Source organism: Telopea speciosissima, chromosome 2, assembly GCF_018873765.1.
Source record: "Telopea speciosissima isolate NSW1024214 ecotype Mountain lineage chromosome 2, Tspe_v1, whole genome shotgun sequence".
NCBI lineage: Eukaryota > Viridiplantae > Streptophyta > Magnoliopsida > Proteales > Proteaceae > Telopea > Telopea speciosissima.
Window position 1 is genome coordinate 46,787,541 of NC_057917.1, and position 115,618 is coordinate 46,903,158.

The 115,618-nt window shown below is 39.6% G+C and overlaps 2 protein-coding genes and 1 long non-coding RNA gene across 4 annotated transcripts; 2 read left to right on the plus strand and 1 right to left on the minus strand.

Annotated features, from left to right (window-relative positions):
* The first annotated feature begins 20,727 nt into the window (after positions 1 to 20,727).
* LOC122652937 lies at positions 20,728 to 41,243 on the plus strand. Its single transcript, XM_043846823.1, has 11 exons — positions 20,728 to 20,900; positions 21,376 to 21,598; positions 21,732 to 21,889; positions 21,984 to 22,129; positions 24,397 to 24,459; positions 24,555 to 24,647; positions 24,774 to 24,935; positions 26,336 to 26,433; positions 27,471 to 27,640; positions 40,614 to 41,025; positions 41,059 to 41,243. Exons 1-10 carry the CDS (start codon positions 20,813 to 20,815, stop codon positions 40,928 to 40,930), a joined length of 1,518 nt encoding a protein of 505 aa, XP_043702758.1. The 5' UTR covers positions 20,728 to 20,812; the 3' UTR covers positions 40,931 to 41,025; positions 41,059 to 41,243.
* Positions 33,398 to 34,241, minus strand: LOC122652938. Its single transcript, XR_006331673.1, has 3 exons — positions 34,060 to 34,241; positions 33,872 to 33,965; positions 33,398 to 33,766 (listed from the first exon to the last, which is right to left on the minus strand). It is a non-coding gene; the product is annotated as an uncharacterized LOC122652938 (long non-coding RNA).
* Positions 41,244 to 60,378: 19,135 nt separating the features above from the next.
* Positions 60,379 to 108,018, plus strand: LOC122652083 (BTB/POZ and MATH domain-containing protein 4-like). 2 transcript variants are annotated; one of them, XM_043845753.1, is made up of 5 exons: positions 60,379 to 61,114; positions 62,879 to 63,224; positions 63,364 to 63,643; positions 107,464 to 107,511; positions 107,588 to 107,729. In XM_043845753.1, the coding sequence occupies exons 1-4, from the start codon at positions 60,720 to 60,722 to the stop codon at positions 107,508 to 107,510; spliced, it is 1,068 nt and encodes a 355-aa protein (XP_043701688.1). In that variant the 5' UTR covers positions 60,379 to 60,719; the 3' UTR covers position 107,511; positions 107,588 to 107,729. The 2 variants fall into 2 exon arrangements, with proteins under 2 accessions (XP_043701688.1, XP_043701687.1); XM_043845752.1 differs by lacking the exon at positions 107,464 to 107,511 and having other exon boundaries at positions 107,588 to 108,018.
* The last annotated feature ends 7,600 nt before the right edge of the window (positions 108,019 to 115,618 follow it).

Sequence of the window (115,618 nt, forward strand, 5' to 3'; positions counted from 1 at the left end):
CCCTTCTTCCAAAGCATTCACAGATCTCATGGATGATCTTGGGGAGTCGAGTTCATCTTCATCAGGCGAACCATTCAGGGTGGATAAAAGTTTTCAGTATCTCACGCTGTTGAGGGTATAGATACTCATGATACACTTTATGTAGATTCTCTAGGACTATCTCCACTTGCTCTTCCTCTGTTAGAGGGGTGTGCATCCTTTTAGCTTCTTTATAGAACCTTCTAACGAAGTCGAAGAATCCTTCATTTGGCTCTTGCTTTAGTGCCTCCAATTTTTTTCTTTTCTTCTTGCTCTCCTCAGTTTGAGCTGCTAGGATAATTGTTACACCCGCACCCGAAATATACCCAAATACCCCGGGGTAAACTCGACCTTACCAAAGGGTAATGCCATGGTGGCTATGGTCAACACTTATGACCTTGAACCTAGTATTTTATTATAAGTATCCCCTCGAAGTCTTGAGAGTACTGGTCAAAGACCAGCAACTTTCCTCGAAGTTTGGGCCCTGACAACAACAACGGAGTCATGAACGAACTCACTTGACTAATTCCGCTCGCGGATCCTCCCTTGCTGTTACTTGTCCTCTTGATTTATTTTCCTATGGGACCCACATCCCCAAGTCCCGGACACCATAATTAGATCCACAAACCAAATGAACCCCTGCCCTCACCATTAATTTGTTATTTGGGCTATAAAAGTGGGCCCATAAGACTTAATTTAAAAATAAATAATGAGTTTTATATCCTAGCCTAAACCAAACAAACCTTAAGGACTAATAGGTCTTATAAGACTTAGGATAGACCCAAACATGTCCTAACTAGGTGGACCTAATGGGTTATGACTTGGGCCAAACAAGCCCTAAGGCCTAATTGATCCCAAAAGACTATTTTATGTCTTAGGGGCACCTAAACAAACAAGACCTAAGGCCCTTTTGAGCCTTAAAAGATAAAACAAGCCCATATTCCCTTATCTCTCCCCCTCCCAAGCAAACCGTGGAGGAGAAGAGATAAGGAAGAAAGAAGAAGAGGAAGTAGGAGAGGAATGAGAGGGGAAGGGAAGAAGATGGAGGCCATGCCAAGATGGCTGGCTACCCCACATCACCTCCTCTTGCTGTCTGGATAAGACTTGAAGAAAAGAAGAAAAAGAAGAGATGGAAAGGAAGGGAGGAAGGAAGAGGAGGTGGATCTTCAAGGCTGGCTAGGGCTGGGCATGGAGCTCCACTCATCAAGGTATGACCTAAACCCTTGATACATCCCTATTTCCATTTCCATTTTGATAGATTCCTTGAGCTTGAGCTAACCTAGGGTTCCATTTGGGACTCAAGGTGAGGCTTGACCCTTAAGGGAGCTCTAATGGTGATGACCAAACCCTAGAAGAAGTTTCTATGAGCTGCATTGCAGCCATTGTTGCTGAACCCTTGGTTCTAAACCATGAAACCCTACCTTTGGATCAAATGGAGCTAAACCCTTGTGTGATCTTGGATCCATGAGGTAAGCCTAGGTTCTAGTGACACTAGGGAGACCTAAGACACCCCCTCCATGACCCTGAGTGCAAGGTGTACTCCAAGCTTCAAGCTGGAGAAAAAATCCTGTGAAATCTCGAAAAAGATTTTTGACAGATGCACGAACGGATTCACCGTCGTGGTTCTGTCTGCCAATCCATCCAGTGTAATCCCAGTGACTGGATCTGAATGGATGAAGGAACGGACTTACTCTGTTGCCTCCGCCCATGGGTTTGTTCCCTCTTGGGTATGTCTCAGGGATCGAACAGATACAAGGGCGGATTAAGATGGCGCATCCATCCATGGATCCGCTCGCTCTCGGGTGTGTCTCAGAAATCGAACGGATGCAGGAACGGATCCAAGTAAGAAGTTTCGTTCGTGCATCCGCTCCTCGTGTTTTGACTTTTTGGCTTGAATAGAGTCAGGGATGGACTCACCCTGTTGCTTCCATCCGTGAGTCTGTCCGTGCTGTCTTGGTTGCAACTTAGTTTTAACTTTGGGGGCATAACATCGGACCCCTCTATACACCTTTTTGATGAATGCTTGTGTATTTTAAGGCTACCCAACTCGATGGATAGCTGGTGCACCGGTGAGATTCATGTCAACCACGTCGGGTGACACTAGAGTTCGATGAGTAGGTTTTAGGTGACTTTGTTGGGTTTGAATATATATATTAAGCAAACTTGATCATGCTATTATATAAATATAAGCATTGTGCGCATTGCATTATTTACCTCAAATGTGAATTGCTATGACTGTGATATTATTCTCACCATTGTATCGGGTGACGGTGTCGGGTGTGTCAGTCCAAAACCCCAATTTTAATTACAAAATTTATTATTTGTCATCCTGATCTGTATGCGTCGTGCCTTGTTGGTACCCGGGTACTAGATGGAATGGGACATTGATGCACCGGGAATACCTCTCAGGACGATAGGAGTTGCATATAGTATATCTGTGGCTAGGATTCTTGCTCCCTTATGCTACGACCCTTGCCAATAGGGGTTTATGTGTTAGATAGTCTGAGCACCTGTTGCCTGTGGAGGTGGGAGAGGCCAGGTCAAGGGTAGTGATGGCAATCGGGGTTTGCCACTAGGTCGTTTGATGGCTTCTACCAGCGTAGGCTCCCATGTGATAACTGAGGTTTCACTGGGGCGATAAGTTAAGTGTCTCCCGAGTTATCATAGTAGCATACACTTGACTTATAGAATTATGTGTTAGGTGAAAAATGAATCTAACATTAGCATGCATCATATTGCTTGGAATTACGTGTTTGTGTGTATGTGCATTCCTTTTTGCTCCCTCACTAGCAGTGTAGCTAACCCTGTTGCGCAACCCCTTTTTAGTTGATATGCAGGTAATCTCTTGATGAGCACCGTTGGATGTGAATCAAGTGGAGTCAGTGGCCGTGACTTGGATGTCGATGTACACCCAAGAATGATGCCCTAGTGGTGTGATTTATTATTTAATTTATGTATTCATCCACAATCATGTATAAACTTTATGCTTAATTATAAGGAGAGAAATGAATGGTTACAAACATTTCAATTGTACTATGTGTTATCATTAGAGAAACGATGTTCTATAATTCATATGATTTAATTAAATTTCGCTTTCGCTAACTTTGTGATTGGAATGGTTATTCCATTTGGGTACGTTCCTTGCTGTTATCATGACTTAATGACATGGTGGATTGTGGCTCAGGACACTGTATTTGTGATCCTGGTAGGTATTGGGATGACACGTGTTATCCCAGTCACCCCCTTTATTGTAAAATATCTTTCATCAGGATGGAGGTGTGATAATAACCCTATAGGTTCGAGTGTCCATCAGCTTTCGCTATTGCGTCATAGGTTGAATAAGAACTGTCGGGTCCTTAGAGGGATCATCCTCTTGTAACATGTTCACCTCATGATCTGGCAGAGGGTTGGTAGTCACATTAGGTTGTTGACATGTTTTCAATTCAATTTTCCCCGCATCTATCAAGTCTTAGATTGCATGCTTGAGGTGTATGCATTTGTCTGTCTAATGACCCTTCTGATTGTGGTAATAATAATGCCACTCAGACTTATAACATGAAGGCAGATTGGTCGTATTTACAGTCTGCGGTGGTACAACATCCACATCTCTTCCCTCTTGAGTTTGAAGAAAAGGCGAGTGGGTGTCAGACTGCCGAAGGTAAACTATCTGGGAGCGGTTGACTAATCAACCTGGATCACCAAAGGAGGAGCAACTGTTGGTGAAATTTGCTTCTTGGTGTACTGAATAGTAGTAATTGATTTCACTTCGGGGCCTTTCCCTCTTCCTCCTTTGCTCTTCTTGCCAAAATATGATCCGGAAACCTCTTTGGTTGAAGTTTGGACTTGTTTTCCTTTAAAGAGTTTGCCCTCAATGCACTTCCCAATGGCTATTAGTGGTTCAAAGGTCTTGATGTGCTGACAATAGAGGCGATCATGGTTCTCTCCATGTAGGTTTTCCAATATGATTTCAACATGTTCTGATTCATTCGGGCGGTTCCACATCTTGGACGCCTTTTCACGGAACCTTATGATGAAATTAGAAAATCCCCCGTCGGCTCCTTGCCTTAGGGTTTCCAACTCATGCCAGGTGATGTCCACTTCGGGGTTATAAGAGTACTTGTTTGGTGAATGCCTTCACAATTGCCGACCAAGTTTGAGTCTAAGTTTGGTCTAATTAGGTTAGCCACCTCAGAGCCGATCCTGCTAACAAGTAAAGGAATGCTTGTCCCATTTGATTTTCTATGAGTTTCCATGACTTAGCTACTGTAATAAAAATCTTTAAGTTAGCTTAGGGATCTCCTATCCCATCGAACTTGTCGAGCTTCTATTTGAAATCTTCGAGTGTTCTTTCTCCAGCAAAATAGGCCATGTCTTCTTCTGGTTTCTCAACAGCCTTTCCTTTCATTGCTACTTCGAGCTTCTCAACTTTCTCCCTCATCTACTTCTCCTTTTCCATTTCTGGTGGGTCCTGGTAAGCATTGATGGCTATATCCTCTTCTTCTATTATGATCCTGGGGTGAGCCCTACTCATCATGGGGGTCACCTTCGGCTCTCCAGGGGTCGGTGCATTATCTGCTCAAGATTGACCTTGCATCGACTCCAACTGCGTAACTAGCTGTTTCATCTTTGTCATGTCCCTCTGCATGCTATCCATTTCCTGACTTAGTGGTTCCTTTGAAGAATTGGCCTCTAACGGATTTTTGGTGTTCGTAATAGGGGGTGACCTTGTTGGACTTTGTGTCGGGGGACTAGAACTTAAGGGAGGTGAATTGGCCTCTGGCAGATCTATGGTGTTCGTAATAGGGAGTGACCTTGTTGGACTTTGTGTCGGGGGACTAGAAGTCAAGGGAGGTGAACCAGAATTTTCAACAAGCTTAGAAGGTGAGAATTGATGGTGAATGGCTCGGTTCAATCGACCACCACGACGGTTCCATATGGGTGACGAGGATTTTCTTTGTCGCAAAATTGTGCCTTGCAAAGGTAAAAGAGGACAAATTTAGGACTCAAGTGATTCATTTTTTATCTTGTTTTGATATTTTATATTTTTTTTGGTTTACAAACAAATATATACACACATACATATATACAAACAAAGTGACAATTCGTTTTCACTCTCCTGATTCTATTTTACTTGGGTAGTCGATGGTAAGGTTTGCATCTACGTTCAAGATTACTCGAGAATAACCCTTGTGATCTTGTGATGTGATGCGAGCTTGCCATAGATCCTTCATCGTCTAATAGTTCTCGGAGATCAAATTTGAATTATCAGAAGGAGATCTAATCGAGGACTTCCCAATGATCGACATTTTCCTAATACAGAGCACCTCTCATCAGAATTTTATTATTGTCGCATTATTTAAATAGTGTATCCTTTTTCGAGGGACAATCGAGGCTACTTTTTTTGATACACTGATCTAAATGGATATGCGATGTGCATCAAGGGACATTCAAGGGACAATCGATGGACAGATAGAATTCTTCCCCTGATCGATATTCTGCATTAAGAGAAAGTATGTTGATGGGATTTCCACTTTCGACCTCAGAAAGCTACGAGGTTAGTTTATGGCATATCCTAGTCGTATTGGTCTAATTTCTTACATGATGCATACAATAGGTAGGCTGATAGGATAGAATAAGGTAACCCTTGACAAGACCAATATGCATGCCGCTCATGATAGTGAATTACGGGTATGTGGTTCTTTTGATATACCTGGGAAATAGATCACGTGATCTTAGAAGATTCAAATTAGTGCCTTTTTTGAGTAGCAGAGTACCCAACGGCACACTAGTGAATACCCTCTTCGATAATTCTAGACCCGTACAGTAAATATCAAGGGTTGTGGTTTCAACTGCGAATTATCCATGACTACAAATGGGGTTCAATGACTAACCATGGGGTTGTGTGTTCCAATGAAGTGTTATGTGTGCAAGATAGTGGTGAAGGAAGCGGGTATCATCCGATCTCAGAGTACTTAGTATGATGTGCCCCACCTCCCCTGGGGTAGAGGCCAATTCCTTCAAGAGTTAAGGTAGAGACCATTTTTCATTTATTGGTTGTTGTCGCCGCAATTCTTCTTGGTACCTTTTGTCTGAAGGTACTACATCAAAAGTATTTGATGAATCTTGTTGACCATTCTGAGAATCTCTCTTGCTTTGAATGGAAGGGACCAAGCTCTTGGTCCACAAATTTCTTATACTGGTTGATAGGAGGTTCTACCTCCATTTCAGATACTTTGTCGGGTGATTCATCGCCTGTGTCTTCATCCATTATTTCTTCATTCAGATTTTCACTGGATGCTTCTTCATCACTTGAATCATCTCCTTCTTCTCCACTACTACCAACTGGGTGAATACCTTCCATTGGGTTGAAGTAAGGATCTCCGATATTGATGTTACCAATCTAAGTTTCACATCTTCCGTCATCTTCGAGGGCCAAAATATGGCCAGTTTTCTAAGTACAACATGGGATGTTGAGGAGGATTCCCAAAGAAATCTTTCGCCAAAGCGAGATTTAACCAGGTCATGTTCCTTAACTCATGTAATATTCTCTAGAGAAAGTCTTCTTCCGCTAGCAACTCTATCTTTTCGTATTGTGCCGCGAAGTGTTCGCACACCATGTTTGGGAAGTGAGAAGTAGCTTTATACAGGATGTCATGAGTTGTGGATATTAGCTCAAGGATGTTTTGCACTTGGTAGAAGATGCTCATATTCCATTTTTCAAAGTCTTCCCCTTTGACGCACCACACCCTTCTTTGATTTATTGGAGACCCTACTTCTTTGTTGTCGCTTGTTCCTTCATCTTCTTGAGGGATAAGCTAAATGAAGTTTGTTGGGTCTGCTTCATCATCATCAAATCTGATGCTATTTATCCACTATAGGGTTTCAACGGAGAACTCATCTTCAGGTAGTGGCTCAAAGTCTTCTTCTTCACTATCGTCGGTTCCTCCTCCCATCTGGATAAGGAAAATGTCTCTAGACAGATTTTCACCAATGGCTAATGCAGATACAGCTTGGATCAGACTTGGTGTGACCTCTTCAATTGTCCTCATGCTGTCTTTAGATGGACCTTCCTCAATAGGTTGAATGTGAACTGTGAAATCTTCTTCATCTTCTGAATTCTCCACATATGCCATGTTATTGATCTCATAATTGGTGAACCCGGACGCTCTTAGTTGCACATTGTGTCCGAGGCTATCAAGTCCATTCTCTAGAAATTCAAGCTTCATCATCCGATGGTTCGAGGCTAGGCCTTTCCCTTAGCCACAGCGTTGTCCACCTTCTCTGAACTTTCCGTTGCAGTTTGTCCTTGCACAATAAACACATACCATTATTCTCTTCGCTCTCCTTTTCCCAGCATGCATGCTCCAGTCATGAAATGGCATTGGCTGACTTTTGGTCATTTCTTCTTTGTACATTTCCTTTAGGAAGTTGGTGATATTGGTTCTTGCTTCTGTCGGGAGATCCATCAACCTCATGAGGCAGGCTTGTCCCTCCATACTGTTCTCAATTCCCTCAAAGGTGCTTTCGTAGGCTAGATTAGAGTGGTTGGGTCCAACTCGTTGTCCCTTCTTCCAAAGCATTCACAGATCTCGTGGACAATCTTGGGGAGTCGAGTTCATCTTCATTAAGCGAACCATTCAGGGTGGCAAATGTTTCTAGTATCTCACGCCGCTGAGGGTATAGATACTCATGATACACTTCATGTAGATTCTCTAGGATTATCTCTACTTGCTCTTCCTCTGTTAGAAGGGTGTGCATCATTTTGGCTTCTTTACGGAACCTTCTGATGAAGTCGGAGAATCCTTCATTCGGCTCTTGCTTTAGTGCCACCAAGTCTTATCTTTTCTTCTTGCTCTCCTCAGTTTGGGCTGCTAGGATAACCCTATAGGTTCGAGCATCCATCAGCATTCGCTCTTGCTTCATAGGTTGAATCAGAACTGTCGGGTCCTTAGAGGGATCATCCTCTTGTAATATGTTTATCTCATGATCTGGTAGAGGGTTGGTAGTCACATTGGGTTGTTGACCTGTTTTCAATTCAATTTTCCCCGCATCTATCAAGTTTTGGATTGCATGCTTGAGGTGTATGCATCTGTCTGTCTAATGACCCTTCTGATTTTTGTAATAACAATGACACTCTGACTTATATCCTGAAGGCAGATTGGTCATATTCACGGTCTGCGGTGGTACAACATCCAACATCCCTTCCCTCTTGATTTTGAAGAAAAGGTGAGTGGGTGTCATACTGCCGAAGGTGAACTATCTAGGAAGGGTTGACTGTTCAGCCTAGATCATCAAAGGAGGAGAACCTGTTGGTGAAAAAGCTTCTCAGTGTACTGAACGGTAGTAATTACATTCACTTCGGGGCCTTTCCCTCTTCCTCCTCTGCTGTTCTTGCCAGAATATGATTCGGAAACCTCTCTGGTTGAAGTTTGGACTTGTTTTCCTTTGAAGAGCTTGCTTGTCCTTAATGCGCTTCCCAATGGCTATAAGTGGTTCAAAGGTCTTGATGTGTTGACAATAGAGGCGATCATGGTACTCTCCATGTAGGTTTTCCAATATGATTTCAACATGTTCTGATTCATTTGGGCGGTTCCACATCTTGAACGCCTTTTCACGGAACCTCATGATGAAATTAGTAAATCCCTCGTCGGCTACTTGCCTCAGGGTTTCCAACTCACGCCGGGTGATGTCCACTTTGATGTTGTAAGAGTACTTGTTTGGTGAATGCCTTCACAATTGCCAACCAGGTTTGAGTCTGAGTTTGGTCTAATTGGGTTAGCCACCTCAGAGGCGATCCTGCTAACAAGTAAAGGAATGCTTGTCCCATTTGGTTTTCTGTGAGATTCCATGACTTGGCTACTGTAATAAAAATCTTCAAGTGAGGTTGGGGATCTCCTATCCCGTCAAACTTGTCATGCTTCCATTTAAAATCTTCGGGTATTCTTTCTCCAGCAAAACAGACCATGTCTTCTTCTGGTTTCTCAACAGCCTTTCCTTTCATTGCTACTTCGAGCTTCTCAACTTTCTCCCTCATTTGCTTCTCCCTTCCATTTCTGGTGGGTCATGGTGAGCATTGATGGCTATATCCTCTTCTTCTAGTATGATCCTGGGGTGAGCCCTAGACATCGTGGGGGTCACCCTCGGCTCTCCAAGGGTTGGTGCATTATCTGCTCGATATTGACCTTGCATCGACTGGACCAACTGCATAACTAGCTGTTTCATCTCTGTCATGTCCCTCCGCATGCTAACCATTTCCTGACTCAGTGGTTCCTCTGAAGAATAGACCTCTGGTTCTATTTTCCTCGAGTAGTCGATGGTAAGGTTTATATCTACGTTTAAGACTGTTCAGGAATAATCCTTGTGATCTTGTGATGTGATGTGAGCTTACCATAGATCCTTCATCGTTTAATAGTTCTCAGAGACCAAATTTTAATTATCACATGGAGATCTAATCGAGGACTTTCCAATGACCTACCTTTTCCTAATACTAAGCACCTCTCATCAAAATTCTAACATTGTCACATTATTTAGACAGTGTATCCTTTTCTGAGGGACAATCGAGCTGCATTTTTCGATACACTGATCTAAATGGATATACGATGTGCATCGAGGGACATTCGAGGGACATTCGAGGGACAATCGAGGGACAGATAAAATTCTTCCCCTGGTCAGTATTCTACATTAAGAAAAAGTATGCTGATGGGATTTCCACTTTCGACCTCGGAAAGCTATGAGGTTAGTTTGTGGCATATCCTAGTCATATATGGTCTAATTTCTTACTTGATGGATGCAATAGGTAGGCTGATAGGATAGAGCAAGGTAACCCTTGACAGGATCGATATACCTGTTGCTCGTGATAGCGAATTACGGGTACGAGATTCTTTTGATATATCTGGGGAATAGATCACGCGATCTCAAAGTAATCAAACTAGTGCCCTTTTTGAGTAGCGGAGTACCCCACGGCACACTAGTAAATACCCTCGCAGTAATTCTAGACCCATACAGTAAATATCAAGGGCTATGGCTTCGACCGCGAATTATCCATAACTACATATGGGGTTCAACGACTAACCATGGGGCTATGTGTTCCCATAAAGTGTTGTGTGTGCAAGATAGTGGTGAAGGAAGTGGGTATCATCCTATCTCATAGTACTTAGTATGATGTGCCCCATCTCCCTGGGGGTAAACGCACAACAAGGAGTACCGTCGTCGATTAATTTTACTTCGAACACGATGTATGATGCAGTTAGTACAACAAAAGGGGTTAGCCAAACATGTTTCAATCAATTAATGCATAAGGGAGAAAATTCTTGCATTCAACGGTAGCATCTAGTATTGAAAGCTTGACCATAAATCCCCAGCGGAATCGCCACTGTGAGGATCCATTTCTTCCCCCCCCCCCACATGTGTCAGGGTCTTTACGACGCGCGTGGATGAAGGGGGTACTGTTTTATGTTTCTCAATTTGAGAGGGAGAAGGAATGCGTCTTCTTGGGGAGTATGGTGTCAATTTACTAGGGGATGGGGGTCATACAATAAAATGAAATGGAGTCACCACCTAAGGTTAGGGCCTAGGACCCATTGGTGTAGCCCTAGAAGGGCTACAAGACTTTGGTTGGTCTGGTCAGAGATTCGGGGTAAGTGGTCAAGTTACAAGAGTGGGAAGGTGTTAGGCACCCATCTCGCCCGAATGAACCGATTTTTCTACTAGATGCTTATTTTTGAATATTCTCCATTTATGAATGTCTTATTCCCACATGTATGACTAAATAATAATGCACGAACTATTTTACTATGTTACACTTACTACTATACACTACATGAGAGTACTCGAAAGGACTATATCGTACTGGAATTAAAAAGTTAACGGAAGATATGTATACCGGTACGCTTTAATTAAATGCAATTATGCAAAACGGACATCGTCCCCCAGCTTAGGTGGAAAGATTGACTTTGTCCCTTCGTCGGATAGAGTAGCGGCTTGCGAGTGTTGAATCTTACGATCTCGAATAGAATAACGGCATTCCAAGGCTTTGGAAACTAGGAGCTCAAAGGCCGGACATAGTGGTTATGCCATGGGAGGTTTCCCAGATTTTGGCAAGAAAGGGTCGAGGAGGCCAGACTCGGATTGCCCGGACAGAGGGACGATGCTCAAAGGCTCGAAATCGGACTAGGGAGGAGCCCCGAAACAAGGAAACAAGAAAAAACTAGAAAATTGGAGCGCTACAAGTTTAAGTTGTTATTCTTTCATCTGATTTTATCAAATTAGAATAGGAAGAATATGAACTTTCAGTATCCATCAAATAAACCAAACAATTGTTTCTAGGGGTAATCGCGGATATTTAAGGGATCGCACCGAGAAGAGTTAGAATGGCAGTCCCCGCCCCTTGGGAGGTACCAAATAAATGACTACTGGAATTGGGGTTTTGGGCATAAAGATTCCACTGACCTATAAAAAGTGGGCCTAACCCTTGGGGATGTGGTAATACATCTAAGAAATTATTCCATCGAACGTACTCTCCCCTGGAGCTAGGAATAGTGTAGACGCTGATTTTTGTCATCCCCTAATTGGCGATGATGACAACGGGACATGGACAATGGATGACGCACTCTCCCTCTTTTTAGACCCAAAGATACCTGACCCGTAAGACCAAGAACCATACTGAGCACAAAATGGTCCATTTTAGGACCAAAAACAAGGAAAAAAAATGGCACTGCGCTCCCACGACGCCGTGGACACCTTCCCACGGCACCATGGGCACCTTCCCACGGCACCGTGGGGATGTGTACCAGATTTCCACGGCGCCATGAGGGGGTGTGACATCGGCCTGCTGACGTCACCCATGGCGCCGTGGAGGACTTATCCGGCCAGGAGAGAGAAGGGATCCCTCCCTATAAATAGGAGGGTCCCCTCCCACATTTCCCAAGGAATTTTGGGTAGACAGACCCTCCCCAAGTGATTCCTAGCCTCTTTTCCTCCTTTTTCACCCTCATCTCTCCTCCTTCTCTCATGAGAGTATGAGTGCTTGAAGTTTTCTTGTGGCGGACAGATCTTTCGACTGTCCCTCTGAGTATAGAGCACTTTTGCTCCTTGGCGTTGTTATCCCGTCTGTGCACGGATAACCATCAAAACTCCTTTATTACAGACATTATTCTGTCTGTTTACCCCTCTCCAAATCACTTGAAATAGCCGATACTCTGTCGAGAAAGAATCGACGTCAGTCCATTCGTCTATCTCCCCTGAGCCAGGGGAATACAACCATACAGGTATAATTACTGCATTTTTGTTGATTCAATGTAGTCCTTTCATATTTCATCGTTTTAGTCCACATTTTTTATATATGTAATATAGTTTATTATGCTTTAGTTCAATTCATAGCATCCGAATGTAGTTCATAATATCCCTCATCCCCGTAATAAAAGAGAGAGAACATTCGTCCTTATGTAGCATCTAACACTAGGGGAGACGATGACGATCGGTCGATGTGATCGGGCGATATTCGGCTGACGAGGTGGGTGCCTAACACCTTCCCACACTCGTATATCTCTAGATCTGACCCCTTTCAGAACTTGTTATAACCTAAAATCATTATCAATTTTAACTGTTTCGGATTGATATTTTGGACCATATGGAGTCACGGATCTTACATCTCACCCGATTTCGACCGTTGCATAGAGTCACGAGGATTTCGGGTAGGGCTACACTTAATGGGTCCTAGGCCTTAACCCTAGGTGGCGACTTCACATTATATTAGCATATTTTAATGCATGATCCCAATCCCCTATTTATCAATATTATCCATATACACACACACATACATCTCCCAAAACCCTATGTCGCCATATACCATAAGGGCCGGGAGGAAACCTTCGTCCCGAGGGACCACGGTACTTACAAATAGCGACATAGGCCAGCCTCTTTCTCAGGTTCCATACCTTGGGACCTTATGTTCATAACAACGTCATGCTCGCTTTTGGTACTCCGGAGAAACAAATCTTGATTGAACCCATATTTGCCCAATGGATACAATCTGCTGATGGTAAGAGTTCATATGGGTTCGATGTACTTGTATCTTCAACCAATGGCCTGTGGGTGCCCCTTCTCCCACAAGCTTTGACTGTTCAAATGAGGTGGGTGACCCCCTTTTTAGAGGCAAATTTTGGGCTCGGCAGCACCACGAAAAGCATGCAGGGCCACATGGCGAAGCCACGGCAGAGCAAAAATGAAGAAAAAATGGATTTTGGGCGCCCGCGGGGCTGTACGGCAGGGCCACAGCGTGCGCGGCACCGTACGGTAGGGTCACGCAGGCCGCGGCACCTCACGGCAATGCCACAATGTGCGTGTGTGCGGCACCGCAAGGCAGGGTCACTCGCGCGAGGCACCGCACGACAGGGCCGCAACACCGCGTGGCTGGGCCACGCAGTGCAGGGCACTGCCCTAAGGGGATGCGATCGTGATGCTACCTCGTGGGGGTTGTGCGGGCAGTCTGGGGCTGTCTAGGGGGTCGTGCGCATGATTGTATGGTTTACAAGACAAGTGGGGATGTTTTCCGATACAATGTTGGTTTTCAGGGACATTGCCAGTCTTCTATGTCCGATCGTCGTCATCGTTGGGGGGTTGACAAAATTCAACGTCTACAGTGGGCTTATCCAAGATTGAGTAATTGGGACCTCAATCATGGTTTGTCCAAATTAAAATGGGTTATGTAATTAGTGTTAGATTTTTATATTAATGTAATAGAGTTTATTAATGTTATCTTTGAGTCAAGTGGTAAGGTGATGCTGGCTTTGAAGCTGGTGGTGGCATGGACAAGGATGATGGATGGTTATCACATTCGTACAGCTCAATTGAGCTATGCAAATTCTACTAATGGTTATCCCATCCGCATAGCTCAATTGAGCTATGCAAATTCTGTTGGAATCTTAAAAAGAAGAAGAAGGAGAAGAAAAGGAAGAGGAAAAGAAGCTAGAACCTTTAGAACTGTTGTGGAGTTGTTGAGATTGTTGTAAGCTGCAAAGAAGTGAGTTAGGGAAGAGCAATTAGAAGAAGGATTGAGATCTAAAGTTAACTTGAGACTCTATTTATGAGGGTTTACCTTAACCATTCAAGAGTTGCAAAGAAATCAGAGGAGCTTATTAGAACCGAATTTGGACTTGGAGAACTTAGAAGAAAAAGAAAGAAAAAGAAGGAGAAGAAAAGAAGAACAAAATAAAAGTTAGTGTAGGTTGCTATGTGAAGGATTTAAATTCTTATTGGGCTATTTGTGAGGCTAAAGATGGAACATTTACTTTTGTGAACTTGAATTTGAATTCTATATCTAAGGTATGTACTAACCCCGAATTCCAATTGATTTTAGTAATGGTTTTAAAACAAATGGGTGAGTAATTGAAATTTATTGGGGAATGAGATGAAGAGCTGTGATAATTGAAGAAGGTTATAGAGCTGCTGAAACCTTGAATTAAGAAAGGTTGCAGAGATAATTAAAGAAGAGGAAAGAACTTTACAATTTCAGAGTGAGCATTCATATTCTGCTACTTTAGTTGAAATTCTAGGCTTTCATATCTGCAGAGTAGTTTTTGAGATTATGGGATATCTATGCTAAGATTAATTATGGGTTGTAGGTTGGGTAATTGCTTAAAGGGTAGAGCCAATTGAAGAAAGGAGTGAGTCTTAGTGCTACTGGAACAGTAAATTGAAAGGAAATTAAGAAGAAACAGAGAAATTGAGTCAAATGTGAGGGGAAAACTTTACTATGTATTATATTACAATATATGAAACTATGAATGGTGTGTGATAGAAGTTAAGTAATGTTGTTTGATTTATGAGTGTTATCTTGCATTTACTAATATTGAATGCTACATATGTTAGTATTGGATGATTAATGTTGTGCTTATGGAAAGTTTATATGAATTGATAAAATGCTTATGATGGAAGACTGGGGAATGAATTCTGTCATGTGCTATGTTGACCTATGTATTTAATGGGAATGATGTTATATGCTATGTCTAATGAAAGTAAGAAATGAAAAAGCATGTGTATTTGATTAATGGTAATTGCGTTAAAACACCCTTGTGGCTACCATCCCTTTCCAGTAGGGGGTTATGTACTGGACGCGGGTCTTAAAAGAGAAAAAGAATAGATGAGGGTTCCTCCCCCAGGGCTATGGTGCCTGGACACATGGGAGTAGAACGCATCTATTATACAATGCCTGGACACATGGGAGTAGCAGGCAACAGTGCATGGGAACGTATGTAGTCAACTACCACCCTCAACTATTTAAGTGTGAAGTTTTATGAGGTGCCATCTATGTCTCTGTTCCATCAATTGTTCTTTTGAATGCTTATGTGTATATAAGATCATATGTACCTCATTGGGCATAAGCTCACCCTATGTATGTTGGAGTTTTTCAGAAGAAGAGTTAGGTGTGGAGGCTTATATAGCTCCAAAGTTTTTGAATTGCGGGTATTGTTAGAAATTCAGTCAGAGGGATATTTTGAGAATAATGATATTTTAGAATATTTAATGTTGATGAATGAATACAATGTTTAACTGTATGCATGACATGAACATGATTTTTGTTGTACACCTTTGTAGATGACTGCCACTAGTGTACACTTTTGACTTGAACCGTTATCCAATATCTAATGCTTCCGATGTGTTGTATGCGATACTGGGACTTTTGCTACTCCTTTTACATGTTTAGTTGTGATCTCCTAGGTCGGCGCTTGCGAGAGTAGTGCCTAGAACCCTGTCTGAGTTCGAGATGTTACAAATGGTATTCGAGCAGTTTAGCTCTAACGTATGTAAACATAGAACTGGTGGTATAAACATAGAACTGGTGGTATAGGATTAAAATAAGAAGATAAAGAGTAGAGTATGTGTTATTTACCTCGCATTGGACGATACAGAATTGTTTGTCTAGCGCGCACTGTCTATTTTTTAATTTGTGGTTGCTAGAAGAGTGGCATCACGTAGGAGGATTGAATCCCCCCCCCCTCGACAACTTCCCGCTGCAGAAGAGGATCTGGTACCAGAGGTACCAGTCTCGGAACAGCCAGATGAGGATATTCATGCACCATCTGTGCATGGTACTACGATAGATTATAAGAGGGAGATTGAGGAGTTGTTTCATTACACTCTGCACTTTGGAACCATAGATGAGACTAGGGCCAGTTAATTTGAGAGTGACCTGGCTTTAGAATTTTAGAGCTTTGTGGCAGCATTTGAGCATGCCATATATGCTACAGTTGTGAGGTGTATCCTAGTAATTGAAGGGTAAGGGAATGGAATTCAGAAAGTAGAAGGCAAAAGGACAAGGAAAGAGGTTTCACCCAGCTTAGGGTACTAAAGGCAATTGTTTCCCCAAAAACAGCAAAAGACCAACCCTAGATAGAGAGCATTCATTCGAATAGCTTCAAAACCATGTCCTAAATGTAGAAAGCCCCATTACGACCAATGTAGATTTAGCATTGGAATCTGTTATAGGTGTGGGAAGGAGGGGCATATAATGAGACAATGCCCTAGGGGAAACATCAATAGCAGCAACAAGAACAAATTAGCCAAGGGGGTCAGAAGCCCTAGGTGCAAGGGAGGGTCTTTGTTCTTACCCAGTAGGACGCAAAGGCATCTTCAGCTGCAGTTGTAGGTGTGTTATTGATTTAAATATTGGGCGAGCCTTGGTGCAACGGTTAAGTTGCACTATTGCAACCTATTGGTTGCAAGTTCGAAACTTGGAAACAACCTCTCCAGTGAAGCAGGGGGTAAGGCTGCTTACATTTGCCCCGACCCTGCAGTAGTAGGAGCTTTGTGCATTGAACTGTATTTCTATCATTGATTCTGGCATGTAACAATTACTTAGCAATAGTACTTTCTGATTTTTCTCTTTGAAGTTTGATTGATTCTTTCATTCTTTTCTCCTCCTAGTTTTTTTTTTCTTGCTTTTTAGCTGTGAAAATGTGCCTTCATAGGAATAGTATCTATTTTCAGTTTTCTTCATTTCATTATTTCGATATTCATTTTTTTATATTTTATGCGGGATGATGTTTTTCCTTTAAAGTTGTATTGCTAATTTAAGATGTTTTCATGAATTTTATGACGAGCTTTTATATATCTTTCAATATTTCTTTTATTTTAAGTTGAGCTCTTGTCATCCTTGGCACTAGTATTACACTAAGGTATGTTGAAAAATACACTCTCTTATACACTCTCTCGTAGTGGTTTTGATGATAACCACCCATGGTTATACTAATGCGTTGTGCAGGTTCAAGACCCAGAAATCAAAGCCACTGATGTTTAAGAGTAGACAAACAGACAATCAAAACTGACCAAAACTGTCTAGTGGTTGACCAGGTCAAACAAGCATTTTTGACCTATGCAAACAGAATGTTTGCCTGTACAACCCGCCAGCTTGATCTGATCGCCCAAAGCCCACCGGTTGTTCCAATCCAGACATCAACCGACAGGCCAAGATATGCTCCAACGACTCTGTTTTCCCCAACGGTCACATTCAGCGATCGACCGTGCGTGTCTTTTTGAGATTTTACTGAGGCCTATAAATATCAGACGCATCGGACCTTTTGACTATCACTAAAGTCCAAAAGAGTACTTTTAAAAAAAAAAAAAAGTCAATTTTAAGCACAATTCCCTATGCTCTTGAGTCAAGTCTCATATTCTCCCAAGGAATGCATCATCAAAAAAGAAGTCAATTTTAAGCACAATTCCCTATGCTCTTGAGTCAGCTTGGTAGAGAAGTCCCCATCACATCATTGACCCAAGTATTCAAGTCTCATATTCTCCCAAGGAGTGCATCATCAATTAAAGCTTCATTTATTAAGGGAGAATCATTTAAGAGTGCATTCATTGCATTCATCTCATTTTCATTTGTAAGGAGTAAGTGTCACACTTCTTGCTTAGGTAATCCTAAACTTTTAATTGCAATTGTTTTTATTTTTCTTGCTCTTGAGTTTGGTGAAACTCTTGATGAGCATGGTTTTGCATTGAACCTAGACTGTACTTGGGTTGTGTAAGGATCCTCTTAACCTATTTACCTCTCTAGGTTAATCGACATTTGGTATCATAAATTTTACTTGTATACCTGAACTAAGTGTAATTGAAAATGAAAAGATTCAACTCAATTTCAAGGCTTTAAATTTTCTGCAATATGCCTTGAGTGAAGATGAATATATAACAAGACCGCTAAGGCTGAGAATGTGTGAAAGATCCTTTTCATATATGATGGAAATTCCATCGCCCATTGTGCTGCCGCATATGCTCTCATTGGCTAGCGCCTTCAGCGTGGCCCCTGCATCCCACACAGAGAACGACTTCCCTATATATAACTAGGTAATAGTTTTCATACACAACCTGCATGGAGTATAGTTGAATGGGCATGACCAAAACCCCCTACCTCCACCTATCGTTTAAGAATGGTGCAGTTTAATTGGATTGAAACTCGAGACTAGAATGATCAAAGACAATTTTGCTAGGAAAAATAAGTGAGAGGATGCAATTCCTTCCATGTGATAGATTAGGTATATTTATGGTTTCAAAAATCAAAATTGGATTAATGGAATTGGCTGATTCGAATTGGAATAGGTTATGATCTTTTCAACAAATTCCCACCAATGCTACCCCATTTCCTGCTGATTTCAATCTCGATTGAGATTGGAATCGGTATTAACCGATTCGATTCAAAACCTTGGTAGAACCTGAAACTTTGTGACAGTAGGTCCCAACCTTCCCTACCTACTAACGAATAATTATCACCCCTAATTCGCTGCTTGCTCCAATTTCCTCCAATTCCTCACATAGGAATGGAAAATGACTACCCTACCCCCCACCTAGGGTAGTGTGTTCGGGCAGGGATAGGGTGGTCATTTCTGCTCCAATGTGAGGAATTGGAGGAATTGGAGTGGGCAACGAATTGGAGGGGATAACGATTCACCTACTAACATGCTTGATTGGAGTCTAATCGGATTTTGCATCTGATTTTGCAGTGTCAAATAAAGTATAAAAATAATAATTTAAGTGCCATGTGGCATATACTGGAGTTGGGATCCCATTCTCGTAGGAGAATGGGTGTGAGCCGCCCATATGGCTCCCACCATCCATCATGTGGAACCTACTCATGGTGGATCCCAATGGGCGGCTCACATCCATTCTCGTACAAGATCTCATTTCCATATAATATTAGGGGTGTAATCAGGCCGGGCTGGGCTAGGTTTTTAAAAATTCCAACTTAACCTTAGATCCCTTTAAGGTTTTCATTCCTTATTTGGTTATTAAAGTCTGTTTTACTTTGCATCCAATTCCTTTTGGTTTAACATGTAAAATAAAAATTACATGTAAATTGTATCATTATTAAATATGGTAGGAAATTTAAGTTGTTTAATTTTCTTTTTTAGGTTTAAAAATTTTCTCTTTCCTTCCCTTTAATTCCCCTTGCAACGAAACATAGCCTTAGCTTAATCCAGCCACCCAGCCTGAAGTCGGGCTAGGATATTACAATTCAGGCCCAGTTTATTGGGCTCAACCCAACCCATCCTGACCCTGATTGGTCTGGAATGGGCTAGGTCCTTTATTGAGCCTAGTAGCCCCTTATTTTTTGTTGTTTCAGGACTAGGCAAGGTTAGGCTAGCCCTGATTTTAAACCTTATATGTGATGTTATTATTGTATATTTTTTTGCTAAAAAAAAAATTATGCCACCCAGCCTGAAGTCGGGCTAGGATATTACAATTCAGGCCCAGTTTATTGGGCTCAACCCAACCCATCCTGACCCTGATTGGTCTGGAATGGGCTAGGTCCTTTATTGAGCCTAGTAGCCCTTATTTTTGTTGTTTCAGGACTAGGCAAGGTTAGGCTAGCCCTGATTTTAAACCTTATATGTGATGTTATTATTGTATATTTTTTGCTAAAAAAATTATGCCACCCAGCCTGAAGTCGGGCTAGGATATTACAATTCAGGCCCAGTTTATTGGCTCAACCCAACCCATCCTGACCCTGATTGGTCTGGAATGGGCTAGTCCTTTATTGAGCCTAGTAGCCCCTTATTTTTTGTTGTTTCAGGACTAGGCAAGGTTAGGCTAGCCCTGATTTTAAACCTTATATGTGATGTTATTATTGTATATTTTTTTGCTAAAAAAAAAATTATTGTATAATTGTATAATATACAAGGGCAGGAGATTATTGTTTGATCGTGAAGTGCCTGCACCAATGTGAGGGTCAATTAGAGCACAAGGAAGGGTATCAATATAGATGTAATTTTTAATTTCATTGGAGACAAAGTGGTACTTTTGCATGTTTTGTGTTTGAGCAATGGAGCCAAACGACTAGGTAGCGTTCTTTTTCCCTTTATATATAAATATAAATATCGACTTAGGCTCAACCCAAGACCACAGTTCAAGTCTGACCCGATCGGACCCAACCCATCCCAACCCTTTCTCAAGCTAGAAAATCTCAACCCTAATCTAACTTGCAGACTATAAAGCCAACCCAGGCTCGGTTGGGCTTGCCCGGCCAAACTTGCACCCCAAGCATATCAAACATGGTATTGAAAAAAGCCTCTCTTTTAACCAAAATAAAAAAAACCACTCTTTTGCTCTCACCGACTCACCCGCCCCAATTCCATATAAATTTATGGGGAAAAGAACGGAAACCCATAGGAAAGGGATTCGTCGTTCACCGTGGGTGAAGGGAAATTGCCTCCAAATTTAAAAGTCCTTTTGTTTACGAAGTACAAACGCAGTAGCAAGAAAGCAAAAGTTTCTCCTTTCTTCCTCTTTTGGAGGGAGAGCAATGGGGTCTTCTACCTCGGTGCTCCTGTTCGCTCTCTCGCTATTGTTATTTTTCTACCATTCTTCATCTGAACCTACGAATTTCAAAGGTATTTCTTTTCCTCTCTCTTTTATCTTTATATTGTTTTCAATCTTTCTCTATGATCGAGATCAATTTTCAGCGTTTTCCCTACCGGTGTTAATTTAGAAAACAATTATTCAAGTGATTTTTGAATTTTATAATTTGATTTAGTTACGGTTTTGTTTTTAACTCTTTTCTTGGTCGATTGGATTCGTTGTGGTTGTTTTAGTGAAGAATGATTGTGAAAACACTCTTCTGGCATCCGCAGAATTTAGGGTTTGTGTTGTTATTTGCGCTTATAACGGCATTATTGTTTTCCTTCCTTTAGAAATCAAAGCATGTGTGCATTTTGGTTTCAAGGTCAATAGGAGTTCAAGTCAATGGAATCTTACTGTAAAAGGATGGGGGGAAAAATCAAAAAAATATTGGGGTTGGTTTCTCTGGCTTTTGTTGAACGTTTATAGTTTCAGAACTCAATTTACCCTAATGCTTTTGCATGCCAGAGATTCACCTTGGGGATCCAGTGCTGGACCTGGCACCCTCTCTTCTTGATGGATATTCATCTACTCGTGGTGCTAAAGATATGGTCTCATGCGGCCGTGTTCGAGTTGCTGGTCTTCCAAGGTGGAAAATCAAGAGTTATGCGAATTCAGTTCGTGTCTCTGTGATTCCTTCAGTGGTGATACCTGAAAGCCTGTATAGCAAAATTGAGGTTTGTTCCCACTGGTAAGTGTAATATCTTCCTTTTTACCTTTTTCATGCTCCTTTTACAATATTTACAAATCAATATGGGAGTTTGCTAATGTTGAAATTAATTGTAGCTGTGGAGAATCATTCCTCATCCTAAAATTCTGTGTAGGAATTCTTCTCTTGGATTATGCCAATGTGCTAAGGATGAATGGAAATCCATCCAGAAAGAGTTATGGAGTGCTTCCATGTCACCATATGATGACAGATATGTTGATGTAAAGTTCAATGGTGGAGTTACAGGTTCTGTTACAGTTACTATTGAAGAAGGTTGGTTCCTATTCACATGATTTTCTCTTAGTTTCTTTTTCGCTTTCCACTTTTTTTTTTCAATAGATGATTTATTTGTTAACTATTTGTGCAGAGTTCCATCAATGGCGTCTCTTTTTTCTTGCTTTCGGATTTATTTTACTGCTACTAGCACCGGTGGTCAGTAATTGGGTGCCATTCTACTATAGCAGCTCAATGGCAATTGGAGTCTTCCTTATTATTTTGATCCTTCTGTTTCAGGTAATTTGTTTCTGTTCATGTGACTTAACTATTTGTTAGCATTGATTTTTTAGTTCCTTCTTTCCTAGCAAATCAAAGTTTTTCCATCATAGTTTGGTTTGGATCTTGAGAATCCAAACTGCGCGACTTGGTCCAGTTTTACGTTGAATCAATTGAAGTTGGTCAGCATCATGGGAATGACATGGATATATCTTTCATATTTGACTCTGATAATCATAGAAGCTGAGACCTCCACCTGAATGTGGATTCCAACTTCTATGAGATGTGGAGATTATACCCTTTCCAGTTGGAATTCAAGGGTCCTTTTGGCAACGTCTCTTAGAGTAATTTTCTCATTTTGTTTGTCCAGGAAATGGCATCTTGAATTTATAGTCTCGTATGAAAAAAGGAAAAAGAAAAAAAGAATACGAAGAAAAAAAAAGAAACAAGAAGTTGAGAAAGTTTTATCTCTCTTGCTTACAGAATCTGAAACATAAATGCTGACATATGGGCCTTAACTTTCTGTATACAGTTATTAATAAAATGGCAGGAATTCAGATTTTCAAGATTCAGACTTAGTTTAGAATCTTTTAAACTAAGCCTAATGTTTATTCCTTTCCAATTTCTATCATTCTAAACCTTTAAAAAGATCATATGCACTCTAGGTGTCCGTATTCAACTCTTTAAATCATGATGTTCTTAATCTAAAAATTTAATTTGGTAGTGAAACCCATTTTCAATTACCCAGATTTAATATCTAGGCTAGATTACATTTCTGATGTGTATTGAGTTTGTATTTACTAACATTTCCTCATATGTTTCTCATTCAATGCAACCCGGAGGACACCACATTCCTTCAATTTCCCTAGATGTTTGTATCCTAGGAAATGTTAGTTGCACTGAAAAATGATTTTCTGGGAAACCATGTCCTCTGTTGAAATGATTGTCTTGCCTTCTGGGGAGGACCACAAGTGATAATGTCCTCTTCCTTTACTACTGTTGTACAAGGAGTATAGGTTTTAGGTTATTGATTTTTTGTACGTCAACAACTGTAAAGGTAGTGGCCTCCCAACCCCCTCTTGGAATAGTACCTGCTTAGTGAAATAAAGATCTCCTGTTTCTCTCCTAAAATTAGGTTCGATATGAATACCTAAAGGTGGAGGATAAGAAATACAGGCCCTTAATAGTGAGGGAGATCTTTCTGAACAATACCCAATTACTAAGAAGAATGGGGCATCTGGTTGAAATATTTGTCCATGTTCTGTAGGTGATGACAGCAGTTTCTAATGGAGGGACCATAAAAATAAGCAAAACCAACAGGCTAATGAATGAAAAAGGCTGATGGTCTGGTGTTATTGACAATTCAATTGCCAGGAAGCTGTCCCTAATTCCTTGAGGGAGCAAAGTGACCATTGATACTGTTGACTCTTGATCTTCAACCACAATACTAGAAATAACATAAAAAGGAAAACCAAAAGAGAAAAGAGGAGTTGGATTTCAATGAACTTTCTTTTTTCTTTGTTAATTTAGGTTGGGGATCAAACCAATTGATTTGTTCGTATATTCTGAGCTTAAATGAGAGGAGAAAAGAATATACTCCCTGTATTCATACCACCGATCAAAGGTGAAGATGTTTTTTTGCTGTTGTAGTCTAAATCCTTCTGTAGACTGTTTTTATTTTATCTGGTAAAGGTGGTTTTGCACAGGTGAACTATTCCATTTCTGCATATGATGGGAATGGGTGAGACCAGTTTGCATTGTTTTTTAAAGGGGCAAAATTGTCTATAACATAATGAATGTCCTCGCAAAACTAATGTTGGGAGATTTAAAATAAAATAATGATTATTAATAGCTGAAGGGTTAAAAATTGTCATTCGTGATTAGGTGTATTTGCGTAACTCACTGCCTAAGTGAACTTGATTGTCATTGCATTGAAACTGTTAAAACATCGAGCCTGAGGTCTAATGTTTGAGTCTCTTGAGGGTGCATCCTGGCTATGCGAGATGTAGTTATATTATGTGCAATGTTGTCCCACCATTGATTTGCCTCCTTGCCTTGGGGAATTCATACCCTTCAATGAGCCCCTGAGAGAGCCAAACAAGGAAAAAAAAAAAAAAAGAACCCAATGCATTTGCTTACTCATTTGGCATTTTTGACCTCTGGAATGTCATGGTTCTCTGATACATTTGCTCCATATCACTATGCTTTTAGCATTAGTACATACATGTCACAATTCTTATCTTAGTAATACCATCTCCTAAGGCGTTGCCTTTTGTGTTGTTTTATAGGGCATGAAGTTACTACCAACCAGCAGGAAAAATGTTTTCTACCTTGCTGTGTATGGATCAGTGGTAAGATTTCTTAATTAATTCACAGTGTTATAATCTTGCTTATTATCTCATTTGGTGTCATATGAATAACCCTTACACTCAACTGATATTTTCAGCTCAGTTTTGGATCTTTCCTAGTGCATTACTTCTCAGTGCTGGTCAGTTCCATTCTTGTGAGTTTTGGGCTTAGCCAAGATATGCAAAACCCTGTAAGTACTCTGTCCACTATCGTTTAGTTACAACTGACTGGTTTCAACCTTTAATTTTTTTTGTTGGTTTACACTCAACAACATGAGTAATTTGCTTATCATTTTTCGTCATGCTTTTGATTACAGGTTTCTGTATTCGTATTAGTAGGAATTGTCCTTGCAGGAGCAGCACTAGGGTACTGGATTGTGCGGAAATTTGTAATTTCGGAAGATGGAACCGTTGATGTTGGTATAGCTGAGTTTGTGAAGTGGGCAATGCGCATTATGGCGATGACATCTGTTTTACTGGTAGGGTACCTCTTTCAAATTTGTGCTGGTTGAGAGTGATAATTCATTTTGAAAGTTTAAAGTTTGTTGTTGTTCCATCATAGTTGTCAAGATGTCCTAGGCAACCAGGCTCTTTCTTGGGTCCAAGGCAACAGCACGCCTTGTTCACATTTCTTGAGCTTATGCTGATTTATGTTTTTTACTTTGTTTTTCTATGAATATATTTATATTATATCCTATACTTTGTTTATTATATATTTATTTTCTCATATTCGGTCATTACTAGCATAATTATATGATATTGCATTGATATGGATTCTATGTTGCATATAAGAATAATTATATAAAATTGTCATTGCTTAAGCGGGCCCCTCATCGCCTAGGTGCCCCCTCCAATGTCTTGGGTTGCCTAGTCTTGACAACTATGTGTACCATACTACCATTGCATTTGAATGTGTAGGAGTGAGAGAAATCAGATACTACAATGAACCGTGGCATTATATATGGCTGGGAAGCACAGCAATATCTGGCTTCTTTGGGGGTTGAGATAGGATCACACAATGTGAAGGTTTAGCTGGACCCACTACAATAGGAACTTGTTGAGTTGAATGGTCTAGATTGCGAAGCTTTTCTTCTGTGTGTGTGTGTGTGTGGTGGTCTGGTGGGGGGAGAGACCCCCCCCCATGGTCTATTCTATTTTTGTAGTTGTAATGATTGATTAGAAGTCTCCCATCCTTTGTTGGTCTTTTGTGTCCATAGGTCAAACAAAATACCAACAATTTGGTGGTCTTTCAATCCACCCAAAGTGGTCAAACAGAGCCCTGAGTCTAATTTACTGAACCAAAACAATCTTGTATGGATAACCTTAGTTTGTGTTAAGCTTATAGTAAATTTTTTTCCCAACCCAAAGGAGCTGCACACTCACACACCAAAGAAGAAAAAATAAACCCAACCATAATGGACATTACATTCTGAAAACTTGTAAACCAGCTTTATCTTCCCTAACAATCCGGCGAAGACTCATTAATGCCAATAAAACTTCACATCTAAATAAGCATTGCCTCAAGGCCCATTACTACTACGCCACCAATCAAGTTGGTGACCTTTAGTATAGACATGTTTATGTTGTTTTTGGGTTTGGTACCTGACATTGTTTTGGGGCCCTCCAGCGCAAGTCCAAGCCCAAGCTGAGGTTGTAAAGCCTGTCTATCCTAATCTAAAACTTCAGATTGGCTGAAAAGAAACACATGTTGAACAGTTGGTTCATGTTGGTTTGTTGCCAAGGAAGAGAAACTTCTAGACTTGTTTTTGTTCTTGACAGTTAAATGTAATAAGGAGGTTTCTTTTGTAGGCATACATAGTTATGTTGCTCTCAATAAATTTTGGTGATTCAAAGATTCTGACCATGTCTTCTTTATCAGAGCACACTTGATACTCCTCTGGCACTGGTGGCAATGGCTTCTTCTTGGGCTATATGTTTTATTATATCTTCTTTCAAGTGGCGAGGTTCAACATTGACGTAAGTTTGTTATGACTGACATTTCTATCATCTCTTTTCCTTTGCCTTTAACCAAGTTGGTGCATTCATATATGGTATATTGTAAGATATACTGATCAAATAGATGTACCTATATGGGTGACCCACTTGCCTGCTTGTGTTTTTCATTGCTCTTAATCAGCACACCTCGGGTTTGAACTCTGGCAAGCTAGGCTGTGTTTTTGAAAACCCACGCTAAACCTAGGCCCATCCCAAGTTCACCCATGCCAGCAAAAGCCCGGCCCAGCCCAGCCCAAATGAGCTAGCCCAAAACGTATAAATATATTCATTAAAGTGACGTGAAGGAAGGATTCTAACCTTGATCTTTGGGATAGTAGTCTACAGAGCTAAATTGCAGCACATAGATAGACACACACATGAGTACAATAAAATTGCATGTATACGGGGTTGGCCCAGGTTGGGATGGGCCCCTGGCCTGACCTCAGGTTTGGAGAAATCAACCCTACCCCGGCTGATGGACTGGAAATCCCAGCCCAAGCCCAGAAAAAATGGGGCAAGATCAAGTTTCCACCCTAAGCGCACTTATGGTATCTTCACCCAAGATTGACCGATTGGATGGTATTGAGCATCCAATCTATCAATTTAATTCTTACCATATTGTGAAAATTTTGGAGAATACTTCGGAAACATTTGACACTGATTGGGTTGATTTCCTCCACCAGTTATGGTGTTTTTTTTTTTTTTTTGGGGGGGGGGGGGGGAGGTGCGATAAATTAGTAAATGATACTTAATTGAGGAACACAATAGAAAGTACCATAGACGTGTGGCAGTCCAAGAGGAAAGAAAGCTTTAAGAGCTAATCCAGTACTATAGACATACTAAACTCAAAATCTGACTGTCACCGGACACAAAGGGACTGCAGTCCTAATTAGGTGGAAGTTTTCATTAACGAATACATTTTAGCCTATTTTTTGTCATGTTAAAACTCATTTACTTCATTTCCTGCCAAAATTTGAATTGTTCTTAATGACATATTGTAGTATTATTTCTTCATGCAGGAAGCAGTCGCATACTGGGAGTAGAGGCTTGTGGTCAGTAAGGGCTAAACACACACCTCCGAGTCACAATCGTGCTGAATTCCTTAGTAGGTCTGCTAAGATGGACTCTCAAAGAGCATTGTGGAATAGCCCGAAGAGAGCATTTGCTTGGTCTGATTCTCCCACTAAAGGTAAACTTTTGGTCTTTTAATTCATGTAAATGTGCTTTCATATTTTAATTCTGATGAGATCATTTGCTTCCTTTCCTTTGCAACACATACTTTTTGGCACTTACAAAAGGCTTCAATGTGGACTCAGAATGAGTATTGCTTTATTGGTTGGACAATTGGTAAACCATTTTAAGAAGCTTATCATGAATATCATAGAAATACATGGATACGCACCTCCCCCCTCCCCCCCACCCACTATTCAAAGGATATGTGTAGAGTCCTTGGTAAATACTTGTATCAATAAAATGCATTAGGAATACATATATTGACGGTTACATAGCTATCATGGATGTATGATGCAGCCCCAAGAAGGAAGAAGAAGAAGAAGAAACCCTGAACGTAGGGTTTAAATAGGGAGACGTAGGTTAGGATTTCTATTTTTCCATAATTAGTTATTTTTCTGTTTTTTAGATTGAACCGGCTTAGAAATTGGTTGCATCCAATTGGTTCAATGGGTTTAATGGGTCTAATTTAAGTGAAGAGCTCCTATTGGTTAATAGGTTCTTTTATCCTATTGGCTAATAAGGAATCTTCCTTTAATTAGTAGTTTTAAGTTATAGTCTTTTAATTTAAGTCAAGTAGGGGTAGTTAGGACAATTTACAGTTTAAATTTAATTTAAGTTGGATATATTCTCTCCTTCCACGATTTTAAGTGAGAGGTATTAGATTTGTATTAGGTTTTGGCCGTTGGCCTTTTATTTAAATAAAGAATATCGTGGGAGGCTCCCCCACAATAGATTTGAATTAAAAACACTGATTTCTTGGCTGGTTACTGCTGCTGCTCCTTGCTCTCAAGAGTTTATTCATCCTTGTGGTTCTATCAAGGTGGAAGGGTGGGTGGAATCCTGCGACTCTTTACGCCAGGACGGCTGAGAGGATCTTTCTTCGAAGGTGGCTTCATCCTTCAACCATTCAAACTACTGTTAGAGGATTCGAGAGTGAGTTTGAATTTATTATTTTCTATGTATCCTTTCTTCCCTTCCCCAATCAATTCCTTTTCTCTTCAGTTCTATTTTCATAAACCCTAGAAGACTCTAAACTCTGATTCAGATCTGCTCCTCCATTGGAATCTGATCAGATTTGGACCATAACTTCCCCTCATCACCATCTCCACTCGACCCTAGCTGCTGCCCATTCTGTCCAGCCAAACCCTAAGATCCCTCTTCTCCATTGAACCCTAAAAACCCTAATTTTCTGCTGGGACACATTCAGCCATCAGAAACCTTCCATATTGCAACCGAATCTTCCCCTTAGCCCCTCTAACAGTCGACCTTAACCCCTGCCCCTAAATCCTACTTTAAACCATAATTTTAGTTGTTTACCTTATTAACAAAACCCAAAACCTAACCCTAATTTCTGCAGGAAATTAAAACTTGTTCAAATCCAGATATTTTTATACCATAATGACCCTCTAAACCTGCAGATTAAAACCCTATAAACCCCGTTCCCAAATTCCCATCCTAAACCTTAATTTTGCCCTAAAACAGTCCCTAATCAGCCCTAAACAGCAGGCTTACCCTAAGCTTGGTTCTACTTGGTTCCTAGTGGGATTAATTCCTATTCTAGGACTACATTAATGTATAAAGTATGATAACATATACAACTTCTTGAACTGCATTTGTTGAGAGCTACATCACCTTGGTGCAAGTCATTTAAAGAAAATTTTAGGGGGCAGGTAGTTGGGTATGCCATCACCCAGCATGAGTTCTGGCAAGCTGATCAGGAAGCCTCGAAAATAAGATCGCTGGAAAGTGTCATTAAATCACCTCGAACCATGAACCTTCAGATCATAAACTTAAACCTCAAAAGCTGAACCCAAAAATTTGAAACTTGAAACAATAGAAACTTAACCTTAAACCACGGGCCGTTAAACCTGTAGCCTAAAACCATTTAACACCACAAACTCTGGAACCCAATAGCTTATGAAATTATAGTATGCAATGTAAAAGAAATGGAGTAAATATAGAAAGGGATTTACTAAGAAAGAGAATCTGAAGATTTAGATATCATTTCATAATTTATTATTATGAATAGAAGTTATACTTTTATCCCACTTGATAAATTAGGAACTTCTGTTGTCCCTTTCGGTATTTTTTTTGATGGCCTGAAGGTTAGATACCTACTAGGAAAACAGGATGCAAGCCCAGCAGTATATCTGAGTGCAGTTCTAGCACCTGCATTTTTTTCACATGGCATGCCAATTGGGCAGAGATCCAAACCGTTGAATGGAAGAAGGCACATGTATTGGTCTTGTGTAAAATTTAGGCCTCCAATTCAAAATCATGTAGTGACAGTGAATTGACCCCTTTTAGTTGGGACAAGGTTGAGTTGTTGTTTGTTGTATGGTGTACAGTGAATTGCAAGTTTTCCCAGTATTTATGATGGTCCAGATTGCTCAAAGTTGTGCTTTTCCACCATTTTTCTGTGTTTTTTACATGTAGAAGTTGGATTGGGTTCAAACTTGGCACAAAACTAGTGGAGGATGGAATCACCTATCATTAAAGGTTTGGCTCCACCTGAGTTGGCATGTGGCAGATAATGCTGTTGGTACCACACTGGAATGCATTCTCATGAGGCTTGCACCCACATAACATTTATATTCAACTTTTAGGCTACATTCGGTTGTCCAAAAACTTTTGAGTTTTCCGATTGGAACATTGGAAAAGTGAGTGATGCAGATAAATCATAGAATTGGACTTACTTTAGTGAAAACAAGCCTTGGGTTGGGTTATATATTTGTTGGGCCTTTGGTTTAATGAGTTTTCTTTGTAATGAACCACTTTAATGGGCCTAAATTAGGGCAGGGATAGGAGGTAGGAATACGGGATTTACTTTGTTAGGTTAGTTTAAGTTGTTTTATTTAAGTTAAAGACCTTTACCAAGTATGAGGGTTTCTCCAAGTGTCCTTTTTGTTTTTAGTTTCCTAACGATGACGTAAATGTGATTAGTTAGGTTTCACACATAGCTAGGGACTCTTTTATTTTAAATAAACAGCTTGTAGGCTATTTTGGCTTACCAACAATTTTTTATTAATGAAGAATGATTGTTGCCTTTTTGTCTCTGTGAGACTTAGTGAAGAGTGAGAAACTCTTGGGATTGGAGAGATTCTGTTCTAGGCCTATTGGTGGGAAATCAAGGTCATATCCCCTACTCTATATTGTATATTCTGTTTTTCTCTTTAGGGCAAATTTCACGGACACCCCCTATAACTATTCGAAAAGGCAAGTACACCCTAAATTTTGCAAAAATGTCAACCTTCCCCCTGACGTTAAGCAAGGTTACCCCCAAAATTAAAATGTCGATTTTACCCTCTTAGAAATTTAAATAAAAATTACTAAGATTCTATCATCTTCCCAAATTGAACTTCCTCATCACCACCACTGTATCTCCGACCGCCACTGATTTCACCCAGAAGCCAAACTTCCCAATCTGATAAAATTTATAATAAAAGGAAATTTTACCAATTTTAAGTCTCTTTGATTCTCTTCTTTTCACTTGGAATCTCACTTGGACGAACATCTGGATCGACTCGTAAAGAAACAAAATCGCCTACTCCATCGACGACGCAACCAACAAAGTTGAAGCCCGGGTTGAGGTTAGTGATCGTTGCAGGTGCGAAGGTTTTGACGGCTGTTAGGACTGGTTCTGGTTTGGCCTCTAGGGTTTTAGAGAGAAGAGCATTGTTGCATCTGAAGCTGTGGAAGCAAAACGAGAAGTAGGGGTGTAAATGAATAGCCGAAATCCGTTTCCGTATCCATGTCCGTATCCGTTTAGCACTATCCGAATCCGTCTGAAAGCTAAACGGATGTGGATACGGATAGGCTATAGCTATCCGAAAAGCTATATTTACATGTAAACGGATAAAATATCCGATCCGTATCCGTGTCCGTATCCGTTTAGCAATATCCGAATCCGTCCGATAGCTAATCGGATGCGGATGCGGATATAGCACTATCCGAGCCGAATCCGATCCGTTTACATCCCTAACGAGAAGGATGAGGAGGTGGGTTTTGGAGAGAAGAGTGATGTTGCATCTCATTTGGGTTCAAGGTTTGCAGGAGGAAGAAGAAGAAAGAAAGGGAAAGGGTGCGTTGATGTTGTCCACTAAAACTCTCTCTCTCTCTCTCTCTCATGAGGATGTACTTGGATCAATCTTCTTTGAACCTGCGTCTAATTTTGTTCTTCCTCTGTATTTTCTTCTTCCATTGCTTATTTCCCTTATTGCTATTCTTGTTCCTTACGGTTCGTAAGGCTCAAGTTGTCGATTTTTATTTTCTTCAGAAGATTTTTCTTTACTGTAAATTTCAGTTTAAACTTCCCATGCTGAGGCCCACACCGCACCAAAAACCACGCTATTTCGATCCATCTGCACAGCTCAGGCCCTAAAAGTCGGAAAATCACGCTTAGCGTACATTTTGCGATTCCGAATCCGATGCTATGAGCTTGAGACAACAACCATTTCCCTCCCGCACTGCCTCCGTCGACATCGGAGGAGGAGCGCCGCCGCCACCACCACCACCACCACAGCCCTCCGCCTCAGCAGGTCCTCCAGAGGAAGAACCCTATAACATCATTCCCTTGCATTACCTTTTGCATGACCATCCATCCCTCCGTTACCCAGAGCGTCACCGGGTGGTGCTACTGCTCACCGTTGGCGACGCTCTCTGGTTTGTATTTGGGATATTGGGGATTTAACCTTAAGGGTATAATAGGAAGTTCACCCTATGATAAGGGTAATTTCGCCATTATAAAAGAGTTAACAGCCACTTAACTGCACAGACCTAACGGAGTGGATTAAGTTGAAATAAAAATATAAAATAAGGGTAGTCCGTGACATTTTTGCGAAATTTAGGGTGTACTTGCCTTTTCGAATAGTTATAGGGGGTGTCCGTGAAATTTGCCCTTCTCTTTAAAACATAGGATAGGAACACCTTCTAAAAGTTGGCGGCAGCCCTGTTCTGGTCTTTATTAGGCTGATATCGATATAGGCCAGATAAGGGAATCTGCCCCTTAGATTCTGCCATATTGTAGGGCATTAAAGAGCAGTCCAGGGGTGACCTTCGACCGAGGATATAGTCAGATCAGAGTTGCTGATCTGCTGTTGTGACGGATCTCCTAAATTTTGGTTACGGGTTTCAAATTTATACTGTTTTGACTGTTGACTCAAATCTGGTCATTAGAACGTTACTGTATTTTGGGGATTATTTAATCTAACAGTTCGTATCTGTAAGGTACCAATACCATACTTTAAAAGTTGGGTAATTTATGAAACACTCCCTGAAAATGGAATGATACTCAAGTCACCCCTTCTTATTTGAAAATACTCATCCGTCCTCCTCTACAGTAACGGTGTTAACTTAAATCAAACCAAAAAATGAACAAGACAATTTTAACCTCAACCAAAATAAGATAAACAGTGACAATTGAGGTACCCAACATTTTTAGATACCCAAAGCTTGTAAATTATATTTAGGATACCAATTTTGATATTTCCAATTATACCCTAAATCACCACCACCATTGCCCCATCCACCACCACCATTACCGCCGTGCAGCCCCATCCCACACCATCCTCTTCCCCGTGCAATCATCACTACCCCTCCCCTTCTCTCTCCATCCTTTCCTCTCTGTTCTGCTGCTTTTCTTCTCCTTCCTGTTGCCACCGCCACAGCCAAGATTGAAACCGTGGCGGCTGCCCCCATCTGAGGCAAATCAGTGAGTGCGCCGATGCTTATTCTGATGTGGCTTCCCCTGACTTTCCCAGTCTCTGGTTGCAGAGAAAGAAACAGCTTCAATTGGGTTTCACTGAAATTAAAGTAATTGAATCTGTAGAAGCAGGGAAAGGAAAGATTTTTAAAGAATTAAATTTCAAACCTTCAATTTTGGTGATTCCAAGCGCGAGACCAATTGTAGAGTAAGTGAATTACATAACAGCTGCAACAATGGAGAGCCACCATATCTGATCGAAGTCTGGGATCTGGGAGAAGAGAATCTCAGCGACTCCGAACATGATCATGAACGGGTTGCTAGATATAAGATATGGGCTATTATCCTTTCTCATGGAAGCAATTGGATTGCTTAATGGCCCTGTTATTTGCAGCCCAACAAAGAAGAGAAACATTAAACCACAGATTTTTGAAAAAACATAAGAAATGAGAGAAAAGAGACCATTTTGGTTCAAATTCAACTCACCTCAGGCTTATAGATGCTGCAATAGTGTATCCGATAGCGACACCGAAAAGGTTCAGTTACTGAATAACACCACAAATCTTGACCTTAACTCCACCTGAGAAAGAATAAAATTAAAAAGAGGGAGCTTTTCAGAAAATCAGAAAAGCATCCAATTAGATTGGGAAAGTGAAAGAACCAAGAATAATTACCGAGGTTGGATCGAACAGCATCCACGTAAGTGTAATTTCGCTTCCCCGAGTCTGGACTGCCCGACCTGTAATAGTCGGCGAGGAGGCACGAAGTATAGTAAATCACAAAGGAGAAGAGGAACATCACAGCAGGACCAGCAATCCATCCCAACTGAGCTATCGCCCTTGCCAAACAAAGCACACAAGAGGCGGCAGTGTGATCTTTAAACCCTAGGCTTTCTTCACCGAACAGGGAAAAAGGGGTTTCAGGATTTTTTTGTTTTTTTGGGTTTCGCCGGCTTCTGAGGCTGGGGTTATGGCCATCGGACCCTGAGGGTTGTTTGCCGTGTCTGAGCTTGGCCGCCGGTCTCTGGTTTGGTCGCTGCAAGAGACCACGGTGGTGGTTGTTAAAACCCTAAATGGGTTTTCTCCATTCTCAGTTTAGCGATTTGGGGGGAAGGAGAGGGAATATTCCCTCTCTAATTCCTTGTATTAATAAAAAAAAGTTTTTAGATCCAAGGGTAAAAAAGTAACTCTACACTGGTCATGGGTAGTTTAGGGATTAAAAAATATTTAACTAGCTGACTTCATCAGTTAACAGTGTAAAACTAACGGTAGGGACTAATCTGTAATATACGGCTCTAATGCAGGGGGTGTTCTGAGTATTTTCAAATAAGAGGGGGTGACTTGAATATCGTTCCATTTTCAGGGGGTGTTTCGTAAATTACCCTAAATTTTTTTTGGTTTTATTACATGTAGGAAATCTCATCCTGTATATATAATCAATTGAATGCACTTGTCTCGTCATACTTTATGCTCCTTTTGATTGCCTAGGGTTCATTTGCCTAAACCCCCCCCCTCTTCCGATTCGCTATCAGAGCTATGGCTACATAAAGCTCTAGCCCTACATAATCAGGGGATGACTAGATTTCTGTGACAAATTTTTTATTTGATGAAAAGTAGGTCTAATCGATTGGTATCCTTGAAGCAACATGTTGGTACAATGTCACAGCGTCAACCAACTCCAGAGGACATAGAGATGAGCGTTACCCGCCGCCAGCTATATCAATGATCACTAACCAATATTAGGGAAGTTTGCCACAGAGAACTACTACACCATAAGCACCACTTGTTACTTTTGAGGATCACAAGGGAACATATTTTTTAGCAACGTTGGTTTTCCTCCTATGCAATCTGATGATTCACAGAAGATGAAGTTAAAGTTGAAAGAATATAATGGAATGCTTGATCCACATGTGTTCCTTGATTGTGTGAATGCTGTGATGAATACTTTGACTGGTACAACATTACTGAGGCTAGGAAGATCAAATTAGTCAAGACCAAATTAGTCGGACCAGCAAGGGAATGGTGGAGATTCCATGAGGAGAGACTCAGGTACCTGTAGAGCAAATCAAAAGAAAGCTCTCTCTTTAACAAGAATGCCTCTAAAAGGAAATCTGACACCAATAATGTTAAAGCACAGTCTGAACTCAACTTTGCAACATCAAAGGAAGAATGAAGGAAATAGTTTAAGAGGAGAAGCCTATCACTTTGGATGAGCTGACAAAGGAGAACCCAAAATTTTCCTAAACGAGTTTGATTTGGATTGTGAAGGTGAAGAAATAGCACTTCCAGAGGCATCAATGATTCAAGGTGAAAATCTGGTTCCTTGCAAAATGGAAGATTTTCCTTTACTTCAAGAGCTAGAGCATCTATTTGAAGATAAAGATGAACAAATTAAAGAAGCTTGCTATGATAACGAAGAGGAAACACTTGAAGACTTTAAGACTTTAAGACAGGCTTCCAACAATCAAAGGCTTCTAATGTGAAGGATTGCATTACAAAGGTTGATGAAGACACAATTAAATCAGTAGTACCAGATGAGGTCGTGATTAAGGAAGACTTTGAGTACACTCCGCATGAAGCTGTCACCATCCTTGATTCTATTCTTATCGTTGGAGAATTTATTAAGTTTGTGATTCCATCTCACTACTTTTGAAGAGAAAGCTCTCAGAGTTGGAAGACTTTATTCCTAACATCCCTACATCACTAGAACTATGTTTGGGAATGGTCAAAGCAGCTACTCGTGTTGTTTCCATAGTTGTCAAGGTGTCGCTTAGGCGCCTAGGCAGTTTTGTAGGGGCCTAGGCGACAACCGCCTTATTGCAGGGTGCCTTGCACTGGATTTATTCGTATCGAACCCGGTATTTGCCCTTATTTATGCCAAATATCATTTAAGTAAATGAAATTACATTTGTATTTATTCGTATCGAACCCGGTATTTGTCCTTATTTATGCTAAATATCATTTAAGTAAATGAAATTACATTTACTTAAGATATTATTCATAAATAAGCAAATACCCCCTATTTGAACCCAATAAAAATAGTTAAAAAATAAAATTCCAAAAGGATAAAAAGTCAACCCCCTAGTTCAAGAACAAAAACTGCATTTTCGATAGTAGGTGAAATTGTCAACTTTCAAATGCTAGGGTTTTTCTCAAATCTAAAAGTTTTATAAATCTTAATATGGTAAAACATTGTTAAAAACCAAAAGTGTGGTAAAGTATTCATTTTTTTTAATATATAAAAAGATAATTTCATTCAAAGCAATTTTGACAGCATTCGCACAGACCAAATAAGGTTTGACCAGAACATAACTTCTTCAATATAAATCAGATTTAAGCAAGTTTGGATTTGTTGGAAAGCTAGTTTTGTGCTCTGACTAATATAAAAGGTCTTATGTAAAAATAAAATCATTTGACTAGTCAAACTTCTTAGAGAACAAGAATATCTCTCTAAATCTAGAGCAATTTAATAACTTATAGATAAGATCATATTTTCTAAGAACATTATAAACCAAATGTGAGACTAGTATAAACCAAATGTATGTTTTGATTGTTTCAAACTTCCAATAACTTGCTTCTTCAGTTCTACTGTCTTCTAGTTCTATGCTGATTTTTGATGACTTGATGTCTCTTAATATTGATTTTTGATGACTTGATGTGGCTTAATGTTGATTTTTGATGACTTGAGGTGACTTAATGACTAAATAATGTTAAAAAAAGGGGGGAAATAAAAAATAACACTTGAGGGCGCTAAGGGTGTCAATTCTGTACCGATACCGTATATTGAAACCGAAACCATATCGTATTACCGGTACCGTACCGTATCGAACATATTCGGTATGGTACCGGTATGGAGAAATGGTACTGTACTCGGTAGGTTACGGTATCGATCTGAAGGTTGAAACTGTCGGGACATACCGATACCGTACCGAATTACCGAATATGGTACCGTACCGAATTGAATGCATATATATAAATATAAATACAATATATATATATATATATATTTCATATATATAATAATTTATATATACAATATAACATACTAAATATAATATATTTTATATTATATATAATAATTTTATTAATTTATATATAAAATATAACACATCGAATACCAAATACCAATACGGTACCGAATACCGTACTAAGTTGGTACGGTATTAGTATTAGAAATGTAAATATTATGCGGTATGGTATGGTATTTGGTACCTGGTTTCTGTACCATACCGAAATCATACCGGTTGACACCCTTAGAGGGCGCCATGGTCGGCTAAGCGCTTAGCAAGGAACTAAATCTCGCGAGATCTCAATTTTTTTTGAGGTCAAAACGAGATGGCCTGCGAGTTTAAAAACTACAATATCTCGTCGAGATCTCAAGTCATCTCGAGATCTCGGGTCGACCTAGATCTCGACCCAACTTACGTTATAAAAGTGCCAAATCTCGAGATAACTCGAGCTATCTTGACCGAGAGGCTGCTCCACTACTGCTGCCACCACTGGATTTTTCACCATTTTTGGATTTCGTTGAAGAAGCTGCTGCCGGCATCATTTCGCTACACCAAAGCAAGATTAGTGCATGATTTGTGGTTCTTTAATTTACATCAATTTTTTATGATTAGTCAGGTTTTGGGCCCATATTCCCAGTCCCAAACCAGCCATACCCATACATGCCTCAATATGACAATAGCAGTAGATCTCATGCCTCATGGCAATCGCCTCTTCTATACCCTAGGATAGGGGACTTGGCATATGCTGATGACAACTCTGATATGACTGTTGTAGCAAACTGTGTGCAATACTATAACAACAGTATGACATGAGAAGATTATGTGGCACACTTGGGGACTGAATGTGTGATTCAATCACATTTTATGGGATTATAGTTGTAATATTGTTAAACAGATTGATGTATTGTACGCTTTAACATTTCTAATGCTTATTTATGTTGTTTTACATTAATTGAATGTTTTGATTGCTTTCTATTACTAAATTACGTGTAAGGTAGGGTATTTTAGTATGTCATCAGCTACCAACCTAGGGTCCGAAGTGAAACTCCTATTTGAACTTTGTTTTTGCAAAATATGATAGTTCCATTGTGTTTAAATGGCTTAAAATAGGTTGGGTACCAAGTTTCAGACCCAAACTAAGTCTAAAACCCACCGAAACAAGGTTTCGAGTTGAAAAAAAAAAAGCACCAACTCGACTGAGATCTCGAGATATCTCAAAACAACTCGGTTTTTCCCAAGGTCGAAACCTGGTTGAGTTCCGAGTTTTGTTCCTTGGCGCTTAGGCACCTCTCTACAGCCTTGGGTCGCCTTGACAACTATGGTTGTTTCCTCCTCGTCACTACAAAACTTGAGGTCGAGTTTTTTCAAGACGGGGAGAATTGATCAGATAAAACATAGAATTAGACTTATTTTAATGAAAACAAGTCATGGGTTGGATTATATATATGTGTTAAGCCTTCTGTCCAATGGGTTTTTTTGTAACGGGACACTTTAATGGGCCTAAATTAGGAGGAGGTAGGAATACAGATTTACTTTATAAGGATTGTTTAAGTTATTTAATCTAAGATATGGGACTACCTGAATGACACCTCTATAGGTGCATTTAGAACTTGACACCTTCTTTTAATTGGTCCTTGTCTTATTCTTAAAAGGTTTTTAAAATAGGGATATAAAAGGGTTTTCAAAAAATAAGTTGAAAGTGACATATCATTATGTCATTATCAAAAGGTGTCATTGTCATGCACATTTTTTTAGTATGCATATGAAATGACACTATCACTCTCGTTGGAAAAAATGTGTCATATCAAGAGGGCAAAAAAAGTAAGGTTACAAATTATTTAACACCTTGGGGTGTATCAATAAAAAAATCCCTTTTAAGTAAAGACTTTTGAAGACTTTTATCTATTGTAGAGGGTTGCCTTTAAGTGTCCATTTTGTTTTAAGTTTCCTAATGGCTATGTAAGTGTGATTAGATAGGTTTCTTACATAGTTAGGGACACTTTTATTTTTAATAAACAGCTTGAAGGCTATTTTGGACAACCGACAATTGTTTATCAATAATGAATGGCCATTGCCTTTTTGCTATTGTGAGACTCGGTGAAGAGTGAGAAACTCTTAGGATTGCAGAGATTCTGATCTAGGCCTATTAGTGGGAAGAAATCAAAGGTCATATGATTCATATCCCCTACTCTATATTCTATTTTTCTCTTTTCAAGTAAGTTTTCTTTCTTCTATTGTTATTGGTGTTGGATGAAGATGATTTAACTTGGGTTTGAAAGGATTAATCATTATCCTTTACTGTTTTTCATATGTTGTGCATATTGATATTTAAATCAAAGCATTGGACCACCTTCTAGGAGTTGGTGGCAGCCCTGTTTTAGGCTTTATTTGGCTGACAGCGACGTAGGCCAGATAAGGCAATCTGTCCCTTAGATTTTGCCTATAATTTAGGACATTGAAGAACAGTCCAGGGGTGTGACCTCCGACCAAAGATTTAGTCAGATCAGGGCTGCGGATCTGCTGTTGTGACAAATCTCCTAAATTTTGGTTACGGGTTTCAAATTTGTACTGTTTTGATTGTTGACTCAAATCTGGCCGTTAAAACATTGTTGTACTTTGGGGAATGTTTAGTGTATCAATTTATGATCATTGACCAGAATCTTATCTCCATCGGATAAGGTTGACTTAATTTCTGTTTTAGGGTTTTCTTGAGATCCTGTTAAAGGGGTGTGTAATCTGAACCTAGGGTTCATTCTACCTAAACCCCACCAGTGAGTCTCATTGATGGTATTACATTAGAAGCTCCATTTTTGTATGTTACAGGGCTAGTACATTTTTCCAACACAATATATCTATGCTTTCTACCCAACTTGTTCATCTTGATAAAGGCCGGTACAGTTTTCCAATTTCGACTTTGTAATCCTATTGATACTAGCCAATCAGCATTTAGTTTGGAAAGCATTCAGCTTTAGCTATACATGCATTTGAACTAGCATCTGTTGGTTCATCCCACTTGGCCAACCTCAAAGAAACTATTCTTAGTGTTTTTGTTATTTTAACTTTGCTTTGTCTTGCTCTCAAAGTGAAGGGTACTCATCCTTTAGCATCCCCAAATAAACCATTCTGATTACCTTTTATTATTTTTCTCTACTTTGTCTTGCTCTTAAAGGGAGGGGTACTCATCATTATTTCTTTTCATTATTGTGTTTTCGGTTGCAGGTTTGGTTTTATCAAACACTGTTAAGGGAGCATCAAGCCAGCAGGACCGGGACTACTATTCAACCTTCCACAGTGTGCCAACCCGTAAGAGGTTTTCAAAGAAGGAATATGAAGATTTTACGAGTGAATCTACTAAGCATGCCATTAACGAGTTGGCATCCTCACCCGACTTCACTAATTGGATTGTTGAAAATGCTAGCCGAATACAACTCCTTCCAGATGACAGCTCAGATGACAGCATGGAGAGTGGATCAGGTTCTTCAGAAGAGACTGTTGTAGAGGGTGGCAATGGGCTTAACCTCTTCAAGTGGTACTAACCTGAGGATTAACTATGTTGTTAGCATTGATTGGTTGGTTCCCTTGGAGGAAAATGAGATTATTATCATTGGGAGCTCTCTTGTTGGACATAAAGCCAGGGATAACTAAATGTTATGGGGTAGTGACATAATTATTCCTTGGTTACTCACTGGAATAGGCTAAAATCACTGGTGGCTTCCTCTGAGATGATCTTATCTTTGTGTAGCAGTTGTTGCAGTTTAGAATACTGACCCCTTCTCAATTTCTTAGCTGATGGATATAATTTGTCATATCATGTTACTAACAGCCGGCGTCATCTGGCAATTTTGTAAAGAAACAAACAGATCGTATTTGACACATGAAAAATGGATCTCTTCCTATATTTGCCAAAGGTTGCTCTTCTTGATATATTTCTTCTCTATTGGACCGACGACCTTAGTTAATGTGTACAACTACTGAAGACTTGGCAGTCTGTATTCGTTAAGTGTGAAATTAAGTCTCTCTCACAAGCTGAATATACAGTAGTGGAAAATGGAAACTTGGTCATTGTCTACCTTTATCATGGTAATCTCAAGGAATTTCTAGGCTCAGGAATTTCGCGCTCTATCTTATTCTGGCAAGACCAACGTTTGGTGCTGGTCCTGCAAATCAAAAGCATATGTGATTCATAGGTACAATTACTCTTCAAAATTCAAACTTCCCTGAGGAAGGACTTGCTTCTGGTATCATCATCAATATATTTTTAAGATCTTATTCAATCTACCTCTTGTGGCCAAAGATGCCAAGTTGCACTAGGTTGGTATATGTTTTTGTCATGGACTTGAGCGGTCAACAATTGTAAATTTCATACACCTAGAATGTAAGAATTAGATCACTCACTTTTGATTGCAATAGCCCTTCTGTGGATATTGGAGGATATGAAAAATAGCTAGCTGTCCAAGTCTCCTTCCTCTACCAAATGGCTGCTTGCAATCTATCAGGAGAATTATGAGCACTTTTTGGCAATAATACTGATTTGATTAAAATTGTCTAGCCCGGAACTAATAGGTGCCTAGAACTCCAAATAGATATTATATTCTGTAATTTCCAAAATGAGATATCGTTAAGACCCAAATACCTTATCAGCTTCTCTTTATGTTCTTCACTGTAACATTTTTGCTAAAATACATCCCGTTCCCACTCTCGCTCTCGGTCACCTTAACTTGTGGTCCAGACTCCAGACCTCCTTAAACCATGGTATAGAACAATGTTAAAGGCATTATTTTATAGACTTCGAGGCGGGAAATGCTTAATTGTAGAGAGAAGCTTTCCATTGGCAATTATGGACAAATATGGGCTGAGAGGGTTCTTAACTCTCTAAAGGGGATTACTGTTGAGAATGTAGAGTTGGCTGATGTGGCCACAGTGCCATATCAGCAAAAGGTTTTGGTGGTTGTTTTTAACACACCCATAATTTTCCTTGATGGGAGGGAAAGTTACAAAAGGGGTTACTTTGGATAGGGTTGTGGCATGGGGATGTATTACAGAGACTTTCCATCAAAACTTGTAGCTGCAATGTTTGGAGGGATCAAAGGGCCTAATGTTTGACGGACTTATAATGTGGTAGGTAGGTATGGGAAGATATGTTTGGTTACCCCTTGTGGGTGGAATGGATTTACTCCAAGTTCTTGGAGTAGGGTGGTGGGGTGTTACTAATTGGACTCTTTGCATTTCAAATGAACTGAACTATCGATGCCAAAGAAAAATTCCGGGGTATAGGTAGACAAATCATAAGTCAAACTAAGCTTTGAGTTGTTCCTTTGGAAAGTGTTTTTAGCCAATGGTAGTACTATACAAGTCATCCGGTGACTTCTTCTTTATCCTTTGAACCCAATTCCAAGGATATCCTCTCTCAAATAGATAGGGTATCTATCACATGACTTATGTCACATGCCTTACGCTTATTTTTTAAGGATAGATGCATATTAAATAAAGAACCTAATATGGTTTACAGAACTTAAACATAACAACAAGTCAATGATGCAATGAAAATCAAAACAAAACACGATCAAAACAAGGATGATATATATATAAACAAAACAAACCTAAGAACTCTCTAAAAAACAATGACTTTATGCATGAGATATATTATGCATGAACCAAAAAAACAAAGAAACATAAAAGAGGTTGCAGAAATCGAAAGATGAAAGATATATTAAACGAAATCAAACAAAATAAAATAAATGTATCTGGCTTGAGGATAAGTGGATAACTCAAGGACAAGGTTAGAAGGCGTGCACAACTCAGAAGGCAACATCTTTTAGCTGCAATTCTCTCCAATAATAACATTGTTGCAACTCTAAGAATCTCAAACAATTGAAAAAGATGCCCGGATCAGCTAGGTGGTGGTAAAGCCTTGTTTTATAACTTGAGGTTATCTTATGAAGTCTTTGCTTCAAATAGAAACAAACCTCATTCAAAACTATTGAATTTTGAGTTAGATAGAGCCAATTTGGCATTAATTGTAACAAAATAAGAATAAAATCCTTCAACCAATCAAAGGGGGTTCAACCCTGTACTTGGCAAGGTTTCCTGCTTACTCCAAACTACATGGTGAGATGTCTAAGAAGTGTTGAAACACTCTGAAGATGTGTTGGAAGTAAATAGACTCCAAAAGTCCAATTTGTTTTTTCACTCCTAGTAATATGAAGCCGAAGAGTTGAGGTGCTTGAGTCGATGTTGAATGTAGATCAGTCGACGTCTACAATTTTTCAGCCAGCTCTCATTGACGTCGATTGGCCATCATTGAATAACATTGACAAATTGTTATTGCATGTCGACTCTACCATATAAAAACTACTTCACATTTTTTGGCCAAGTTCAAACCTAGGTTGAGTCCAAACCGGGTTGGTCTATCAAATATGAGTAAAACTTATTTTGAAAACCACATAAATTATCGAATTAACACATTCAAAATATGAATTTATCGACTACCAATTTGGCTTGGACCTGGAAACCCTGACAAAGGCATTTTTCTATTTATAGAATGATTCTAAATGAAGCTAGAGGCGTGGAAGACCCTAAGCTACTCAAGAAAGCTTAAACTAAGTCCATGGTAATCTTTCTCATCATTGCCATTCATGTTTTCTAAGGTGACAAAAATAATGTGTCGCCCTAAGACTTGTGGGGGCTTGGGATTTAGAAAGGCGGACCACCATAACAAAGCTTTACTCTTAAAACTAGGTTGGAAATTAATCAATGAGCCTTCTTCTTTGTGGGCTCGTATCTTGAAAACAAGGTAGGTCCCTAAATACAGTTTCTTTGACCCTGCCACTAGAGCCAAAAAGGGTTCTTGGACTTGGAATAGTATTGCACAAGTTATTCCTGAATTGGAGAGCATGGTGTGTCGACAGATTGGCAACGGGTGCAATACTTCTTTCTGGTATGATAAATGGATCCCTTCGCTCTCGGGTAATCTCTCTCATACTGCTACTACACCATTAAAGTCTGATGCTAAGTTGTAGACAGTTAGTCATTTTAAAAATGGTAATATTTGGAATCTTAATCTTCTCAAGAAATGTCTTCCTCCCTTTGTTGCTCATCTTGTTCAGGCAATTAAGTTTTCTGCTTCTGTTGATCAATGGTGGTGTTTTAAATCCGGTCTTTTTACCACTAAATTTGCAGTAAGAACTTTATCTTCCACTACAGGAACTTCTGATAATTTTGTTGGTTGGTGGAAATTTTTTTGGAAACTTCAGCTTCATCCTAAGTTTAAAATTTTCTTCTGGTGTTTGCTCAATGCAGGACTTCCCACCAAGGATATTTTATCGAAATGGATCCAGATTGACTCTACCTATGCTCTCTGTGGAAATGGTGTTGAATCTCTATGGTACATTTTCCTTTCTTGTGATTGGGTTAAACGCATCTGGGCAGCAGGACCACTGGGGCTAAGGCCTGACTCTCTGGGCTTTGCTAATTTCAGTCTTTTCTGTCGGTTTTTCTACTATCACTTTCGGTCTAATACACTTATGTTGTCCTGGTTTTTTAGTGTTTTTATTATTACTTGCTATTATATTTGGGCAAGTAGGAACAAGGTTGTGGTTGGGTCTGAACAACCTAACCCATTATGGGTTTTAAAGGTTGTTCATAAATGGATTGTGGATCTGAATTTATATCCTTCTTCCTTTTTCTCCCAGGATTGTATGGCAAATGATTTACAAATATCCCTACATCCTTCCTCATTTCGTTTGCCTAGTTATGATTATCCTATCTTAATTTGTGCAAGTTTCAGTTCCCCTGGACTGACTGAGGCTGGATGGGCCTATCTCATTTTGGTAGATAGACAGTTTAAGTTTTTTGATGCAGGAACGTTATGTTTTACTGAGGATTTGGTCGACTACATTTTTGCTATCCGTAAGGGATTAGACCATGCTGCCTACATTGGGTTGCAGATTAAAGAAGTTTCGTGTGATAACATGTGGATCACTCAATCTCTTCCATCTCCAACCAAATGCCCATGGCCGTGGAACTATTTTAATAGCTTGCTATATATATCTGATCTAACCCGAAATGTACATTTTAGGTTTAGTACCAGTACTTTTTGGATGACTATTGCCAAAAACTTGACAAAAAACGCTTGTACTATGGCCCTCGTCCCCCCTCTATTTGTCTAATATATTACTTTGCTGGTTTTTTCACCAAAAAAAAAAATAAAGTGTCTACAGTATGACAATGAACCTTGGGATCTACCTATCCAAAATTTGGGGATTTATTCAACAAACCATATTCTAGATATTTTAGGTCATCAAGAACCTTCCCTTGGTGGGTTGAGCAGGAAACATTTGCCACTAACTATAGATAATAATATTTTGAACTAGTTTAAGGCCATAAACCCGAAAACGATCAAGTAGCACAAGTCCAATCTTTCCTTTTATATAAAGTAAGGGAAAAAGAACTCTATCCAGGAATGTGTGTGCCTTGCACCCAAACACATGGGGAACGAAATGACCGCCCCGCTCCCATGAAATGCAAAAATGATGCCTCACTTGATGTCCCCACGTGCGCAGGAGCCACACAACCAGAAAGAGAACACTTTCCAATAAAGTAAATAGATACTTAGATAGGTTAATTACACGTAAGGTTCCTCAAGTTGGGTGTAACTACGGCTATGGTTCTTAACACCTTAGGAAGCACAAACAATTCTATACTTTGCTAATAAATTGACCACAACTTCTAGATTTACTTTATGCTATGCCATATAATAGTGATAATGTGACACATGGTATCGGTGAAGATATTCAGTCGGGCCAACCGGGTAAATCATACCCGCTTGAGGTCCATCCAAAAAGTCCAAAGAGCCACTAAAAGAAGCAAGAGGAAGCTGGCGCGCCTATTGGATCAACTAGCCTACCTAAGGTAACCCTACACACTCAAGCACCTCCTTACCTACTAAGCGTGGTTATTTAGCAAAGGCCTTGACACATCACCACCCACTAAGCATGGTTATCCAACAGAAGCCTTGGCACATCATCACCCACTAAGTATGGTTATCCAGCGAAGGAAACCACTCTCCACGTCTCCATGGCATTAATGAGCATTTAATGATGCTTACCAAACAAGGCTCCCCGGTATGTGGGAGACCTTATCAGATAGGGACTCTCCACATTTCCAAAAAGAAGAACACTCCACCTCTTGACGATAGGAGGGCCCCACCATTGGTTAAATCAAGACCACTATGTTACCCTTTCAACTAAAGGGAATCAACCCTATAAAAGGGAAGGTAAGACCCCATGCAAGGGGATCGCATTCTTGAAACTCTTATTGTTTCATCTGTTTACTAAGGAGACCTAATTTAGGCATCAGAGAGTTCCCCGTCGGTACCCCACCGGCATTCACCTCCTTCATCTATTTGTTACTTTGTACAGGTCCCATTCCCCATAAGGCCCACCGGAGGTATCTTGACACACCAAATTGGTGTCGTCTGTGGGAACGATACTTGCAATTTAACCCACTTGATCACCCTCTACCGATGACTAAGGTGACATTGAAGTCACAACTTGGCCCCTCTGCAATGACGTCCTCCCAGGGGAAATGCTGGCTGAATCAATCGCTTCGGGAGGATAGCTTTGCAGGTGGAATGACAAACAAACCAGGAGAATTCGAACGCGGAACAAGCAGCACCAACTCCTAGCGGTTTTCCTAAAGAGCACACCGTTCCATCAGTGGAAGGACTTCCACTACCATTACCTATTCCAGCCATGATGATACCAGAGACATTGAACCTCAATGCATAAGTCCGGGATCTATAGTTTAGAGTTCTTCAAACCAATGCCTTTCTTAGGGACATTGTTAGGCAAGGGGGCCCTGTCAGGTTTCATGTGCCTCCTTCCATGGTACCCAACAGCAAATGCCATCTCTAGCTCAAGATCCACAAGCGCCTTTAGCACGAATAATGCCTTCGGCCCGAAGATCAGAATGTCGGGCGAGATCGTCACAACCATCCCACCTTGTTTCATTTGTTTACTAAAGTGGGATCGTCATAACCATCCACTCTTATTGTTTCATCTATTTGCTACAGAGACCTAACTTAGAGAGTTCCCGTCGGTACCCTTCCGGCATTCACCTCCCTTGTCTGTTTGCTACTCTGTGTAGGTCGCATTCTCCGAAGGGCCCATCGGAGGTATCTTGACACAACATATTGGCGCTGTCGGTGGGAACAATACTTGCAATCCAACCCACTTGATCACACTCTACCGATGACTAAGGTGACACTAAACTCATAACCTAGCCCCTCCAGCCAGAAGGGTAGTAGACGTCCTCCCAGGGGAAATGCTGGCAAAATCAGTCGCTCCGAGAGGATAGCTTCGCAGGTGGAACGACAAACAAACCAGGAGAATCCAGTCACAGAACCAGCAGCACCAACTCCTAGCTATTTTTTGGAAGCGCACATCGTTCCATTAGCGGAAGGACTTCCACTACCACCACCTATTCTAGACATCATGATAGTAGAGACATTGAACCTCGATGCACCGGCCACCAATGCACAAGTCCGGGATCTATAATTCTAAGTCCTTTAAACCAATGCCTTTCTTAGGGACAATGTTAGGCAAGGGGCCCCTGTCAGGTTTCCTGTGCCTCCTTCCATGGTACCCCCACAACAGATGCCATCTCTAACTCAAAATCCATAAGTGCCTTTGGCGGGAACAACGCCTTCTGCCCGAAGATCAGAAAGTCAGGCAAGATCGTCATAACCATCCCACCATGAGACAACAACTCCCACCGTCTGAATAGGAATACTCCCTGGATGCTCCCCGATGACACAAGCTCATCCTAAGGAGCGTGGGGTCCATAACTCAACGATGGCCACAACCGGGCCTGAGAGATCTTCGTCTAAGGAGCAACACGCGGAGAGCTAAAGCAGGCGATGGGAGGAATACAACTTGGGAAGCCCAACAGAGACCGTACCCTGAAGGACCCACTCGATGGCCATAGAAGGACGCACAAACGAAGCAGTAGGCCCAGATAGCAGATCACGATGTCCAAAAAATTGACGAACCAAGACCTTAAGAGAAGAATATAGGACCTCAATGCAAGACTCGAGAGTCTCAACAAGCCAACATTACTGCCCGGGCATTCCCTCACGGGAGATCACCTATTTTCGTTAGAAATCTTGAGTGTCGAGTTGCCTCGCGGATTCAAACCAACCAACTTCGTGCCATACAATGGGACGATAGATCCAAATGATCACATCAACTACTTCAATGCTATGATGACCATCTACGGTGGAGGCGATGTGGTTTCTTGCAGAGCTTTTCCTGAATCGCTGAAAAGAGCAACAACCACATGGTTCTTGCGTTTGAAGTCAGGATCTATTAAGAGCTTTATAGAGCTTGGGAAAGCCTTCGTCTTGTGTTTCCAAAGTAGTGTCATGCAGAAGAAGACTACTGTCAACCTCATGGTAGTAAGGTAGAGACATGATGAGCCAATCCGTGACTATGTCACTTGGTTCACCAAAAAAATATTTGGACATTAAGGATTTTTAGATGATGTCATGGTGTAATGCACCGTACACAACTATTACAGAGAAGGGGCTTGTCCGATCTATGGTGTTAGATCACCCTGACACCATGTTAAAGCTTTTAAAAAGATGCTACCAGTTTGCGAACATAGCAGGCATTCTGAAGGCTCGAAAGAATGTAGACCAAGGAGTCCAAGAAAAGAAGAGCTCATCACATGAGAAGGATGACCGAAGGAATGGAAAAAAGAAATGAATGTCCGAGCGGCCAAGAAGATAGGAGAAGGGAAAGGAGCCTAGAGTATACTCCCCTGAATACTTTTCGAACAAAGATCCTCATGTAGATCCATGATTCGGGACTCCTTTAGCAGCCAAAGCCAATGTATTCAAAGCCTAGGGAAAGAAATTCAAAAAAGTATTTCCGGTTCCATAGGGACAACGACCATGATACGAAAGACTGATGGTAGTTTAAGAAGGAGATCAAAAAGTTGATCCAAGCTCGTTGTCTTTGCCGATATGTGAAGGACGACAAGCAGGCAGTTCAAGCGGGAGATGAAGGAAGAAGTCAATCTCATAATGATGAGTCGAGGGATAGCAGGATTGACCAGGAAGATGCCACAAGGAAAGCAGAAGAGCATCGTTCGAGCTTCAAAGCCAACCAGCCGGTAGGGGCCAACATCCTCACAATCTTTGGAGGACCTGGCCAGGAATCGGTCAGGAAAGCAAAAGTCCATGCTCGGTTTGTTGGCATAGTAGAGATGCATAACAAAAGAGCGAAGCCAAACCCTGTCATCACATTCATGGATGAAGATCTTGAAGAACTAAGCTTCTCACATGATGATGCAATGATCATACAAGCAGTGATCGTAAAACGGATTGTTCATTGGGTGTTGATTGATATTGGAGCATCCGTTGACATCTTGTCATATAACGCCTACAAGCAATTTAGGTTCGAAGAAGAGAACCTTCAGCATGAAGGTACATCTTTATATGGTTTTTCTGGTTCTACTGCTAACATTGAAGAGTCGGTCGAATTGCCCCTCATTGTGGGAGAATCATTGCGAGACCTCACCATTAAAGCATTCAGAAAAAACAACCAACTTTCTTTGCATTCCACCTTTACTACAACATATGCAATAGGGAACAATCATTTGTTCCCATCCACTAATATTGATGACAATAGTACTCCACCATACCTTGCCCTTGAGGTGACAGTCATCACGACCTATAAATGATCTACACCCTAAGAAACCTCTTACACATGCACAGAAATAAATAAAGACTCAAAAAAACACAAGATTGTGTGACATCTTATGCTCTTATCTTTTCTCATACTTTATTATGAATTTACTCCCAGGGTTTTTCTCCAGAACTAACTCACCATATGCAAGTAACTAAGCATATGACCTTGCATAACTACCTTCATTTATTTCTTGAGCAATCCTATATGCCCAACCTTCATGTAAGGAAGTTGAAAATGATATTTCTTATAAATTCATTAATGGCGTTCCTTCATTTCAACTTGATAAGATGAGCAATTTTTCAACCCAACCAACTCTAGCATGCTTGGTTGAATATTGCATCACATGTGTGCTTACTCTCATAAGACTTTATCTTATATATCATCAACAAAATACAATTCCAAATACAACCATATGTAGCACATTCAGCAGTCACTCTAGTTCTCTCATTTTTCTTTAATTGCATTTGAAAACCCTTTTACACCACAAAATCTTGGAGGGTAGGACTGAACATGTTCACATTAGTATATAATTGACCTAACTACAATTTAACTTTTCCTTCGTCATCTGTTACATGCTAATTGACATACGGTCCATAAAAGTCTTAAAAATCATACCCATCCAAATCACCATCATTGTCATCCCCTTCCCTTTCACATTTTAAACCATATTTATCACTCTGACTATCTTCTCCTTCACTTTCCCCATCCCATTCATTGTCACTTTTGTGTATCCATTCATCATCAGTCCCATCACTCTGGCTACCTAGCTCACCAACCTCAAAATTTTCATTCAAACCCTTGGTGCTAAATGTTGCATTATTACTAACTCCCCTAATAGATTTTGTATTGTCATTCACTCCTCTACTTGATTATGCATTGTTATTCAAACCCCTGTTGCACCACTTCTATTAGGAGATGTTGCATTTCCAATGGCAACATTCTGAGCCCTTGCATTATCAGTAACAGTGGGCCTAACAGTAGCAATAGCAGTAGTAGTACCAGTACCGCTACTAGTAGCATTGGTAGTAGCCCTACATACAGTTGTGTAACAAAGTAAACAACAGAAAACCAAGGCCGAAAGAGAGTGGAGAAGAGAAGAGATGGAGAAGAGAGAAGGGGACTGGAGATTGAAATGATCGAAATATCCAATCCCCTCTCATAACCTTTATTTGTATCTGAAATCAGCTTACAAAATAGGACTCCTAGTGTAACTAGGAATCATTCCTAATCCTACTAGGAATTACAAGAATTAGGAAATAATAGAAATCATAATAGAACTAGGAAACCTACTAGGTTTAGGATTAACAACTAGGACTAAGACTAACCAACTAGAACTAGGACTAGCTATTACAATTATATTATGAGACACCTAGAAGCTAGGTATCTCGATTAGGACTAGGAGTACCCTAACCGAGATATACTAACCCTAGGAGCCGATAGACACATCTTCAACACTCTCCCTCAAGCTGGAGCGTACAAATCACCAAGGCCTAGCTTGGAACAATTTCTTCTGAAGGCAGGTCCAAACAGGGGCTTGGAAAACATCACTTAGTTGATTGGCAGTAAAAACATAGGGAGTAGAAATCAACTTCTTTAAAACAGCATCTCGAAAAAAATGGCAGTCAACTTCAATGTGCTTAGTCCTCTCATGAAACACTGAATTGCTAGCAATATAAGTAGCAGCTTGATTATCATAATACATCTTCATCGATTCAGAAATAGAAAATTCCAACTCTTGGAGCAATGATATGACCCACATCAACTCAGCCGTAGTATGGGCCATGGCTCGAAACTCTGCTTCAACACTAGATCGAGCGATAGTAGTTTGTTTCATGCTTTTTTAGGTGATCAAATTTTGGCCCACAAAGGTACAATAACTAGTACTAGAACGCCTATCATCATCAGCACCAGCCCAATCAACATCCAAAAATCCAACAAGATTAGCACTCCGATTAGGTTTATAGATAAGACCCTTACTTGGAGCACTCCGATTAGGTTTATAGATAAGACCCTTACTCGGAGCACTCCTTAGATATCGCAACACAAGGCAAGTAACATCCCAGTGAGTTTTCTTTGGATGTTGCATAAACTGACTATTAACTCCAACAACAAAAGATATATTTGGGCGAGTGATAGTAAGATAGATGAGTTTCCCAACCAATCGTCTATACCGGTGAACATCAGAAAAATTGTCACTCTCAATGGACCCAAGTTTCTAATGGGGGTCCATGGGAGTATCTGCGGGCTTGGAAGCAAACATTTCAGTGTTAGTTAGAAGATCAAGAACATACTTCCTTTGAGATAAGCTAACAACTTTCTTGCTTCTCAAGACTTCAATACCAAGGAAATATTTAAGAACACCCAAGTCTTTCATCTGAAAATGTTGATGAAGATATGATTTAACTTGAGCAATACCAGAAGCATCATTACCAGATATAATAATATCATCCATATAGACTACCATCACCACCAATTTGTTGTTTCGATGACTAACAAAAATAGAATGGTCAGAATAACATTGTGAGAACCCAACCTAAGTGATAATGGAGCTAAACTTATCAAACCATGCTCTTGGAGATTATTTCAACCCATAAATTGCCTTACGAAGTTTGCAAACTATGGTTAAATTCTCCCCCTGAGCAACATACCCTGAATGTTGCTCCATATAAACCTCCTCGTGAAGATCACCATAGAGAAAAGCATTTTTAATGTCCATCTGATATAAGGGCCAATAACAATTAACAACCAAAGAAATAACGATACGAACTGAATTCAGTAGGGCAACAGGAGAGAAGGTTTCAAAGTAATCAACATCATAAGTCTGAGTATAGCCTTTAGCAACCAATCGAGCCTTGAGCCGCTCGACAGAACCGTCAGGATTATATTTGATATTGTAAATCCACCGATACTTAACCGGGTCCTTCCCAATGGATAATGAAATCAAAGTCCAAGTATTCTAGATAATAGCGCATCCATCTCAGTATCCATACCAGCCTTCCAACCACGGTGAGAGAACGCCTCATGGTGGGTTTTAGGGACTAAGTGACTAGATATGGCAGCAACAAAAGGGTGATAATGTGGGGGAATGTGAGAAATGAAAACATATTGCTCAATAGGATGAACAGTTAAGGATTTGTGGGATTTTTGAGTACATGAGCGAGTACCTTTACGGACAGTGATAGGTTGGTCAATGGAACCTTCAGCATTAGAGTCAGATGGAGGACTGGGTGAAGCAGCGTCGGCTGTAGTAGATGGCACATCCAGAACACTGAGAGTAGAGGGTAATGGACCAGGCACTGTTGTTGGGATAGTGGGGGCTAGCATCATAGGAGCAGTGGATGGTAAAGTCTATGGGTGATGGTGACGACGGTTATAGACCTAAATCAGGTGAGGGGAGGCCAAGGGAATAGGTACTAGTAATGGTGGACCTAGAAGATCTTCATTGTGGACTGTGGGTGAAGGACCAGAAAAATATGGAGTACTCTCAAGAAAGGTGATGTCAGCACTAATAAATTATTAATGAGAAATTGGATCAAAACATTTATACCTTTTCTGAGTACGAGAGTAACTAAGGAAAGACATTTAATGGACTGAGGAGATAGTTTATCAATGGTAGGGTGAAGAATATGAACAAAACACAGCTAAAAACGTGGGGTGGAGACGAAAATAAGGGATTATCTGGGTAAAGAATAGAAAAGGGAACCTTATTATTTAAAATTGAGGATGGCATATGATTAATAAGGTAATAGGCAGTAAGGACAGCTTCACACCAAAATCGTTTGGGGACATTCATGTGGAGTATAATGGACCGGGCAACTTCTAGTAAGTGCCGATTTTTGCATTCGGCAACTCCATTTTACTGTGGAGTGTAGGAGCAACTAGTTTTGTGAACAATAGCATGAGTGAGACAAAAATCAAAAATCTCAGTCTAAGTGTATTCAAGAGCATTATCAGAACAAAAAAATTTTATGCGTCAAACTGAGTTTTTATTTCCTAATAAAAAAATTTTAATACTGTAATAAATTGAGTCCGGTCCTTTAACAGATAAACCCAAGTTGAACGGGAATAATCATCCACAAAACTAACAAAATAAGAAAATCCTAACCTATTATGAACTCGACAGCGTCCCCAAATGTTGGAGTGAACTAAAGAGAACAATGAAGAACTTCTAGGTGTAGTACGGGCAAGGTACGGTGATGTTTGCCTAGTTCACAAGCTTCACATTCAAGATATGAGGTAGACTTGCAGCTAGGAACCATTAACTGGAGTTTAGGTATAGACGGGTAACCAAGGCGTAGATGCCATTGCATGGTAGAAGGTGTGGTAGTAGAGGTGGCAGTAGTGGAAGGTCCGCCATCCAGGTAATACAACCCATTGCGCTCAAGCCCTCCACCAATCATCATCCTTGTCTAAAGGCCCTGAAAGACATAATAACAAGGGTAGAAGGTTACAGAACAGTTAAGGGACTTAGTAATTTAACTAACAGATAAAAGACTAACAGGTAATTTGGGAACATGAAAAACAGGAGAGGGTTAAGGAAACTATTGGAGAAATAGTTCTATGACCAACTACCTTAGTAAAGGACCCATCAGCAAGGATGACATTGGAAGAGGTGTGAACATTATTTATTGAAGATGAAAAATAAACTGGACTTACCAGTCTTGTGATAGGAAGCACCGGAATCGATAAGCCATGAAGTGGAAGAACGATAAAAAACAGATTTACCTTTATATGCAAGGGTGGCGGTAGAAGTGGAGGCAGATGCAACCTCAAGTTGTTGTAGACGTTTAACCAGCTGGTTGTAGTCATCACGAGATACAGAGGGTGAAGCACTTGAACTCTGATTTGCATCACCAATAGGTTTCTCAGAAATAGAGTCAGTCATGGTAGTATTGGCTAGTTCATTTGCCCACTCAGGTTTTCCATGCTTGGCCCAACATATATCCATAGTATGATTTAGTTTACCACACTACGAACACTAGTGGGCAGACTTGTCAATGGGTTGAAAACCTGTACCTCGCCCACCAGTGCCACGGCCACGGCCTTTGAATTGGCCACGACCACGTCCTCGCCCCTGATTAGCAATAAAGGCTGAGTTGTCCTTAGAAGGATTATCAGGTTTTGATGGAGTAGCTAAACGATTAATACGTGAGAAAACTTCAGTAAGAGAAGGGGCCTTCTCCCTTATGAGCAACTGACTCTTCACAAATTGGTAGTCAGGATGTAGTCCAACAAGAAATTTTGCAACATGAAACTCAGCTTGTTGCTGTTTCAACTGATCAAGATTGGTAGTTAGGGGTTGATGTATCCGAGTTCTTCGACTATGCCCTTGTAACTGGAAAAATATTCATTCAAGGTTTTATCTCGCTGTTGGAAAGTAAAAAGTTTTTCATAGAGGTCATACATGCGGGAGATATTCCTTTCTTGAGAAAAGCTTTCACGTAGTCATTCCAGACATCCTTAGCAAGTGAGTGAAACATCACATTGGATGCAATAGTAGGTTCAACACTATTTCATAACCAGATCTTGATGATAGAATTTTCATGCATCCATTCATCATAAGCAGCAATAATAGTAGAATCCTCTGGATCTCAATTAAGAGGGTCATCAGTAATGTATTTGAGTTTACCTTTGGTATGAATGTAGGCTTGCACAGCTTGGGCCCATAAAATATAATTTGAAACTCCTGAGAGTTTAATAGTAGTAATCTAAACTTGGACATTGTCCGAAGGTGGTTCAGGATCAACCATAGTAAAGACTATGATTAATCACAAGTAGCAACAACAGTAGTAATAGATCTAGGGTTTAAAAGATCCCAAATTTAGGTGGATCGAAACCACTAGAACCAACAGCAACAGTAGTAATAACTAGATCTAGAACATAACCAAATTAGGGTTTCGAATAACCCAATCAAAGCAACAGGTATTGAGATCCAAACTCTTCAACAAGGATTGAGTTTTTAGGGATCAGCAGTAGCAGTAGTAATAGGGATTTATGCTTAAATAGAACCAAATAAGGGTTAAAAAACAACCCAAACTCAATAGCAGCAGGAGTAGATTAGGGTTTGATAACCCAACTTCAATAGAAATAGGAGTAGGGTATGCCAACCTCAAATATCAGTAGAGAAGATGGATCGAGGGTTGTTGGTAAAGTAGATATCAAATGCAAGGTCCTGCAGTAGGTACAAGATCGATTGGAGAAGAAGTTGATGTAGATTATCTTCAAGAGATTCCGTAGGTACAGTAGAGCAGAAAATTTGATGTATTTCACTGAGATGAATTCAAAGCAAAGCAATACTTATCTCCAATCGAACTTAGGTAAGTGATAAACCCTAATTGTCAATTTTAAAACTTACATCTAGGGTTTAATCTGAAAGAGTATGCAACATAGGGTGCTACACCCCTTTATAAGAAGCTTGAGAGGAACTTCAAACCAGAATCTGATTCAATCAATCAAACTTCCATTCTTGGCAATGCTGAAAGATCTTTTTTCTTTTTTTCTTGAAAGCCCTCGAATAGGTCTTTTTATAAAGGGCACTAAACATGCGAGAAAATGCTCTCTTTTAAGGCCATGTTCGAGCTCTGATACCATGTAACAAAGTAAACAACAGAAAATCAAGGCCGAGAGAGAGTGGAGAAGAGAAGAGATGGAGAAGAGAGAAGGGGACTGGAGATTGAAGTGATTAAGATATCCAATCCCCTCTCATTTATTTATATCTGAAATCAGCTAACAAAATAGGACTCCTAGTCTAACTAGGAATCATTCCCAATCCTATTATGAATTACAAGAATTAGGAAATAATAGAAATCATAATAGAACTAGGAAAGCTACTAGGATTACGATTAACAACTAGGACTAAGACTAACCAACTAGAACTAGGACTACCTATTACAGCCATATTATGGGACACCTAGAAGCTAGGTCCTAACCGAGATACACTAACCCTAGGAGCTGATAGACACATTTTCAACAAGTTGGACTCCTTCTCACTGGTTGCTTTGCTCTTCTTGCTGACCGAGGTTGTTCTTCTCTATAAACAATATGATTGGGGTGTCCATTGATTATGCCTTTACAGTCAGACTTGCTATATTTCAGACCATACACAAACACTCTAATGATATTCATCCCAAATTCATCAAAAAATGCTATTGACCTATGTATCGTTTGTCAATTCCTTTTCCTCATTATTCAGGAGTATAACTTTCACCTTAAATGTCACATTATGGCCTATAGGGACATGTTTGATTACTCCATTGTATATGTCTGAGAACATGTCTAAGTAGCTATACTTGTCCTTGTCAACAAATTTTATATCCTTTTCCATATACCAATTGTATTCAATTTTATATACTCCATTCATTGTTATACAATTGACAAAGAGTAGATAAGAAGACATAAGCATCAAATGAACTAAAACTAGCATGTTTTCCATATTACAGGTATAGCATGATGACAAATTAATATGAGAAGATGATAACTAGTTGATGAATATCATGTATAGTATAATGGTTTTCCTATTATTTGAGTCCTTAAATCCTAATCCAAACATAGACTCCATTGAACCAGGTCAAATTGGAATTAGAACAAAGCATTCTGATACACTGACAAAGTATGACAACAGCAAGAGGCCCATGCATAAATCCTAACATGAGGTGAGATTGAAATTATATAAGAAAATTTAAAATAAAAAAGCAAAACTTATTTAGTTTATGTCCCAGGTAGTAAAGACTATTAGTTCCAATATCACTGTCTGCCAGGTGCTGCCCAATGCCCATGCCCTGCATAAATCCTCGTATTGTCTTGTCATACATGGCTGGGTGCACTAATCTCATAAATTTAAAATGAAATGAAAAGGACTAACACTAATATTCCCATTTTATGTTTAAAAGCATAAAAGCAAGAAGGATTAAATAAAGATTTGGCTAAGACAAGTGGAAAGGTCACTAAAAGTAAACAGGTTGTGCACCTCTTAAAAACTAGAGATTCAGCTCTTCAATGATTGAACAATGCACTCTTAGTCATGTAAATATAGATAGATTGGTAAAGGACCCTAAATCATTCGATGCAATACTGATTTGGATCATCAGCTCCATCCACTGTGCAAGAATTGATCCATTTACTTAAATCTTAGATCAACAAGAGTTTTGTTTCTACTTTCACCCCTAAGAGTGTGAATGTCTAAGGCTGTATAATGTTTCAAAAGACTTCTAAACGTAAGTGATTTAGCAATGTCAATTATTCCCCTACTTCATAAATTCTTTATTTAACATTTTGATGATAACAGGAGCAATCCAACTTCATTAAGGCCAAGAATAGACAATTTTGTAGGGGCAACCAAAAGAAAAAGAAACCAAAATGTTTTGCATCATTTAAATTCTCCAAGAAAGGGGCAAAACAACAGATTGGAATTAAGCCTTATGTAAAAAAACTGATGGCTTCTCCATCTCAATCCAAGTTCACTAAAAGATGATATTAGTTTGCAGCCCTGATTACTTAAGATATCGGTTTGGGCTCCTTTGTCAGTTAATCATACAAGAGAATAAGAACCACATAAGAAACATGCGACTTCAATTAGTTCAATAAACACACACACACACACACACACACACACCCCAATAAATAAAAAAAGTAAGCGACGACAATGACTACCTTTGATTGAAGCTGGATAGTGATTTAGGGCAAACGACAATGGCTACATTTGACACATTTTCAGGGACGTTGAGCCTTTTGGCTGAGATTGATTGAATGAAGGAAAGAAAGAGGAATGAAACTCTTTGTACTGAGTTTTTTCGTGGTTCACAAATTCTCCATAGAGTTGCAGGTTACTTCTTCACTGTAGTCAGACATAGGGGGTTACTCTCAAACTCGATTTTTTGCTCCAATAGATTCTAATTTATCCAAAAGGGTATATGGTAAACTCCTATCGCCATAAGGGTATTTTGGCCTTTTACGAATATATGGCCTGCTAACATCATCACTTAACAGGTTCACCCTGACGGAATAGGTATTCCGTAACTCCCAGGAGGTCTGAAAGTAAATTTTTAAAAGTAGGGGGTGTACAAGTAAATGGGACAAACCTCAGGGGTTGTACAAGTAGTTTACTCTAATAATAATAATAATAATAATAATAATAATAATAATAATAAGGTGAAAGAATGCCACCCAGTCGTAGAGGTGTCAATTCCAAGCCCGACCGGCGAAAGCTCGGCCTACCCCAACCCCATTTATTAAACACGTCGGGCTTAAGCCTGTCACGTCTAGTAATCGGGTGGTACAAGTGTGGGGTCTTAGCCCATCGGGCGCTCGATTGGACCGACCGAATGCTAGCCCGACCTTATTTGCTAGTTTTGAAACCTTGTGAACTGAATATTTATAAATTTTAGTGGCATGTTTGGTCTTTGGATGATCGATTAGGTTTTAATTTAATGTGTCTTGAAAATTTTCACCTCTTGATCGATGGATTAGGTTATTAATACACACATATATGTTATAATATGTTCTCACTCACTCTCATATCAAAACTGATGCAATAGCTTGATCCATGTAGCATTGTAGCATGAGTAAGCCCAACGTTAGCCCATAAAACGTTGGGCTTTAATTGATACCTTGATTAACTTATAAACCCATATTTTGAGGATCACATGATTAGGATTTTTTTTTCTCCGTTGATCAAAACTAATAAACCTAAGAAGCAAGGAAGAAAAAGATAAGTTGTTTATTCTATTACTCTTAATCTGTTAAGGCCCGTTTAGAGTTAAACATGCCCATAGTCCGCTTAAAGCCCGATTACACTAGTTCGAAACCCGACCAGGCCCAGCCCGAAGACTTAAATAGATGGTCACGATGCAAGCTTTAAGCACTGTGAGGCCTGGCTAGGCCCAACCGAACTCGACTGAGTCCGACTAGTTGATACCCCTACCCAGTTGTGTCCAAGGTCTGGGTACTGCGCCTAGACACAGCAGGACATGGAATGACCATCCAGCCCTTGCCATGGCGCCTTTGGCGGTCATTCCACGCCTAGCTGTGTCTAGGCGCAATGTCCATACCTTGGACACGTCCGGTTAACGTTCTTTATCCCCTTTAAAAAAACCAAAAAAAAAAAAAAAAAAAAAAAAAACCACCTGCACTTCGCATACTGTTAATGTGCACTCGGATGATATCGTCTTCACAGCAGCGGAAGCTCTGTTAAATAAAATACAGATAGCGTGTGTGTGAGAGAGAGAAAGAGAGAGAGAGAGAGAGAGAGCGCTAAGGAGGAGGAAGAGTATTAGAAGCATAAATCTGAATTCTCTCGTTTGCCTCAATCTCCTCTCCTTTTCACCCGTATCGAAGGCATATGTTATCGATCAACGATAACAATTCTTATCTCTGCTGCGGAATTTTCTTTTGCCAACAGTTTCCAGGTGGCTTTCTCGGGAATTCTCCAGAGAGATGTTAATTCTTTCCGTTTTCTGAATCTTCGACGTGTTCATTCTGAGCAAAACTCAATTCGATGCTCGGCCTCGTCTGCCTAGGGTTTCGTTTTGAGATCCTGCGGGATCTTCCATGAAATTTACGGTTCTAGGGCTCAAAGATGCCGGAGGGTGCGACTTCGGATAAGACCATTTCGCTATCTCCGACGAGCTCTCTGTCTGTGACCGAGACCGTTAATGGCTCCCACAAGTTTGTAATCCAAGGTTACTCCCTTGCGAAGGGAATGGGGATCGGCAAACACATTGCGAGCGATAATTTCCACGTCGGAGGATATGAGTGGGCGATATATTTCTATCCTGATGGTAAGAACCCCGAGGATAATTCAACCTATGTTTCTGTTTTCATTGCGTTGGCGAGTGAAGGCACGGATGTCCGAGCACTTTTCGAGCTGACGCTTGTTGATCAGAGCGGGAAGGGTAAGCATAAGGTTCATAGTCATTTTGATCGGTCTCTGGAGAGCGGTCCTTATACCTTGAAGTATCGAGGGAGTATGTGGTAAGCTTCATGACCTACTCATTTCCCCCCTTATCGTGGTGGAATTGAATTTCAGAAAATTAAGTCATGGTGAAATTGTTGCTTGGTTTTGTTTCTTACGCTGCTTCATTGTTGGCGTTGTTCTAGTATAATTTATTAGCAATTTCTTATTGTACCTAAGCATTGTGATAGGCCCAGTTTATCTGTTCATATTTTATGTAATCTCACGTCAGAACTCATTGGAAATCTTACCATAGCTATGGCTTTTCAAGAAACTCTATTCTGCAATGATTTTTGCCACTGGAACCGAAGATTTTGAAAATATATGGAAACATCTGCTCTGCCCAAGGCCTTCAAATTGAACTTCTCTCTCTTTTAGATTAATAAATTGAATTTTCCCTCATGTGTTCTGTTTTATAAATACAATTGTGTTTTTTAGTAATCTATATCTGTATGTATTTGATACTGGTTTCTTGTTCTTATTTGCTATATCTTTTGGCTGTACGTCTTTGTTTAATTTTCATCAAATGGTTTTGTACTAGTGAGACATATTCTACACATATTGTTCACAAGGAAGTACGATGAGGTGGGATTAAACCCAAATTTTGTTGATCTGGAAGATACATTTGAAATTTATAAACTTAGATTTATTAGTTTTCCTCATCCTCGGTCACTAACCTTCTATGGACTTGTGGTCCTCTCTAATGTCTTTGTAGGCTGGACTTTAGTTTGTTTCTTCTGTTTTTACTGTCTTCTTTCTCCTTCACATTCTGGAGTGGGTCTTTTCGGGAATTTCATTTTCTACTTCACCATAACTATTTCTTATCCTAATTTTATAATCATATTGAATCCTAGAACTTTGAATCTTTATGACAGAAGGGGGGGTCACTTTTGGTGCAATTTGTAACCTAAGCTCTTCTTAACACAAAGATCATTGGAAATTTATTGTTTGCATCCACAGTTCCTTTTAAGAGTGGGTATCCATGAAGTTTTGAAATGTCCATGGATGTGGGTTCATGTTCTTTCTAGTATTTTGTGTCTTCAGGGAAAGTTCCCAGCATTTCTTTTGTCTTGCTGTTTTTTTATTTACACCTGTTTTCACTGGAACGTAATGGTTATTTACTAATTAAAAAGGGTAAATAGTGTTACAACTTTAGGAAAAAGGCAGAATCTACGAGCAAAGGCAAATTGTATCTCTTCCATAATTTGGTGACAAATGGAAAGTGGACCACTCTGAGTATATATTTGATGGAATAAAAACCCATATACATGAACATACAAAGAAGAATGAGAATATGTTTCTTGGGATTTCCTTCCTGTTGTCTCTTCATTGATAGGCTTCTGCCTTTCATTTTTCACTTATTGTAGGTGTGGATGTTCTTGGCTTTTCTCCTACCAGGGTTGTACTCCTGTACTACTCTTAGTATTCTCTTTCCCTTTCAATAAATTTTTTTGGGGTGAGAAAAAAAGAGAAAGAAAAAGAGGGAAAGAAGACACAAAGACTCATCCACACAGCAAAATGAAAAAGATAAAACCCTCCCATACCGATTAGCATCAAAATCCATTTCGATTTATCTCCTTAAATTCTTTTACAATGGTTAGAAGGTATGGAAGAACAGGTCCAACATTCCTATCCTTGGTCTTTGACTGCAGTTTATCTTATCCTTGTTACTCGACTGCAATTTATTGTCAAATTTTCTTCTGTTTCTTTCCTTCTGAAGAAATTTGTCTTGGTTCTATATTTTCGCTTGCTAGAAAGTTAATCTGTTTCTCTTTGTTATTTAGGGGTTATAAACGCTTCTTTAGAAGAGCCATGCTTGAATCTTCAGATTTCCTCAAGGATGATTGCTTGAGAATTAATTGTACTGTCGGTGTTGTGGTTTCGGCAATTGATTCTTCAAGATTACACTCAATACATGTCCCTGATTCTGATATTGGAGCACATTTTGGTATGCTACTGGAGAATCAGGAAGGTTCAGATGTAATTTTTGACGTAGCTGGGGAAAAATTTCATGCTCACAAGTTGGTGTTGGCTGCTCGATCCCCTGTCTTCCGTGCTCAATTTTTTGATGGGTTGGAAGAAGATAAGCATGAAATTGTCATTACAGATTTGGAACCCAAGGTCTTTAAGGTAACTACGGCTACTGTGCTTTCCTATGCTTTGAAAGTTCGATTAGAAACATTAAGGTTTCCTGTGGTGGTATACATACTTCATTCCTTGTTATTGTTGTTCCTTTTTGTCAGAACTGATCCTCATATGTATTGGGCAGGCTATGCTACTCTTTATCTACAAGGATACTGTGATAGAAGATGAGGAGTTGGTCTCATCAAGTTCATCTTGCATATCCTCTGTGTCTGAAACATTAGCTGCAAAGTTGTTAGCTGCAGCTGACAAGTATGGTTTGATGAGACTTAGACTGATATGCGAGTCTTATTTGTGCAAGGATATATCTGTGAACTCTGTTGCCCAAACTCTTGCTTTGGCTGACCGTTATCATGCCATGGAGCTAAAAGCTGTCTCTCTTAAATTTGCTGCTGAAAATCTTGGAGGTATGCCTTTAATTGTCCAGTTAGAAGTTTTTCTTTTGCCTAGACAATGTTCTGATTACTTGGACTCTGTACTGGACACTTGTTTCTGATAAAATTTTCCTCGAAATATGATCATGATCATTAAGCTAGCATCTAGGAATCCTTTCTTCCTTGCCCAGAATATATTTATTTTCTGCATTTGTGCTGAGTTAAATGCCAAGTAAAAACAATCCTTGCCTTATCAAACCAAAGATAGGTGATGCGATCCTGGGTTCAAGAACCCTGATTATAGGTTGCTATGGGCCACAAGAACGATGAATAACTCCGATTGAACAATCAATGACAATTTTGTAAATAGCTAGAACAATTTAGGACTCTTTTCGGAAGCAAACAAAACTCAGGACAAAATCATAAATAAATTTTAAAGGAAAGGATCAATCTAGTATTTAAATTGCCTTGGGATGCGATAGAAGTAGTTTTAAAAGGCAAGGGCAGTTTGGTAAAGTCAAGGAAAAATAAGCCCTTAATCATAAATAAGCAAACTTATATTCTTCTTCTACATGATAAACAGGCCTGGAGGTTGAGTTAAAACCTTCAATTCGATCCAGTGACACAATACACAACCAAGCCCTGTAAGATTTTAGATGTAGGTTGCTAACTGGCTGTACTATGAATTCCAACCAACAATTGTCCAATTAAACAATCTGGAAATCTTGAAGAAATGCCTGAAACTCATTCTAGCGGTAAGAACAAGTTCAGACTTGGTCAACAGCAACAACAACAGCTGAGCCTTATCACAACTAAATGGGGTCAGCTACATGGTTCCTTTCAAAACAAAGTAAGGAGGGAATGGAGAAGAAAAATGAAGAAATGAGATAAGAAAGGTGAGAAATGAAAAATGAAGGATGAAAGTAAGAGGAAAGAGGATAGCTCAGGAAATCAGGAAAAATCCGGTTACATGGTGTCGACAACGTGAATTCTTGCCCTCCAATAGGCTCTATTAGAGGTCATACTTGGCACAAGACCCAGACTAAGCATGTCATTCTTCACAACCTCACCTATTGTCATTTTAGGCCTGCTCCTAGCTCTTTTAGCTCCTTTAATTGGAATCAGATCACTCCTTACTGCGGTGTCCCCAAGCCGCCGTTGTACATATCCAAACCACCTCAGACGACATTCTCGAAGCTTGTCGCTGATCAGGGCAACTCCCGCATCAGCTCTAATACATTCGTTCCTCACTTTATCCTTCCTAGTTTTGCCACCCATCCATCTTAACATCCTCATCTCTGCAACACATAGCTTCGCTATATGGCTCTTCTTTACTGCCCAACATTCCGCCCCATACATCATAGCTGGTCGGATAACAATCATGTTCAGCTTTAAAGGAATGTGTTGGTCACACAGTACTCCGGTCACACCTCTCCTCTTCATCCATCCTACTTTAGTTCTTTGTGAAACATCATCATCTATGTCACCTTCTTAGTGTATGATAGACCCAAGATATTTGCAAATAGTAACTTGGTGGTATCTCTCTCTCCTCAATTTTCACCAAGTCATCATCCACCATAGTGTGACTAAAGTTACACAACATATATTCCGTCTTTGATTTACTAATCTTAAAGCCTCTTGTTTCCAAGGTCAATCTCCACAACTCTAACTTAGCATTAATCCCTGCTTCTGGCTCATCCACCAAAACGATATTATTGGCGAAGAGCATACACCACTGTACCTCATCTTGGATGTTCTTGGTTAATTCATCCAAGATAAGCGCAAACAAATAAGGGCCTAGGGCTGAACCTTGATGTAACCTAACGTAATTGGGAATTCCTTGCCCTGGCTACCCACAGATCTCACACTAGTCACCACGCCCTCATACATATCTTTATTTACATCTACATATTTACTCAACACGCCTCTCTTCGCAAGAACATTCCAGATTAAATCTCTAGGAACTCTATTATAGGCTTTCTCCAAGTCAATAAAAACCATATGGAGATCCTTCTTGTAAGCTCTGCTTCTTTCTATGAGTCTCCTCAGTAGGTAGATAGCTTCTGTTGTGGATCTACCTGGCATAAAACCAAACTTATTCTTTGAGGTATGAGTCTCTTTTCTCAGTCGGGCTTCAATAACCTTCTCCCAAAATTTCGTAGTATGACTCATTGTTTTATGCTTCTATAGTTATTACAGCTCTAAATATCACCCTTATTTTTGTATATTGGAACTACAATGCTGCTCCTCCAATCATATGGCATTTTCCTTGTGTTTATAATCTAATTAAATAGCTTGGTTAACCAAACTACCCCACAAACTCCTAGGGCCTTCCACACTTCTATTGGGATCTCATCCGGGCCTCGTGTCTTGCTCACTTTCATCTTTCTTAAGGCTTCTTTAACTTCCGCGACACCAATCTTTCGAACATATCTATGATGAGTGGTGTCTTGATGAATAAGGCAATCATCCGGTTCAATCAAACTCGAACTATCTCCATTTAGTAGTTCACTAATATACTCATCTCATCTCCTCACAATGTCCTCATCCCTTGCCAACACTCTTCCATCCTCCCCTTTAATACATCTCACCTGGTCGAAATCTCTAATCTTCCTCTCTCTCATTTTACCTATTTTATGAATAGCCTTTTCCCCTTCCTTTGTGTTTAGATTAACATAGAGCCCTCATATTTCCTCACCCTAGCAATCCCCCTCATCCTCTTAGCCTCGTTTCTGGCCTCATTATACCTCAATTTATCTTCTAAATCTTTAGTCCGTTGCATGTCTTAAACCTCTCTTTCTTGGTCTTAATGGCTGCTTGGACCTCCTCGTCCCACCACCAAGTCTCCCTAGGGGCCTGACGCCTACCCTTTGCTTCCCCTAGGACTTCTTTGGCAACCCTCTTAATACAAGTCATCATCTTGTTCCACATCACATTGGTGTCTCCCTCAAAGTCCCACTTCCCTTGTTTGGCCACATTTTCGATAAATGTGAATAAGGACTCCCCTATTAGTCTCCACCATCTTATCTTAGGGTACACTGGCTCCCTCCTCCTATGCTTTAGGGCACTGAGGCATATCCAAGACCACTAATTTATGTTGAGTGGTAAAACTCTCCCCAGGAAGAACCTTACAGTCTTTACTGTCTATCCCTCTAGTTAAGAAGTCTATTTGGCTGGTATGAATCCCACTTTTGTATGTAACCAAGTGCCCTCCCTTTTTTCAAAGAAAGTGTTCACAATAGATAGATCATATGCTACCGCAAAGTCTAGGATTGAAGTCCCCTCGTCGTTTCTCTCCCCAACCTCGAAGCCTCTATGGACACCTTCATAACCTCTACAGTCTCTCCCAACATGTCTGTTCAGATCACCTCCAATAATAATCGATTCATCTTGGCCGATACCCTGCACTAAATCATCCATGTGGTCCCAAAATTGGCGCTTACTACTTTCATCCAATCCAATCTGGGGTTCGTAAGTGCAAACAATATTGACAACCTCTTTCTCCAATACTAGTTTGATGGATTTAATCGTATCACCTAACCTTTTGACCTCCACTACATCCTTCTTTAGGTCTTTATCCACAATTATCTCTATTCGTTTCTTTACTTTGGTCTTCCGAATACCAAAGTTTGAAGTCATCCAACTCTTTAGCTTTGTTACCCTTCCATCTAGTCTCTTAGATACACGCGATATTAATCCTTCGTCTCTTCATAACATCGATCAACTCCAGGCTCTTACCCGTTAAGGATCCAATGTTCCAGGTAGCAAATCGAATCCTATGTATCTGAGCTGACATAATTCCTCTTACTTTCCCTTGCCTACTTATCACCGCAGCCGGGCGTCGATGTGGCGCATCGCATACAGGGGACGCCCTAGCCAAGTAAGGACGAAAAGACATGAAAACAATAAGAGAAAAAGAAATCAGAAAACAAGAGGATCCATGCAAAAGGTGATTGGCTGAATAAATAAAGGGCTCGAGTCGACCCTTGGTGCGGGAACAATGCTCAAGAGTTTCAGGAAAAATGGGAAGAAGAGAGAGGAAAGATGAAGAAAGAAGAATACCAACCCTGATTTAAGGGTGTCGAAACAAACCAAAACCGAATACCGAACCTGAAACTGAGCCGAATTAACCGAATTGATTCATTTTGGTTTCGGTTCTGGTATATGAATATTTAATTCGGTTCAGGTTGGTTTTGGTTTCACTTCAAAAACCGTCGATTTGAACCGAAACCGAACCGAATACCACACTTAAATCCAAAACCCTATAACTTTTTTTTTTATTGGTGTTGTCTTTCCTTTTGCAACTATAATTTTGATGTGTTTCTCTTATTGTATTGATGGTTAAGCTAAAAGATAAGATCTGAAAGTGGAGAACTCACTTGGGATTCTTATTTATTTATTAATATTTCTGGTTCCTTTAAGGTTTTGTGAGCATTTTTATTTATGCAAATGGAGTTTCTTGAGAACACAGCAAGGCAACAACAATTGACAGCCTAGCAGAATGGAACTGTATTGGAGAACCGAATTGGAGAATCAAATTAGACCTGTATGGAAAAACCGAATTAGAACTGTAACCGAACCGAGCAGGTTCGGATTCGGTTTCCACTTTCAGAACCGAGTCGGTTTTCGGTTTGGTTTCGGTTCACACCATCAAGGAATGGAACCGAACTGAAACTGAACCGATTGACACCCTTACCCTGATTCGAGATTTGAGAGAGATCAGAAGAGTTGATGGCGATAAGGACATGAAGAAGGGGAGGAACCACACGGCCAGTCTTGGCTTCACAACAGCAACTCAAAATCAATTCATTCCAATCATCTCGGTGAGTGGTACAAATGTATATAGTTGCTAACAATTCAATCTAGACTGGGAAACTGACTCACTCTATCGTAATCTGAAACAGAAAATAAATTCAAGGCTAATGGCTTTCTTACCTTCCGACGATTCTTGCTAACAAAGCATAATAGAAAAAAATAAAAAATTCAAATTATAAAATTATCCCCTATATGCCCCCTATAGGACCACGTAACTGCATCAATAGCTTTGTGAATTTGTCATTTAATCACATTCTTTAGTGACCAGGATTGATCCTCAGGTATAAAGAAGGGGTTTTTGAATATACATATAAGAAAGTAAAATACAATAGGGTTTCAAGTTTAGATAAGAAAAATATGGTCCAAAACAAATTGGCAATACTGTTTATGCAGAGTATTAATGTTAGGTGACAATAACAAGGAAATAAAAGGGAAAACTACAAGAATTTTAACAAGGACCAAAAATACCTATAACATTGTAAAATTTTTGAAAGAATTTTCCAGGAATTAGACTTTAATAAACTAACATATGATAACACAGGGCTGGGTTAGACCCTTTTGTTGAGTAAACAATAAAATAAATATATAATTAGACATTAATAAACGGACATATCATAACACAGGGCTGGGTTGGGCGTAGCCTGAGGTCTCAACCCTGGCCCAGCCCGACCCTGACCCTGGGCCTAAAAATGTCAACCCTAGCCCACCCTCAGGGTTGAAAAATCCAGCCCAGGCCCTGTTCTGGCTCAGGGCAGGCTCGGGCGGTAGGGCCAAACTTACACCCTTATCAGCTATGATTATGAATGGAAGAGCAATGGTAGGTGGTTCAAGTTGGATCTGAAGTTGTATTGTATGAAAATATATTTGGATAATGGTAGTAGAATATTCTATTTTAGTATCTTAATCATTTTGTAATTTCATTACTGGAATCAAATATTTACTTTGATAGTTATATGAGGCCTGCTATGCAACATGTCCCACTTGGATGTCGTGGGTCTTAAAGGCTTTAAGTATAGCAGCAATAGTTGTCTCTAGTCTCTACTCGTAGCCAGCCCATGAGTCACACTAGAGAAATATATGGTCAAACTAACTCTTTGACCTCAGCAACAAACCCACAGTCATAGCAGGTTTTGTGTTCTCTTAGCGAATGGAGAAATTTCAGCAGTTGACCATGAAGGAGACCATCCGGAATTGGGAGGCAGAAGAAGCACTGGTTCCGAGTATAGTCACTATACTGGGTATGGTCAGTTTGGGGGCTTTGGACAGGCTGGCTCTTCATCATCATTACCCTCTGCCTATGAGTATGAGGGTCAGTCACTCACACACTGAGTCAGGTTTTGTGGAAAGCATCTTTGGGGTCTCGGCCCCACACCCATACATGTTTGTGCTGGTTCTGGTTGCACAGGCACCATCTAGTAGCAGTGGTTCTTGATCGAGTTCCTTGCGTTTCGGAGATATATACCCTAGGTTAGGGTACCTCTAGTACGTTGATGACTCGGTTTATAGGGCTGTTGTGCACAACTTCGAGTGTTATTTCCACCAACATATGTCATGGCCAGCCTTTGTGATGCAATCAGAGTACTGCTTGATTCGACAACAACAACAACTACGTGGTCATTATGATGATCTGGTCCGACACTCGTTTTAGTACTAGGCTACTAGCTTGTATTGATTTGATCTATTACTCTATGTGACTATGTAGTATGTAATGGTTAAATGGTTTATGGTTTGATGTATTTTAGTTCCTAATGCTTATTTAAGTTGTTTTGCACGTCTACTTTAATTATATGAGTCTAAATATTATGTGGAATAGCCTAGGGTAGACCTCACGCACGCCGTAGACTACCAACTTATGGTCCGTAATCAAAGTACCATTTTGGGTTTGAATTTGTAAAAACTAATGGTTTCACTGTGTTTAGGAGGCCTAAAATAGGGGGAATGTAAATTTTCAGCCCCTTTCTTGGTCATATGGCCACCAAAACCTACTATCGAGTTCAGAAAAAAAAAAAAAATACATGATCTCGTCGAGATCTCGGTTTCGTGGCCTGGCGAAACCGAGACCTAAAACCTTGGTCATGGATCTACCTGGCATAAAGCAAACGAAAATAGAAACTAAGTCTAAAGGAAACAAAGGACTGATATAGAAATTTAAGAAAAACTAAGTCTAACTAAAAGGAAACAAAGGACTGATATAGAAACTTAAGAAAATAGAGACATCTAACTAAAAGCTAAGCCTACTCTCTAAATCTGATATTAGAAAGTAGTACTAACTCGCTAAAACTGAATTTAGAAACTATCTCCTATTCCAATCAAACTGGAAAATAGAAACAAGGTAAACTGATATATAGCTAAACAAAAATAGGAACAAAGCTGTCTGTATGTGCCCCCAACCCACTGTTCACGAGAACAGTAATTCGGGTATTGTTCATGTGAACAGAAACTTTTTATTTTTTATTTTTTATATTGTATATTTTTTTAAAATATCTGTCTTGGTCTCTTATCTTCTTCATGCTTCTCTCTGGGCTGGGGCTGCCTTAGATGATGCTCCATCGAACCAACAAAAACTTGCCACATCATCAGACCAAGCTGCCTCTTACTCACAGCAGTCAAATCCCACAAATTTTCTGGGCTTGTTCCTGCGGTACATATGGACTTGTGATCTACATTAATTAGGCTTTCATTTATGTGTAGTACTCTAGAGATTGAATCTGTTAGTGTGGTGGGATGTGCTAATTTTCACCTTTTTTAGAAGTGGGGCTTCCGGTCTATGTTCCTTTAGTGTTGCTGGTTCTCATTGTTTTATCCATTTCCATTTCATTTTATAGTTGGAAAGTCTAAAAAATGTTAAAGGATACAAGAGGTCTTGGGTCCGAGTCTGGAAACAGCCTCTTTGCGAATGCAAGGTAAGGCTGCGTACATTATTACCCTCCCAGACCCCGCAGTGGTGGGAGCCTCGTGCACTGGGTACGCCTTTTATACAACTATGTAGTTAAGGATGTTTACCTAGTAATGTAGTTCTAGATTGGTAGGAGACCAACTAGAAGCTAGTAAACCAGGATCTGCTATGAAAGCTAATTCGGCTAGGCTAAAATAGGAATTTTTGGTGAAATTAGGGTTAGGGTTTGATGTGTGGGTTATGTCAAGTTGAGGTAGGGGAGTCTATCAGTGAAGGTCCCTAATGTAGTCCTAGATAGGTAGGAGACCTACTAGGAGCCAAACAACAGGATCAAATAACAAAAGGGGCTGCTGGTTCGAATGGACAACACTAGGATTTAGTCAATTCCTAGGGTTTGAGTTGGATATTGGGAAAGGGGTTTATAGGGTATTAATGGGCAGGTCTAGGGGGTCCATATGGTATAAAAAGGTTAGGGTTTGGATGAGTTTTGAAATTCTGCAATTTTGGGCAGAGTTGAATTTTAGGTCAAAATTATGGTTAAGTTAGGTTTAGGTTAGGGTTATCTTATATGGTAATGATAGGCAGTAGTAGGGAAGTCTAATGGTATAGGTTTTATGATGTTTGAGTAAATGGAAGTAGGTTAGATGAGTTGGACAGCAAGATAAGGTTATTGGAGACAATTCTTAATGGAGGTAGGAGTAGGGGATTCTAGGGTTTAGGGTGGTGGGGGTTTGATGAAACTTTGATCGAGTGTCAATAATGATGTAAGGGATGTATGTTGAAAGTTTGGTTTGAAACTAATGGACAGATTTGAAGTTATGGAGGAATCCTAGTTAGGGTAGGAGTGAGAAGAAGAAGATTTAAACAAAGTTCAGATTCAAACTTACTGGATTTGAAGAGGTCTTCAATGGCAGCAGCTTTGAAGATGAACAATGGGGTCTCCCGATCTTCACGATGCAAGGAGATAAGTAGTAGCCCTCCCGATCTTCACGATGCAAGGAGTCGATTGGAGATCCACCAATCCCTTCCACCTTGATATTACTCACAAGGCAACCTTGATATTACTCACAAGGCACACTCACGATGGAGCAAAGGCAGCAAGCATAAAGCTGAGTTATTATTAATCAAAATTCGTGTTCAATGCTGGCCTCCCTTACAAACTTATATAGAAGACTCAAAAATAGACTTAGACACTAAAAAGGAATGGCCTAACCCAATCCTTAACCTATTAGCTAACTTAAACTGACTAGGAAACTGAAATAGACTCAAAATAGAGTCTTAATGACTTAAAAACAACTTAAACTACTTAAAATAAAAGAAGATTCCCTATTAGCCAATAGGATATAAGAACCTCTTAGCCAATAGGATCACTTCACTTAAATTAGACCAATTGAACCAATTGGATGCAACCAATTTAAACCGGTTCAATTAAAAACACAAATTAAAAACTAAGTATAGAACTAAAATAAACTAAGCTAAGGCTCCTACTAAAACCCTAAGCTTAGGGTGGCTTCTTCAATTCGAGGAGGCTAGGATTTGCATCAGTCCTGAGATGTTTGATGGAGTTAGGTATGGAAACTTGAATGGGCAGTAAGGTTAGGGTTTCGGGTTTTTGAAAAGAGGAAAAGATGGATTTTTAGGGTTTATGATGGTCAGATGAGGGAGCAACTTGGATCGAGTTTTCCTTGTGGTGAGAGGAGAGTTTGATCCAAAAAAGGAGGGATTTTGCTGGCTGGTTTGGTCTGGGTAGAATTTAGGTATTGGAAAAATTGAAAACAAAAGGGGGAATCTTAGGGTTTGGGTTGTGAGAGGGATTAGAAGAAGAATTGTAGGGGATGGGGATGATTCAAACTCTATTGTTGCAGAATTTCCTTGGCAGCAGCTTGTTTGATTGTAGATATTGAAAAAAAATTGAATCTTTAAAAACTTGAAGGAGATCTTCAAAAGAACCACCTGGGCTTCACATTGCAAGGTATCGATTGGATCAAATACCAATCCCACCAACGAACCACCCGGGCTTCCCACTGCAATGTGTGAATTTGATCAAACACCGATCCCACCAGCCTTAATCAAACACGAGACAAAATCTTCAATGGAGAAGAAGAGCAGCAAAAGCTGTTCATTAATATCAAAATTCGTGTTCAATACTTGCCCCCCTTGCAACTTTTTATAAAAGACTCAAAAGTAGACTCCTACACTAAAAGGGAAAGGCCTAACCCAATCCTTATCCTAATAGGTAACCTAAACTAACTAGGAAACTGAAATACTGAAGGAAATAGACTTAAAACATGATTGGACTTGTAGTCCTAATCTAGCCCAACTTAAGTACTTAAAAGAAAACTACTAAAATGAAATTGTTGTCAAGGCGTCGCCTACGAGTCCAGGCGGATTTCTAGGTGCCTAGGCGGCAGCGGCTGCCGCCTTATTGTAGGGCTCCTTGCGCTGGTTTAAATGTTTAATTGGTATCGAACCAGGTTCTGGCACTTATTTATGCCAAATATCATTTAAGTAAATGACTTGGTATTTCATTTACTTAAGATATTATTCATAAATAAGAAAATACCCCCTATTTGAATCCAATAAAAATAGTTAAAAAAATCAAATTCCAAAAGGATAAAAGTCAACCCCCCCAGTTCAAGAACAAAAACTGAATTTTTGACAGTAGGTGAAATTTTCAACTTTCTAATGCTGGGGTTTTTCTAAAATCTAAAAATTCTATAAATCTTAATATGGTAAAACATTGCTAAAAACCAAAAGTGCAGTAAATATTCATTTGTTTTGGTATCTAAAAAAATATTTTCATTCAAAGCAATTTTGACAGCATTCACGCATACCAAATAAGGTTGACCGAAACATAACTTCTTCAATATAAATCAGATAAGCAATTTTGGATTTGTTGGAAAGCTAGTTTTGTGCTCCACCTAATACTAAAAGTCTCATGTAAAAATAAAATCATCTGACTTATCAAACTTCTTAGAGAACAAGAACATTTCTCTAAATCAAGAGTAATTTAATTACTTATAGAAAAAATCATATTTTTTAAGAACAGTATAAGCCAAATGTGAGACTAGTATAAACCAAATGTAGGTTTGATTGTTTTAAACTTCCAATAGCTTGCTTCTTTAGTTCTGTTGTCTTCTAGTTCTATGTTGATTTTTGATGACTTGATGTGGCTTAATATTGATTTTTTATGACTTAATGTGACTGAATGTTGATTTTTTATGATTTGATGTGGCTTAGTGTTGCTTTTTGATGACTTGAGGAGGCTTAATGTTGATTTTTTTGATGATATAAGGTATATATTGTAGCATACTAAAATATTGTTGCATGCTAAATAATGTTAGAAAAGCAAGAAATAAAAAATAACACTTGGGGGCGCCTTGGTCTCCTAGGCGGGCGCCTTGTCGCCTAAGCGCTTAACCACCCTTCTAGCACCTTGCGTCGCCTTGCTGCCTTGACAACTATGCTAAAATCACTTAAATTCAATTTATGAACAAAAACACCAAAATAAAACTAAGTATGAAACTAAAACAACTAATCCCGTATGCAACCTAATTACCCTTATTTTAGACCCATAAAAGTAGCCTATTACATAGAAAACCTATGGGACCAAAGGCCCAATATGTATATAACCTAACCCTAGACTTATTCCCATCAAAATAAGCCTCTTTTGGTGATGTATTTGCATCACCTAGCCTAGCTAAGCAGCAGCGGGTCCTAATTTACATTTTCGTAGGAATTAATGCTAATACAACTGATTGATCATCAGTGAAATTTCTGTATATTCTGCAATCAGGAAGGACAATAATTATAATTGAAAAATCATATATCACTTTCTACATATGGAAAACATGCGTGTTTATATTATGATGCTCCCTAAGAGCATGTGAAAGAAGTCTTAGGTGTCATAAACTCCTGTTGGATGGCCATACAAGCACCAAGGACTGCCTTTGCAATGAAGGGGATGTAATCTCCATGCATAACCTTTCTGAAGTTTGTTAGAATGTTATGACATGGCTATTGGGGTCTACAAAATGGGCATCTTCCTCTAGTACCTAGCATCTATATATTTGGGTTAAATGTGACTTCTCTTTCTGGTGCTTGCATGTTTTCACCTGGTTGAAGCTTGAATTCTACGTATTCTTGGGCTCGTACAAATTGTTGATTGCTCTGCCAACTTCTTTGAGGTGTCTAATCTGAGGATATTTTTGGGAAGCATATCCCAAATTGTGGAAAATCAGTGAAGCTCCCCTGTATTTGAGATGTTTAAGAAGGGTAACTGAGATATTTCTAATGGGGGACAGAATAGGAGAGGGGAAATCTGAGAAGAAATTAGAAGGGGAGGGGGGAGGGGGGATACATTGGTTACACATCTATTTAAAACCCAAAAATAAAGACTCCTAATTACTTATTAAAACCAGGATAACTAAAATAGAAACCCAATAAAACTCAAATTGGAAATTTCCCTACGTGTCTAATAAATACCTTGAAATCAAAGATTACATAGTACTTTCCCAAATAAAATAAGCTTCCTAAAATCCTACTAGATCCAAACACTCAAACTGGACCCGGTTCGACTGGGTTTGGGTCGGTCCACTGTAGTACACCAGTTGGGTTGGTCCGGTCCAAGATTGTCCTGCATCAATTCTCCTGTGTTGGATAACCTAGAGGGGGGTGAATAGGTTATCATTAGTGAATTTTTATCCTTTTTAAATTTTCTTGAATTTAAGCAAGATAGAAAGAGAGAAATTGCGCAAATGAAGAACACACTAAATTTATAGTGGTTCGGCTAAACTTAGCCTACGTCCACTCCTCTCAACCTTGAGAGAATTCACTAGCTACTTTCTTTCAGTACAGTAGGTGGGAAGAACACATTTACAATATTTTTCTACGGGATAAGGGGATCTGAATCTTTTAAGGATAAGAGGATCCTTGCACAACCTAAGTACAGTCTAGGCTAATGCAAACAATGCTTTATAATCTTAAAAGCATAAACTAATTACAAAAGAAATAAAAGTAGAATTACCTAGGCAAAGAGTGTGATGTGTACTTCTTGCAAGTGTCAAATGATGCAAATAAAATGCTTGCACAATGCAGACCTTCTTTAAAACTTGTTCCTTAGAGTATATGCAATTGAAGGTCCTTTAAGCTTTGGAGTCCATCTTGATTGATGTAGATGTAGACAAGTAAACTCCAATGATGAGAGCAATTAATTACTTTTCACCTTTCTCAAAAGTTCAAAAGTTAGATTTTGGACTGTAGTGGATAAGTAAAAATGACTGACATGTTCTCTATTTATAGGCTCATTAATGGCCTTTAGAACATGTGCAAAATATGCTCTAGCGGATCTATTTTTCACCAATCCGGTCAACCTGAAGATTGATCTGGTCGACCGGATCATAGCCGTTGGAGAAACTAGCCATTTGAAGGCAGTATAGGCATCTGGTCAATGTTCGGTCGATCGGATCATCGTCCCACTTGATCCGGTCGACCAGATCAAATATGGGAACGTACCCGTAAACCCATTGTGAGGTCCCATCGATATGTACTCTGAGATCCAATCGACCGGATCACAGTTCAGATCCCAGTCTTAGCTTGAATTTGACCGATTGACTGAGGGGATTGGTCTGGGACTTTTCCAACTAATTTTAACCCATTCTAAGGTCATAGGGGGTTTATTTATAACCTCCTAAGATCTCTAAATGACGCACATGCTTATTTCATTAATTTTATGCACATGCAATTACGCGTGTGCTTTATGTGTGAGTGTCTAAGTAGGTGCACACGAGCATCTTTGTCTTTCTAGCTTCACGTGACGTTCTTCAATCTTCAAAAGTTCTTTTGATAACTTCTATGCTTGACAAGCTTTGTCACACGTCTTCAAGGTCTTGAACTTCAATGGTCTCTTAAATGTCTTTTACTTTGTGCCTTCTAGTTTTGTAATTTATTGGCCTGTTGACATAAAGACACTTACAAGACCATGTCTATATGTTTGTTATCATCAAAACATTTATGGAGGTGGGGTTAGAATACCCCAGCAATCTCCCCCTTTTTGATGATGACAAACATATGATTTGGTAGCAATATATAGCAGTAATATATAGCATGTACAACAATCAAGCAACCAAATAAAATGCAATGTATTAATTGCAGCAAATTAAATCATGCATATAATTATAAGTCCAAATGCATATAAGTCAAAGTCCAAATCATCATATATCTTCTCCCCCTTTGTCAACAACAAAAAGGTATAGAGAAGGCTCCCCCTGCAATATAGACTCATATGCAGAAAATAATAAACAAGGTATTGCAACTAATAGTTAAAGTGAAAAAGTCTAAAATAAGTCAATCATATAGTTATAAAAGTCTAAATCAAAAGCACTCTCCCCCTAGAGAAGTGCAACAGTTAAAGTCAATCCAGATGTAAAAGCAGCTGTTTGAAAATACTACAACTCAAATTGTCTTTTTAAAACATAAAGAAAAGTGCTAATCATCTGTAGGAGGGGTAGAAATGTGGAAATGCTGAGTAATCATCCGGAGCTGAGCCATGATCTCCTTGTTGTCTCCACGAAGTGCTGCGAACTGATCATCAAATCCCTGTAGGCGGGAGTCAAGCTTCTCCTGGTACGCAGCAAACTCAGCCCTGGTCACATATTCTTCATCCTCACTATCTTCATCATCAGAAGCGTCACTGTCAACAAAGGACGAAGAGGCTTGCTTGCGCCTAGCTTGATGACCCGGAGGAGGAGGAGGAGGAGCATCAAAGGTATTAGTAGGAATAGCCATCTTCTTCAAGGTAGAAGAATCAATTGCAGTAGGATTTGAAGTGGGAGCTTCATCGGAGAGATCAACTTCAAAATACTTAAAGATAACAGTCAGGAGACGATTATAGGGGAGGCTAGCCTTGGAGTCTCTCTCAGCAGCCGACTCCATGGTCTTCATAATCACATAGGGAAGACAGATTGATGGGTATTGGCAATGCACCAAATCAGATATGCTTGGAAACGAGTAACGGTATCTCTATGCCCATCAAGAGGGAGAATATTACAAGTAAGAATCAGATTCATCACCCTTGGGATATCTCCTAGATGAATGGCGGTAAGGTCCTTTGTTTCACCCAAATAATTCTTAAAAATTGCTCCATAAACTTCATCCACATTCATAAAACCTTTTGGAGAGGTCTTGGTTCGGAGATACTTGCGGTCTCCAGAGTCATCAACTCCAATAATTTGGGCCAGTTCAACAGTGTCAAAGGAGATGTGTTTTCCTTTAATAAGAGATGTGATGATATAGTCCCCTTCAACACCAACTACTTGTAGGTTGCAATAAAACAGTTGCACAAGTCTAGGATAGGCTTTCTCTTGGGGATAAAGAATGGAATCCCATCCCAACATCTCAAAGAAAGTATTAATCTCACAAGGAAGAATGTTGTTGAGTTCAGTGATACTTACTAGCCTTTCCCTAATGAGTTTCTTAAGTTGAAATTGCTTCCACCAAATCGAAGCCTCCTTAGAGATGAACAAAGTCTCATCATATGCATCCTTCTTTGGAGCAATCATCTTTCTCTTCTTTGAGGATTCTCCTTTGGAAGCCATTGAGAACAAGGGTTTTGGAGAAATAGGGTTTTGAAGAGATTTTGGGAAGAGAAGAAGGGAAAACAAAGAGATTTAATGGTGAAGATGAGTTTGGATCACCAAAAGAGCAAGAAACTTCAAGGGTTTGGCAAGATTTTGCCTTAGAAACTCAAGAGAGGGGTTTTGGAGGGAAGAGAGATGTGTTTTGCACACAAGGGAATGAGCCAAATAACCCACGGACTTGGTTTAAAAATCATTCTGTCCGCGATCCGGTCGACCGGATGACTTAAAATCTGCTTTTTAAGCCGGTCAGCCCCAGAATTTGATTGTAAGACCTATTGGGGCAGTCTCAGGGGAAGTAACTCAATCAAAAGGGTTACACATACCTGATTCACGTCGAAGATTGTAGAATCGATCTTCGGACAGAGGTTTGGTGAAGATGCCAGCGACTTGCTTTTCAGTTTCAATGTGTTCGAGTACTACGTCACCCTTTTGGACAGTGTCACGAAGAAAGTGATGGCGAATATCTATATGCTTGGCTCTTGAGTGTAGAATATGGTTTTTACTCAGATTGATGGCACTAGTGCTGTCGCAGAAGATTTTGGAGGGGTTGAATTGGAGTCCATAATCTTGAAGAGTCTGACGCATCCAAAGGATTTGAGCACAACACCTGCCGGCTGCAATGTATTTAGCTTCGGTAGTTGAGAGTGCCACAGTTTGCTTCTTACTGAACCAAGAAACAAGGCAAGATCCAAGAAAGTGGCAAGTACCACTCGTGCTCTTGCGATCAATATGACAACCAGCAAAGTCAGCATCAGAAAAGCTAAGTAATTCAAAATCATTGTGCATTGGATACCACAACCCTATATCGATGGTTCCTTTTAAATATTTAAAAATTCTTTTAACTGCACTTAAATGTGATTGCATAGGACTAGCCTGAAATCTAGCACATGCACAAATACCAAACATGATATCTGGTCTGCTAGCAGTTAAGTATAACAGGCTTCCAATCATACCTCGATAGCGAGTAGGATCAACTGGGGTTCCATTCTCATCTTTTGAGAGAGTTATTGAGGTACTTATGGGAGTGTTAGAGGCCTTTTGGGAATTAATATCAAATTTCTTTAACAACTCTTTGATATATTTTGATTGATTGATAAAAATCCCATTTTCAGTTTGTTTGATTTGAAGACCTAAAAAGAAGTTGAGTTCACCCATTAAACTCATTTCAAACTCACTTTTCATGCAATTACTAAATTCAATACATAAAGATTCATCAGTAGCACCAAATATAATATCTACATATATTTGCACTATAATTAAATTAGAGCCCTTACGTTTAACAAACAATGTAGTATCTATCTTACCAATGGTATAAGCATTTTCAATCAGAAATGTCTTCAATCTGTCATATCATGCTCTTGGTGCCTGTTCAAGTCCATACAAAGCTTTCTTTAATCTAAAGACATGATCATGGTGAGAAGAGTTTTCAAAACCTGGAGGTTGAGAGACATACACTTCTTCTTTAATAAACCCATTCAAGAAAGCACTTTTCACATCCATTTGAAAAAGTTTAAAGTTTTTATGACAGGCAAATGCTATGACCATTCTAATGGCTTCTAATCTAGCAACAGGAGCATATGTTTCATCAAAATCGATTCCCTCTTGCTGATTATATCCTTGAGCCACTAGTCTAGCCTTATTTCTGACTACAATACCATTTTCATCTAATTTATTTCTGAACACCCATTTTGTCCCAATTATGGATTTATTCTTGGGTCTTGGCACAAGCTCCCAAACATCATTTCTTTCGAATTGATGGAGTTCTTCTTGCATGGCCAAAATCCAATCATTATCCAAAAGAGCTTTTATGTTCCTAGGTTCTACCATGGATAGAAATGCAGCAAAATTGCAAGTGTTTTGAAGTTTAGACCTAGTTTGAATGTCTGATTCTAAGTCACCAATTACTTGTTCTAATGGATGATTTCTTAATGGTCCAACTTCTTTAGGAAGCTCCAAAGTGTTTTCCTTAGATGTTTCTATAGGGGAATCTTCATCTTCTTTTAAAGAAAAGGTCTCTACCCTTTTAGAGATTTCAGAAATGACATCCTCATCCTCATCAACTAGAGGTTTATACTTTTCTTTTGGAGGAGAAATGTCAAATCTAATGTTCATAGATTCCTCTACAACTAAGGTATTTTTGTTGAATACTCTATAAGCACGGCTATTGCTAGAGTACCCAAGAAAAATGCCTTCATTTGATTTTTCATCAAATTTTTCTTTGGAGTCTTTAGTATTCAAGATGAAATATTTACATCCAAAAATTTGAAAATAATCAATTTTGGGTTTCTTTTCAAAATATAGTTTATAAGGTGTTTTAGATAAGATTTTTCGAATCAAAACACGATTTAAAACATAACATGCAGTATTCACAGCTTCAGCCCAAAAATATTTAGGTAAAGAATATTCATTAAGCATAGTCCGGGCAGTCTCTTGAAGAGATCTATATTTCCTTTCAACAATCCCATTGGATTGGGGAGTTCTAGGTGTGGAAAAGTTATGGGTGATGCCTTCATCATCACAATATTTTCCAAATTGGTTTGAGTTGTCAAACTCACCACTATGATCACTTCTTATTATAGTGGCCAAATAGCCCTTTTGGTTTTAGATTTTCTTGTGAAGTTTTGAAAATTCATTGAAAGCCTCATTGTTATGTCTAAGAAAAGAAGTCCAAGTATATCTAGAGTAATCATCAATAATGACAAAGGTATATACTTTTCCACTCAAGCTAGGAGTAGGGATAAGGCCAAAAAGATCTAAATGGAGAAGTTCAAGTGGTCTAGTAGTTGAAACAATGTTCTTAGATTTATGAAAAACTTTAACTTGTTTCCCCTTTTGGCATGTATCACAAAAATGATTCTTGTCATATTTTAGTTTGGGTAAGTTTCGGACAAGATCCTTGGAAGCTATTGATTGAATCAATTTGATATTTATATGTCGAAGTTTTCTATGCCAAACGCTTGAATCTTCATAGGAAATTAAGCAAGTATTGCTAGAACTAGCTTCATCAATGATGCAAGTATATATGTTGTTATTTCTAGTTCCTTTCAATACTACTTTGTTATTTACATCCAAAATTAGACAATGTAAAACATCAAAACTTACTTTATATCCAATACTACATAGTGGACTTACACTTAGTAGGTTGTAGGCAAGTTTGTTTACCAGATAAACGTTTGAGATGGTAGTACCTCCTATATTGATATTTCTAATGCCAATTATCTTTCCTTTGCCATTATCTCTAAAGGTCACCCATCCTCCATCATATTTTCTCAACTTTGTAAATAGCTTTGTATTTGCCGTCATATGCTTGGAGCATCCACTGTCGATATATCATTCTACTTGGCCTTTGCTCTTCAAGCATACCTACAAATCAAAGTTTACACATGCATTGGTCCCCATAATCTCATGGGTCCATTGTTGTTAGAGTTGAGAGATTCCTTAGGTACCCAAACTTTCTTATATATAAGATTCTTGTTTGAGCTATAATTAGTATCCGGAACATAGTTCTTGGGTCGTTGGTACCTAAGGTCACAAATATCAAATGGAGATGGTGCCATTTTCTATTTTTGTGATCTTTGCCAGTCAAAGGAGTTTTGAGTCCTTCTACTTCTTTGGAATCTTTGATGATCATAAGGTCTATATGAGTTATACTTCATATATGGCCTATGGTTTGGTTGAGGTCTATAGCTTCTTTCCATTGAATATGGAACACATGGTCTATGATATTGTCCTTGGGGTCTTTGAGGTCTTTGAGGAACATATTCCCTTCGGGGTTTATTCCTTCTTTGAGAGGTATATTGAAATGCATGATGGCGTTGATTTTTATACCTTTGATTGTTGAACTTTTGATTTCTTGAAGAGAGAGCATGAGACGTGGACGTTTGACCTTGATATGTTCTTCCCTCTACCACTTTTTCTTTCTCTTTGGCATGGTATGGGATTTTTCCATTATAGCCTAGTCCCTCCTTGTCTTGTGGTGGTTTTTAAGGTGTACCAAGAAGAGTATCCAATGATCTTTGGCCCTTGGTGAAGGTAAGTAAGGCCGACGTCAATTCCTCCTCTTCTCTTTCAAGTTGGGCAATGTAAATGCGTAGATCATCTATTTTATTATTTAGTTCTATTACTTTTTTCTCTAAAAAGGAGTTTGAAGCTTCAAGTTTACGGCTTGCCTCATAGAGAGCTTCAAATCCCTTTTCAATATCGTTTTCATCTATGTCATCCATATCTATTTCTTTAATAGAATCATTATATTTAGAATTAGAGGTGAGATAGGCTGAATTTACCTCTATGTCATCTTCTGTTACCACGAGAGCTAGATTTGTAACTTCTTCATCCGAATCTCCCAGTACTTCTTCTTCACTTGAGTCCCATGAGATTTCAGCGGTATATGCTTTCTTCTTATCTTGTCCTTTTGGGCATTCAGTTCTGAAGTGTCCGGGCTTTCTACACTCATAGCAACCAATATCTTTTTTAAAAGGAAGAGGTTTGTCTTTAGATGGATTCTTACCTTTGCATACTTGTCCCTTGTTGAAATATTTTCCTCCTTTCTTTTTGAGGAATTTCTGAAATTTTTTGGTAATAAGAGACATTTCCTTTTCTGAGAGATTGATGTCCTCTTCTTCATTGCTGTTTTCATCAGATGGATTAGTTGTCTTGAGAGCTATAGTCTTTTTCTTTGGTTCTTTTATTTTCAACCATTTTGCATCTTCATTTAATTCGACTTCCTGAGTGAGAAGAGATCCAAGCACTTCGTCCAGGCTCACTTTGTCGAGGTCATTTGCTTCCTTTATGGCCGTTACTTTCGGTCTCCACTTGGGGGGAAGTGACCTGAGAATTTTCCTTACACTTTTGGACTTGGTTTATGTTTTACCTAAGCCCTTCATCTTGTTGGTGATGTTAGTAAAGCGCAAAAACATGTTTGAAATAATCTCATTTTCTAACATCTTAAACAATTCATATTCATGTACTAGTTTATCAATTTTGGATTCCTTCACTTGTAAAGTCCCTTCATATGAAACCACAAGTGTATCCCAAATCTCTTTAGCCGTTTCACACATGACTATTTTATTAAATTCGGAATCAGTCAAGGCATATTGTAGAAAGGTGATAGCCTTGAAATTATATTGAATTTTCTCCTTTTCAGCAGGAGTTAATTCAGAGGTTTCCTTAGGAACACTTTCACCTTCTACAATCTTAATAAAGGAATAAGGTCCATGTTCAATTACATGCCAAACCTCAAAATTATGGGCACATGTCAAGTTCCTAAATTAACAAGGGAGGTCTAGAGACATTCAGTCCCTCAAGAGGATTGGTGTAATGTGATCCCATAGATCTTAAGTCTCAAGTAAAATGAATTCCTGCTCTGATACCAAATGTTGGATAACCTAGAGGGTGGGTGAATAGGTTATCACTAGTGAATTTTTGTCCTTTTTAAATTTTCTTGAATTTAAGCAAGATAGAAAGAAAGAAATTGCGCAAATGAAGAATACACCAAATTTATAGTGGTTCGGCTAAACTTAGCCTACGTCCACTCCTCTTAACCTTGAGAGACTTCACTAGTTACTTACTTTCAGTACAATAGGTGGGAAGAACATCTTTACAATCTTTTTCTACGGGATAAGAGGATCACAATCTTTTAAGGATAAGAGTATCCGAATCTTTTAAGGATAAGAGGATCCTTGCACAACCTAAGTACAGTCTCGGCTAATGCAAACGATGCTTTATAATCTTAAAAGCATAAACTAATTACAAAAGAAATAAAGGTAGAATTATCTAGGCAAAGAGTGTGATGTGTACTCCTTGCAAGTGTCAAATGATGCAAATAAAATGCTTGCACAATGCAGACCTTCTTTAAGACTTGTTCCTTAGAGCACATGCAAGTGAAGGTTCTTTAAGCTTTGGAGTCAATCTTGATTGATGTAGATGTAGACAAGTAAACTCCAATGATGAAAGCAATTAATCACTTTTCACCTTTTTCAAAAGTTAGATTTTGGATTGTAGTGGATAGGTGAAAAGGGCTGACATGTTCTCTATTTATAGGCTCATTAATGGCCTTTAGAACATGTGCAAAATGTGCTCTAAAGGATCTATTTTTCACCAATCCGGTCGACCTGAAGATTGATCCGGTCGACCGGATCATCGCCGTTGAAGAAACTAGCCGTTTGAAGGTAGTATAGGCATCCAATCGATGTCCGGTCGAGCGGATCATCGTCCAACTTGATCCGGTTAACCGGATCAAATATGGGAACGTACCCGTAAGCCCACTATGAGGTCTGGTCGATATGTACTCTGAGATCCGGTCGACCGGATCACAGTTCAGATCCCAGTCTTAGCTTAAATTTGACCGATTGACTAAGGGGATTGGTCCGGGACTTTTCCAACTAATTTTAACCCATTCTAAGGTCATAGGGGGTTCATTTATAACCTCCTAAGGTCTCTAAATGACGCACATGCTTATTTCATTAATTTTATGCAAATGCAATTACACGTATGCTTTATGTGTGAGTGCCTAAGTATGTGCACAGGAGCATCTTTGTCTTTCTAGCTTCACGTGACGTTCTTCAATTTTCAAAAGTTCTTTTGATAACTTCTATGCTTGACAAGTTTTGTCACGTCTTCAAGGTCTTGAACTTCAATGGTCTCTTGAATGTCTTTTACTTTGTAGCTTCTAGTTTTGTGACTTATTGGCCTGTTGACATAAAGACACTTACAAGACCATATCTATATATTTGTTATCATCAAAACATTTATGGAGGTGGGGTTAGAATACCCCAACATCCTCGAGTTGAGAAAAACTCGACCATGAGTCTATAAAATGAAAAGATCAGCATCACTCGATTGGCATCCGTAAACATCGGCTTTGATGGCGCAATGATTCAACGCTCCTCGCGTTCAACCTCCAAGATGTAGTGGATTTATGATAACAATGGCAAACTTGTAATTTATTGGCCAGCAAACCAGAGAGAAGGAAAAAAAAGTGGTGTAGTGATTGGTGGGGGCTGGGGAGGGGTAAACTTGGAAACTAATAAAAAATAAAAAAAACGTGGAGTAATAATAGAAAGAAGGGGCAATTCTGGAAAAAAATTGGAAGCTGAAAGAGAAATGGCACGTATGGGGTAAGGGGTAAAATTGGAAGAACACGAAAATTTTAAAAGGAATAGGGTGGGGGCAATACGGGGAAAGTGGGGTTTAGAAAGGAAGAACTTATCACATTAAGGGCAGAAGACGTGATGGACTCGGTCTTCGACCAGCGGACAAATAGCAACGAATGTAGGAGTTCATGGTGGAGTCAATCTCCCTTAGGAGAGAAGGAGAGACAAAATTTATACAAGATACTTTCTTGTAGAATTCAAGATAACTTTTGACTTGTTTTTACCACTATTTATAGGTGTACATACACTTGTATGTATAGGTATGTACCTGTATTTGTACAAGTATGTTTGAGAACCAATAGATGCCACTCCTATACGTACAGGTATACCCCTGTGCGTATAGGTGTCTTTGTGTATGGGTGTGGGTGTGGGTGTGTGTGTACATAGGTGTCTATTGAGCTTTGGAGCTAAAATAAAAAGATATATATTAGCTCAACCCACTCCCGGACCTGACTCGACCACGGCCCCGGCTCGGCTCGGCACACGTGTGTGATTTAAAAGCACATGGACCCAACCCTTCACCTTGTATGGGAGATACCTCTCTCTAGAACCCCATCCCCTTGGTTCCAATCCCTACTTATAAACATGAGAAACCTTTCTTCCGCTTCCAATGAAAGGGCATACCTAGTGCATGAGGCTCCCACCACTGGGGGTCTAGGGAGGGTCATAATGCTCGCAGACTTACCCCTTCTTCGCAGAGAGGCTTTTTCCAGAGACTTGAACCTGTGACCACTTGGTCACAATGTGGGATTAAAGGTAACACACTTTTTTGCTTAGCTTACACTACCAAATGCTAAATTCAAAATACAGAGGGAATGAAACGGAAAGTATTCATGGGAAAAATAACTATGAGAAGTTGCTAATCAAACTTGCTAACCTTTACCTAATGATCCGTTTTAAGATCTCATAGTTATTTATATAAGTTCTTTAAATCGCTCCACCCCAGGTGTAGTCTTAGTTGGTTTATCAACTTATATAACCAAGGTAATCTTAATCAACCATGTCTTCATATTTATAGGTCCAAGTCTTATTACTTAACTTCTAACTCAACTTGTCACCACTTGAGAGGTTATTCATTGGCTTTCTTAAAGTTTTTAGCGCATTTACATGCGGGGGGTCGATCCTTAGAGAAGGTATCGAAATGGAGATAGAAGGGAAAGAGAAGATCAGAGAGGGAGGCGAGAGGCGGAACTCGAGAGCTGGCGGAGCAAGGTCTGCTCTCTCTGAAGAAATGAGCTGCCTTATATAGAGGGAGAGGTCGGCTACGGATTCCAAAATTTTATTTCAATTCCGGAATAATAACTGCTGACGTGTGCTGACGTAGGGCGGCTGGTACTATTCAGTACTATTCATGGGTCCAGATGACGTCATGGGTGACGTAGGGCGGCGGCACTGTTCATGTGGGACCATGCTGATGTCAAGGATGACGTTAGTCGGATCCGAGATTGACATCTTCGTCTTCGTGTCCGGGAAAGAGAGGCTCGTTGATGAGGAGAGCATCAGCGGCGGCTTCCTGAGCAGCAAGTTCGGCGGCGTCGGCGGCGGCCATGGTTTCAACTGCTTCGGCAACATCGGCGAGGAGAGTGCCGGGATGTCGAGGACGGAGAGAATGTCAGAGCTGGTCGATCACTGGAATGTATCGGCAAGAACTTCATCGGGGATCTCATAATCCATCATGAATCGTGACGAAGAGTCGTCGTCCGTCTCGAGATAAGGTAACGGTATCGTGGACAACCGTTAGGATGAGTGAGTCCGAGAACTTCTTTGTGTAAGTCGATCAAGGACTGCTTGTAGATTTTCGGCATGAATATGCAGGTTAGCAATGTTCAAAGCTTCGGCTTCATCTGTAACGAGGGAAGGTTCAGCTAAGGAGTAGCAGGAGGCAGGGCGAAGATGCCAGAGCTGGTATGGCTGGAAGAAGCGTTCGCGTTCACGCTTGCCGAGGGTGCTGCAGATGGTGAATTCGAGTCCACCAGAGAATCTCCAATTGGCGACTGCATGGGCGATCATGGTTCTGATCATCATGGGCAATTGGTCGAGGACAGCAGTATTATCACTAGAGAAGACCAGTTGGCCTACTAGTCCCCATTCAATGCGACAATACTCCATGGTTCTGAGCCGGGATAGAAGATAAGTTTGAATTGATTATGGGCCTCGATTCAGTATTATATTTTTTGGGAATTCCAGCAAAAATTCTTTATACCATTGGTATTGTTCTTCATCGCATGATGACGTATCATTGGAAAGATTTCCGGGAAGGAGTTCTTTAGCTTTTAAATATAAACAGATTTTATATGTTTTATGGAAGAGAGCATCTTTTAAATGATCTTCAACACAATCTGCAATCTGAAGAAAGCTGTGTACTTTCTCAGGGGAAGTAACATCGTCCCAATCAGTTTGTCTAATTGAGTCGAGTACAATAGACTGAAGGTTGAGCTGCTTGGAATAAAAAGTACCAAGAGCCTTTGAGAAGGCGGTAAGAGCAGTACGAAACGGCTTTTTCTGGCCGGCAACCTGCGTCTTCCACAAGGTGTTCAACTGATGGTACCACTTGGTAGGTATGCCATCGTGATGAAAGAAATCAGTGGTGTTTGTCACCGACTGACCAAAAACTGAAGGCGGAATATTTGCCGCTGATTGTTGTTGTACAATCTTGGAGTAGCTGGCTGGGGTCATATTCCACAAATAAAAGGGGTCCTGACTGTCCTGTTCTTTACTATTTCCGGGGAAGAAATAGGGACTAAACGGCTGAGAAGGGGAAGGAGAGAATTCTGCTGTTGTGGCAGGAACTCGAATGTAGCTAGGGGTAGTTCATTGGGTAGGTACTGCCGCTGTTACCTGGGGTTCTCTAATGAGAATACCGCCACGGGGGGTAGGGAGTAAGCCAAGAGAAGAGGCTTTTTTCTTGCTCTTGCGATTTGGTGTTGCGTGAGCTTTACCTTTACCTTTCCCTTTGTTAGGAGGATGCCGAGGATTCATGGCCTGCTAAGATAATCAGCCAAAAAATTGTCAGTGCCTTTAATATGCACGATTTCATATTGATATTGGTTGATTTGATTAGCCCAATTAATCCTACGAGAATTAGTTTCTTTGACTTTGGTTTTAAGAAAATCACGAACGACCTGGTTATCAGTTCGAATAAGAAACTTCTCCGGCAGAAGATAAATCCTAAATCGTTTAATAGCATTCACAATTGCAAGGATTTCTTTTTCATAGATTAAATAATTAATTTGAGCAGAAGTGAATTTGCCAGAGTTATATCCACAGATTTGCTCATCAGAAGGGTTTTTGAGGGGTCGTGCTTTCAGGACACATCCCCAGTGTTCATTGCTAGCATCAGTTTCTAGGATTAAGAGATCACCAGCAAGAGGGAAGTAAACCGAGGGACAAGATTGGGTAATCTCGGCCTGGATAGAGAGGACGGTCTGTGTGTCAGACGTGGTCCAAGAAAAGTCAACATCTTTTTTCAATTTTAATAAAAGACTTTTTTTCTTTAGCAGAGAGGTCATTTATGTAATTGCGTCCATAGTTAAGAATTCCGAGGAACTGTTGTAGATGCTGTTTGTCTCGTAAGACAGAGGGAAAATCCTTAATTTTTTTTGTCATTTTTTCATTATGTTCTAATGTGAGATCGATTAAAAAATTAAATGCACCACTATTGCTTGTGCGATCGTGTTGTGCATGAATACTGTGGTCATGTGGGATGAGCGGGTCATCACAGAAACAAGGAGGAAAAGAAGCCATCAATAAACTAAGCAATTAAAAAGATAATTTCCTGGGGGCTAAACCCGTTCGCAGTAATGGGAGAGACAAGGGTCCAAAACACGTACGGTTCTTCCAACCTGGTGTTCCTCTGGACATCAATCTCCTATGCGAATATATGGCCGTGGAAATCACAAGATAAAAGCAAAGAAATAAACAGCAACATAAACCAACCTGTGTGTGTGCTAACCGGAACTCTAGATCGATAAAACGACCTTCGCAGGACTCAAAGGGGGTAACCCTCAGCGATCTATCACTTCGCAGATAGTCTTCGGTTGTGTGCGCATAAGTCTCAACGAAGAACGGAAATGAAATACATATGAAAACTTCAACATATGTGCATATGCTTACAAGTAGTTGGCAATAAGTCTGCCGCTTTCATTCTGTTGCAGATCTGAAGATAGGATTGACGATCTGTTTTAGATCCTCGATACTATCTAGAGATCATTAACAAATTCTATACCTTTTTGGTCAGGTGCCGTTACAGGAAAAGAAAAAGAGTGTACTAAGGCTTTGATACCAATTTACATGCGGGGGTCGATCCTTAGAGAAGGTATCGAAATGGAGATAGAAGGGAATCATCACAGACAGATTTGTGAGACGTCAGTAAAGGAAGAGAAACATCACCAGAGGGATGGTGAAGCTGAACAGAAGAAGAATGCAAGATGAATGGTAGATACTTATGCATAAAGTTCGTACCAAGAATGAAATCACCATGCATGTTGGGAAAACAAGTAATTTTAGGAATAAGGAATTGCTTGTTTTGAAGGAAGATTGGGATATTATGAGCTCGATACTCAAGGGTCGTTGTTGGACCTGAAACGCCACTAATGTAAGTTGGCTGTTCCAATTTTTCCCAAAGGTAGCCAGGGATAGCAGTTGTCTTGCAAATGCATCCGGTAGCACCAGTATCCATAAGGATATCGAGAGAGTAAGGTTGAAATCCAGGGAAATCAAAGTGTCCTTTAACATAGGTGTAGTTTTTAGGATTTTGATTGGATTGAAAGAAGATATCGGTGTCAGTTGTGACATACCGGTGAAAGATGTTAATGACAGCCGTAGACTCTGTGTCATGGGGAAAATCTTTCGGAAGGGGAGCTTTGAAGGCTCGTCTAGAAGGAGGTATCCAATGAGGAGGAGAAACCGTTCCTGGTAGATTACGAGGAATATAAAAGGAAGATCGAGAAGAAGATTCGGCAGCAGAGGAGCCTGTTGAGGCAGTTCTAATCGAAGGGGTGCTGGCAGTCCGGGTTAAAGAAGGACTAGAACCAGTAGAGCGTCTTCTGAAGTAAATATTATTACCAGAAGCCTGGAGTTCAAAGGTAGGAGGAGGAGGAGCAGTGATATTTTGAGGGGTATCAAGAATATCGGAGAGCATCCATTCCTGAGGAAGTTGGATATCATGCCAATCGAGTAATCGAGGTCGGATCTCGTGTTCGAAAGGTTTTGGTTCGAAAAGTTCGACGAACCGTTTATCCGGAAAGGGTAAGAGTTTGGTAGAGGTAACGTTGGTTAGCTCGTGCAAACATTTCCAGCTAACAGCGAGATTATGGCTGTCGGCTTTCATGCCAGTCCATTGGGTCTTAATTTTAAGAACCACTGAATCACAAAGATTTGGATCCTGGACAGAGAGAAAGAAATTGGGTCGCAGTTTGAACCAAATTGAACCGTGAATGAGGTTTGACTCAATTCCACCGATTAAGGCATTTATGGGATCGGCTAGGAATCGTTTGTCGAAGACAGCAAGGACAACAGGAGTGTCGATGCCTTGGCGAAAGAGCGCTGTGAGTTCAATCTGAATGAGACCAATGTGAATGTATCTCAAGCGCGGGTGTTTGGCTACTAATCGTTGGATTTGAGCCGGATTGAACGGAGAGATTTCAAGTGAAGCGTCGTCTGTAGACTAAGCAGTGGTATTTCCACAAGCTTGGTCAAAGAAACGCCTAGACCAGAGGTTAAGCTTGGAGAGCTTATAGACCTCAGCGTGCTTAATTGATTTAAGCCGAGTGAAGAGGTTAGGGTCAAAAGAGACATCTTCACGGAGGAGATTGTTGAGAGAAACCGAGTCACATTCAGATGAGGGAGTCGGTTGGATTTCAATGGGAGATGGAGTCGAATCGGTTGGAGATTCGTGTTCCATAAAGATGAAATCGGATGAGTCGTTATCAGAATCGGAGAAATCGGATTCAGAGAAGAAAAGAATCTCGTAGTTGCATTCGTCTAGGTAACGAATCATTTTACGGGCATTCTTGGATTTATTAGGGCATTCATTGGCAAAATGGCCCTTTTCATTACAGAGGTAGCAGGTACATTGAGATTTGTCCTTTTTACCAGTGTAAGGGGTACGTTTGGAAACGAAGCGTTTCTTAGCAAAACGTTTGTTCTTAGAAGAAGAAAAATCTTTAGAAGGAAAGTCTTTTTTATGGAATTTCTTCCAATGATACCTTTTTTTCTTAGGGCGAAAAGGAAAAGGATTTGAAGACTTATGTTCAGAGAAATGAGATGGCTTGGTACCAAACTCAAATTCATTTTGAAGAAGATCCTTGCAGAGGCCGGGAGAGACCTTCTGTTTTAACTGTTTGGCAGCACGTGCCTTTAAACAGTGATCAAGGATGTGGCGAAACACGAAATTGATTCGGTTGCCAAGAGTATCAACGCTTTTGGAGTCGTTGATGAAGCCGGGATATGTCGAATGACATAATTCATCCCAAGGGGGAGGAAGTTTAGGAAAGAATTGTTCCTTCCAATAGTCAGATTTGGAACTATCTAACAGTTGAAAAAGAGACATATATTTTTTAGAAAAAGCTTCAAATTCATTTAAATTATTAAGCTTAATCTTAGTGAGGTTAAAACTGACATCTTCTGCAAGCTTGTCAGGGTGATGGTAACCACAAAATTCAGATTTTAGAATTTTAGTGAATTCGACCAGGATTTTCTCAAAATTTGAGACATAGGTGAGGAGGGTAGTTTTGGTAGCTTTCCCATCATCGGTTTGGTCAAATTTTTTAATGAATTGCAAGACATCACCTTGCAGGGATCCACATAGGTATTCCAAAAATTGTTCGGCTTTCCATGTGGCTTTGTTGTTGGTTATCAACAAGGAAAAGGTTTGAGCCCATTCCGTGATAGCCTTATCATAGTCTTTAATGGCAATATTGGTAAGGTCCAAATATGTGCCATACGATGCTAATCCATACTTGTGGAGATCATCCTTACGCGTATAGATGTTTACATCGGGGTAGGTGGTAAAGACGTCGTCAGTACCAAAAGACGTGCGGGTACCCATTTGGGGTTGGAAATCCGCATCAGTGTCAAGATGGTCTTTGGGGTCCACCTTACGTTTAGAAGAAGTTTCACCAACAGGGATACTGTGGGAAACAGGAGGTGAGTCAGGGACAGACTCGGGAGGTGACTCAAATGAGTCAGAGTCAGACGAAACTGAGTCAGAGGACGATTCGTTAAGAATCTCGTCGTCTTCGTCATCGTCAGAGAAGAGCACAAAATTATGTGTGACAAAACTCTGTTAGTTGTCAACATAGAATTGTTGCATCATAGAAAGGAGTCGGGCTTGTTCATTTTTATCTGTTGAGTCTTTATACCGATCTTTCCAATGGTCCATAATTTCCTTATGATAAACGTAGTTATCATCCTGAGGAGGGTCAGAAGAAGGTCACCAAATCACTCAATCCGTTATTTGGCCAACTTCTGTCAAAACTGCCATTATCCAACATTGGCTTCTTGACCTGTTAACTCCAAATTTCAGTGAAGAACCCCTTCTTTGGTGGGAAAAAAGCCCTCGTTGGTGCTCCATCCAACTCAGTAATCCCAATGCGATTATCCGAGTTAAACCCCTCCTCTACCTCAAAGCCGATATAGAAGAATTTGATAAACAAATTTCCGAATTATTGGCACTCCGACTTATTGAACCTTCAACAAGTCCCCACTCCTGCCCAGCTTTTATGGTACGCAATCATGTGGAAATAAAACGTGGCAAAGCCCGTATGGTTATAAACTATAAACGTTTAAACCAGAATATTATCTTCGACGGATATTTCATCCCTCGTAAAGATGTTCTCATCCACCGTGCCAAACAAGCGAAGATTTATAGTAAATTCGACTTAAAATCTGGCTTCTGGCAGATTAAGCTAACTGAGGACTCCAAACCTCTCACAGCTTTCTCCACTCTTTTTAATCGCCATTTCCAATGGACGGTTATGCCCTTCGGATTATGTACTGCCCCTCAAATCTTCCAACGTTGGATTGATTCCATCTTTGGCGACCTTTCTTTTTATGTGGCGTATATTGACGACATTCTTGTCTTCTCCGATTCTCCTACTGACCATACGAAACATCTTCGTATTATAGGTAGTTTATTCCTCAAACATGGAATAATCCTTTCTCCCAAGAAGATCGAACTCGAAAAAACTCGAATCGAATTTCTTGGTCTCATCTTAACCGATCACGGACTCCAACTCCAAGATCACATCCTAATAAAAATTAAGGATTTTCCCTCTGTCTTACGAGACAAACAGCATCTACAACAGTTCCTCGGAATTCTTAACTATAGACGCAATCTTCAAAAGAAAAAATTCTTTTATTAAAATTGAAAAAAGATGTTGACTTTTCTTGGACCACGTCTGACACACAGACCGTCCTCTCCATCCAGGCCGAGATTACCCAATCTTGTCCCTCGGTTTACTTCCCTCTTGCTGGTGATCTCTTAATTCTAGAGACTGATACTAGCAATGAACACTGGGGATGTGTCCTGAAAGCACGACCCCTCAAAAACCCTTCTGATGAGCAAATCTGTGGATATAACTCTGGCAAATTCACTTCTGCTCAAATTAATTATTTAATCTATGAAAAAGAAATCCTTGCAATTGTGAATGCTATTCAACGATTTAGGATTTATCTTCTGCCCGAGAAGTTTCTTATTCGAACTGATAACCAGGCCGTTCGTGATTTTCTTAAAACCAAAGTCAAAGAAACTAATTCTCGTAGGATTAATTGGGCTAATCAAATCAACCAATATCAATATGAAATCGTGCATATTAAAGGCACTGACAATTTTTTGGCTGATTATCTTAGCAGGCCATGAATCCTCGGCATCCTCCTGACAAAGGGAAAGGTAAAGCTCACGCGACACCACATCGCAAGAGCAAGAAAAAAGCCTCTTCTCTTGGCTTACTCCCTACCCCCGTGGCGGTATTCTCATTAGAGAACCCCTGTCATGACGAGATACCTACCCAATGGACTACCCCGGTTACATTCGAGTTCCCTGCCACAACAATGAATTCTCTCCTTTCCCTTCTCACCGTTTAGTCCCTATTTCTTCCCGGAAATAGTAAAGAACAGGACAGTCAGGACCCCTTTTATTTGTGGAATATGACCCCAGCCAGCTACTCCCAGATTGTATAACAACAATCAGTGGCAAATATTCCGCCTTCAGTTTTTGGTCAGTCGGTGACAAACACCACTGATTTCTTTCATCACGATGGCATACCTACCAAGTGGTACCATCAGTTGAACACCTTGTGGAAGACGCAGGTTGCCGGTCAGAAAAAGCCGTTTCGTACTGCTCTTACCGCCTTCTCAAAGGCTCTTGGTACTTTTTATTCCAAGCAGCTCAGCCTTTAGTCTATTGTACTCTACTCAATTAGACAAACTGATTGGGACGATGTTACTTCCCCTGAGAAAGTACACAGCTTTCTTCAGATTGCAGATTGTGTTGAAGATCATTTAAAAGATGCTCTCTTCCATAAAACATATAAAATCTGTTTATATTTAAAAGCTAAAGAACTCCTTCCCCGGGAAATCTTTCCAATGATACAACGTCATTGCGATGAAGAACAATACCAGCGGTATAAAGAATTTTTGCTGGAATTCCCTAAAAAATATAATACGAACTGAGGCCCATAATCAGTTCAAACTTATCTTCTATCCCGGCTCCGAACCATGGAGTATTGCTGCTGTTGAATGGGGACTAGTAGGCCAACTGGTCTTCTCTAGTGATAATACTGCTGTCCTCGACCAATTGCCCATGATGATCAGAACCATGATCGCCCATGCAGTCGCCAATTGGAGATTCTCTGGTGGACTCGAATTCACCATCTGCAGCACCCTCGGCTGGCGTGAACGCGAACGCTTCTTCCAGCCATACCAGCTCTGGCATCTTCGCCCTGCCTCCTGCTACTCCTTAGCTGAACCTTCCCTCGTTACAGATGAAGCCGAAGCTTTGAACATTGCTAACCTGCATATTCATGCCGAAAATCTGTACAAACAGTCCTTGATCGCCTTACACAAAGAAGTTCTCGGACTCACTCATCCTAACGGTTGTCCACGATACCGTTACCTTGTCTCAGACGGACGACGACTCTTCGTCACCCAGTTCATGATGGATTATGAGATCCCTGATGAAGTTGCTGCCGATACATTCCAGCTGATCGACCAGCTCCAGACATTCTCTCCCGTCCTCGACATCCCTGGCACTCTCTTCGTTGATGTTGCCGAAGCAGTTGAAACCATGGCCGCCGTCGACGCCGCCGAACTTGCTGCGCAGGAAGCCGCCGCTGATGCTTTCCTCATCAACGAGCCTCTCTTTCCCGGACACGAAGACGAAGATGTCAATCTCGGATCCGACTAACGTCATCCTTGACATCAGCATGGTCCCACATGAACAGTGCCGCCGCCCTACGTCACCCATGACGTCATCTGGACCCATGAACAGTGCTGAATAGTACCAGCCGCCCTACGTCAGCACACGTCAGCAGTTACTATTCCGGAATTGAAATAAAATTTTGGAATCCGTAGCCGACCTCTCCCTCTATATAAGGCAGCTCATTTCTTCAGAGAAAGCTGACCTTGCTCCGCCAGCTCTCGAGTTCCGCCTCTCGCCTCCCTCTCTGATCTTCTCTTTCCCTTCTATCTCCATTTCGATACCTTCTCTAAGGATCGACCCCCCATTGGGTCACTATTTGTAATATACAGCTGATGAGGTATTCCTGACCATGCCTAATATCACCATGGTTGGTTGTAGAGAACAGTTGTGGCATAACAAACTCTGTGCTCAACCTCTGAATCAATATCAACTGTGAATGTCGTATTCATAGAGTCTTGAACATTGGTAACCTTCTCATCGAAGACATAAGGCATAAGCTGTACCTCTTCAAGAAGAACATCGTGAATGTTGATGATTTCTTGTAGAGTGTTCTCGACCACCACTTCACCTTCTACTGTTTCAGCTTTGTGTACTTCGATCTCTTCAATGTAGACCTCTTCAATAGAATCTACCACATGTTGATCTTCTGTCTTTGAAGCTTCAAGCACTGTCTCTTCTTTTACATCACAATTCACTGTGATCACTTCAGTTTTTTCTTCAACTTGTGCTCTATCAATTTCCTTTGGCAATGTAAATTTGTATTCAGCCGTTGGTTTAACATTGGTGATGTCAGATTTCCAATATTCTTCAACTTGCAAACTAAATCTCATTGATGGCGGCTTCAAGTTGTCTTCAGATTTGAAGGCCTTTTGGTGGTGATGTTGTCGAAGGGAATTTATTTGACCTTGTCGTCGAGCTCTAAATGCCCATGGTAAATATTTCTTACTCGGGTCTTCCTTCATATCAGCCCAAGTATTAGGTGCATTGCCTTCATACTCCATATCCCTTTCAATAGTTCTTCACCATTCACGGTCATAACCCACTAGCTTAGTACGTGCTAGTTTCATCTTTCTATCCAATACCAATCAAAATAATCTAGTCAGCTAACCAATCATAAAATACCTGTCGATCATGTCTCCCATCGTATTCCTTCAACTTGTGCTTGACCTTTTGTGTGTCATCATAGTGTTGACAAGGAGCACCATTATCAGCATTAAAATAAGATCTTATATGGTCTTCAAAGCTAAGTCAAGCCTCTGGAGTTCTCTGACGTTCCCAGTAGCCTCTGTCTTCTTTGTTTCTTCCCTGTGCCTTCTATGAGGTCGATGAACTTGAGACAGTACTTGATATCTGCCCTCTTCCATTGGTATGTTGCTGTCCCTTACTGGAGTAGCTAGACGTTGCTCAAATAACTGCAACCTATCATTGATATTCCTCTGTTCAGCAGACATAGCTTCCTGTTCAGCCTGTAACTGCTGAAGCATCTCAATAACCTTTGCCATAGGGTCATTTGTTGCTGGCGGCAAGGGTTGACCATGTTCATCCATGTCTCTGATACCTTCAAACAGTCTTAGAACAGCATAGGGATGAAGAACACAATAGGTATCAGCCTCCCAGGCTTCCCACGGCGAGGAATCGATTGGATCAAACACCAGCCCCTTCCGCCTTAGATCAAACACTAAGGAAACTCCCTTGGATCAAGCATGCAAACAACAACAAAGAGTTGAAACAAAAATCGTGGACCTCTTCTGCCCCCTTGGGTTGCTTTATATAATAATAGAAGGGACCAGCAGGGTCCAAAATTAGAAAGTTTCCAAGTGGTCCCCTTTGCTTAAAATACAAGGCACAATCAGTTTCTAAACTGATGTGAACTAATTGTTAACAATTACTATTAAATAAAAATAGAAAGTAAAAGCAACTAACACCAACTAGACCACTAGACTGGATCACTATTTAAATTGAACCAACCGGTTCAATTGAACTAACCCAAAACAACTTAAACATTAACTAAGTAAAGGAATAAACTAACTAATCCCATATGCAACCTTATTACCCATACTTTAGACCTATAAAAGTGACATATTAAATTGAAAACACATGGGATCAAGGGCCCGCATGTATACAACCCAACCCTAGACTTATTCCTAAGCAAACAATCCAGTTTGGTGATAAATCTACATCGTGTAGGCCTCTCTCTTTTTAATGGCTTCAGTCAAAATCCCCCTTGTGTTGAGAGGGAATCCACTTCAAAATAGAAACCCAATAAAATAGAAACTAAACTCATATAGTCCCTATTTCTAGTTACATCTCAAAATACAAACTAGATACAAACAAAATCTGCCTTGAAGCTAACCTACTAAAATTGAAACAAACAAAAAATAGAAACGACTTAAAAGTCTCCCATGCAAATCATATAAGGGGGATCCTTAAGGTTATCTTTGGTTGAAGGATTCTGAGGAGTCAGATTCTTAAATTGGATCAGCTTCTTAAGAATCTGGTTCATATGGATTTGGATTCGGATAAAAAACCTGTTTGGTTGCCCTGGTTCTATCAGGTGGAATCCAGCTGAAAAACTGTTTGGTTGCCCTGGGTCTGTTTCAAATCCATATGTAAGATTGTTTGGTTACCCTGAGTCTGTCAGTTGGATTCTTCTTGAATCCATTTGAAAAATTGTTTGGTTATCCATAAATCCATTAGTTGGATTTTACTTGAAATATGTTATTTTTAAATAACTTTTTTTTTAATTTTTATGGTATACAACATATGCATACATTTAATTATACTTTTTATTAAAAATAAGATACAAAATGGGATTAAAATTGTAAGTGGTGATATGACACTGCAATAAATGGTCTTCTTCAATTTTTCATGTATCCATACTAATATAAAAATGTGTAGTAAGCGGTGATATGGTACTTCAACACCACAAAACGTATAGCAATAGGTCACAGCCAAATATGGAATACATTGTATTAAATTTAAGTACATCTATATGGAAAAAAATACATATTCATCTTCTATTCCCATCTTCTTATAATACGTCACTTGTTAAGATCTAATGTTTTTACAGCATCAAGGATCTCCTCCAACGTCTTTGTATGCTGCTCACATAATCTTGTTTGTTGTTTTGAATCTTTGATTTTACTAGTTAGGATTCTCTCCAGATTTTGTTTGGATTGACTTGAAGTTGGTGGGATGGTTGGTTCATGTTTGTCAGTATTCTCCACTTGGTTATTTGATGACGATGTTTCTCCAACATGTATAAATTTAAAGAATCCACAACCAGTATATTTTCCCTGCTAGTAAATGAAAAAAAAACAAATTTGGTTAAAAACCAACAAGAATGAATTATTACAATGATTATAATTTTAAAACAATAAAGGTATGATAACCATACTGCGGTGGAATTGGGGCAACACCAAAAATCTCGCCCTATGTCTGGTCCTCTTGTGCACCTACGGACCTTGCACTAACCTTTTCCACAGTCACACATTCTTAAACGGTCTACCCACATAAAAAAAGACATGTGAACAGGGCATTTGAAGAATTTTCTTCCCGGATTTTTCGTCGTAATTGATGTAAATATGTTACATCGAATTTGACAAATTTCGCATCTACCAATAATGTCCATCTGGGTACATTGGAAATTGAAGAACATAAACTGGGGTTGCAAACGGTAGTCATTAGAAAAATAAAATGCGGGGATCATAACATGGTCATCTAGAATTGAAATCATCCCTATCAAAAAAAGGTAAGTATGAGGAACTATTCATAGACAATACATTGTAGTTGCTAACATCTGATTTTCACAGCTTTCAACTCGAAATTCAGTAGAGAATAAAATTTTGCATTTTTGACATCTGTCCTTTGCTTTTACAACCCTTACTTGACAAAACCCACAAAGTTTGTTTCCCAAATTTGTGCAATACGGCTTCCTGCTTCCTCATGGAGTTCGAAGTCGTCATCCGAGCATCTGTCCGGTTCACACTCCTTCTAGTCCAGATTTGTAAGCACAAAGAAAAGGGTAGTGAAGAATTCTAGGCATAGGTAGGCAAATATCAAAAGGGTGGGTAGAAGCTCAATCACAAGAGGATCGACAAAGTTAAGCAAGAACTCCATGCTGAAGGTTGCCATTAGAACATCAGAGGTGGTAGGTGGTGACTTACTTCCTACCCTATGAAAGTGCTAAAAATGCATATATACAAACGACTTCCACGAGGAAGATAAAAAAAAAAAAAAAAGTGAATACAATGACTGCATGCATTGCTTAGTGGTCAAATCATACTCAGGTTAGTACCGTTGCTGAATTCCATAATAAACGAGGAAAAATTATTGGAAACAACCAAGCTTCCAAGCAATGCAACACCTTTATCTCTATTCTCTCACTAATAGACAAAATAGAACCAGTATCCAACATAATATAAACAAAGTACAGCATCCACATTAAGAGAGAGCTTGAAAATTTTCATACGTAGAGAGTAGATACCAAGGACAGAATAAGGGAGAACCAACAGTATACCAGCATCTCTCCATGCAACACACAGTACATCCACCAAATTAGCAAGCAATCTTACTGTCATCCACAAACCAATAGTATATGAAAACCCCACAAACTAGTAATGATCCAATGGCAGATTAAGAGGTGAGAACTAAAAACCAGAATCTGAGATCACATCTAATATTTGAGAAGATTTTTCAAAACCCCAGATAATCAGAGGCTTGGATCAGCCTCAAATAAAGGTCGAAGGACCCTTATTAGGGAGGGTAATAATGCCTCAATATATTAGGAGGATCTGACCAATATAAGAATATCTTGATGCTGCCAAAAACAGCCCAAAAACAAAGCATCTGCCAGATTTAAATTAGATCAAAAAATTAAAGATCAGGTGAGTTGTAAGTGAATAACCATCGAGGAATAAAATCTGGAGGTAAATATGTTCCAGATTCATGAAACCAGCAATACTCCATAATAAAGGTGAATGAAAACACCAAGGAAATAATCAAAATCATCACCTCCATGTCAAGCATTAAACAACGATAGAAACAGAGATGAAATAAATACATAGAGTTGTTCTGAAAGTGAAGCAGACAGTAACAAGAGTAATATTGTTCCAAGATCCCAATATAAAGTAAACTACTAAAGAAATATAATGATGATCAGCTAAAACATCCATGTCAAGCTTAATATCTCAAAAACACGTTCATAAGTTGATAAACTACTCTTTCACCCAAAGCATAAAATAAAATTGTTTTCCTCCAGCAGTCGAAGATAATACTCATATTTGAGGCCTCTTTTCAAAAGGGGCAGTCAAGAATAGATTATCCTTATCCTTCTTGTCCAACAAAAACACTTTTATAACCATTTGTTTTTGAAAGTCAATCCCTGGAAAATCGCTCTCCCTAGTTGATATAATAGATGTTGCCTTAGCTATCACTTTTAATGGACTGGCAACCTTATCAACACCTGCTTTCTTTTTCTTTGACTTTTGTCTTTGGCCAGATGTAGAAGCCCTTTTCTGTGAACGGCTAGTACTCTGATTGAGATTGGAATTACCTTCTCCTTCTTCAAGATCTATGTCTTCAGTCTCATGGTTAATATTATCAAATGCCATATTTTGGAAAGGTAACCTAAGATCTTCATCATGGGCTGCATCAGCAGGGTGTGAGGATTCTAACCTTGTGGCTACTTCATTGCTCAGCCAAATAGCTCCTTCTACATGAATTGGTAGAACTCTATGCTCTTTCCAATATCGTTGCTCCTTCTTCTGCTAAACATTCAAATATATTATTATTACAGCTTACCATATACATAAGTTTATAAACTTTGAAATGATCACCAATATTACCTTGAATTCACTCCAAACATGTTGGCCTGCATCAAACCTATTCTCTTGAGCATTTTAACCCATGCCATTATTTTCTTGCAGATCACTAAGCGCTTTAAATCTTGCCTTCCAAATCTTGAAATGGTTTTGGCATTGTTCCCAATCATGTCATGCCATACTTCTCATTTAATTTTTTAGATATGTCGAGCCATATCTCCTTCCTTAACCCATTGTCTCCACCTTTTCCACTTTTATGTTGTACAACACATAATTCCAACATATAATGAGATACATCAAGTGGCCAATTTGCAATGGGTTGTGATCTAGACTGGGTTCCCTCTTGTGTAGCCATTTTTTATGCCCTGTTGTTCACTCTCAATGCAATAACTCAACCCTGTTGTTCACTCTCAATGCAATAACTCATTTTAGAATTCGCCCTTAGGGGTGAATTCTTGTAGATTCTAAATTACACAAAATTGGATTCTAGTGGATTCTTAGATTCCAACATGGAACTGTGTTCCGAGAAACCAAACACGTTTTAAAATATAGAATCCGGATTCCGTCGAATCCGACTCCTCAGAACCCTTCAACAGGGCATAAAAAATGGCTACTTAGAGTTAAGTTATTGCATTGAGAGTGAACAACAGGACATAAAAAATGGCTACACAAGAGGGAACCCAGTCCAGATCACAACCCATTGCAAACTGGCCACTTGATGTATCTCATTATATGTTGGAATTTTGTATTGTACAACATAAAAGTGGAAAGGGTGGAGACAATGGGTTAAGGAAGAAGATATGGCTCGACATATCTAAAAAGTTAAATGAGAAGTATGGGATGACATATGATTGGGAACAATGCCGAAACCATTTCAAGATTTGGAAGGCAAGATTTAAAGCGCTTAATGATCTGCAAAAAAATAGTGGCATGGGTTGGAATGCTCAAGAGAATAGGTTTGATGCAGGCCAACACATTTGGAGTGAATTCAAGGTAATATTGGTGATCATTTCAAAGTTTATAAACTTATGTATATGGTAAGCTGTAATAATAATATATTTGAATGTTTAGCAGAAGAAGGAGCAACGACATTGGAAAGAGCATCGAGTTCTACCAATTCATGTAGAAGTAGCTATTTAGCTGGGCAATGAAGTAGCCACAGGGTTAGAATCCTCACACCCTGCTGATGTAGCCCATGATGAAGATCTTGAGTTGCCTTTCCAAGAAATGACATTTGATAATATTAACCTTGAGACTGAAGACATGGATCGTGAAGAAGGAGAAGGTAATTCCACTCTCAAACAGAGTACTAGCCGTTCACAGAAAAGAGCTTCTTCGTCTGGCCAAAGACAAAAATCAAAGAAAGCAGGTGTTGATAAGATTGCCAGTCTATTAAAAGTGATAGCTAAGGCAATATCTGTCATATTAACCAGGGAGAGTGATTTAGCAACCAAGTTACATGAAGCAATTGATGCCATATCAGGGATTGACTTTCAGAAACAAATGGTTATAAAAAAGTTTTTGTCGGACAAGAAGGATAAGGCTAATCTATTCTTGACTGCCCCTTTTGAAAAGAGGCCTCAACTGATTGAGTATTATCTTCGACTGCTGGAGGAAAACAATTTTATTTGATGCTTTGGGTGAAAGAGTAGTTTATGAACTTATGACTCTGTGTTTTTGAGATATTAAGCTTGACATGGATGTTTTAGCTGATCATTATATTTCTTTGGTAGTTTGCTTTAGATTGGGATCTTGGAACAATATTACTCTTGCTACTGTCTGCTTCACTTTCAGAACAGCTCTATGTATTTATTTCATCTCTATTTCTATCGTCGTTTTATGCTTGACATGGAGATGATAATTTTGATTATTTCCTAGGTGTTTCATTAACCTTTTTTATGGAGTATTGCTGGTTTCATGAATCTGGAATATATTTACCTCCAGATTTTATTCTTCAATGGTTATTCACTTGCAGCTCACCTGATCTGTAATTTTTTTATCTAATTTAAATTTGGCAGATGCTCTGTTTTTGGGCAGTATCAAGATTTCCTTCTGTTGAGGATCTGACCATCAGATCCTCCTAATATATTGAGGCATTATTGCCCTCCCTAATAAGGTCCTTCGACCTTTATTTGAGGTTGATCCAAGCCTCTGATTATTTGGGGTTTTGAAAAATCTCCTCAAATATTAGATGTGATCTCAGATTTTGGTTTTTTAGATCTCACCTCTTAATCTGCCATTGGATCATTTCTAGTTTGTGGGGTTTTCATATACTATTGGTTTGGGGATGACAGTAAGATTGCTTGCTAATTTGGTGGATGTACCGTGTGTTGCATGGAGAGATGCTGGTATACTGTTGGTTCTCCTTTATTCTATCCATGGTATCTACTCTCTACGTATGAAGATTTTCAGGCTCTCTTTTAATGTGGATGCTGCACTTTGTTTGTATTATGTAGGATAATGGTTCTATTTTGTCTATTAGTGAGGGAATAGAGGTTACTGTGTTGCCTTACTTAGAAACGTGGCTGTTTGCAATAATTTTTCCTCGTTTATTTTGTGGAATGCAGCAACTGTGCTAATCTGGGTATGATTTGACCACTAAGCAATGCATGCAGTCATTGTATTCTCTGTTTTCTTTTTATCCTCCTCGTGGAAGTCATTTGTATAACTGCATTTTTAGCACTTTCATAGGGTAAGAAGTAAGTCACCACCTCTGATGCCTAATGGCGACCTTCAGCATGGAGTTCTTGCGTAACTTTGTCGATCCTCTTGTGATTGAGCTTCTACCCACCCTTTTGATATTTGCTTACCTATGCCTGGAATTCTTCGCTACCCTTCTCTTTATACTTACAAATCTGGACTAGAAGGTGTGTGAACCGGACAGATGCTCGGATGACGACTTCGAACTCCATGAGGAGGCAGGAAGCCGTATTGCACAAATTTGGGAAACAAACTTTGTGGGTTTTGTCAAGGGTTTTAAAAGCAAAGGGCAGATGTCAAAAATACAATTTTTTTCTCTATTGAATTTCGAGTTGAAAGCTGTGAAAATCAGATGTTAGCAACTACAATATACTGTCTATGAATAGTTCTTCATACTTACCTTTTTTTGATAGGATGATTTCAATTCTAGATGACCATGTTATGATCCCCGCATTTTATTTTTCTAATGACTATCGTTTGCAACCCCAGCTTATGTTCTTCAATTTCCAATGTACCCAGATGGACATTATTGGTAGATGCGAAATTTGTCAAATTCGATGTAACATATTTACATCAACTACGACGAATAATTCGGGAAGAAAATTCTTCAAATGCCCTGTTCATATGTCTTTTTTTATGCGGGTGGACCACTTAAGAATGTGTGACTGTGGAAAAGGTTAATGCAAGATCCTAAGGTGCGTAAGAGGACCAGACATAGGGCGAGATTTTTGGTGTTGCCCTAATTCCACCGCAGTATGGCTATCATACCTTTATTGTTTTAAAATTATTATCATTGTAATAATTCATTCTTGTTTTTTTTTAACCAAAATTTTTTTTTTCATTTAAAAGTAGGGAAAATATACTGGTTGTGGATTCTTTAAATTTATAGATGTTGGAGAAACATCATCATCAAATAACCAAGCGGGGAATACTGACAAACATGAACCAACCATCCCACCAACTTCAAGTCAATCCAAAGAAAATCTGAAAAAAAAACCTAACTAGTAAAATCAAAGATTCAAAACAACAAACAAGATTATGTGAGCAGCATACAAAGATGTTGGAGGAGATCCTTGCTGCTGTAAAAACATTAGATCTTAACAAGTTACGTATTATGAGAAGATGGAAATAGAAGATGAATATGTATTTTTTTCCCATATATATGTACTTAAATTTAATACAATGTATTCCATATTTGGTTGTGACCTATTGCTATGCATTTTGTGGTGTTGAAGTACTATATCACCGCTTACTACACATTTTTATATTAGTATGGATACATGAAAAATTGGGAAAGACCATTTATTGCAGTGTCATATCACCACTTACAATTTTAATCCATTTTTTAATCTTATTTTTGATAAAGTATAATTCAATGTATGCATATTTTGTATATCACAAAAAAAAAATTACAATTATTTAAAAATAACATATTTCAAGTAGAATCCAACTAATGGATTCATGGGTAACCAAATAATTTTTCAAATGGATTCAGGAAGAATCCAACTGACAGACTCAAGGTAACCAAACAATCTTACATATGGATTCAGAAGGAGACCTAACAGACCCAGGGCAAATAAACAGTTTTTCAGCTGGATTCCACCTGACAGACCCAAGGTAACCAAATAGGTTTTTTATCTGAATCCAAATCCACATTAACCAGATTCTTAAGAAGCTGATCTAATTTAAGAATCCGACTCCTCATAATCCTTCAACCAAACACCAGGCCCATTAGTTGGGGCCTAAGGCATAAGCCACAAAGGGCTTTTAAAATTGTCTCATTGGAATTCATTGCTGGTCTACATGGGGCCAAAAGATGGACTGTCTCGATGGGGCTTCAGGAGTGGCTGTTGCTTGTTCTTTCTTCTCTTCAACCTCCATCGATCTACATCAGGGCTTCATGGATCAATGTCTTTTTTTAGGCTCTAGAGATTTTCTTTTGTTGTAAATCTATTAGAGTTGATGTAGTTTTGGTTGACTAGCCTTGAGGAAGGTAATTGTCATGTTAAAATCGTGGATACGTGCTTTAGAAGTAAGTTTTTAGATTTGCAAGGTTGAAATTGAATAGCTGAATTGCAATTTAGTAAAAAACTAAGTACAGCTTTACCGGGACTACATTATCTATTTTTCATACTTAACAAGACAATATTGCAATTGATTTTTCAGGACTAAACTGTTCTTAATCAGTGTGGTTGGATGATCTGATCCAACCTTTTGGCCTAATTCAATTCCTAGTTGGCATCTTATCTTTCTTTTTCCTGTTTATGATTGTTGCTTGTTGATACCATTTATGCTGGGCTAGGTGGCTTTTAAGTTGGACATCTGTGTGAACCGTGGATGCAATAGTAATTTTGACAAATCATGATTTAGTTACTGCTGCATGTTATGTTTATAAAGTTTTTCATTCTTCAGGAACTCCCCAAGTAATTGAAAATTCGGGAACCGAGAACGGAGCCTAAGGTTTTGATTGATTCTGTTTGCAATTTTTTGTGCTTAGTTCCACCATTTCATGTTCTAATCTTCAATCTTAATGCAGCTGTCATTCGATCAAATGGGTTCGAGTACCTCAAAGAAAATTGTCCAGCATTGCAGTCAGAGCTCCTGAAGACAGTGGCAGGGTGTGAGGAGGAATGTAGCAGTGGTGGGAAGAGCCGCAGTGTGTGGGCTCAGCTTTCTGATGGTGATGATACTAATGGCAGGAGGGTGAGGCAACGAACCTGATATGATGTAAAAATCTAGCTTGGGGAAACATGGTCATGTAAAATGATGGGATTGGGGGGAGGGGTGAAGAACATCCCTGGAAGAAAAAATGAAAATGTAGCCTTCATCGAGTCAATCCTTTGTCATGAGTTTTTTGGATGGAAATGATGATGGTGTGAATGTGATGGCAATGAACCGGGTTTTGTAGGTTTAACAGCTGCTGACATCTAGAGATAAAACTACCGACTGAATTTGCCCTTTCATTCATTTGAACTGGGAAATTTTGGCCCCCATTATCCACTGACCGAGTAGGATGCACACATCACCATAGCCCCCTGCAAACAAGGTATAGTTTAACAGAAGAGAACCTCTCTTTCCTATACGGTCCAAGAATTTTTCTTTTAAATTTCCGAATCATTTGTTGTTGTAAATGTGGAGATTTTTTGTATTGAAATATGGTAACTGTACTGACCCCAAACCAAAAAAAAAAAAATCGTAGCTGTGTATCCAAATTGGCTGTGTCATTTTCTTTTGAATTTTTTTTTGGGGAGTGGGTTAGAGATTGGTAAGAAACGATGATGCTTTCACCAGCGAAGGAGTTTTCACCTCCATGCGTGGTTTCAAGTATCAGGATTTGATTTGCTGCATTGGTAAAAGGCTGATCTAGTCGATCCACAACAATGCTGAAAAATGTTTAAAAGCCGTGGTTCTGTTTGACATTTTCAGAGCTGGATAAGATCTGTATCAGAATCCCTCGAGTCTGAGCTGATCAATGTCTCCAGGATCATGATATCTAGGACTAAGAATTCTGCAATCAGGCTAGTATGGAAAGTTTTCATACATTTGCTTGCACTCATAGAGAAATTCTGCGAGTTAGCTTAGATTAAAACAAATTCGAAATAGCTAGGCTGGATTTTAAGCTCCTCACCCAATGCAAACTTTGGCACGATGAGTCCATGGAATGAGAGCTCGGAGACCCGAGATATCTCGGTTATTCAAAGTTTCGAGACAAGACAAAGGGCGAGTTAAGAAAATAATGTTGTTTCCAGATCTTGGTATTATTTTGGTATTTGGATGAGATCTCAGTATTTTACATTAGTTGTATGTTTTTTACTACTAAATTATGAGTAGAAGAGTCTATTCGTGTCATTGTGTTTAAATGGTCCAAAAGAGGTTGTATACTAAGTTCATGATCTAACTATGTCAAAAACCCACCGAAACCTGATTGAGTTCAACAAAAAAAAATGCATCAACTTGCCGAGATCTCAACAAGATGTCGGCCCAACTCGGTTTTCTGTCTGACCGAAACCAGGTCCGAAACCGAGACCTTGAACCATGGATGAGTCTCTCTAAATTCCCTCAATAGCTGCCTGTGAATTAAAATGGAACTTATAATCCTCCTGATCCCTCGGCTGGAGGCAGAAATTGAAAATTTCTCATTGAACATGGCAGCACCATTAACTTGCCGTTGTTGTCATTATCTATCACTTTTGAGAGATTCAGCTCTGGAGATATGAATGTATAAAAATCGGTGTGGTATTAACACTTGAAGTTATTGGGTAATAACTTTCTTTACCATTAAAAATATGAGGATTAAATCTCAGCCAGGTAGGAAGATGAAAATTTTGAAATTTAACACATGGTTAATCTATTTGGGGACCTTAAGCTCAGTCCGGACAAAATATGGGCATTAAAAGCCAAGTAGCTGAACATTTTGGGATTGGAGAAGCCTAGAGAGACCTCTCCTTAAAGCCTCTAATTCTAATGCTTCATATTTATTGATGGGTGAACATATTCAATCAGTTTTTTATTTTCGTAAGAAAGGAATTACTGAATAAAAGAGCCATGTGAACAGTCTATAGCTTCAGACAAACAAAGGTCATGAAGCCACGAAATGGAACAAGACCAATATGTCATACACATGATAGATAGGGCCTTCTGAGCCAGGGTATTTGCTACAACATTCAAAGCCCGTGGAATACACTGAAATGAAATTGAAACAAAAGAAGTAGAGAGGCACTTCACATCATTAATAATAGCTACTATCTTTAGCGGTGGGATCCAGTGCGGTTCAAGAATGTACGAGATGACCTCCTTGTTATCCGATTCAACTTGAAGTCAGTTGTACCCAGATTCAAGGGCTTGAAATAATGCATGGCTAAGACTTTTCCTTGAACAACCGAGCTAAGGCAAAAGGGAACTGAAATGGCCTTTTGTTGCCATCTCCTATGATCCCGAAAGATATACCAATGCCGCCTTTTGAACCTCCACGTAGCATGGCCACATCATAATTAGCCCTCCTGCAACCCAAAGGAGGTGGACTCCGGCGAAAGAATTGGCCCTCAGAGGGGCAGACGTTGCCGAAAGATACTCAGAATATACTTTCTCAGCCATAGATATAACTTCATCAGGTTTCCACGACTTGGTATTAAATACAAGGTTGTTCATTGCCCACTACATATACCAACATATGAAAGAGGCACAGGAAAGAGAATCGCGCAAGATCTTCAGTCAGTTAACCTTATTCAACTTGTTTCAAATGTTCTAGTTTAAACCATCATATGAATTAGAAGAGGCAAAGCCTGAATGGGTTTTCTATCCTTTGCCTTGTTTTTGCTGAATGTTGAGCGTGTATTCTTCTTCATTCATCCTCCTGACAATTTTGTTATGCTACATAGGGACCCAGATCCTCAGTGGAGCGGCAGGGCATCCCGCGCACATTGAAAGGTCAGGAGCGCTCGGGCATGCAGCCCAACACAGGCGTTGGATGGGGCTGCGTGTCCCAATGCTCCTGGCCATCCGATGTGTGCCGGGCTCCCTGCCACGCCACAGAGGAACCCCATCCACTACATAGAATCCTCTTCTACGCATTAGGGTGGGGAGGGGAGTGGGAGAGGACTCTTCTAGCAATCATGAAGGGGAGATGATCTTATGAAAATTCAGACTAATGTCATATCACGGATTCACGATTTGCTACAATAGAATCACATTGTTGATTTGGCTGATATGATTGGCACAAAGAATTTAGTAGGATATATTTTTATGCTAATTACTTTTTTTAGCTTAAAAAATACTTGTTAGAAAGAATATGAGATCAAAGAAAAGAGAAAATTATAAAGAGGGATAAATATGGGGTTTGTAGGATATCGAACAATCATGTTTCTATGCTTTAACTTTCAATCTATTACTATTTTTTCTCAATTGTTAGAGGTAGGGGTGCAAGTTTAGCCCTATCGGCCCAAACTCGCCCTAAGCCCGAACAGGTTCTGGGCTGAGATATTTGGCCTTGAGGGTGGCTGGAAATTTCTGGCCCTGAGTTAGGGTCGGGTCGGGTTAGGGTTGAGGCCTCGAGCTAAGCTTGGCTCGGCCTGGCCCGACCCTGATTTAAGTTATACTATAAAATATATATTGATATAATTTATACATTATAAACTTTAAATTTCACCCACATTTTTTTTATATAATATATTATGTATGAAGACAATAAGTGTTATATTATAATTTAGGGAAGCAACTTTCGGCACGGGAGTGTGGCGATGTGTCTATCTCTCTCTTCCTTAAAACAAGGGGCAAGAGGTGTCTTTTCACATGGGGAGGAGAGAGATAGACTCATGGGAGTGCTGGTGTAGGCCACACTCCTGGACAGAGAACTTTTTCCCATTAATTTATTATATTGTTATTCTATGTAAAATTAATAATGTTCTTCCTAGCCCATTCCAGCCCATGCATTTCTTTCCTCCTCCCCATGATAGGGGCCAATCAGGGTCGGGCCAGGGCGGGTCAGGGTTGGATTTTTCTGGCCCTGAGTTAGGGTTGGGTCCGGCCTGGGCCCAGCTAAGGGGACTTAAGGTTGGGCTAGGGTTCTATAAAGCCCGGCCCAACCCGACCCTGTTGCAGCCCTAGTTAGAGGTGATTGTATTGAGGGTTGATGTCTTGTATTTTGTAGTTTGGGGTGCGGGCTGCCTCCGAAGGATAATTTCCAAAATTTGTAACTCTTTGTTTTTCCTTTAAATTGTTAGTGATGGGGGGTTATTATGGTTATGGGGAATTATTTGTAAACATAAAGGCGTGAGGAGGAAAACTTGTAACCCTTTTTCATGGCGGCAACAAAAATGGTTTGCCATTAATGGTGCCGGATAAAATGTCCAACAAAAGATCTCGACGAACACAACCATAATAAAATAACAAGGTGAGTAGGTTACCCAGAATTCACTAATGGTGAGTTCCTCCAAAGGAATGCAACACTCGGTGATGATCTTTGTCGATTGTTTCATTTCCAATGGCCACAACCGAAGCTTGAAAACAATGAGACTCTATCTTCTCTTCAAGTATTAAGTTATATCTTGTATAATTAGGGCTTAGGCTTTAGCTTGTAAAACAAAACTAGTATTGGAGATTACAATCTAACAGAGATCATCCCAAGTAGTGTGATCCTAAATGGTAGTCTTTAAATTATTCTTAATTGTACAAAAAGACAACTCTATAAAGACGTAACCCAATGGTAGAAAATTTTCACAAGAGAGTCCAATTAACCACTCCTATCATTGGCTTCCCGCATCCTCAGGGGGCCGCTCAGACGAAGAACCGACAAATCGAGTATGGAATTAGAGCTTGGTTGGGGCATCAACCACAGCACAGGTTGCAAAGTTATCAAGATGCTTCCTTGTAGAACCCTGCAAGACCCACACAACCAACATCCACAATGGACCTCGGAGGCATAGAATTAAATTACCACCATAAGCCATAATCATTTCTTTTTTTTTTTTTTTTTTTTGGTTAGAAACAAAACAATTATATTATATGGAGTCAGCAACAGAGAAACTCCAGTCGAACAAATAGTATACAAGAATAGGAGGTGGATAAAGACCACCAAGAGCGAGACAAATAGAACTTGGAAACTCCTTTAGCTAGGAGATGAGCTCCCATCACAGAGTCCCAAGAAGCATACAAGAAAGAGATAAAAGAAAAATAATTACACAAAAGTAAAATATCATACACAACTACTAAATAAGACCAAGATGTTGAATCTGAAGACTATAGGCGAGCATGACCACATCACTAACTGCCTCAACTTCAAGAACAGTAGCTGAGCTACCCCCAAGAAGCTTTGCACCAAGCTGCTAAGAATCCTCCTGAATGATCCAGTAAAGAACCCCTTGTCCCCCCTTGGAAGAGCTCGTTGACCAAGACCCATCCAAATAAGCATGCACACAGGCTATAGGAGCCTGTAATGACTAGGCAGAAAAACCCAGAACTGTTGGGGTTGAAACTGTTCTGACTGCAAACAAACAATGCTTTCCTCCAAAAAAGAAAAAAAAGATGACATAAAGTGTCATAAATATAGAGTTATAAAACTAAAGATAGACCTAAAACTTGTGCCCCTAAAGGGCTAAGTATCTATACGAAGGGGAGATAAGCACCAACACTTAGAAGCGAAAGGCATAAAACTAGAGCATGAACAATGGATTCATCATGCTGGTTACATATAGGGTAATAGAGAGTGGACCTGGCTAAGTTCCTAGGAAAGAGAAGGCCATTAATAGCAACTGTGTTGACGTTACAATGTCAAAGAAATAATTTGAGTAGCAGTTTAAGACTCTAAAGCCAAGTCTAGAAGGGGTCATGAGAGGGTGATGGGTTCTGAACTCGATTCCGAAAAGTGAGGTGATAGACAGATTTAACTGAGAAAATTTCACTTTTGTCAGAAACCAAATCCAACTGTCTTCAATATTTGAAATTGGAAGAGGTACTTGAGCAATTACTAGGACCTCTGACGGGAAACAGAATGTAGATATACGTTGTAAGTCCCATTCTTTAGAAGGTTGTCTAATTAGAAAAGAAACCATATTAAAACTTGGATTCAGGTAACTACTAGCTAGTCACGCGCCCCCTCCCCCTGCCCCTGGAATGGAGGGGAACAACTCACACACTTGGGTGTTCTCCCTAAAAGAGCAGTGGAAACCATATTGAGCATCACCACTATTCACATTTAAACCAAATCAAACTGATTGATATATAGCTAGTTCTATCAGTAGACATCAACCATTGATACGTACACCACAGATGCACCACAGATGCAAAAATGCAATTGTAAGTGTCTCTTAGGTAATGAAATAAAACAACTACCGGAGATCCTTGTTGTCAAACATAACTGGCAGTGAACCATCTAGGAATCTCAACAAATCAATGTTCAACACACGAATGTGCCTACGTCTATATTTTCATTCCAATCCTATTGGAGAAATATACAATATGACAACTATAGAACAGATTACCCAAGTCTGTCCATAGTTGTAAACAAGAAAGAGGTAACTTTTGGGTTGTAGTAACAAGATTACTATAAGAATCATATTGCAACACCCTCTTCCTTGTTATGAATATTTTATTATTTTTCTTGTCGTTTATTAATATTTTAATATCTATGTGATTATTTGGTTATATTTTCATGTTAATAGCCTAAAATATGAGAATATGTGAATTTTGATGCTTTGTGTTTTATGTGTTGTATTGATGATTTTCTAAGGTGTTAATGAGGTATTTTAATACTTTATAATATAATATGTTAGGAATTAATGTTTTAATAATTTATATAAAGGTCTTGTTAATTATGAAGTTTGGTTGATGCAATATATACTATAGTCTAGTGAAATTCTCAGCTTGTATTATTGATTGATGTAAATATGTGAATAATTCTTGTATAGTAAGAGTTCTTATATATGGTATAGTGTAGATTGGGTCAATTTAAGTCATGGATGGACCTATGATTTTGGGTCAAGACTTGGTTTGATTCAGCTTGGTCTAATTTAAGGCTACGTTTGATAAATGTCTGAACGGTGTTCAAAACTGTTTTTTCGTTCTTTAAGACCAAAAAAATATGAAATTACATTTGGTATGCCGGTTCATTTTTCTGGTCTTTTAGAACGAATCGGAGGAAAATATCCATCAAAGAACGTTCTTTACAGAGACGGTCTGTAGATAACAAGAACGATAATCATCGTTCAAACCCATGAAAACCCGTGATTTCTTGAAAGAAGCCAAAGCTTCCTTCCGACCAACTGGGGAAGAGAAGGACCAGAGGAAGAGAATCTACCTTGAAGGTAAGACTATGATCTCATCTCTCTCTCGCTTCCTCTCTTTGTCTCTCTCCTTCTCACTCTCTCTGTCTCGCTCTCTCCCTCTCACTTTCTTTCTCTCGTTCGTTCTCTGGTTTTTGCGAGATGTAGGCAGCGTTTTGGGAAGTTGATCTGACCTATTTGCTCATTCTTCTCCCATTTTGTCTCAGAAAATTGGTAAGAATCACCCTATTGTAAGCCCTCTGGTGTTAGATTGAAGAAATCAGAAACGGAAGGTATGGATTTTAGGGTTCTTGATGAAATTTTTTAGGGCTTTTGAAATCTTTAATTTTGTTTCACTATAATATGTGTAGTAGTCTGTGAGATAATTTGTTACCTCTCTCTCAACCTATCAATTTTAGATCGATTCAAGTCATCAGATAGGGTATTACAGTTGCATAGGAGAAGGAAACCGTTGAAGAATAACAGGAGAGTAGTAGTTATTGAAACCCTTCGACAGATTCAAGTCATTCGGATACTCTCTTGCTGCTACTGCAATTGTTGCTGCTCAGGCAATTGTTGCTGCACAAGTGCTTCAAGCTCAAGCACAGGGGCAACCTCAATCAGCGAGAGTTTCATCTGGTTTGACTTCTTCCTTAGCTTTGCATATTTATTTAAACAATTTGTAAGCCTTTATATTTCTTTTTTGGGGTGTTATTTTCTTCATTCACTTTTTAAGTAATAACCATCTTTGACTGATTGTCTATCTTGGTAGTACTATTTACTTCGATACTCCAATGTCAAAGAAACCAGTA

What these genes read in the sequence shown, in the direction of transcription:
- LOC122652937 (XM_043846823.1), top strand. Translation starts at nt 20,813, where the DNA reads ATGGGGTCTTCTACCTCGGTGCTCCTGTTCGCTCTCTCGCTATTGTTA. An exon ending in TACAGTTACTATTGAAGAAG is followed by an intron (nt 21,890 to 21,983) that starts GTTGGTTCCTAT and finishes CTATTTGTGCAG; the next exon opens with AGTTCCATCAATGGCGTCTC. An exon ending in TTTTGATCCTTCTGTTTCAG is followed by an intron (nt 22,130 to 24,396) that starts GTAATTTGTTTC and finishes GTTGTTTTATAG; the next exon opens with GGCATGAAGTTACTACCAAC.
- LOC122652083 (XM_043845752.1), top strand. Translation starts at nt 60,720, where the DNA reads ATGCCGGAGGGTGCGACTTCGGATAAGACCATTTCGCTATCTCCGACG. An exon ending in TGGAACCCAAGGTCTTTAAG is followed by an intron (nt 63,225 to 63,363) that starts GTAACTACGGCT and finishes TGTATTGGGCAG; the next exon opens with GCTATGCTACTCTTTATCTA. An exon ending in TGCTGCTGAAAATCTTGGAG is followed by an intron (nt 63,644 to 107,587) that starts GTATGCCTTTAA and finishes ATCTTAATGCAG; the next exon opens with CTGTCATTCGATCAAATGGG.